Source organism: Aplidium turbinatum, chromosome 8 (assembly GCF_918807975.1).
Source record: "Aplidium turbinatum chromosome 8, kaAplTurb1.1, whole genome shotgun sequence".
NCBI classification, from domain to species: Eukaryota; Metazoa; Chordata; class Ascidiacea; order Aplousobranchia; family Polyclinidae; genus Aplidium; species Aplidium turbinatum.
Window position 1 is genome coordinate 22,849,656 of NC_137479.1, and position 124,456 is coordinate 22,974,111.

The 124,456-nt window shown below is 38.3% G+C and overlaps 4 protein-coding genes across 4 annotated transcripts; 2 read left to right on the forward strand and 2 right to left on the reverse strand.

Annotated features, from left to right (window-relative positions):
- Positions 1–19,358: 19,358 nt before the first annotated feature.
- LOC145775811 (uncharacterized) lies at positions 19,359–23,124 on the reverse strand. The gene is made up of 3 exons (XM_082587183.1): positions 22,851–23,124; positions 22,339–22,505; positions 19,359–21,299 (listed from the first exon to the last, which is right to left on the reverse strand). Exons 1-3 carry the CDS (start codon positions 23,116–23,118, stop codon positions 21,144–21,146), a joined length of 591 nt encoding a protein of 196 aa, XP_082443309.1. The 5' UTR covers positions 23,119–23,124; the 3' UTR covers positions 19,359–21,143.
- Positions 23,125–40,615: 17,491 nt separating this feature from the next.
- On the forward strand, positions 40,616–80,065 carry LOC145775317 (unconventional myosin-X-like). The gene is made up of 48 exons (XM_082586590.1): positions 40,616–40,652; positions 44,094–44,198; positions 46,944–47,102; positions 47,850–48,037; positions 52,508–52,594; positions 53,677–53,852; positions 54,343–54,356; positions 55,031–55,115; positions 55,571–55,674; positions 56,524–56,653; positions 57,365–57,397; positions 59,739–59,857; positions 60,422–60,568; positions 61,055–61,155; positions 61,582–61,741; positions 62,317–62,385; positions 62,857–62,939; positions 63,145–63,247; positions 63,758–63,838; positions 64,588–64,712; positions 65,286–65,394; positions 65,906–66,067; positions 66,501–66,698; positions 66,830–66,907; positions 67,134–67,226; positions 67,385–67,510; positions 67,976–68,188; positions 68,492–68,608; positions 68,944–69,030; positions 69,573–69,651; positions 69,858–69,991; positions 70,288–70,457; positions 70,667–70,870; positions 71,223–71,356; positions 71,684–71,814; positions 71,997–72,197; positions 72,471–72,638; positions 72,863–72,970; positions 73,539–73,658; positions 74,888–75,114; positions 75,611–75,824; positions 76,094–76,230; positions 76,695–76,833; positions 77,353–77,465; positions 77,630–77,774; positions 77,929–78,099; positions 78,346–78,521; positions 78,856–80,065. The coding sequence occupies exons 1-48, from the start codon at positions 40,626–40,628 to the stop codon at positions 79,010–79,012; spliced, it is 6,207 nt and encodes a 2,068-aa protein (XP_082442716.1). The 5' UTR covers positions 40,616–40,625; the 3' UTR covers positions 79,013–80,065.
- A 3,245-nt stretch (positions 80,066–83,310) lies between these two features.
- Positions 83,311–100,686, forward strand: LOC145775512 (uncharacterized). The gene is made up of 16 exons (XM_082586807.1): positions 83,311–83,391; positions 83,719–83,878; positions 86,932–87,092; positions 87,817–87,931; positions 88,267–88,390; positions 88,617–88,782; positions 89,430–89,586; positions 90,210–90,302; positions 90,383–90,573; positions 90,939–91,468; positions 92,439–92,514; positions 93,109–93,219; positions 94,629–94,755; positions 95,474–95,597; positions 99,447–99,491; positions 100,146–100,686. The coding sequence occupies exons 2-16, from the start codon at positions 83,730–83,732 to the stop codon at positions 100,356–100,358; spliced, it is 2,382 nt and encodes a 793-aa protein (XP_082442933.1). The 5' UTR covers positions 83,311–83,391; positions 83,719–83,729; the 3' UTR covers positions 100,359–100,686.
- A 140-nt stretch (positions 100,687–100,826) lies between these two features.
- Positions 100,827–106,461, reverse strand: LOC145775513 (prostaglandin E synthase 3-like). Its single transcript, XM_082586808.1, has 6 exons — positions 106,353–106,461; positions 103,691–103,877; positions 103,177–103,272; positions 102,648–102,749; positions 102,181–102,268; positions 100,827–100,966 (listed from the first exon to the last, which is right to left on the reverse strand). The coding sequence occupies exons 1-6, from the start codon at positions 106,388–106,390 to the stop codon at positions 100,926–100,928; spliced, it is 552 nt and encodes a 183-aa protein (XP_082442934.1). The 5' UTR covers positions 106,391–106,461; the 3' UTR covers positions 100,827–100,925.
- Between the last annotated feature and the right edge of the window lie 17,995 nt (positions 106,462–124,456).

Here is a 124,456-nt window from a genome sequence, read left to right on the forward strand (position 1 = left end):
GAAATAAAAACAATGTTAAAATGTAGATTCTTTTATTTACCGTACTCTTATCTTTTTTATGAAATCAGAAAAATTTATGGTGCTCCAGCGCCATTAAACGAGCCACCACTGTATGCAGTGTATATTAGTGATTGCTTGCTTAATTAAATTTTTTAACTTACTGTAGTCAAGATTAAACTAAAAGTTGATTTGGAAACTCAGAATATTATTGGCAAATTACATTGCGAAAAGTATAGGGGAAGGTCGGGGCCTATGATCCCCCTTTTCGATTTAGCCCCATAACTTTTTTATTTTTTAATATTTTTACCTCATATTTCATGCTAGCATAACTTGTGATATAACCTGATAAATAGTCCAAAGAGAAAATTCGTATCTTGTCAAATTTTTAATGTGGAGCAAAAAATGTAAATTTGTTGAAGTGGCTCATAGGATCCAACGCGTGGGGTCCTATGAGCCAACTGGAGGCCTACGATCAACCAGTACAATCAAAAGAATAAACGTATTTACATGAATATATTCGTACACAAAAACACATTTAAAGATAATGGGACGTGATAAGTTAAAAATGGAGGCTTACGTGATCATGAAACTGGAAGATTTCCACAATTTTTTACTAAAAAGATAATAGGCTATTTACACAAGATCAAAAACAGAAAAGTCAATCGAAAATTTTCTAATTCCCATCACTCTTTTTGTTGACCCAGTAGTGATGGGTGGAGGAAGAACCATGACTACAGCGGAAACTGGAACAGCGTGAATATCTTCCACTGCTGGTTCAATGAACCCATTAGGCACTTTTAAATGCTTCTTGAGAAACGACACTTCCAAGTCGCCCTCTTCATCTTCCTCTTTCACAACCACACCAACGTAGTGCACCTTTTTTTTCCCTTCGTACATTACGAGCACGTAGTCTCCCTCTTTAGGATCATGCGATTCACAGTCACCATCCTCACTTCCTTCCTCACTGATCTCACTTCCACTGGTGATTGGCAACTCGATCTCCGAATCTGATGAACTTTCATCCACAGGCACATCAGTAAGAATGGCAGACTTGACCTTCTTCCGCTTTGATATTTTTTGTCGTGCTGGAGCTTTCGGAAAAGGACTCACTTGTTCAGGAAGTAGGCCTAACCCACTAGGTCCAGCACCATCATTTGTGTATGAAGGTTCACCAACAACCTGTGGTCCTATCTCACTTGCATTGAGCTCTTCCATCACTGGACTTGGACGGTCACTCACCAGACTTGGTAGAAAAGCATCATCTGGGAAAATATGCTCATCGAGTGGAAAAATCCCAGCTTTTTTAAAACCGGACGTTATGTTGGCAGCAGTGAAAGCACGATAAAAAGCTTCGCCACTCAATGCTGCAAGTTCGTATATTGTGAGGTAGGATCCTGGATTTGACAACAGCCACGCATCACATGCAGCATTGTAATAGGTCTTGAACGGTCCATACACACTACAGATACATCTAAAGGCTGCATGCGATGCGAGCAGTGTGGTGGAAAAGTCACAATGTTGACTCCATTGTCTTTTGCTAAGTTTATGACATCCACTGAAAGGTGGCTTTTGTGGTTGTCCATTACCAGAATGGACGGACTGGACGGGGATGCATTCATAAATTTAAAAAAAAAATTAAATGTTTCAATGAACAGCTCCGTGTTCATCCAGCCAGACTGGCAACAAAGTCCCAAACTCCCAGTTGGTGCGCCATTCAGCATGTGTGCCTTGTAGGGCACACGTGGAAAAATGTATGCTGGTGGTATAGCTTGTCCGACTCCATTTACGCAGCAACACATTGTCACTAGCACACCCCATTCTGCGGATGTTACCTGTCCAACTTGTTTCAGCCTCTTTTCAGCTAGGACTCTTCTGGGTTTTTGTACGGTTGTTATACCGGTCTCATCAAGATTCCAAATTCGTTCTGGACTCACACTGAATCGTGTCATCACCTCCTTTAGGTTGAAGAAAAACAGGCCAACATTGTGCCTGTTGAAAGCCATTGAACGAGCAAGGCTAGTGGCCTCCGGCATCCTCATTGCAAGACTGTCTTGACGTTTCATGAACCCGTAAAACCAGTCTTTACCAGCCTGTTTGTTCTTCTCCCAGCTAAGAGGAATGGCTTTTTTATTAGCTTTGGCATATTCATATGCCAATTGTCTGCTGGATTCCCGTGTTAGACCATGAAACATTTTTGAGGACTTGATCGGGTAAGCTGCAAGTGCATCCTCTTCTTCATTTGTAAACACCTGTAAAGATTGTAATTGTTACACATAAAACAAAAATAACCACAAACCTAATCAATCAGTGCAAAAGTTAGGATGATGTGATGCAACTTGGCTGCTTAGTGCTTACCATGTATTTACACTACATTGCAAAGGCTAAGAATCACATCTGAAAGTATTTTTGTGCTGCTCACAAAGCTAGCATCAAACATTCATAGACTATCAATCATAAAATTAAAATACCGGAATTCTAAACATATAATTAAGTCATATATGTTTAATAATTCAAACAAGTAAGCCTACTATATCATACTGACAGAACAAAAGGCCCTTACTTGAGTTGTAGAAAAAGATTTTGAGAAATTAATTTCTTGAGAACTGTTTTTCTTGACTTCCTTCAAGCGTCTTGACAATGTCATCCGATCAACGTTGTTATGAGTTGCTGCAGATCGTATAGATTGTTTCCTCACCATAACATCTTCAACAGCGTTCTTCATATCCACAGGGTTCAATTTACCACGATGAGTTTTTTTAGCAGTTGTTCGAGGCATTTTGGTCAGTTTTATGAACTACTTTTTGAAATGGCTTACGTACAGATATAGACTACAAATATATAACAAAATTGAAAAATACACATAAACAATTTACTATAATCTTAACTAGCTTAAATACAGTATAAAGAAAATAAACAACTTTCTAAGAATAAATTGTGATAACAAATAATTGTGATCTGAATTTCCATCAAGTAGGATCCTATGAGCCGACTTCATAGGATCCGAACACAAGGTGGCTCATAGGTTCCGATTCTCCATATTAACAAGTTCACATGTATTGACTCTAAACTATTAACTTTAATACTGCACTTCTTTCATTATTCCTTTAAAAAGGACACTACTTGTTACCAAATTAAACCATTTGAATATCTGCTCAAAAACTAGGAAGTTATAGTAAAATTTTCGAACCCTTCAAAATTTACTTTTTCAACATAAAAACAAAGAAACTCTCCTTTCGCTTCGAATTCTCACACGAGACTGTCCTGGGAATTGTGGAAATTCATTCAAGCATGAAGAACAAATCTCAACTGAAACAGAGTGTCAAAACTTTTTATTTAAAAAAATAAAAGGGTGGATCACAGGACCCGATATGCTCGTAGGCCCCGACCTTCCCCTACACCTAGGATGAATCATTCAAGCAATTATGTCTTGCGCTGCAATTTTTTTTTTTTACCTGATCATTAGGAGGGGCATCGCCCTTTATTTCCTTCCCTAAATACGTTTCTGCCTGTGCATATAGATTGCTATGGTTCAAACTCTTTTTTACAAAACTACAGCAATTGATAATGATCTAATCACATAGCACAAATCTAATTCACTTTGCCACGAGACAAATGAAGATTGGAGGCACAAATAAATTACTCAATTATCGGGTGCGTATAACCACTGCTGTAAACAATCAAACCTACCTTCAGTAAAGCTTCTTTGGTCTTGGTGGGAAGAAACCACTGCACCGAGAGGCGAGCCACATAAGAATACAGTTAGTGTGCTGTTAGTTTGGTCCATACTGGAAGTCGAATCGACAAATACAACTTCACTCGCTTCAATTTTTTGTCGACACACTTCATGAATGGAGTTACAATCGCACCAACAAACAATGAGTCAAACTTGTAAGATCGTACATCAGCTTCAGCTTCTTCAGCAAATTTTTCAATGGCCCGATATAAATCTACACCAGATGCACCACCAAACTCTTCAGTTCAGTTCAGTTGTTTTTTTATTTCTGACCATCATATCAAAACAATACACGTCAACATAGCAAAGGTCAAGAAAAAGGTAGAAGCGACAAAACGCGAACGTTAAAACGTGCTTGTGATCGAAGTAAGTTATTGAGTTGAAAAAAAATTTGGCACGGTCGCAACACCTTCAGAAAAATTTAAGATATAAAGGGAAAATAAAAAATGTTACAAAACAAATAAACATATATAAGCTATAACTTTATTAGCCTACATAACTTTAGCTGATATATTGAAGATTTGTATGGACAGTTGCTATGAAGATCGGCCATGGTGCGTTATCAAGAGTGCTGATGGTCGTAAGGGGAACACGTCTTGATGCGTTTAGCTCATAGCAAAGAGCAAGGCAGGCAAAGAAAACCCCACAAAGAAATCCTACCACGGGCAAAGCCATTTCAAGCGCAACGCACCAGGCCTTGCACGACTCACAAAATAGATAGGCTTTAACTTGACGACATGAAACAATGACAAAAAACAAATAAATCAAACTAGCAAAAAACAACATCATCATCTTGCGGAATTTCAATTATACCCAGGGAAGTTATGTCTTAAAGATATCAAGCGTGCTTTGATAAAAGTTGCGTTGATAAAGCGATAATTTTAGACCCCTGTCAGCTAAACTCGCCACTTCCACACCGATCCAACGTTGGCTAACGTTGAATTAATGCAAAAATGACAGTCATCGCCAGCTGGGATGTAGTAGTGGTATGTCCCAGTAACATGATAAATTTGGGTTACTGTATGTTTTACACGTTAAACCATATTAAAGTGACAAAAAATATCCAATTTGGCATATTACGTTAAAAAAATAGATAAACAATCAGACAATAGCATGACGATCCAGTCCAAGATATTGAAATAAAACAACTGGTTGGAGCACATGGCCACCGCTTCACCGAAAGATGGAGATTGGTCAAAAAGGATGGAAAAACTTCTGCAGAACTTCTGTGGACAAAAAACACAAGAACCAGAAGGCCAGTAGGAGTACTTACAATCTTACTATTTTGCTAATAAATCTACACACATTGGCTAATCATTGCTGGACAATAAAAAAAAAAAAAAATATTAGTATGTTTGGTGCATGATGTAATACTTAGATGGGATTATTTCAAGGAAGATTTAGCTTGTTTATTTTTGATTTAAAGCCTTTTACAGTTTTACATTCATTTCTTATAGTAGTTGGAAGCTTGTTCCACACTGTTGGCCCCATGTACCGTATTGATTGTTTGCAAGTGTTAATTCTGCAATATATCGGAATATAAGGAGAATTACTTCTTGTTGTTAGGCTACTTGATTGTTTACACATAAGTATATCACTGAATGTTGTGGGAAGCAGCTTTTTTGAATATTTAAACATGAAAGTTGCAATCTCTGTAGTTTTCATGTGGTTAATTGATTTTAAATTATTGAGTTCCATTACACCTTTTATGCTTTCTCTGCGGTCAATGTCAAATACAGTACGAAGAAAGTTATTGCATGTACGTTGTAGCTTTTGCAATGTAGTTTTGTTTTCATGACACCACGTTGAGATACAATATAATATCTGACTCTCAACTAGAGAATGGTAAATGGAGAGAAGTGCTTGTTTGTTTAGGAAAGGCTTAATTTTTTGTCACGCAGAGTGTTGATCTTAGTTTTTGAAGCAAGATTTCCATATGAGATTTCCATGACAAATGCTCGTTTACAATTATTCCCAGAAACTTTATTGAGGCAACTTGTTCTATGTTGCTTTTTCGAATATTCAAGGGTGGGTGGTATGATAGTGTCTTGCTTCCTTGACTTGAAAATAATATATGTTTGGTTTTGGTGACATTTAGAGACAATCAATTTGTTGATAGCCATTGATCTATGCATACAAGCTCTTGATTTGCCGTATCATATACCGTAGAAACGGTTTTATTTTTATATATAATGGTGGTGTCATCTGAAAACATAATTGCAGTTCCGTGTTGAAGGCAGTTAGGAAAGTCATTTACATAAATCAGGAATAGAAGAGGGCCTAAGATAGACCCTTGTGGGACACCCAAAGATATGTTGTTAACATTAGAAGATAGTGTGCCATTGAAAACCACTCTTTGTTTTCTATTACTCAGGTAACTCATGAACCAATTATAGGCCACGCCTCTTATTCCGAAATGATATAATTTAGCTAGCAATATTTTATGGTCAATGGTGTCAAATGCTTTAGATAAATCAAGAAAGATTCCTAATGCAAGGTGGTTGTCATTGAGTATACTAGTGATACTATCTATTAGCATTGAAGCAGCATGGCTTGTGGAATGATTTTTTCTGAAACCAAATTGATTGTTATAGAAAAATTTATGTCTAATTAAAAACGAGTATAATCTGTTGTGTCACATGAGTCTTTCTAATATCTTTGAAAAAACAGGTAGTAGGCTGACTGGTCTGTAGTTGTTTGAATGTTTGCAGCTACCCTTTTTAAAGATAGGTATCACCTTCCCCAACTTAAATGAATTTATGAATTCATCTCTCCTCTTCTTCCATAGAAGAGTTAGCCACAGCCGTTAGCCCTTCAGTGGCCTGTAATTTGCTCTCAAACCCCTTTTCGGCCAAATAAGTTGTGGGGTTTTGTACAAGACCTTCTAGTGCTTGGATGGCCAGGTCTTTATAAGAACTATCCAGAACTCCTATCCAAAATGCAGCGTGATTGAAAAATGCTTGCTGGCAGAAATCGGTTTTGAGAGTATGACCCAAAGGTCCCGGAGGCTCCTGTTCACCGAAGGGGTTCAAAACCCACAGCTTTGTTTTTCATGCTTCTGCCTGATGGCTTGGAAAACAAGATTCAAAACTATCAAGCAGAGTGGGCACATGAGAGCTCGCCACCTTCATGATACACTGCTCCAACTTGTCTTCCTTTTTTTTTTCCCATTTACATGTAGACATGAAGATCTGTAGCGTCTTCAAACTTTTAAGACTGTTACTCCAGATTTCTGCTTTCAAAATTTGAATTATTTGCTTAAATGAAGTGATTTTTGAGGTCGCTTCGAATATATCAATTCCCTTTCCTTGTAGAGTGGCATTGAACTCATTAAGCATACCGAATATGTCAACAAGATAAGCTGGCCTGGCAAGCCAGAATAAGTCTTGAATCAAATGAACTTTATGATCATCTCGCTCTTTAAACCACACAAAGTTGCAAAGTGCAATTTCCAAACCTTATCCATTACTTTTCCGCGAGAGAGCCACCTCACTTCGGGGTGATAAACAAGACGCTCACCATCTCCCATTTCTTTGACAAGTTCATGAAACGCACTATTTGACTTTGAGCTTTTCGGTGTTTCAGTTACAATTTTAATGACGTCACAAAAAACATCAGCCAGTTAGCAGTTGATTTCTGGCAGTCAATGCTCCGCGGTGCAAAATGCAGTGAATACTTTCAACCTCCGCTGAGGCTTGCTTTATGAGGGCAACAACCCCGTTACGAACTCTAACCATAGCCCTGGCACCGTCAGACTTCGTCGAACAATGCACACTTTAGCACCAGAGTTATCTATAATATTTGTTTCGTCATAACTCATAATTCCAAATATTTTTTAGTCAACCCCATAAATTTCATTGAACAAATTGTCAAAATAAAGATTGACAATTTGTTCGAGAGATTGATTTGATTTCATCATACGATATTTCAGCTCTTGATGGTTTTATTGGAAATTCTTCCTGTCAAGTTGTGACGTGTTTGAAACAGTTTCATCCAATCAGGACCTGGCAGATTATTCACAAAGCTTGCTTTCTTGCCTTTTCCGTTGAGATAGCTATGTAATATCAAACTATATCTACAGTAGACTGCACAAAGGAAATTTCCAGTCTGTTAAGTGGTTAATCACTTCAAGAATGACATTTTCTTACTCTGCTAACAAGGCAGTTCGCTTCTCTATTTTTTTTTTTCGTGAACCTAACTTGGTCTTGATTTTTGTGCAATGTTCCATATGGGATTTTGAATTGTAAAGTGGCCTGTGAGATTGTATTTTTACCACTTTAAATATTTCGAACAGCCTCCTTTAATGTAACGCAAACATAGTATTGCTTATAAATTATCAGTAACACTTCTTTTCAGTTTAGAAAAATGCAAAAAATAACTTACCACACTTATTCAGTTTCACTGCAGAAGTGAAAGCAGACAGCTCGGAAATTTGGCTTCAAAATTCTAACCTTCTTCTGGTGGAATTATTCAGCAGCAGATATCGCAAAGACAAAATTAATAGCTAGAAACACTCAATACTGTAAAAATCAGAAACAAAAAGTTATAATTGTCTAACTAAGTTGCAAAAAAAATCAGATGTGGCCCAAAGATCCCCAGAAGGCCGAAGTCACCCCATATGCTAGTTTTGTAGTTGCCCAAACATGGTCTAACTCTAAATGCATTGCAAATACATACATTTTTGTGTAAATTGGTGACTTTGTTAATGACATTGAAACGGTAGCAACTGCTTCCTCTGCATCGTACGTCTACAATTTATTATGCACAAAGCTAGATTGGATTGGGCAGTGACACTAGTCTTCAAACAGTTCCGGTCTTAGGGTATTTTGGGCCCTGTGCAGAACATGCTTTGCAGGCCCTCATGACAATGATCCAATTTGTTTTACGAAAATTGGTTTACTTGTACTTAATTGCATAAATATGCATAGAAACTAGAAAGCATGAATGAAAATACATTAAAAACACAATGCTCAACTTTCATGAAATGTGTACATATTGTTTTACGGGAATATTTAAGCATGAAATAGAACAAAGCAAAAGAAACAAACTCAGCAAAATGAACTTGTGCAGCAAGGACTTCTAATGTGTGAAAATAAATTTGCTGAAATGTTCTCAAAGTCAAGTTGCGTTCTGCTAAATACTGAACAATTGAAACAAGCCCGTACAAAGTAGAGCTCCAATATCGCCCTTCAGACTGAAGTGTGTTTTGCTGCAATTTGTCGATTCCTGTGATAGTAACAAGAATCCTTATAGTTTCAAGCCACGTGTGTATACAAAGCATGCGATCAGCTGAGCTCTCATGCGGGTTTAGATGTTCTCCAAGATGCACCCAATCCTTAAAACCTGCTGTCAACAAGTTGCCTGCTGTTGCTCCAAATATCTTGCAGCAGAAGCAAAACACTGCAGTACACTAGGCATTGCTTAATTCTTTCCCCATTTGCTAAAATTTTATACAAATGTACAAGTGTGAATCGTCTCCCGTTAGTTCTTGGGTAATTTTTGTTGTCCTTGTTGCTTCTTTTAATGGACCAGCTGATATTATTTGATCCATGCCTTGTTCAGTATTTTTGGCCATGTTTTTTGGATCAAACTACAAAATACCTGGGTGTTTGTTACTTGTTTTTTCTTGTGTCTCCACGTCACATTGATTAGTTTCTGTTGTACCTGATACATTTGGATCTTGATGCACTACATCAGGTTCATCAATAGTTGAAATAATTTCATCTGCAATCTTCTACCTCCATATTATGCTGACTCGTTTCTGGAGGTGCTGCATCTTGATTTTGCTGTGTTGATTCAGAAATGGTACTAACAGTTCCTAATGGTGCATCAGAAACCTTTTTTGATTCAAATCTTTCTAATTGCAACGTTCTTCTTCTTGCTTATGAGGCAGCAATTCAGGCAACATCTCCCTATTGTTGCAACCAGAGTAATGTCTTTATATCAGGGTCTATGAGATCCACATGTTCTGCCGGTCGAAACACTGGACAGTGATTAATGATGTGCTGTGCTGTTTGACAGTCAAAACAAACACAGGCTGGTGAGTCACACAATTCCCAGGTAAACATATTGTGCTTGATGCAACGTTTTGTTTCTTTACTGCAGCATTTCTTGTCTTCTTTTCTTTTCGCTTTGCTGCTCCAGACATGTAATTGTATGGCTTTCTGGTAGACATTTTCTTAGCTTACTATTTTCAAACTCTTTGCCAATATACGGTATCCAAAGTAATCTCTACACAAATTCGTTAGACATCAACTTACTCGACAGACTGCATCTGCAATAACAAACTTAAGCTATGTTGTAAAACAATTTTGAAGTTATGGTACATAGCCCACGCTAAGCATACCAGGTAGTTCATTAGGGCTATGTAGGGTGGGCCGTCAATGCACTTTTTTTGTCAAATCACTTAGCAACTCGGCTCAGATAGGAGGCTTAGGTCACAAACAATTAATCTAAAAATTTTTTTTAGATCGGGCGGCGGGAAGACGCCGCACAAAAAATCAATATCACCTAAATACAATAAAAAACGTTTTTTTTTCCAAAAAAAAATAAAAAGTGCGGTAATTAAAAAAGTAAAAAATACACAAAACGACGTAAACACAGTCAAAAACAATCACAGAACGTAATCTTTCTTTGACTCAAAACGTGAACGCTGTGAGCGAGCAGCAGTTCGCGTCAGAATGAGTTCATGTCTGCGGTCATGGCTGATGACTTCATCGCTCACTTCGGTGACGAGTTTGATTGCGCGCTCAACTGCTTGTGTGCAGCACGGAAAACTGTCAATCGATGTAGGAAAATCGGTCTCGACGAAAAGCTCTGTGAGCTGTTGGATGCTGAAATCACGTAAAATTGGTGGCTCAGTGAGCTTCTGCTCGCTCCACCGGAGCAACGAGTTTGTTGTCAAGTCTGTGTACTCAAAGTTTATTTTGGGAATTTCGAAACGACGTATCCCACCCGTGTAATCGTCCCTTGCTTTCTGGATCCGATGAACTGCGAGCTTACGCATTGGCTTAGACTCGTCATGCAGAAGAGCCAACACTACATTCTCCGGATGCGCAGCGAAGGCGTTTGTCTGTAGGCAACTGTCGACGACTTTTTTTAATTGGCCTGTCAGATAGCGAGTCAGCTTAACCAACCGAAGGAAAGACCGAGCAGCGAAGTGAATCTTATTGTTTCGCTTGATAGTAAACCACATGGGAGCGTAAACTTTAACGATGTACTTCGTCATTTCTATCAGCGCCTCTGTTGGTTCTGGCTCCGAGATATAAAGTCGGCATATCCTTGAAGCGAGAGTAAGCCATCGTGCATGACCCTGTTTTCCTGGATCACGGAATCGAATGCTTTCTGGAGGCAGACTTCCCTCGATGACCAACACGATATCGAGCAGATACTTTTGATCGCCGCTAATATCCATCACCTCATCGACTTCTGTCAGGTTGGATTTTATCTTCTCGAACTCGACGACTGCAAATTCTCCCATTTTGTACTTATCATTAGCGACGACACGGCCGATAAATCCTTTGAAGGTTTGCGGTCCTGATGATTTCCCGTCCAACTCGCCGAAGAGATGCCGAAGCGGGAGTTCGTTGAGGTGAAACTGGCAAATCGACCATTGTACCGCACTCCCGATATGTTGCTCAATGCTGGTGATGGCTCCTGTGTGCTTACCTGTATTGACGGCAGTTCCGTCGCAGCCAACGACCTGAATGCCTTTCACGTCAATTCCCTTGACTTCAAGAGCAGCCAACATCGTTTTGGCAATGTTGTTTCCAGTTGAACGCCCTTGAATGGAAACGTGGTCGATATATTCACCTCCTGGGTATTTCAGCATCACGTAGTGGTCTTCGATTGATTTTTGACGATTAGCCAGTTATGCCATTCAATGTAAGGGCTTTATCCTTTCTGCCGTCAAAGTAAAGGCCTTCAACTATTGTGCCGAGCGAAATTGAAGCAAAGTGGTTCATCTCTAAACGAAGCCGTTTTCGTGCACGAACGAGCTTGTTTTTATCCACTACCATCATCCGATTGAAATCATCTTTTGTGTCCAGTAATGTTGCGGTGGCGAGGGCAGCTGCTGCTCTACTCGAAATTCCATACCTTTCCGCCTCACGCGCAACTGTACGAAGATCGAAAGTACATCGCTCCTGCTCTTCTTCGATTTCTTCTCTGCCGATCGAGCACTCTGAAGGGAAGCGCCTTCTAGGAGTTTCTTCTGTATTGTCGTCATCCGAGTCTTGAGTACATTCTTCGCGTTCTTCCCGCTCTTTTTCTCGCTTCTCTCTCAAAAGCAATTGCTCCTTCCGCTCGTCCCTCTTCTTCTCAGATTTTTCCGCCTTCCAATCGACGTTTCCAATGAAACCAATGCGTGCTCCGCGTTGGTCTTTAACAAAATCAACCTCGCGTGAATGCAGCGATTTGTCGTCAACGACGTCGAAAAGAGTGTCGAGGCAAAGACTGGCCTTCATTGAAGCTTTCCATTCAGCCGTCTTTCTCGCCGTGGGGATTTTATTCTTCATCTTAACCATGGCCCATTGCTTCAGAATCTTCTTGATCACTCCCTCACGCGTAATGATCGCCACTGTGGCGAAATTGTAGATGCTTGTTATCTTAGTCGCCACTGCTTCCGCCATTTCGCGCAGCCCCATTTCCTTCTTGCAATCTCCGGTGTCCTTCTTCTTCATGATTTTGTATTGTTCTTTCACTTGGGCGCAATATCGGAGAACGTCACCACTGGTGGGAAGAACCAGTTCATTCATTTCTTTGGCAAAGCCGAACACCGGATCAGCAGATCGAGTATATGCGGCCATGTTATAACTATTGCAGACCAATTAACTGCAATTAATTGGTAAACTGCCACCGGTAGCCTACTGATTACTTGTATTCAATCAATCAATGTAAAATTCGACGTAGGCTACCGCCACCACTACGAATTACTGTACTGAATACCTGTAATAAATTGCGAATTTTGTTTTAAATTTTCCTCCACTATTGTGAATAAACTTTTCACTGAAACAGAACCCAATTATACTTGCTTCAGTCAGTAGGCCAATACCCTACCTGTTTGCCTTCTCTGAGCACTAATATATACCTGATACCTGAGTACTGTGAGTAGTCCATATTACCTTGCCTTCACTTTTATATCTACCTTACCTGCAATGCTCATACCATGCCTTCACCTTTTATATAGGCTACCAAGTAGCCTACTTACTTGCATACCCTGCCATCACCTTTTATGTAGGCTACCAAGTACTTAGGCTACCGTACTTGTATACGCCTTCATCATCTTAGGCTATCGTACTTGTATACGCCTTCATCATCACCAAGTAGCCTACTTACTTGCATACCAAACCTTCACCTTTTATATAGGCTACCAAGAAGCCTACTTACTTGTATACCCTGCCATCACCTTTTATATAGGCTACCAAGTACTTAGGCTACTTGTATACCCTGCCTTCACCATTTATATAGGCTACCAAGTAGCCTACTTGCATGTTTAACTGTATGATGATTGATGAATCAACCATGTTTGATGGGTGTGCGGCACACAAACTCTGAATATACGCCACTGCAATATCTAGGGTTGCCATCGACATGAACCCCAAAATAAGGACAACAGAAAAATTAAATTTTCATACAAAGTAAAACAAACGTTTTTGAACAAACCTCAGCATTTATACGAGCCATTATATATCACATGCCATATTGTTTGCCAGAAACAATGTGTTCCAGCAACTCATTGTTCGTAAAAAAATACTTTGTGCATCTCAAGACAACTCAGGTCTAGGTTTACTTTTACTGTAGTAGGGATTTGGCTGTCATTCCACTAAGTTTATTCACTAATTGTTGAAAATAAGACAAAATAAGGACTCAAGTCAAAAAGAAGGACATTTCCTAGCAATAAGGACAGTAATATTTTCTAAGATAGAGTTCTTCAAAATAAGGACAAATCTTAGAAATAAGGACGTTATGGCAACCCTGTCAATATCCCTGGAATGGGGTGATTTACCGATTAGGTCCCAGTTGTGCGCCGTCTTCCTGGCGTTCAATTAAAAAATGGTTTTCGATTTCGCCATTTACTCGACAAACCTCCTAAGAAACTCGAGTTGCTAAGCGATCTGTTTCCGACGGCCCACCCTACAGTGAATGATGTAAAATGCTTGCAAAGATGCTATGATATTTTTGTTGCAAACTTGCAGTAACAATGCACAAATACGTCATTGATCAACTACAATACTGTACCACTACCAGTTGCTGCAGCATCTGAGCATGATCAACATGGTAAATATACAGATAGCCTACAGAGGCACTAAACGTCATTCAGGCCTTCAAACAAGATATACGTAATACACCTAGAAATACTTAATGCTACAAAATGCATATGCAATGTCGTGCGTGGCCTAAAAGCACGTAAACTTCTAAAGGGGGCCAGAGGCAACAACCTCAGAACTTGCCTCAGATACCGGTATTTGCTTGCGAATTGAATAAAACTTGTTCCATTGGAAACGACAAAAATTAATGTATTTTCTGAGTAAATTGCGGGCCGTGTTGGATCGCACGGTTTGCACACCCCAAAGACCGGCACTGCTTCAAGTCAGTGTAATAATGGTGTGATGTTTTAAAATTACCCCACTCTCTGATAGGTCTGGCTCTGAGAAATGAACTCATGCTCTTACTGCAATGACAAGGCTACATATCCAATGTAGGCCTACAAACTAATTACTTTATATAAAAAAATTACCCTCAGACGCAGTTAATGTTTTCACTACAAAAAAGGATTCTTAGGCCTAATAATCAAGCAACTGCCTGTTTCATTTTTTATATTCCAAACAACACTAATTACACAAATTTGCTTCAATAGATAAGACAAAACAACGTTTTCTAAACCTAGTCTAAATCCACTTTTGAAATATTCGTAAGAATATTTGCATATAAGCTGCAGAAAACAAGCATGCAAAAGACGTTCATTAACATTTTTGACCCTTTTACACAACCGAAGTTTATCACAAACTATTCTTCCACCTACTGTCAACTCACCAACAGCCCTGTTTAAAATTTGAATACTTGCCAAACAGCAACACTACTCTGCGCAAGAGATTCTTTGCGAGGTCACGTGCCTTCATATCGCGTAGTCACTATACCCCCTCTAGAAAATGTGTAGGAAACAATGGAGAATTAACACAATCTTTACACTTTGCCGTACTACACTAAAATTGCCGTAGTCCAGTCCAATGTATTGGCTTCCTAAAGTAAACAGTTATTTGTCTTTGTGGTCTTCTTCTATCGACCACAGACATATACTGTACAACCAAGCAACCACACGGCATTTAACATAATCCATTAAAGTTGAACATAAACTATAAGCTACAAGCGTTTTCGGCCATACACACGTTAGCCCTTATCAAGTAACAAAAAAATAACTGCTTGTCATATCTACAATGAAAATGAATAACTGTTCAGTGTTCAGTTCAATTCAGTGTTTAGATCAGTTATTCATTTTCATTGTAGATATGACAAGCAGTTATTTTTTTGTTACTTGATAAGGGCTAACGTGTGTATGGCCGAAAACGTTTGTACCTTATAGTTTATGTTCAATTTTAATGGATTATGTTAAATGCCGTGTGGTTGCTTGGTTGTATATGTTTGTGGTTGAAGAAAGTGACCTCTTTACCAAAATTGTATTCTTCAATCGAGTCTTCTAAAGTTCGTTGATACACCACAGATTGACACATTCTTCCGCAACGGAGTTATACACTGACAGGTCCCACCTACTGCACCGGGTGGTAAGCCGAGGGCAAACAAGAAGGTGGTCCGCTGTTTGGGGCTCGGTGCCACAGATACATGCAACTGGGCCCGTGTTGTAGCCCCACTCCATCATTGCATTCTGCTCCATCTTTGTGGTAAAGCAGTACTTTTGAGACTGACTGCCGAGGAAGTCACTGTTTAAATGGGTTAAAAGCAGTTAGGCCTACTGTATATGTGTCGGCTTTGTTTTTTCATGTTGCCGTACGTAATAATTATTTCATACCAGCATACATACTGTAGTCTGATTTTATGCCAATGAAATGCCATTTGCTTATTGCAGTAGTTTTTTTAACTAATATTGCATTGTCTTTACCAGATTCGCCATTGATTTTCTCGGTCTTGTGTTTTTCCAAGCAACTGTTGAATTTTTATGTTTCTCATTATATATTTTTATTGCATTAAATTGTTCAGTTACATTAAATTGTTCACATTGTATTTTTACCGAGTACGGTAGCCTATATTTTGGTTCACAATTCATGCTTTCGTTTATTTTGTTTGAAAAATATACACAAACTTGTTGAGGTGTATTCATTTGAAACTAAGTCTTAGTTTACTCTATGCTAAGTGGTTACCCTGTCAAAGGTTTTGTTTATTTCGGGTCTTAACTTGGCTCTACCGATTCTCACACAGTATATTTTCCCTTGCAACCACATCGACCGACGAGGCAATTTGAGTGTTGCAGATGTGGAGTGGTCGATTATGTCTGTTGGAGAAGTCTTTTGGAGAAGCCTGACACGACACACCACGTAAGGGTTCCAGTTGTCTGCGTCGTCACAGGTCGAACCTTATAGACGGCTGCATTGCCGGTTTTGTAGTCAGACGTAGGCTAATGATGAAGTAATCCACGAGTGGCACGTCTCAACGAGCATTCGCAGCTGCTTTCATTCTGAGAAAATTGCACTCTGGTGAATATTATGGAGAAAAGTTAACTTGTGTTGCCATCTTGTGGTCAGTGCACGCCTTGTCAATGGAGCCGGAGATGCTTGGTCTTTGCAATTTTTAGGTTTTTAAAGTTTACACTGGATATAATAAAGCCATTGGGGCAGTGCCGGATTAACCAAGTGCGGGGCCTGTAGCAGATTAAGTTGATGTACAGATAATGACTGGAAAGTAATTGAATATTTTATAGATTTGATATTTTTTGATTATTAGTGTAGCCGCTCTTGCCCCACCGTGTTTCACAGTTAGGTTAGTTTTTAATCAACTTCAATTTTGAAAATGATCTCTCTCCAGTAGCCTACAATCAGTTACCATCATAGAGATAAATGCGTAACAAATTGTCAATGTTAGGAAACGTGGTGTCAATATTGTTTTCTTTAATCAAAGTAAAATAGTTGAGTTCTGGAGAAGAGCAATCAATAGCAATGTGCTTTACGAATTGGTGTATGCCTTGCGACATTGCTCCAGCGCAGATTGTAGGCTGTCTAATACTGCAAGGAAAACTTCCACCGGGAATCTGTCTTTAGTTGATATTCATTGCATCTCAAACTGAACGGCTGCTGCCTACATCTTATCGTGCGTTCGATTTTGGACAATTCTTCTTGTGCTTGTTGGTCGGTAATCCGACACTTGATTCAGTTTCTGCGCCTCTGACTCAAACTTAGCGAATTGTTCTCTGAAAGTCTGTGGGGATCTTGCCAAAGAGGCACACAACGCTGAAGCAATGTTGAAATTTTGCCGCTTTGTTTGAAGAGAGGCTTGACTTGCCTGGAAGCGATCGAGTAAGCTATATCAAAAAACCACTAAGATTCCAATTTCGAGCAACTCCATTTTCTCGAGGAGTCTATTTACCTGCTGTCGGCATTCTGTCTTTTGCACTTGGTCATTTGCGAGTTTCTCTAGTACCTCCTTTTTGAAAAGAAAACGTTCTTTAATTGCCTTAATGGCATCAGCTCTTGCAGACCATGGTGTTGCAGAGACCCTCTTTAGCACTTCACCACCTGAACACTCCAGAACGGACCACCGGTGTGTTGAAGCAGCAAAGAATTCAAATATTTTCAACGAAGTCAAAAGACTGAACTGTTTCTGGACACGATTGTGCAGCGCATACACCAACTAAATTCAACGAATGAGCATAGCATGGAACATATTCTGCAACAGCACCATTTTTTTTACTAGTGCCTGTAGGCCTACTCCGTTGTATTTCCCGCTCATGTTGGACGCGTTGTAATAACTCTGTCCAACTCCAAGGCAATCGGCAAGATTGATACTCTTCTCACTGGTGTAGGCTACTTTTCTCACAGTCGAATAATCTTTCAAACAACTAGATCGTGGGCTCGTGGCACTCGATCAGGCAGTTAGCCTACCTCCAGCGGAAATTACCGGTTTTTAAAGTTTACAATAATTAGGAAGGGATAAGACGTTGAAACTAAGTAATTTCATCCTACAACTAGAATATTCTCCCATGCCATACCAGTTTGCAAGCCAAAAATTACTTACCACCTATGTTCGACAGTTTTTTTGCAAAAAAATGTTTTGCTCACCAAGCGCGGGGCCCGTAGCAGCTGCTACTATACAGTAGAACTCGGTTAATCCGGATCTTCGCCTAATCCGGATGAAACTGGAAGTACAAATGAGTCAGGTTTGATAGAACCGTCATCGGTTAATCCGGATCTTCGCCTAATCCGGATGGAATCGCTGGTCAAATCGAATCCGGATTAACCGAGTTCTACTGTAGTTAATCCGGCGCTGCATAGGGGGAAACAGCAGTGCCTATCAAGGAAACAAACACTACTTTGTGCGACTGTTGATAACACTGGGCTGCACTGGTATGGTAACCTAGTTATTTTTGTGGGTAAAGCATTGGGACCAACGTAGGCTTTAAACTGAATGCTGCAGGCTTTTTGCTTATGAGGCAGCAATTCAGGCAACATCTCCCAATTGCTGCAATCAAAAATAATTAACTCATTTTTGGAGATTTTTTGTGGAAACAATGCGTGAAAAAAATCAAAACAGAAATCATTCGATTATTGCAGGAAGACCATTCAATAGTGGAGGCCTTTTTTCGGATAGAAGCAAGACCTTGAGCTATCGTAGTGCCGATTAATGACGTCACTTTATTTTTGTTTGTCGTATCCAGGCTTACACCCGGTGGTTGAAGATTTAGATTAAGTGGACAGGAAGGCAATGAAGCCAATTTTCGTGTCCACCTTCAGGCAAGCCTTTAAGTGTCCTGCCAAACACAGCCGCATGCTCTTGAGCAGAGTCGAACCGGCGCCCTCCCAGGGCTCTCACCACTCGGCTAAGCAGCCGACTTCGCTTTATTAAATAGGGGAGATGCAGGACCTGACTTATTATACAGCGCTGTACTTTCTTTACTTCAAAATATATATTTTCGGTTTTGGATCAAGATTTTAGTCCAACTGAATCTTTAGGCCTATGCTCGTACTGGGAAAGCTTCTTGCAGAGCTTAATCCTGGCAGTTCGCAGAGGCTTTGAATCACTGACGCAGGCCCGGTCACCGAGATTGACATAGTGAAGTTTCCGATCGCTGAAGTCTTGTTGCCAGGGAATTATTCCATCCATTAGATGTTGCTGAATGGAGATCAGTGATCAGTCCTTAACGTGCGTTGCTCAAGCGCAGGCTACACCCCGAGAGTCGAACCAGCGCCGCTTGATCTTGAAGCTTCTTCGTTCCAGAAATCACGCTGACTGCGCGGATGCGATCAAATACAAGCCGACCTGGCCTATTATTTTAAGTTTGTTCGAGAAGAAAAGTTCGTTCATTGCAAATTCGAAACGAATTGCCAATTGTTTTTAAACGAATGAGCATTTAGATTTTCTTTGTTGACTAGAGTATTTAATAAAACTAAAAAACATTTTGAATAGCCTAGTCCTAATTAGCTTAGCCTACCACATTAGCATGCGGTAAACCAACAAACAACAAAACCATACTTTTTAAAATGAAAGTCGGCCGCACACCATTGTTAGTGAAATAAAAAGGATTTATGCCACAAAAAGAGTGTTCCATGAATGAAATTACATTGCAAATTCCGTTGCACTTAAACAGAGTCTTTGAAAGGGGTTTAATGCAACAAAACGCCATTTGAACAACTTTTTCAATATTCCGAATCAAGAATCAAAATTTATTTGGACGATTGTGAACTCATTCACATCATTGTATTTAAAAAGATAAAATATGAACGCATTGGTCGAAAAACGTAAAATGTATGACATAAAAAACAAAGCCCAAAGAAAAAGAAATATTTGAAAACAATTTTTATGTTATGAGCAAGAAAAATATTTTTCTTTATTAATACCCTATAGGGATAGGCTATGCATAGGCCTCAGTGACGTTCGGTGGCTTAAACCATTGGGAAAGCAACTTGGAAATATGTTGCAGCAAGGTAGTAGGCACGAGGGGCGTAACCGTCGGGCGAAGCCCGAAGGCGTGTTGCCGAAGGCAACACTTCCAGCGGGGGGTCTGGGGGGCCTCCCCCAGAAAATTTTGAAAAACACTTCCAATTTGGTGCGCTCTGAGAGCATTTCCAAAACAAAATCTTCGGACTTTCCCAGCCCGAGGATAAAGATTCAATCAATCAATCAAACTGGGACTAGTCTAGAATGTTGGCTGCTTTTTTAGACTGAGCACAAAAACTTATTGTCAATGTCATCTGTAAGCATTTACAACATGCATTGGACTGGTGCACTAGTAAAGAGCAAATAATTAGCCTATAAATTAAGCTAGTCCATTCTTGAAGAACACAAGTATGTTTGCTCTGAACTTGTGATGTCAGTCTATTGACCCAAAGAATTTAAAAAACACTTGTGCTGTTTCAGTACTGGTTGGTTAATGTACCCTTTGGAATTGCATGTCTTATTGTAGAATCTATGTTTTTTTTGGTAAGAGAACCAGCTTTATTTTCAGCGTACTCAGTAGCCTATAGTTACAAGCCCGAAAATCACTCATGCGTAGAGGCTGTATTCCTTTCGCCTGAAACCAAAAACAGCCGCTATGAGATACGCATTGACGTCACTGGGAAAGCAAGTTTAACCATAACACCAGATAACACATCTGATTGGCTAAGCAGCTGGTGTCGTTTTGCAAAACGATTGAGGATTGGATAAAACGAAGGCGTTTTTCAATGTAAGGTAAGCACTTTTGAAAGTTGATTTCCCTGGAGCTTCAGTGATGGTTTCTGACAAAAGCGTTTGCGTTAATTGGCATTTATAGGCAGGAAATGCGGTTTGGTGAGGACTTAGATACTCACAAGAGTTACGAGTAATTCTAGTCACGAACACAGTAATTTTCAAGTTAAAATAGACTTGATAAAAATAATAAGAAGTTAAACCTAGAATTCAGTCATTATATTTTGCATAGTTTTCGCTCAGGTAAGCACTGCTTTCCTTGCTTTCCCTCACCGATCGTCACTGATAGGCCTACGTAAAACCAAAACATAAATTATACGCGAGAGGTACGCTACTTTGACTTCAAAGTTTTGACAATTATCGTCAATTTACGGTCGCCTTTCTTTGCATTGGTCAAACTGAAAAAACAACAACACAGCATACGGTGAGTGCTGTCATGGCCAGTTCAACACCACAGTTTGCCAAATAAATAACAGTATAAATATATATAAAAACTTAAAGGTTTTCAAGCTGTGAAACCTCATCTAGGTTTAAAAGATATTAAAGCTTCATTCATTTCTTTGCCAATTTTGGTGTGAATTTTAACGCGTTCTTGTACGACTATCGATTCTTTCTGCAGTTCTTCAATTTGTCTTTTGATAACCTTTTCTTCATTCACATCTTCTTCGCGAGGTGACTAAATGGGAAGAAGTACATTAGTTTGTATAGTTTACCAATAGCGATCAAGAGTCATATCGTAGCACAAACCCAAATTATGAAGTGGTGGAATTGGGCCGGAATGCACAAACCTGTTATTGCAATTTTAATGACTTCAACGAACAGGTTGTTAACATAGGACCATTGCGTCACTATATCTAGCTATACCAGATCAATATGATATGCAACTAATGAGACAACCTGTTGTCGAAGTAATTGAATCTCATCCCTGCAGTTAGGTATCTTTAGAATGCTACAAGTAATTACTTTGACAAAACACTTGCCCTCTAGAATGATAAACAAAAGAAATCCTAAAAATATCGTTTGGGAGAAAATCATCATAGGTTCAAGTATTTGTCACTTAAAGTAGAAAGGCAAAGTTAACCATGAGCTTACACCTATGCCATACATCACAGCATGCACAAGAAGAGCACATCAAATTTTCCTAGCTAGTACACTGATAATTTGACATTCAGTTAACGTCTGAAAATGTAAAAAATGATTTATTTGCTGTTTGAGCTTTTATTTTATTGCGAAGGCCATCATCCTCAAGACGAAGGATAACCATTATTCATCTCAGACGGCAGAATCCGTCATTTTTACATTGATTCAATGCCAGCAAACGTTGAATCAATGTAAAAATAACGGATTTTGCTGTGAGTATATTCTAGTCGATAATTTGACCAATTGAAAGACTCATAATAGCACCAATAACGTATGATAGGTTGAATTCTTAACTCAGGGTTCACAAACCCCAGGGGGTCCAACGAAAGTTTTAATAGGGTCTGTAAATATATGATTACTGATTAGTTTTTAAAAATGTAAAAAAAAAACAGTGAAATTTTTCATTTAGGGTTACTGTTGCAAGTTTAGTTTTAGTACGTTGTATAAAAAAACGCTTTATTTTTATGATTGCTACAGTTTCACCTTTATCAATGTTGTTGAACAACAAAGCTTTAATTGCATGTGACAGTGACACTGTGCTCCACATTGTTCACGTCTTTAATATAAAGACTCACCAAATACATTGCATTGTGAGATTTCAAAACAGCTAGGAATAACATGATTGTGACACATAACCAGAGAGATTTATAATAGGGATGGTCTAGCATAGTAGGAACAGGATGTGTTTCCACGGCGAGAGGTGAGATGGTAAGTGAGTATGGCATTTCATTTCCTTTTTCATCTGAAAAAAGAATATATACTGGTTATACACAGGGTTGTTTTAGCTAACTTCTACCAAAAAATGCTTGTGGGTAAAATCTACAAAATCAAATATTGTTAAGTCTATTGGACCAATATTATACAAGAAATGGCATATTGAACTTTTCACCTTCTTGCACAATCATTGAATTTTACCGTACAGTTATTTCAGTAACAGCTAGATCAATGTTACCACATGGGTTATCATTGCAAGTATAACTGGTGATACACAAATGTAGGCTACATTGTTAAATGCATGCAATCCTTCTTTTAGTAAGGTAAAAAATTATACAAAACTAAGAAAGACTGTATGAAAATATCAAACAACCGGTATTGCTCTGGGCAATTTTCTCCATCAAAAGTCGATAGGCATTTTGAATATTTTCAAATTTTTCTTTGGCATCGTTATCACTTGGGTTTCTATCTGGGTGGTATTCCATCGCAAGACGATAATAAGCATTCTTTATTGTTGTTTCCGTTGCATCAAACGGAATATCCAAGATTTTATACGCATCAAATGAAGAACTCACATAAGACCGAACAATAAACATATTTCTAAAGTTTACTAACTTACAACATTGCTTTAACCACAACATTTTCCTCACTTTATCTAAAATGAATAGTATAACCATAAACCAGTCTTAGTAAAGTATGTAGTAATACAAGGTGTGCATTAGGGACAGAAGTAATATTCTTGCAATTGAGATATCATGACAAGAATGAGAACCTACAAATACAATAATAAACAAGTTTTAGCAAAACACTGTGAACACATATGGTATGAATGGAAAAACATTTGATAATGCTAAGGAATAATTTCTGGAGCTCGTCTTTTAGGTGCAGACAGCTAGGTGCCTGCTAAATAGGTGCGCACATTGTAGCGTCAAGATATTTAGGTGCTATTCCCAGTAAAGTCTATTTCATTAGGTGCTTGATGGAAATACTTCAAACAGTGGCATATGCAGGATTTTCTCAAAAGGGGGGGGGGGGGGGGCATATGAAATGCTTTTCGAATCAAAATGAAAACAAATTAAAAAAAACGCCCATTTGCTGATTATAACCAGCAAGTTATATTGTATAAGATTAGCTTTTGTATGTTTACTGTGTTTTTCACATATTTTTTTTATTTGCAGTGCTTAATTGCGCATTTTCTGTATTTTGTTTATTGCTTATAAAAATATTCATTCTTACACCTCCTGCACCTTTTCAAATAAAAGAGCTTGCTGAAGGAGTTCTTGGTTGTACTTGCATAGTCAGGCACTGCATAATCAAGAATTTTTGATAAATGATTATAAGTGTAATTTGACACATCGAATAGCACCTAAATGATCCGGCGACCACAATGTGCTGCACCTAAATATCCTGATGCCATAATGTGTGCACCTAACTGTCTGCACATAAAATACATGGACCCATAACTCCACCTCATGTTTAAGTCGCTGGCCAAAAGGTCTATCATTGTACCATTCCCGGATCAAGATGTTTGCCTGAACTTATCACACCAGTCAATTCCTGTTTCTAAACCAATGGTACTTATTTTGTTACACAGTTAAGCTATGCTGCAAGTTACAGTTTGCGGAGCAGGTATACAAGTTCCCCCCCCCCCCCCTGGTAACTTATGACAAAGACAGGACTCGACCAAACATATAGGGTGAAACTACTTTACCTTTGCTTTACTGTTCACACACTTCAATCCTCATGTTTTGGACAATTCCTCTTTGTCATGAGTTACCAAGGGGGGGGGGACTTGTATACCAGCTCCCAGTTTACAATACAGCTAGAGCAATAAGGTTGTTTAAAAAGTTAAAACAAAGCGGGAAAATTCACGAACTTATTCTTAAGGTCACATGTCCCACTTCCATAACCTATGCACTTATTGGTTGGTTTCCTCCGAGTTTTACAATGGCCTCAATTATTTGTAAACTATTCTGTTCCTCTGTGCAAATGATATAATAGTCAACAGACTCAAACTTCATTCAGCCAATGACACCAGTCAAAACACGTTCAATTTTAGGAAAGTTATAGTTTGGCAAAAGCACAGCTTGATCATCATCATACGTATTGTTGTTTACAATTTAATACGCCAAAATCTATTGTGTCACACCATGTCAGCTCATTGCAATATAGATTGCAGCATTGAAAACAATTTGAGATGATCTTAAAGGCAGTTTATCATCAACTAAAAATAACACAGCCTTTACAATTCATACAGTAGCATGTCTTTATGTTTTCAATCATGCATTGATCTATATTGCAGAATATACCACATTTTGCGAAACTGAAGACTTGTTCTTGTCAGTGCCATCTATCATCTTAGAACAAGTACAATCAAACACATTGCCATAATAGAATTTTTTAATGGTAATAATTAGTGTGACTAATTAGTCATTATATCCTACATGCAATTGGTGGTGTAGGCTAAATGTTTCCCTATAATCCTTGTATTCATTGTTCTCCACTAGTCCAGAGTTTACACCAAAACAGTCCCTATTTTAGGGTAAAAATCAATGTGGGAGGTTGAGGTGGATGGATCAGTTCAAAAAGATTTACAAAATAGAGTGCATTTTAGCATATTTCAGCATAAACTACTCTATATAATATTCAATCAGCGCAGCAAGAGAACCAAAGTAAAAAAATTCCTTAACTTTATCTCTAAGTAGGCATGAAATTCCTATTTTAGAGACAAATTTCCTGAAAATGAGAATACCAGTGCTCTCACAAATGCAAAATTTCCAAAATCGATCTTCAAAATTCCCTAAATTGTATCAGAATTCCCTAAATTTGCAAAAACAAAAAAAAATAGATGTGGTGTTGCAGGAACAACATTTGAAAGGACATGACATTGAAAATTAGAATGTTTCTGAAATTCGGACTTGAGACAAGCAACATCTTTGTTCCATACAGAACACATTGATTCTTTATGATTTTTTATTCGTCTCACCACCGACTACTCTTGAATTTCTGTTTTTTTGGAATCCATTCGGAGCAAAATATTGGCTCCTCTAGTTTTAATTATTAGCTACTCCACTATAGTCCAGTGTTCACTGCATAGCAGTAGCCTACCCATTGTTGGATGAAAATTTATGTGGGAGGTTAAGATGGATGGATCAGTTTACAAAATTAAGTGCATTTTGAAAGATTTCAACACAAACTACACTACATCCAATCAGTGCAATAAGTGAGTTTACCAAAGCATGAAAATTCATCATTTCCCTAAACTTGTTCTAAAGTAGGCACCCCAATCTCTGGTCTGGACAAATTTCCTAGAAATGAGAACACTGGATTTCGGAAACTGGAGAACACCCAGGCAAACACTGCCTCCAGGGGACCGAGGCTATGCTGGCGATGCCAATGCCATTCCAATTCCATTTCCATAGCCGCTGTGGTCACAGAGGCTCTGGTCACCGGGCGTCACTCGGGCATGACTTCACGTAGTCAAGCGTATCTTTTTGCGAAACCCAAGGTCGCGCTTACACCAAGTAGTCTACTCATAAATTCAACACAAATAAATAATGTGAAAACTAAAACGCTAAAAATACTAATGAATGAAGCTATTTTTAGACATCAGTATCTTATTTATTTAATTTGACAAAATTTAATTGAGTAAACCGAAGCAAACACTTGAAAGGTAGGCAATTTGTAGGGTGGCAATTGACTAGTAGACCGTATGGTCGTCTCGTTGTCTCCCTGTCGGTATGGGAACTTGTGTAACTTTTGTACTGTGTATATTGCATATTTCAAACATGTACCTATGTTCCTGTTACTGACAAATAAAACATTGATTGATTGATTGAAAGGCAAAGATCGCATTCATGTGCGTTCGAAAAGACATGGCCACATCCCTCTTTTATAATACATAATTTTACCTTTGAAAATGTCCCAACACAATGGAAACAATGAAAATAAAAAATTCAGAAACTTCTCAAATATCCGATATACTTTTATGAATATTGAAAGGTTTAGGTGTTAATCAAGAGCATTATCGTTTTTAGCAGTGGTTGCAACGTTTGTTTAATAAATGCGAAAGTAAAAGCAGAAAAACGAAGTTGTTTTATTGCGTCATTGACGTTTTGTACACCATGACAAATGTGTCTGCTGCCTACGCTAGGCTACATCACTCAAAAGGATGTGCGATGTTTTCTTCCAATTTCGTGGCATTTTTAAAGAATCTCGACACTTTGCAGTCACCCGGGTAGAAACGTAAGCCTACATCCCGGGCCCTTCTATTCGTCACTGTCTCTTAGTCTGAAAATTTAACTTCTCAAAGCGTTGGTTTGGTCTGTTACCAACGTAAGTAGGCATATTCTAGGCTTAGGGGTGTAACTAAAGTGAGCCTCATGCTTGTATCCAAACATCAGAGGATGAAAAGATAAGTTCTCATTATGCTTTGTTTTTGGTACTATAACGACAATAGGGTGGCCAGTTCCTGCTCTCAGCCTCCTTTCCTTCAATAACTACGCCTACTCAATGTTTTAGGCTACACCCTGGGTAGAGATAAGCGTTTTTTTTGACTAGTTAACTAAGTCGGGAGTTGAACTAGAATTGAATGATTGGTAAGAGAGCGCCTTACCCACTGCACCATCTCACCTGTTGCGCTCAGGGGCGTAGACAATACAAATTTCGGACAGTGGCAAACAAGTATTGTTAAACATATTAGTGAGCCTAGCGGCTTGCTCCCCCAGAAAAACTTCAAAAACTGTTTTGCTTTTTAATTTTGTTGAATCAGTTCATAGATTAGGTGACGTAATTCTTCCATTTCGGCACAGTTGTTGAACTTTGGATTTTGTCTACTTATGAAAATGGCCTCTTTGAAGGGTAATTGTACCGCGTGGTTTTCTCTGGCAATGATTGCAAACTCAAAGTCGACGAGACACTGTTGTTTTAATAGCTATGGTTATTTTACGTGTAAGAATGGTTTTATTGAGATTTTAAATGTTAATTGGCTGTCTAATGAAATTCATCTGGCTAAACGGTCCAAAATTACTCTCTGGACCGCCCTGATACACTTTGTACTGCCAAGTGTACCACTTCTTGCAGAACAACTAATTTCATCGAAACATATTTTATTCAGAAGAATAATATTGGCCCACTAAAATAACACTAAAGCACCACAATAAAATTTAATGAGATTTTTGTTTATTGTACACCAATTGGTCGATGCGCGGTGTAAATTCGCCAACAGCGCATCGAAAGTCATTTCCGGGCGCACCTAGTCGGTTTCGATTTTTTGACTTGATATTCATCATGACTGAAAATCCCTGCTCGCATTCCCACGAGGAAAGGAAAATCAGTAGCTGTGGAACAGCATGGGAAGCTAGCGTTGAATATGAAGAGGTCATGCTGAGCTACAAGTTTATTGGAGAACATTCCTTGTAACTGTTATTGAACATTTTATTCCGATCTATTTTTAGCTTACAACTAGCATTATTCAACGCTATTTGTAGCTTAAGCTATAACACAGTAGATGATATCTATCAAGAGCAATCATTTGACATAACGCCCACTGTCCCGCAGCGTTGTAGGGGAAGGTCGGGACCCATGATCATGGTGGGAGCAATAATCCACCCCCGTTGTTTTTAATATAAAGTACTCTTTTTGCATTTTTTGACGTCATTATATTTTTTATGCTTAGATAACTTTCCCACAATCCTTTGGTCAAAATTGTACTAAAAATGAAGGTGCAAAGAGGATTTATAGATTTTGGGTTAAAAAAGTAAATTTTTTTGGCTGAATGTGTTTTAAAATAACTCATTTGTTATGCAAGAAAAGTTCATGAACTTTTTTGTAGTGGTAGGTGATGTATTTATGATGAGATTTTGCTGAAAGTTTTTTAGATAGCAATGTAAGTTTTTTTTCAGCTGTTGTTTCATTTCGGAACGATCAGGTAGGGAGCCTTGAGTCACCTTGTGTTGGGACCTTCAAGCCATGACAAGTGCCTGTGGTAGTAAATGTTAAAGGGTCATATGACATCATTTTTTTGTTTTCACACCTTTCCATTAGGATATATCACAATTCTGACTTTTGTTTCGTTTGCAACTATTAATTATGCTATTTCACATGAAAATTCTGACAACTCATCCCAAGGAATCATCTGAAAATTCTCCATCGCTTATTTCAAAATTTAAAGCTTGGAAGCTGGCTTGAAGATTGATTTCACACATAAATAATACAACTATGTTGTAGAATTGTATTTTTGATATGGCGAAGTGATTTCTTTGCTAAAATACTACATTTTTTGGCTTATCGCAATTGTGGCTTATCGCTCCCCACATGTGGGGTGCGATAAGCCGCTTGGCGCGTGTTTATGTTTTAGAGCGTAAATTAAACATTCGTTGAAATAATAACTTGTGCTTTTGCTGTAGAGTAGGTAGCACTACAAGGCATTGCAAAGCCAATTTTTAGAGAAAAATATTGAGAAACGTAGAAGATATGCATCTAAAAGAAAAAAGTGGCTCGCAGGTTCCGACCTTCCCCTACGGCTTTTCAAAGCAACTGTGCTCCTTGTTGACAATTAACATGACCTGTATTTTGAAGATAGATCGTAATGATACGAAACAACAGGAATAGCTACGTAACAATACGAATAGGATTCGGATATTTTTTTATTGTAAACAAAACCAGATAAACTAAATATAAAGTTGTGAAAAAAAAGGAAGCTACCCGCGTACCACCTGAAAGACCTTCGCGTACCGTACCACTAGTGGTACGCGTAGGCTACCACAGGTTGAGAACCCCTGGCTTAGGAGGTTAATCCAAAAATAATCCAAAAATCTGTCAAAATTGCCAGTGGCAAATAACAAAAAACATTTTATGTCAGTCTGAAGGTAAATCAATTAGGTTGCTAAAAACACTTCGGGACAGGGTGAGCACGACATCCAAAAATCTGGCAAAATTTTAAAGCTCAGTATTTAGTTCAGCGGTTCTAAATCACGGTTCCACAGACCCCGAGCCAAGGGGTCCGCGAAGCGTTATTAGGGGGGAAATTTTCAAATTTTCAGCATGATTTATAAATTGCGACATTTAAAAAATGGTTGTGCTTTATTCGTGCATTACAAATAAACAATGATTTTCAACTGTAGGCTATGTCGTTTGAAATTTCAAAAGGTGTCGTACAAAGGTTCGGTTTCTTAACCGAAAAAATGTCATATAGGCTAAGAGAGTTAATTCTTTTTATAAGGTTATGTATGTTCAACTTCATTCTTTGAGGTAGCAGATTCTTTATCAATGCTTAATTTAGAATTCCAAACATTAGTCAGCAGCCTATTAGCACTCACAGTTTCAACATGAATGTGATTACAACCAGAGATGGGCAAGATCACCAGTATTGGTGATCTTGAAGATCAAGATCACCAAGTATAGGTGATCTTGAAGATCAAGATCAAGATCACCAAACTAAGTGATCTTGAAGATCAAGATCAAGATCGTGATCTTGAAGATCAAGATCACTTTCAAGATCACTTTTTGTGTACTTGAAAAAAAATGAAGTTTTTGGTCAATGATGTTGCAAAAAATAGTTACTAGCCTATACTGTACATAAGCAACCCGGGTAAAGGTATATAGTTGGTATTGCTAACTTTTACTTTTAACTACTCGATCGCTGGCCTAAGAATTGTAATGAGTTAGTGACTGTTGCTATTAGGCCTATCAATTGTTGACGTAGTTTGCGTAGAATCGCAACGTCACCCCAAGGCCGAGGTTAATTACAATAGTAGCCTACTGAAAAAGCAATTAGTTTTATGCTTTTTATTTATAATAAATAAATAATAATAAAGTTTAACTGCATCATTTTTTACCAAATTTTTGTCTGGTTTATGTTGGAGTTTTTATTCGTGTTACTAAGTTGTTTTAACTTTCACTGTGTTATGTCAATGTTTATTGCACCATTTACCCATCTGGCAACCTTGATACTGTTGTCTGCTATCAAAAAAGTTCCAGAGGTTTGCGGTCAAACAAACCGCTCCATACTCAGACCCTAAACAAGTCTTGGTCTGGTTGATTTGCAGCAATAAACCACTTTACATGACCAAAGTCGGCTAGAGTCCAGATTTTTTAACACCGCCATTCTACACTTTTGAAACATCTAAAATTGGGTCAAAGAAAGCAAACATTTCTTTAAAATTCACACATGGAAATTGTGAACAAAGTTAAATCATTTTTTATTATACGTCAACATAAAGTACACGGAAGTTGACTTATTTATTATGACCAACACCGAAAACTTTTTCAATTTTGAAATGGCAACACTGACCAGATTAGATGGAGGTTTTAAATCGTCTTTTGTTCGACACATACCAGATTAGCAGTGGCTTAATGTTAGTAGTCGCCACTAACTACTTTGTACAGTACAAGTTTTAAAAAAATGCCTCTATCTAGGAAGTAAACTTTAATTTTAAAGTGATCTTGATCTTATTGTTCTTCAAGATCAAGATCACACCAAAAAAGTGATCTTAGATCAAGATCACCAAAAAAAAAGTGATCTTGAAGATCAAGATCAAGATCACGATCTTGATCTTCAAGATCACTTGTGATCTTCAAGATCAAGATCACCCCCCTCTCTGATTACAACGAAACATTGATTGCAAATGACAAAGGAAGAACTTTTTGTAAACTTGGCAAAATTGTATTAAATTGGGATAAAATTTATAGAAAACATTAAATTAGCATAGGCAATAGATTAGTGTACTGATTTTTGATCCCGTGTGTCAATATATAGCTCATGAAATAACTTTGTCAATGTCATCAATCGTCTTATTTGAAACTTATGGAATGTTTGCTTCCGTTGGGAGATGCAATATAAATTTCAAATTAAAAATGTTAAGGGTCCGCCACCGCTTCGAGAGCAGCAAAAGAGATCCGCCAAGACAAAAAGATTGAGAACCACTGATCTAGTGCTACCTCAAAGATCTAGCCTACGTCAAAGATCGCACCGACTTGACTATAATAATAGTCTATAGTAGCCTACGACAACGGATCGTTCACATCCTTTTAAAATGCAAGTGAGGCTAATGGCATCCGATCAGTTTATGGGAACAGGTTGTTTTAGAATTATTAATAGCTTACTACAAAAACAAATCCGATGCAGCTATACAGACAATAAACAGAATAGGCTTAAAATTTACGAAAATTTTTCCAACGAAAGCAGGGGTGGATCCAGCGAGTAGTCTCAGAATGGCGACTTTAACAACACAATGCTGTGTAGGTCTATCTTAATCTGACCTTGCAAATACACTGTAGATGAAGTTACTTTTCTATATTTTAGAGAGGAGGGTAATCGCCGGAAGGATCTTCCACTGAACGAGATTGAACCCATTTGCGCATTTGGGACATCATCATTATAGCGTATGTACAAACTACAAAGCAATAGCTGATCTAGTGCCCCTCCCTTTGGGTTAGTTACTGTCTGTGGACTGGCTCTTGTGGTTATGTCAGCTTCAAAAACATTGTGTTTAGTGGCAGTAATCAAGTAGGCGTACATTATTTCATCATAGTCGTGTCGTAGCCTAAACGAAATAAATTTTAGGACCAAAATTTGCACCATGACTTACATGATATAAACCAAATTGACTGAGGCTTTGCAATTACAGCAAGTTGTAGAAACCGGTAGCTCAAAATTATTACTTTCTTTAACGAATGTCGATGACGTAATAGCGGAAACGCGTCAGCATGCCATCATGTCACGGTGCGACTAAGAAATGAGAGCAAAAGACTCGTTTGAGCATGTAAGTGCGAATGCAGAAAATAAAATAATTTTCGCCGTAATAAATGAATCAATCCCATCATCTTAAAGATGACGTACTTTCAACGATTCGAAATGATAGTGAGCGATTTCTGAATTGAACTAGCTACAAGTTTTTCTTACATTTAGCTGCAAGTTAACAAATCTACGGTTAGTGTCGGTTATTTGCTAAATGTTAAAAATGTGTCAGTAATGGTTTTAGTAGCTGCAGCATAAATGTATCAGCATCATCATTCTCAGTTTGTAGTAGCCCAATGCAAAGCGAAGGCCTTCCCTTTTTGTTACCAATCCAGTCGATCTTGTGTTTTGGTATACCACGTGGTTGTTGCACATTCTTTGTCAATTTAATGTATATGTATAGCATAGTGCAGCATAAATGTAGCCTATAGCGGAAAAAAATATCTTGAAGCAAGTAAGCAAACGTCAGGTGGAATAGAAAGACTTATAGGCTACGTTCACAGGAGGAGAAATGTTTTGTTTTCACAGGTGATTCTTATGAAACATCTTAACCTTTAAAACAGTAGTCTCCAACTTAACATCTACGGGTCCTTTGAGGCTCTTGTAAACGCTTTAAAGAGATCCGTCGGGTGCACTGCACTCCCGTGTGTAAACCAACCTGATATCATTGACTCTCTTGGCAATTGGCAACAGGTTGTTTTTACAAGTGAAAATAGAGGCAATTTAACATGAGCTCTATCCAAAGGAGGGGGGTAATCACTTCCCCCCCCCACTCATTGAAGTCGTTGGAATGACTAAGACGAGTTGAACGTTTTTGTTGAAATGACTATGACGATTTTAGCCCACTGTCCAAAAATCACCCCCCTCCCGAATTCTAAAAGTGGATAGAGTTCCTGCAATTTAACATATCTCAGATCTCCAGCGACCGAACAGGCGGGTAAATCACTAAGCTCAAGACAGTGAGGGTAGATGCAGTGGCGGATCTAGATGGAGATTGAGACGATCATTCCCTCCAACCCTTAAACACACAAAAGTAACTGTATTTACGGTATCGGATTAATGTAGACCTACACATCATTTTGTTTTGTTTAAAATTCCCCCTCTAAAGCTACTTGTTGGATCTGTCCATGGGCGAATAAAAGTTGCAACATGTCCCCAGCTTCAAACATCTTTGACTTTGGCAAGTTTACTTGTGCTATTGAGATTACGTCAATACGTGTGCTTTCATTAAGTTGACGCACAGAAGTCTTCGGCCTTCGGAAGACGCTTCAATGGAAAAGACTAGGCAATTATCTTCAAACACGAGAGATAGTCAAAATGATAAGTTAAGTGTACACATGTAAATGAAATACGTTCTTTATATTAAAATTCGTTATCATATTCTTGTCGAGCAATGGTAAATCACTGTAAAGGTTTCCAATCTACTACAAAATAGGTTCGCCCCGATCGCTCAGTTCGCCCGATAGCTCAGTTCACTCCGATAGCTCAGTTTGTCAGTGCGTGGTTTCCTGAACAAAGAAGCTCAAGTGGCGCTGGTTCGACTCTTGGGGTATGCGCATGAGCAACGTATTCTAAGGACTGCTCTCCATTCAGCGGCACCTAATAGATGGAATAATTCCTTGGCAACAACACTTCAATACAATCGGAAATTTCACTCTGTCAATCGCGGTAACCGGACCTGCGTCAAAAGCCTCTGCAAGTATGCGAAACTACCAGGAAGAACCTATCAAGGATTTGTCAGATCGAGGATAAAGATTCAAAACCAAACCAACCTACTTTAATATTGAATTGGAGTTTCATAAGTCAAATGTACGAGATTAACAAAGTTTGTAATGCTGTGTTGCACGTCAGTGCGAATAACCCTATAGTTTCTGATATTCTCACGTTTCGTGTAAACATGACATCACATTAGACGGTTTGGTTACATGGGGCGTCTAGGCTACTGTCGATAAATATGTACAATTTTTTGCTATTATTTTATACCTAATTGCTGCAATCACGTCTGTCTATGGGGTGACCTCAATGTGATTAAGTTTGTTTCATGAATTGATCAAGTTATTTAACGTCATCAAACAATTCCATAAACAAAACTTTCTGTTTACCATGTGTATTGTGTATACTTACAAATTAAATCATTTTTTCCTTTATTTCCTCTTATTCCAGTTGTTAACTATATTTTTTAGAGTGTATTTTGATTGGTCAGATATATTTTTTACTTGTGAGAAGAAATGTTAAATACCTCATCGATTGCATATTTGGCAAGTGAATAAAATGTATTACAACGAAATCTTAGATTTTAATAAACAGTAGCTAGCGTTTAGCCTACCGATAATGGCAGTTTCTTTTTGGGCTACTCACATTTTGTTGGGGAGAAACAGCTTATGCGGCAATATCTTAGTTCCTGATTCATTATTTACAATAAAAATGTTGCGTTTGCAAATTGTCACAAATCCATCATATATTTTGAGTTGGTAAGCCAGGCAGCAAATCGTCTACTTCAAATTTAATTGATTCAACGTCTGCAACCGTTAAATCAATGTAAAAAAACACTGATTTGCTTTCTGAGGAGCAGTATTCACGCACTTGCGTGCAAGCAGTTATATATTTAGCATGCAACCAATGTTTTTTACAGTGCAGCTTATGATTTTATGCAGAAGTGAGACAAGTAATGAATTGTGATCATGGCTCCACAAATGCATTGGCCTGTGGTGATTAATGTTGGTAGTCTGCATTGATTTGCAATAAATAGAATGTTTGCCTAACAGACCTATACAAGTCATACTTCTTACATATTGCTATATTTTAAGAGTCTAATTGGTGTACAAGGCGATAAAGACAGACTTGCCCTTAGCTGTTATGAGCACAGCCTATTATGTGACCTATAGCATGGTATGTGGATTTGCATACAAAGCTGGGTACTGAAATCCATATGCTAAACTTGGTGTATAAATAGAACTTGGTGCACCGAGAGAGGAGGCTAAAAACAACATAGCCTACTGCCCTACTGGCAGGGTAGGCCGGTTAGGGTTTTGACTTGGTAATATTCTAAAGCACGCATACCGACATGAAAATGCAAAACCAACCAGAGGAGTTTTATATTTCAAACATTCATTGCAATTGCATTCGTGTCAGTTTCGTGAAATGTGAGTGTTGTCGTCTGTCGATGACAAAAGCACAAGTTGTGGACAAGCCTACTTCAAATACCTTCATTTAGTTCATTAGTTATGGTTTGGGAGATTAGACGCATCTACGTTAAGTTGTGATCGTCAGGAGCTAAGACAGGATGGCTAATACAATAGGCTACTTTTGGACCCGGGTTCGATATGATTTTAGGGGCTCGAAATCTTTTTATGGGGCCCGGTAACTTAAATAAATACTACCTGTTCGTTTGCTATGGCGCGATTGCATACAAACTATATATTTTAAAGACAACACCTGCTTTGTGGGGAAATCTACATTTTTCTCTGATTGCTTTACCTGTATTTCCTTTCTTTTGAGACACTTTTTTTCATATTTAAGAATTTTCTTTTTTTAGAAGTTTCTTGTTTTGGAGGCCCGTAAATCTTTTTGGTACCGAACACAAAGTATCCTCTCGATGGCTCCAGTAGTTTTTCAATGTGATTTTGATGAAGAGTAGCATGTGTTAACCGCATTGAGGGCACAGCACTTCCGCAGGCTCTGACGCTAATATCAATTTAATGCATTACAAAAATAGAAGTCACGCGGTTTCTGTCATAAAAGTCAAAAAGTCGTTATCTCAATTAAAAAAGTAGATTCTTTTCAGATGGATTCAATGTCTACAGACGTTAAATCCATGTAAAAAGACTACACCAATTTTGTCAGCGAGATTGATAGTGCACTTTTGGTTTCACGTTTGCATTGCAATCAATGAAAAACTAATTAATAATTTATGTGAATTTCAAAGCTTTTATCCTACTCTGCCTGAAAAAGAACAATGTTTCAAAAAGCTCTTTAACAGAAACAATAATTCATTCCTTGACAGAATTTTAGTTAGCCAGTAATTACGTCTAAAAATTATTTGAATGACGTGTGTGTGATATTCTACAAGAACAGCCCACAGTTCTATTTACGCTACATCTTTTGGCGACCTGGTGTACATATTCGCATTGTCGTTTGCGATAACTACGGCAAACTCAATGAGCGTTGTTCACTGTTATAGTGTACTGTATTTGAGTATTTCCCTAGTGGCCTATAGATAAAACAAAACAGCTAAGTTTCTGTTACTTCAAACATTGAACTCTAAGCGGTCTACGACAGCAAACGCGAGCGGAAAAGAGTTTGGTGAAAATATCAAAGAAAGAGAGTAAAAACGCATTTCATTGTACACGTAACATTAGCAAAGCGGTAAACCAGTGGTTCTCAACGGGGGCGGTATCGCCCTCCGGGGGCATTTTGATTTTTCAGGGGGGCGGTATGATTACCTCGGCTTAAGGGGGGCGTTTTGATTATTAAGGGGCATTCTGGTTTAACCCATCTACCGCCCAGCGTAACGATTTCGTCACATCATTTTCTAGATAATCTACTCTACATGCTCGCACGATAGCCAAACAATTTCTCTTACACCATCGTCGTATTTGATTGACCAACCGTTTTGTTTACAAACGCTATCTATTTAAAATTTAAATTCAGTAATTTTTCAGTATATCACAAAATCTGGTGAGTTCCATTATGACGTAATCACTACTGCCAGTGTACTGTTTTCATGCTCGCAAATATATATTTGCTTTTCGTAATCAATCGTTTTTGTTGGGGGGCGGTAAAATTTCGCCAGTTCATAAAGGGGGCGTTGGGTCAAAAAAGGTTGAGAAACACTGCCTTAAACGTTCCATGTTACTATTGACCATTGCAGTGCTTCTGCACTCTAGAGTGATCGTGTATGATTTATTAACTTACAATACATCATTGGTCAACTGATGTCATCTCGTTTATATATTTTAACATGAGAGACTGATTTATTTGCTCCAGTAGCTGGGTAGACAGTGATAAAAATAACTGCGTTTAGGTTTATTTCGTATCGAGAAAGTAGCAATTTGAAGTTGGACTAAGAGATATTTGGCAAGTGTTCTGTCTGTTCAAAGATTTTCTATTTATAAAACAATTTCAATACGAAAGTTATGTGAGTGAATTTTTATAAACTCAAAACTGCATAGGCTACTGTGCAAGGATTTTTTTACAGTAGATTATTAGTATCTACAGTATTTTCACGTTCAGTATAAAAAGTACATTTGATTGTAGTTTGTGACTCTCAACATGCAAACTCATCAATCCATTGTATTGATTAGGCAATCATGTTTTTTAACACTGACTATTCAATGCAATAAGTCAGATGTTTTACTGCTTTCATTCTTCTAAATTTTATCAAAGGAAGACCAAAAAACTCACTGGTGCTAATCACACGTAAACCTATAAATACCATTGTAGCTGATGATGCTTATAGTATCAACTATTTATGTTTAATTTCATTTATACAATAATCTATTCAAACCTTTCTTGGTACTGAATGCTTAAATTAGAAATTTCTACGAGTTGCAATGGGATCGACATTTGGCGTAAACTCCCTTTAGTACGTTATTATGGGCAACCACAATATTGATATTGCATGACTTGTTATGTGTTGAATTGTCAAATGTCAAGCTAACATTTTTTTGTCATCTTCTGTTGTTTATGCTGAACTTTGGATTGGCTAAATATCTACCAGGTGACACACAAGGGTTACAATAACTTGAAACACCATTCTTTCGTTTGATGAATGCGCTACCACGTGCAAAAGTTGCTGTATAAGCAGAGAGTTTCTATTTTCTTCTGCACCTCTCACTCTCAGTAACCAATTGATTGTTATAGCTTTGGTAGAGAGGTACTTTTTAAAAACCATAGACAGACAATCGATAACAACTTAATAACATTGAATTGCATTGTTAGTCGACCATTGAATTGATTGTTAGTCGACCAAGCATTATGAAATGAATCGCTGCAAAGCTGCAACAAGTCACTTGTGTTACGAGACAATCTATCCTTCAAATCACCAAATAACATCAATTGAACGTTGTCATGGGCAGACTTGATATAACTGGAAAATACTACTTGCGCATTTTTTCTGTATGTGGTGCTTTTTTCGCTATTTTTTAGCTGCACCGGCTGTTCGCAAGACTCAAGAGACGTTTTGCTTCACTCGTTAGTTGTCTTGGTTGTTTTTCTGCAGGCAAGTGGTTGGTTATGTCAGTTGCGAGTTTATTTGCGTCATTTTTGTTGCAAAATGATGAGGTTTTGGAAAGCACAGCATAAGATTTTTAATTCGTGTGATGCTATGAATGAACGGATGCTTTTACAACGACATTGGAGTTGTTTTCTCTTTGCTGACTCATCAGTTATCATATTTGTTGCTGAAGGTGACGTAATCCGAAGCGTAGTCGTCTATCGAGCTAATTTGTCGCTGGTTTACGGTTTCCTTGAGTGATTTCGGAAGGTAATGCTATATCCGATTATCCAGTCAGTTGTGTTAGAAACATTTTGAGCTAGAAGTTGAAGTTACACTTTACAAGCTGTGCGCCTATATTTTCTGTCAAATGAACATTTAAAGGGTAGCAAAGGCTATGTGGTTACTGACAAATGACAAAGCAAATAGTAAAAACCATTGTCTGATATTTGAGTTTCAGCAGGATTTCTGATTTAGCCTATTGTATGGTAGGTATTGCATTTATTTAATGCATGTTTTGGATAGGCCTACGTGATTGCTGACTGGTATGCTGTAGTTTAAATGCAGGAGTTGATGTAAGAGCATTGCTGCGAGACCTTTTGTGGTATTTTTTGGTTCATCTGCAACCAAGTTTGTAAGGGGCTAATTGGGGCCCAGTGTCAATGAATGATTTCTCGGGCAACCGAAACAAGACACCGTCAAAAAAGCCAGATACTTCTTATTAAGAATGACCTAAAAAGGGGAAATGCTAATGAAATCATTAGGAAAAAGGTAGTTTTCTAAAAAAAAAATAGGAGTTGTTTCCAAACCGAGATGGACTTAATACGCATGCACCATGCCAAAAACAATGCGGCGTTTTGAAGTACCTGTGCCCCATGGAAAAGATTTCGGACTCTTGAAATCATCTCGGGTCTAAAAGTACTTCCAGACCCCCTGTCAACATAACTATGTTCAGTACGTAGGCTGTATGCTTTGTAATTTATTTGAGTGAAATCAAGTCAATGCATGGATGTCTTGCTGTCTACAATTTCAAGCATTGAATTGAATTGCATTACGTTAATGTGAAAATCATTGCTTGCTACGTAAGATTTCTTATTACGCTTATTTTTAGTTTGTTGTCTAACTGTTATTCAGCTCGCAGTGTTCAATTTGCAAAAAGTGCGCAGGCATAGTTTCACCTCAAGAAGCGACATATTCGCTTTTTCATAGTTCTTTCGGTCGCTTACTGCTTTGTGGCAGACTTTGGTAGACTTTGTTGCTTTGTGGCAGTGTACACTGTACACTGTACAGCACTTTGCTGTCATGATTCATGGTGTCATACATTCTTGAATCAGCGACGACCTGTTGGTAGCAACTAGAAACTATGATTTCTACTTTTACTTTCTATAAAACTCTGACAAACGTTGGCATATTACTTAAAATAATGAAACCAGTGTGATATAATTCCATGTGAAAACGAGTGAATTAGACAAGTGTGGGCGACCTCACAAAGTGAAATATTGGATTGATGTTGCCGCAAAGCGCTTTTCGCTTTGATTCATTGTGTTTCGCGATTGATTCAAAAGCTATGAATTGGCAGTCAATACCACAGCATAAGAATGAATCAAAGTTGACAAAAGGAAAAGCTAAACAGGTTTGAAACCTTTTTTAGGACTAGTTGTTTTGCTTGTCAGGTTTAGAAAGTATTGCACTCGTTTGAGCTTGGGTTGAAATCAAAACACACAAATGTTTTGTGTTTTATAGAAAATGTGAAGTTACTTTCTTGTTTGTTTTTTTCTGAAATGTTCAACATGTCAGGACAAAAGGCAACAAGAGTGTTCTTCGAGACTAATTGTCTAGTTTTCAAACTTCTGTGATTAAGTGTGAGTGGCTATGCCGTGCGTAGCGTATCTTACAGCACCCATTGTACTGTATGAAGCTAGAAAAGTAAATAATCGTGACTGAACAAACTTATTAGTCTTGCCATTTGTTTGTTACAGCAGACACTTCAAAGATTGTTTTAAGTTACGATTTTAAGAGGTTACCTGTTGCCAGAGGAAATGGATTGATAAGACACAAGTTTCACTGAAAGGACGTTGTCGCATTTTGGATTATCGCTATTTGAAGCCTTGGATTTATTAGCCCGACTAGAGACTCATTAGTACGTCACTAAAAGCCACAGAAGTGCACTTTGGGTTGGGAGAAACAGGTCAAAGATGGCTGAATCAGAAGTTACGGCTGAGGTAAGTTGAAAGAGTTTTTATTGATTTAACGTTTAGCATCATCGTTCCAACGACCAGACACTACAGTACTTCTTTCGTTTCATTTACACCTTAGGCTTGTGCGGAAGCTGTCGCCAGAATGTAAAACTAGAAAGTTGTATAGAAAAGATCATGCACTTTTCAAACCGCACTGAATCGACGTCTGAACAATAGGCCAAGGGAACATATCAACGTAAACATTCCATAAATGACTTACAGACAGCGAATGGGACACATAATTTAAAGAAAGGCACCGTAACAGTAGTGTATTTTTCTGCTTGAATAGAATTTGTTTATGTTTGATTGTGGTGTATTTACTGACCTGGGTTTTCACAAGTACAAAAATGAAAGTGTGTTGTAAGAAACAATAAAGGTAATGGTAAATCAAAATCGTAACTAAATTAGGCATTTCACCAGGTATATCTAATTTAACACATAAGAGCGTACGGTTCATTCTTCTTCACGTACGTACAGTTCGTACTGACAGCACGTTGAATTGCACAAAAGTTGAGAACAATGCACCATGGTTCAAATATCTCAATATCTCCATCGATTCTAGTACTATATCATATGAACATTCCAATTAGGATTAGGTCATTATAAAGTACTTTCTTATGCTCTATAACAGGGGTTCTTAACCGGGGGTAAATTTACCCCCTGGGGGTAAATTTCACCTACCGAGGGGGTAAATTTATTGAATCATAAATTAAAGCAATCTTCATTTTTTCAGTTACTGTATTAAAAAACTGGTAGTGTTGCACTCAAAAGTTTAGAGACGAGACCAAAGCGGTTAATGTTCTGGAAAAAATGGATAATTTCTTTCAACAAAACAAGATATATATCCTGGAATCATGTGGGTTCACTTTGCACAGACGGTGTCCCTTCTATGCTCGGTGCTAAGTCTGGCTTTACAACTCTGGTGAGAAAACGCACCGACCATCATTTCTACTGCAGATGGGATCAGAACACTCTGTTCTCCTTTATCACACCGAAGTTCGGTGGCCTTCTATTGGTCTTGTTTTGTCTCGAGTTTTTGAACTACATGGTGAAATCGAGCTTTTCTTCGAGAACGCAAATCTCCGTTGAGTAGAAGAGTTCAAAAAGGAATTTATGCAAATTTTCTAACATTTGATGATTGGAAAGTCAGTAGAAGTCGCAACGACATTTCTGACCTCGAAATATGCCAGCACCTTGCCGCCTTAAAAAAGAACTTTGACGATTACTTCGAAGGTGAAAGTTTTAACTGAAGGATACCGTGTTTGAAGTTATACCTTTTCCAACTACGGCACTTATCTGTGTGAAACATGGTTGACGGGACACGATGACATCACAAGGGGCCACCAAAACGGTGGGGGTAAATTTTACTTTTTTCATTCGGCAAGGGGTAAACGAGACAAAAAAGGTTAAGAACCCCTGCTCTATAACAACTGAGATTTTTTAATGGTTTTCGTTTAGACTTCACAACTTTGTTTGTTGTGAGTTGTGACCCTACTACCCAAAATTTTCACTTATGATCGCTAGTTCAAACTTATCTAAGTGCGCTGGAAAAACCTTGTAACTAAAATTTTGGAAAAATCTAACGTTATTAAAATAGATGTGTGGAACCTTTGGCGAGGTCTTTTTGGCAACACAGCAGGCTGACTGTGGTGTGGACTTAGGTAATTCGGTCGATTGCGACAGATCATCAACTAACATAGCACTTTTTCATCGATTTTGCCTTTAACTATGTTATCTCAGAAACACATTGTTGGTTTGAAATTTGCTTTAAGAGTTTGTTTTAAAATCTTCATCAGTTGTTTATCTTTGCGCATCCTCCGCACATCAAATCATGCTTGACTAGTTCAGGGAAATCCCCGGTTGCCGCTTGTTTGTTCTGCTTGAGATAAACTTCATGTTCGGCAAGGAATTTGTTGCAGAGGCTACCCGCTTGCGTACCCCGACGAGATAAGTTTAGAGAATGTCATTCTTCCACTCTCCAAGCAACCCAATATCATGGCATCGCTACCTCTTTTAATTTACCGAACACCATGATGAGTTTGTGCTTCATGAATCAATTTGTGGTGATAAGGCAGTATGGGCTTTTCACCATGCCACAAAACCGTTGTGACTGTGAGCATGCTCTTAAGACAGCAATGACGTGTCAGTGACAATCAGCAATGATGTAGTCATCTGACTACTTTAAAGAACATGGCACAAGTGTAAAACCAAATCACTAAATCCTTTTAAGAAATTTATAGCCAGATACGGTACAATACAACACTAGCCTATACATTACAACCAACATGAGACAGTAAGGCGACAAGATATTTAATAACGGTACACAACAAAGAAAGCGAATTTCAAAAGTAACAAAATTTCCGAACTTTAAAATGTTGACGGCCAAAGGCACATTTACTAAAAAATTGTGATATTTTACAACAGAACTAGCTTGCTGACGAACTGCGTATGGTTTAGTTTCGCAGGCGATGCAAATCTAGAAACTGCTCCAGTTAAATAGCCACTTAATTTTTTTTTATTGTTGCATGCTTAATGCTTATGTGCAGTTGCTTATCACATCTTAGTTTTAAGTTACACTTGCAAATTGCAATGCCTTACTATTTATCAACTGCAGCAGTGTTTGTGCAAGCTGTTGCTAAGTGTGCTAATAAGCGTTGCTTATTAAGTTCTCCTGTGATAATTGCCACCACCCACATGTTGCTTTCTTGCTAATTTGACAAAGCGTTGCGTGAACTGAGTACAATTGCGTAAATGGAGTCAAACCAACAATCACAATGAATCTTTTCATTTTCATGCATATTTTTAGGACAATTCATTCACTTGTTCGATGCAAATCTGTTTAGGATTTACAGGGCTTTGATTTGCAATTCAGTGTTTAACATCTGCCGCGTTTCAGCGGTTTCAAGCTGGTCTTTTCTGCTCGCAGAAGTGATTTATGTTTAAATGATGTACAGTTGATGTAAATGATTTACAGTTTCTTGAATGGTTCTGAAAGTCATGTAGATAGCCCATGTGCAGTTATCGATTGCCTTCTGCATATTCTATTATATAACACTTTTAAGATCTACTGTACTATTTGGTAAGCACCCATTTTCTTTCCAAACATATCCTGACTGCAATCCAACCAATTATATTTTAGCTCAATCAAATTCGTTTTATAACGTCCATTCTCGCAGCCCACTCTTTTCAAACAGCCCACTGTACACGTTGATACAAAACTTCCATTTATTTCATAAGTCTTTCTTCTTCACTCTTAAAATCGTTAGTGCAATCTGTTCACATAGACATTTAACTTCTTTCCCCAAAATGTGTCTTTTAAAATGTGGTCAAAAATCACTCCGTAGAGTTAACAAACACACAGTTAGTAGCAAAACAACCACTTAAGACGTAAAACTATTTTCTTTGTAATACAAATTTTTGTTTCAGGGTGCGCGTGTTTGGCTAACCGGTGGAATGCCCGATGATTGGCTGCCGGCTATCGTGAAACAATGCGATGGTGTAGAAGTTGTATTTCAGACTGATTATGGAGAGGTAAGGATACACAATCCTACGGGTCAGCAAAAACTGCCATTTTTTTTTATAAAATTGGTACGGTAACTTTTGCTGCTTGCGTGTGGCTGCTGGTGTAGCTAGGGACGGTACATTATGATCTACAATCCCTATGGTGTAACATTCCAAAAGTTTCCGTATCTCAATAGCCACCGTGGTTGCCAAACATTTCATTTATTAAATTACCGGTACGTAAAAACTCTACAATCTACATGTTTAAGTAATCAAAAACATGTGATTGACCGTTATAGAATCCATCAGCAGTTGATATAGAACTGGATAAATTATACACAGCGAACTCGCAGCATCAGGCTAAAGGTCGTTAACATCTGCATTGTGAAGTAAGCAACGATCATGCTGCTAAAAGCGAAACTCAATCCATTGGATAAATTATGTTGAGAATGAACAATTATTGTACAGCTTGTAAGATTTCTCTTCACTTTTTAGGTTTAGCCATGGCAGTACAGGTGGGGTTAGGTTGTTTTACCAGGCATTTCAATAAACATTGTAGCCTAAGTCGTGCTACTGGCTAATGCCAACTAGACCTGTAATGAATTAAACTAAAAATTGACTAACAATGGGGATTGGTGAATCATTCATTATCAAACTTTTTTAAAGCTTTCCATGACCACTGACTACTCAGTAAATAGACAAGGATTCTATGTTCCAAGAAAATCACCTTTTTACCAAATTGTATTAATGTATTACTCAGTAAATGTGATTTAGCGCTAGTTGCACTTCTATCAACAAGCTTGTGCCCAGTAAATTGTACTGCAACAGAGATATCTAGACTTTTCGATGTTATGCTTCGTTTGGTTTTGTGGTGTTATTGGCTCATTTCAGGTACTGGAACTGCTAAGAGCAGGGTTGTTAAAAAAACTGGCTTTTACTAACACCCAGACTGCCAAGGTTTTTACGAACAAAACCAGTTTTGGTATCGACCCCAGAATTTAATCAAAGAATAAACAGCCTAAAATGTAGATACTAAGCTCATGTTCAGCATCATTGTTCATATGTTCATACATGGTTCATAATCAATATAAGTAAATTAAATCACTATTATCAAAGTAACATTTACAGCCTGTTTCATCATTTGCGGGATTGTCATAACTGCAGACAGTGGCACATCGTTTCGGCCTTTATTCCACCTCAATGCAGTAGGTACACTGGGTATGGCCACGAAGGTATATACCCCGTGCGGCAATTTCAGCATGTTTATGTTCATAGCTGAACATTAGTTTAGTATCTTCAGTAGAACTCGGTTAATCCGGATTTGGTTAATCCGGATCTTCGCCTAATCCGGATAAAACTGGAAGTACAAATGAACAAGTCTTGATAGAACCGTTATCGGTTAATCCGGATCTTCGCCTAATCCGGATGGAATCGCCGGTCAAATCGAATCCGGATTAACCGAGTTCTACTGTTATATTTTTTGAGCTCTTAAGGTTTTGATAAGACTGACTACTGACTAGTAGGCGTTCCAACCATTTTGCTCCTAAGCTCAGACATTATTACTAAAAATAGGTTTTAACACGTAAAGTTGGCTAAATAAAGAATTTTTGTGGATATTGGACCGAAAGCATCCCTAAGCGTAGGACCTACTGTTAATGCTACGATTGCGTAATGCGGATGGACTGTGATTGCATTTTGATCACATTCAGCGAAGTATTCACAAGACATCCGCTGCACGTGAAGTTTATCACCGTGCGCCAACGTAACCAAGACAGGAAAATCCGTCATTTTTACATTGATCTGCAGACGTTGAATCAATGTAAAAATGACGGATTTTGCTGTCTGGAAATATTTCACATCCTGCCTTTGAAAAGTCTTCTGTAGGTTGCCTTTTCAATTCATTGTTAGAACCATGAACACGGGAAGTTTCGTAGATTTGCATTCATGGAGATGATGTCATTGGACCACGAGTAAAACATAAACAAAACAATGAACAGGTTTTCAGCTAACTTCCGTTGTGACTTCTCTTTTCGCAGCTTTCGGTTTTGTTTTACGTTTATCCGTCGTAGTCATGTTTTTGCAGCTGGTGCACTTAACCGGGCACTCTTCTAAAATGATAGCAAGCAACACATGTTGGAAAAAAAAGTCAAAACAAATCAATTTTTTGTAGGTAATTATTTTATGTAGGCTATTACGAATTTCAGAAAGTTTCCACCATCTCTTTCTAATTGCAACTCTGAATGCAAAGTAGCAACGCCTTACACTATACTTTTCTGATGGTATTACAAACAGAAAACTGACAACGGAGAAACACGCAGGCCATCGGACGAATTATACTTAATCCTATGTATTCCCTCGGTAGACTGAATGTACATGTCCAATATACCCGTAACATGTCTATTGTCTATCTTATGACAACTACCAATGACAACAACATCCGCTAAACTCCTAACACACGCTGTACTTTACATGTGATGTGGATTCGAATTGTTCAAACTTTTTATCTGTTCCTGCGTATTGATCCATGATTTGTCGGTTAGGAACGATTTGTTATGCTTACATGTTGCATCTAGGCCACGATACCAGAATGCAGCTTATTGTCTGGAATAGGCTATTGTATTTATAAAGTTCGTATGGTGTATGCAGTCTTGCAACTTGCTAATGTCAAATTATAAATCAAATCTTGCCTCGTGAGTGTTTAAGTCACAAGCAAAAAAACTCATCAAGTCGTTTGTACACATTAAATCTTCTACTGAGTTTTGTACACTTTTTCAGGAACAAAGAATGTGGGTCTCGGATGTGAACGGGAACAAGGTGAAGTTGATGAACGAATCGCTCCTGCAAGGAATGGCTGACATGGCCAAAATGTCCGAGCTTAATCAGGCATCTATCTTATGCAATCTTAACACGAGATACCAAAAGAACGAAATATACGTAAGAAAAACAATTTTTACGTAGCTGTTTCCTTACTTGATTGACGATTGTATCTTGCAACCAATTTAGTGACATGTACGCATATAGTTTTTATACTTAATCAAAATTAAGAATAAAATGTTGGGGTTGCATTTAAGGTTGATGGGTATTGGGTAATGGTTAGTCCTATAAGGAGTTTTTCAGAGCAACCCGTAAAAAGATAAATAAAATTGTTATCGGCAGAAGCAAATGAAACAATTTGTTGAGCTTGAAGCGAGCTCTGACTGACTAAGTGATGAATCTGGTAATTTATCATCAATTTGAATTGTATTGAAATGTAAAAGATTAACCTCCATTCTTTCTAAAAACTCCGTTTTTGTGAACTGCGGATCCTGCGTATTTGTGGACGATACGTAATAACTTTTACAGGTGTTGTTTTGTAGCAATTACCTGTCAGCTTTTTGTTGCATCAGCACCAATTACTTCCTTTGGTGCGGTTTGCTATTTTAATAAAAACGAAATTTATGACCAGTACTTAATTTTTCAATCCAAAATTTTCCAAAGCGCTTGTCAGTTACCGGTTTAAAAGTCCCGAATCATCTTACAGTTAAAAGCTACTGGATCTAAACTAAACCAAAAGTTCCATTCACAAAATCAAGTTCAGTTTTGAGCTCAGTTTTGCTCTAGCTGAAATTAAGCCCTGACCTGGGGAATGGGGATACAAATGCGTTATGATTTGATGTATCACCGGCCTTTGCTTGTTGACAGACGTACATTGGGTCCATCCTTATATCAGTCAATCCTTACAAAATGATTTATGATTTGTACTCGGAAGAAACGCTACGGAGTTACGCTAACAAAGATCTCGGTGAAAATTCTCCACATGTCTTTGCTATAGCGAATGAATGTTACTCGTGCATGTGGAAACGAGAAGAAAATCAGTGTGTTCTTATAAGGTGAGTAACGTAGATGAAAAAATACACGTTACTTGATAAATTATTTGCTTAGTTAAAATGATGGTTGATTTCTTTCTGCACCATCATTTCTTTGTTTTTCCCTTGATGACACGTCGGCTTTAGTGGAGTTGGAAGCTGGACCTGGATTTTCGTTCTGGTTTCAGAAAAAAAAAAGGTTTACATTCCCAAGATAAGATTTTTTAATTTATGTGCAAGTTAGCAGGTCTTTGCCAATTTGATTCATTTAGAAAAGTTAAGTATCTGGCCCACTCTAGCTTCAAATACTGTACATTTTTGGCGTCGGGCCTAAATCTTAGAGCTTCGCTTACAACTGTACTGTAAGCAAAGCATAGATTCTCAGCCCAAAACCTCATAAGACAACAAGGAGACGTTGAACTGTGATTGTGCATTATGTCAGGTGCTGTGTAATAGTTTTGGCTACACAGCGGACACCCAATTCTAGTTGCTTTGATTTAGTTTGTCAATATATTGCAAAGTGACAATGAAAAGACCATGAAGAGACGCACTCGGCTAACTCGTGTAAGCCTCCATACTCATATGTCACTGACCTTCTGTTCTATGTTGCTAAAACGTGATATTGTATGTGTTGTTACTTTCGAGTTCACCCCAAGTCATAGCGAACAACGTTTTTTCGAGATTGATTCTTTAGCCGCCTAAGCCATAAAGTCTTAGAAGTCGAATTACTAAACTGAGACTTTGTTGTTTTTGCGGCATCGTTTGATAAAAGGAATTATAAGATGGTTAAGGCATGATTGATTTCCAAATCAAGTTTTGTTGATAAGCTCAGTGGCTGAGTGGTTATCGCCTTTGCCTCTGGTGCTGGTAGATCTGAGATCGATTCCAGGTCAGGTCAAAACGAAGACATTAAAAACGTACCGACTGTGCTTCTTCTGGCAAAATGCAATGAGGATAAATCCGGTAATAATGTGATGATATCGTAAATCTGATATAAAATTAAAAAGAGCCTTGTCGCTAAAAGACCTTAGCTGTTGTAGAGCGACAATAAATAAAACCATCACATTATTATTGTCAAGTTTTGTTGTTTCTTGTTAACCTATTTTGGCAAAAAATCGCAATAAAATAGAAAAAGGTGTAGCCTTGCTGGAAAAAAAATTTCGAACTTGATAAAATTGATATGGGGTTACGACAGAATAAGCTCTCCCTAAATTATTCAAAAACTACCTACGTAGTAATAAATAGATTCCCTAATCGCACAGCAGAAACAAAAGTTAATTTACTGATAAACCAAACTCTCATAAGATCGAAAGTAGTTAAATACCTAGGAATAATTAATTGCAGATGACCAACTGACCTGGTCGGATAACCTAAAACATGTATCGCACTAGTTGGCAAGATATGTACGAAAACAAGAAATTCTAAATTTTGCCGTTTCAGTGATCTACACAAGTCATTACAATTCTTAAAACGAGAAGATACCTACAAACAGGAACTTGCCAAATTCGTGCATCAACTCATCAACAACAATCTTCCAAGCGTTTTTCAAGAATACTTTATCAAAATTCAGAATTTACACACTTACAACACCAGGCAGTTGGATAAAGCTGTGTTTTGTCTTTCACAAGTAAACAAAGCATTTTCACAAAACTTGCTGTCTTGTCGAGGGACCAAAATTTGGACTGAAATTAACCAAACAATAAAGAGCTAAGAACTTGCATTTATGAACTCTTTTAAACAACACTACAAAAACTTTTAACTTGACTCTTATGAATAGCCCTCTCGTTTCTAAACAGAAAAAAATGAGTATGTAACATTTGTTTGATGGTTAATATGTGTATAACATTTGTTTCGCCTCTAAATTCTAAAAAGGACTAGGCTGTGTACAACCATGACAATTCAATATGCTGTTTACTCTAAACCACATAATGTTGCTAATTGTTGAATTTCCTAAGATAGAAGTAGCTTCAGATTAAAGTTACCGTATCAATTACTTTAATGATGTTACTCGATTGCACTTGAAACGGTCGTCTGTTAGTGGTTGACAGGTAGCACCTAAACTAGGAAACCGCAAGGTTATTTGGTGCTGCCAGTCCTTTCTGCACTGCATCATACAGTATATGTGTTGTATTTGTGTGATTAGGCAATTTGTTTTCGTGCTGGAAAGACAAATAAAAAAACATCTCTTTCTCTCTTTGCTGATGGTCAAATGTGGACTTTTGTAGAATTTCTGAACAGGCCTACAACGTGCAATACGTTGTAGTTTTCAAATGCTATGACCCCCGCTTGACTTGGTGTGCTGTATCACGATTTCATTCAGAGAATGATGCATTTGTGACTTTCATATTTAGTGCATCGTTGTACCGATATTGAATAAGACCTGAAAGAGACGAAAAATGATTTATATGACGTCTCAAATAGAGGTAGAAGATATGACATCTGTTATACTTTCGTCCAAAATTACGCCAGAAAATGTCGTCGACATGACACAATAAGTTACCCATCCGGTTCCCTACCTTTCTGTACAAGTGAAATGGAGTGATATTGTGTCAATGTGTGGCTTATGATTGATGCACGATTGCAACCGTTGTGTGTGTAGTGAAATGCTGTTTGACTGAGAGATCACGCTTTGGATGTCTTATAACGAGTCATTTCAGCTATCCACATCATGTTTTAGGTGCGAAAACTCATTGAAGTGTTATTGTGTTGGACAATTCAGGTTCTGTTTGCTAAACATTTAGAGACCCTTTGCAAAAGCACAAGCTGTCGAAAATCTCATTAAGCTTTTAATAAAGTATAACAAGCCTCTGTGCCGGTCATCATACCTATTGAAAAGTTCTTGCAGACATGACTAAGATCACACTGTCTCATGTTATTTCATGAGGTGCTTGTTTAATGTTTATAGACGACAAAAGTTGTCGTCAAGTGTTGTTGAAACGATATGCAAATAGCAACAATTCCCAGCTTGGTTCCGAAATGTTTAAAAAGAGCCCTGTGTTTGTTTCTTGCCTCACAACGTTAAAATAACGTAATCATATTTTAGTGAATTTTATTTGCACGGGGCAACAATTATGCATGCACTACTAGTGCATATAATTATCCTATAACCAACGTGATTTTGTTCGTCAAAAGTTAAAACGATATCCAAAAGGCTTACATTGAGAAGAAATGCAATTCTGACGAAAGTGCTGCATTGGAATGGTAATCTCTTCATGAACGTGAAAAAATGTTGGGCCTTGGCCACTCATCATTAACTTATGAGTTGAAACCATCATTTTTTCGTTTATTTTATAATAATGGGTTATTTTTCCTTGCTGTGTCATCATGGCAAGTAGTGATGCTTTGAAAGTTCATATGCAGCACCGCTTATTGCATTTGCAAGAGTGTTGCTAGCCATTAGCAAAATCCATCTTTTTAAACACCTGTAGACGTTGAATCAGTGAAAAAGAAACAGGCTTCGCTAGCTAACCAGCTGTGACAGGAGTGCGAAGAGGAGTAGCTCCCGGTGTTGTTACAACTGTAAAAGCCTTGTTTGAATTGATTGACATTTCCCCTTTACAAAATATAGTAGACCACTTATGTCCGTAAAAAAGTGTTAGTCATTAAATCAATCGGATGTTGTTTGTTGTTTTACAAAACGTTTAGCAATGTCCTTCCATTTGTTTCTAACTTAGTTTAAAAGTTTGATCAAATACATCGGGATTTTACAATACATCATAACATCATACCAACATTAGGAAACCGGATATTACTCTTTATCCCAGCTTGTAAAATCCGTTAAAATTGATGTAACGTCTGCAGACGTTGAACTAATGCAAAAAGGACGAATTTTGCCTGCCAGATTGGTATCAATCAGAAATGGTGTACCAGAAACTAACAGATATTTCTGTTCTCCCAACTGGTTGGTGTTTGATGTTGGTTTTTACGACAAGTTTTTCGCACGGTCGCTGGTTGTGAAAACAAAATTGATGTATTAATTACGTCTCGCCAATAAATATGTTGCTCGCAAAATTTTCTTGTCATGACCCAGACAGCAAAACTCGTCATTTTCACGTTGACTTAACGTCTGCATTGTGGAAATGGCGGATTTTGCTGTCTGAGAACAGTACGCACGAAGTTTGCATTTGCCAAGTTAGCCTCACCCACAACTATGTTGGCATTGGTGAAATCGCAGTGAGTGTGAAATTCATTGGAAGCTATTCAAATTCTAGGGATAGCACACCTTGCGCATTAGTTTCTCCGCTTTTGTGTTGTTGTTGCTGCATACAGTGGTATTAGCCTAAATGCTTTGCATACAACGAGACACAATATACAGCCTTTACAATTGGAAAAATATATAGCCTGATTGTCTTGAACGCTCAAGCAGACAATGTCTTCACACTCGACTGCATTGAATGAACGATGTATTTCATTTTCTTTGTATTCAAATTTATGGCTAACAGAGCTCTTGCAGTGGGTATGATTTACCTTTGCTTGAATTATTATCCATTTCAGTGGTGAAAGCGGTGCTGGAAAAACTGAAGCGACGAAGTTTATGTTGACGTTCTTATCAAAAGCAAGCCAAGAATCCGGCGGCGGAGAGTGAGTTGATGGATGACGATGAACAAATATCCACTTATCTATTTTTGGTTGCGTAAAATATCTTAGTACAGATTTTATTGCTTGGTGTTATTTAAACATGTATATTATGTGCAGGTTTTGCATTGTGGCCACATCGAATCTCACTGCTAATAAAACGACACTTACTGAATGCATGACCAAGTGTACTTCGCACAATTTTTAGCTTTTCTTGCATACCAACTGATTTCCAATGCGTATCAATTAATTACAACCTGTGGCGGACGGTGACCATTTTTTAGGTGTTTGCTTTTTTTAGAAAGTTTTAAACAGCACATGCCTGATTTGTACAGTGACTTTTTATGTCACGACACCTCAGTTCATTTTGATATCAATATTTTGATATATTTTTACAGTGATGTACGCGCATACAAAAAATATTGACGCCGTCAGCGTAAACGCAAACGTTCGAAAAATCATACGCCGTATGCGTCAACGTAACTTGTAAAAAAGGTTGGCGGCGTCAGCGTCAGCGCTAGCGTAAACTCATTGTGTTTGCTAGGTGCCAAACATTCACACGGTATAAACCACTCGAAACAAACAAATTTTATTTTGAATTTCCACGAAGAAACACAAGCATCTGAAAGTGTTCACCTGACATTTTGCTGTGTTTTGGTTCCAATATGTCTTTGCCCATTGAAAACATTCTTTCAAGTGCAGCGCTGGAAGGTATTGGCGTGTTGTAGCGAAAAAAATACATTAAAAAGTATGCGTTGACGCTATGCGCTAAAAAACCGCGAAAACTTTACGGTGTAGCCTCAAGCGCAAATTATCCAAAAAAATGTGGCCGTAAGCGTTAGCGTAAACAAAAAGTCTACGCCGCAAGTCTGCGGCGTAGAATTTGCGGCGTATACGTAGCCTACATCTCTGTATTTTTATATATAGAGTTCAAAGCACACAACATTGCCGCGCAAATTAATTGACAACGTAGATGATACAGTAGATAGAAAACAGTAGTCACCAGAAGAACGCAAGAAAATTAAAATAGTCTTATTCCGTATTTAGTGCCATGTCTTGTTTGAAACCGCAATTTCTCCACGATTCAGATCTGTTCAAGTGAACGGGCGATCTATAGATCAGTCAATTCTGGAAAGTGGGCCACTGCTGGAAGCACTGGGAAATGCGAAGACTGTGTACAACAACAACTCGAGCCGATTCGGAAAGTTTATTCAACTTCTATTCAGCCAAACTGGCCAAATTAAAGGCGGAAGGATCACTGACTGTATCCTTTTTGATTTTTTATCATCCATTTTTGAAAATTGAATTAGCAACTGATTGCTTGATTGATTGTGAGAATCTTTATCGTCGGACTGAGAAGCCCTCATTTGAAGCTTAATATTAGTAGTTTTGCATGCAGCTTGTACAAGCTTTGAACCACTGACACATGCTGAAATATCCGAATTCAAGTCACCTTAGTTGTACGGCGAGATGTAATACGCTTTTCACTTGTAAGATTTCCAAACAACGAAAAATCTTCTGTTTGGTATTTCATGAATTTTGTGCAATGCATTTATACAATTTAACTTTCCATAAAGATACGGAATTTCTATTGGCGCTTCTGAATGAAGATTCTTTATCTTTTAAATTTTCGTGACCTAAACTTGTGATTGAAACGAGAGAAAAGTAATGGAATTGTCTTTGCTCAAACCAAATCATTGTAAAATGGTCTATGCATCCTTATCTGGAAATTCTATCCACTTGTTGACAACCAGACTTACTGGAAAAAGTAAGTTCTAGTGGACGTGAAGATAATCCTCCATGAGATTTTATTTCATATGTTCAAATCTGCAATATTTTTTGTTGTTGAATTTCTCAGTATACGATATTTCTGCTTAATGCAGTTGCAGCATTGGTAAAACGATTTGTACCTCACAGTTAAATGCTTGCTTTTATAAATCTTTGTGTGGTAGCTGGTAGACTGTGCTTTTTCACTTTTGATTCCTACCTCAAAGTTTCACTGCAGTGGCGTTGTGGCTTGATTTCATCGTCAGTACTTAAACTGATTATTTATTTGCAGTAAATTGCAGTGGTATTCATACTTTGTATTGGAATGTTTGTAGGTTTTTTGTTTTAGATTTTTTATGGTTCGCTTTTTCTTTTATTAAGTTATTCAAATTTGTGAGAGTCTTTTATTGGGTTTTTACCGTAGATTATTTTCCTAACACCTATTTTTGAAAAGAATTTTCTTAGCCCCAATAGATCCATTATTATCTAACCTTGTGTAGTCAAGATGAGGGTAATTGTTAACTTTGTTGATGAAACAAACGCTGCATTATCATGATTATTCGATTTTTTTGCATTGTAAGGTTTTGCAATGGAACTCATCACATTCATATCTTATAACTTTTGCTGCAAGATGTACATACAACATCCTTCTTAACTTTTCTTGTGCATTTTCAGCATCGTGTTGTGAGACAGAACCCTGGCGAACGAAATTATCACATCTTCTACCAACTCTTGGAAGGATTGACTGCAGACGAAAAAGGTTTGACGCACTCGAGATATTGATTAGTTTGGCAATTACCGTGCTTAAAGTTTTGGATGGAGAGAAAATTGGTTTCGCCGAATGATTTCTAATTTTCTGATAAAACCTCTCTAGTTTCAAGAATTCCATTCATTATCAGGCTCCAGTTTCAAATAAGGGTCTCAATGTTAAGTTACACCAACGTGTTTAAACACCTCCTCACTTTGGTGTTTGGCCACGTAAAAAAAATACAAAAGTTGGCACGCGAGTTGGTCGGCTTAAAATAAGAAATGTGTTTTCATAAAATTGGATCTTTGATAAGTTTTATAGCAAACTGAAGCCAAGTAAAAGATATACCAGCCAGATAACGTCATCATTTGCATTGATGCAACGTGTGTGGATGTTGAATCAATGTGATAAATGACTGATATTGCTGGCTAAGCAAGGATGACGTTCATCAAACATACTTTCAACAGAGGAACTTTTTCTCACTGAAGCAAACGACTTTCACTACCTGAACCAGTCCGGATGCACGACCGATCCGACACTGAATGACGCAGGAGACTGGGAAGCGTTAGAGGTGCACGTTGCGTTTCATCTACGTTTGGTTTGTTTTGAACGGTTTAATAAATTCACAAGACAGTTTTTACGCAAAACTAGAAGTAACTAGAACTAGAAAATTGTGAAGATTATATGACACAAGCGATAAGCGGCCACTTCAGGCAGAATGAACGTAATCTTGACTTTTCCCAGCGCAAGTAGGCCTACTGTAATTTATGCTATTTCAAGCGACTGTAAAAACTGTAAGCAACACAACAAATTTTTCAAAAATAGCCCTACAAACACACATCAATTTAAATTGTGAATTGAAATTGTAAAGCTCTAAGTATAGTCTATAGATTAAAGTCTAATTTACTTGAAGCAGCAAAGTATGACACGTATAGGCTATTGCTTTTTTAATTTCATGTTTTTACATTTACGTCTCAGTCTAGCTGCTCATCACTATTTTGTCACGTTGTCTGGTTTCTATTTTTCTTCTTGTTTCAGTGGTAATTTTCGGCTCGGGGCTGTCTTCACCTGTTAAGATTTTTTGTTTTGGCAGGTGCCCATGGCCTATAGCCCACGCCTCACAGCCATGGAATAGCCCATTGCACATACCCGTGTTCTTTGTTCGGTTAATTCTACTCCGATAATCCCGTTTATAAACACCTGACTTTGCAAACGAAGTAGTACACTACCAATAGGCTATCAACCGACGACGGTATAACTGGTGGTGTATGCGGAGAGGTATAGTTGAGGGCAGGGGCAACAGCATTTCGAAGTCTTTTGCTTCGATTCCCACTAATAGGAGCATACAGTAGTTACTGAAATTGTTCCATTTGCGTTGTGTGTTTAGACCAGAGTATTCACAATAAACGTTTGTTTCCAGAAAGCTTTGGTGGTCATCGGTTTCAAGGATGGTCAACGCGCGGACATGCGCAGTGTGCTGGCAGGAATACTTCAGTTAGGAAATGTTGCCTTTGTCAACGCTGGAGGTGCTCAAGTCGTAGATACAGAGAGTAAGTTTGCAGTTCCAAATTTTGTGGAATTTTGTCTTTTATTTATTTTTGGTTGACCCAAGAACATATATGTTAATGAATTCGTAGTTACAAGCGCGCTGAAGCAAAGTAGGCTGCTGAAACTAGTAATAGCTTGGCTAGCTTTTTAAGTCAAACACATCACTTCTGGTAATATAGTAAAACTGTGGAAAGCATTGTTTAACAGGAAATTGAAGTTGTTTGTTTTCCTACTTGTTAAATTGGATTCTTTCACTCCTAACTAGTATCCACCTAAAATCTTAACCGTCTATACTCTATATCAACTTTGCATGCAGATATGGTTAAATAAAAACTTTTAACGTTTCTGCAATGTGCAAATTTAAAATTTATCATTGCTTGATGGGCTTTCTAAGTAAAGTTTGCTTTTTTAGTTTTAGAAACGTACTTTGTTATTGATAAGTTATTTTACATAAAGTTTTGTTTGTGTCAAAGCCTCTCGTTTCAGTTAGAAAAACAGCACTGTCGCTGAAAAGCTGTCAAATATGATTTGATTTGTTTATGGTTTTGTTTGCTTTTTTCATTTTCTTGAAAATAATCTGCAGCACTGAGGCCGTACGGAGATTATTTGTTCTTTGTCGATTTCTTTAAAAAATTGATGAAAAATAAAATAATTTCTTACTGGAAAAGATTTATTTTATCACATTAATTTTGCTTCATTTTCACGAATGTTAGACAAAGCCCTTCTACCCCCGCTTAGCATTTCAGGTTTGTGTTTGCATTTGTTGCACTCAATGCTTTTTATTGAAGCAGTTTGTTGTCTTCAAAAAAAGCACACCACGTGCTTTTGCATTAACAAGATTGGAAAGTTGTGTGATCATTACGTTTGTTACGTTGGTTAAGGTCAAAGGTCATAAGAACGTAGACTACGCAGCTTTCCAATGTAGTGTCAATCTAGTCCCCGTATGTCAACTGCCAGCAGCAAATTAGCTTTTCATCTCACATCAAGAGACATTGCATGATGTCATTAAGTTTTAGCACATTAATATCACGACTAACAATAATTGTTGTGACAATAATTCATGCATGAGATGAAGGATTAACACGGAATTTCATTGCAATGCTTCTTTGAAAGGTTTTATGTGTTCATTCATATTGCATGATCCGATAATATCAGTTTGACTTGGTCCCCTCCAAACACTCCCAGCAATATTTCACAGATATTTCACAGTACGCATAAACGCGAATGAAATGAAAACAACTCTTTTGATGCAATTATTGTGATTAAAACGTCGGATTCTTGCGCCTAGTATCAAGCAGTGAGGTACTGATAGCAAACCATCTTTAACTTTTATATCAGCCAGCATAGGGACTGAGTTGATGATGTCACTACTAGTACCGGCTTTGTTTCGTGTGTTTGAGCTACACAGAGACATATCGTGCTAAGGTCGTCGGACCCATAGCCGTACGAGCCAGGGGGGTAGGGGGGCAGCCGCCCCCTCTGTTGTTTCAAAACGTCGCAAATTCGGGCAAAATCTTGCAATTATTAGGGCAAAAATTGCTATATGAAAAGCGACAAAATTGCATGAATTAAGAAAAACTATAAATTAATATCTTTTACCTATCAAACTAAGTACAGCCTCTTATTTGCACAAGAAATGTGCCGCAAAATTTTCATTTGGCACACCCGTATTGATGTATTGTATTGCATGGTGATAAAATACTCTCAGAATGCACCAAATTCAAAGTAAGTTTTCAAAATTTTCTGGGGAGGCCCCCCTGACCCCCCGCCGCTGGGTGTCGCCATAAGCGTCAAAAAACTCTCCCCCATTTCAAAATTCCTGGCTACGCCACTGCTGGGGATCTTGTTATGTTAGTTTTTTACTGTTATCATGCACCGCATACATTACATTTGGGCAATTTCTATAAAAGCGTGCAGATTTGGGCAAATTTACGTTTTGCCCTCCCCAAAATGGTTTGGTCTCGTACGGCTATGGTCGGACCACTCGGCATGCGACAACTCTTTAAGTGCTTCAACTCAGCAAGTACATTGTAGCTACTGCCAAGTCAGCAAATGAGATTTACTTGCCCGTCGGACTTGCTAGAATGCTATTGCTAGGTCATCGCTTGTCAAACTCATTTTGCTGACTTGTGACATTCCAAGTTATGGCTTGCTCAGTTGTTACTTGGTTAGTTTCATTATTTACCAACTTCAGCCACTTGCTCAAATGTTGCTAGTTCGGTTGTCAGTTGCTAAGTTCAAAACTGCTGACTTGTAGGAGACTCATCGTGCTAATAGCAAGAGAGATAATGCGAATACATGTACACATTTTCCGGCATTAAAATGACGTGTAGTAATTTCATAATTTGATGAAGAAAAAATTAAGCAATAGGTGTTTAGCGTGCACGCAAATGCATGTGATGCCTTTCTGTCTGTTTTGTGGCACGTGGTGACTTTCTTCTTGCTGTTAGCCTGTTGAAACCCTGAACTGATATTCACATTATTATATACTGTAGTGTTCTAAACGTTATATCTCATGAATTGTGTTGTCCCAACTGTATGTTAATCTTTTTACTGTAAATCTGAGCTTTGCAAGTTTTTTCCCCCAGCACGACGCATGGTAATGTAACATGTCTTTAAATTTTTAGTTTTATTTGCACTTGTAATGCAATACGTCTACAGTATCTATATATCATTGATGTCAGCATCTGCGTTCAAATAATATCGCTTGAGGGTGATTTTGTCCTTTTCTTCTTAACTGATATACAGATTTATTGTGATGGTGCAACTTGTGATTAATTCTTGGAAAAACTTGGAGAAAGCGCTCATGACATATCTGTTTACAAAAGTTTAGCGAACAGATATAATTTTTTAGAATTAGTTTCACATGATGAAAGCGTTTACAACAAATACTGGAGTTCGATGTTATGTCAGATCTACACTAGCTAAAGCTTCAACAAAACACGTAACTATCATTCTTTAAAACAACATTGTGTGGACTAAAACTTTTCTTGCAAGGACCTACTATGCGTACCGTATATTTTTTTCAAGCAACTTTGCGAGCTTCCAACTTATTTTGTTAATTTAATGTTAATTTGTTTCAATCAGTTATAGATCGTACATCGCATCTTCTCGGCCTGGACTCCGAGAGATTGGAGGCAGTGATGAAAGAAAGAACGATGAAGTTAAGAGGGGAATATATCACCTCTCCTCAAAGCATTGATCAGGTAATAAAGTAGGAAGGATGTTGGTATCAGTTTTGGGAGTTACTTTTTGGTTTTCGGCAGATTTTCCTCCACAACACATGCAGTCGATGACAATGTCCTTTTTTGCCTGTACCACTCTATGTCTTGATCATTAAAACCGAATTTTCTGAAAAGTTCTTGATCATTAAAACCATTTTTTCTGAAAAAGGCAATTAAAGTAGTTGGATTATGTACAACACAAAAAAACAAGTAGCCTATTGATTCAATAGTATGCGTGAGTCTGTTTTTTTCGCTATCGTGATTTCCATGTTCTCATTGGAGCAGTGAAGAAAACCATCGTATACCTGTCAAAGGAGGGTAATTGTATTATTTTTGTGATTTTAATCAAGTACAGATTAAGATGGAAAGTTTAATCTATGTATCGATTTGATATCAAGTTAGAAAGAATTTGTTCAGGTACTTGAGCTTTTGTCTTTTAAAATCTAATCAAGACCGAAAGTGGCCAGGAAAAATTTGTTTTACACAAGCTGATGTCAATATTATTGTATTCAATATAACCTGTATTCACACTCCATTCCACCGCAGGCTTGTGGCTCCAGAGATTCCCTATCCATGGCCTTGTACTCGCAGTTATTCCGTTGGATAATCTCCAAAATAAACCATAGGATCAAGGGCCCAGATGACTTCCACTTCATTGGGATCCTCGACATCTTCGGTTTTGAAAATTTTCAGGTATCATGAAATGCAAGACCGGCTTTGTAAGTTTCACGTTGTCTGCATAACACTGGCACACAAAGTAATTCGTAGATTTTTTACCTATGTTTGCAATAATCTCTTAGTTTAACAAAAACAAATTTATCTTCACGCGAGTCTGATCAATTTTAAATAACTAAAAATCCATTTTGATATGACGTAGATCATCTTTAGTTAAGCTTATTCAAATAGAATTATTGTTTATTCATGAAAAAAATCACATTTTGTTGTGAATCAGGCAATTGTTCCGGTGAACAACGGTTTGAGTTCCACTTGAGATTGTTGCAGTTGTTAAAAAGTAATTTTGTTTGTCATATGCTGTTATGGGTACAGTTAGAGTTAGACTATACGTGATAAATATTCACTTTGGTGCAGCACTGCCACCTTTCATTGCGCATGTGAGTTTGTATAGGAAGACTTTCTTAAAGTTTTCTAAAGTTTATCTACAGTACAATTGACTTGCAGATGAACAGATTCGAGCAATTTTGCATTAATTTCGCCAACGAAAAGCTACAAGAATTTTTCAATCGCCACATTTTCAGTTTAGAACAAATCGAATACGACAGGTGAGGTCCATTCTCTTGTGTTTATAACCTTATGATGTGACCTGGACCGAGCAGACTAGTCATGTGACATAAAAGCAGCAAACCTTGCGTGACCTTTGGAAAGATGAGTGTATACAAACAGCTCACCACTAAAGTTCTATCCCAGACAGCAAAATCTGTCATTTTTACATTGATTCAACGTCTGTAGACCTTAAATCAATGTAAAAATGACGGATTTGCTGTATTAGATCAGTATGAGATATAACTGACAAAACTTGACATTTTTGCATTACTACGTCGCTGAAACGATGTAAACTGACTACGTCGTTTAAACGTTGAAACGATGTAAACTGCATCTGACTACAAGATAAACGAGGAAATAGATTTTTTTCAGTTTGTTGTTACCATTGTCATTTTCCTTGCACAAACTTTGCTTAATCCTTACAGGGAAGGCATCGACTGGTGTGAGGTGGAATGGGCAGACAACAGCGAATGTTTGGACTTGGTTGAGAAAAACATGGGCCTCATATCACTAGTTAATGAAGAAAGCAGATTCCCCAAAGGAACTGACAATTCGTTGTTGCAAAAGTTACACAACCAGCATGCGGTAAGCCTTGCTTTCAATGTGCAGGACATCATATTATGCTTTCCAAAGTTAGCTTCAATTCAATTTATTTTTTTACTTACACGTAGGAGCTCACACCACGAGTCAGTTTGCACTTACACATAACCAGAAGTGTTTGTTTTACGTTTTATGAATAAAGTGGCTTACCTCGAATGGTAAATACAGCCTAATCTACCCTTTTGTATACGTAATTCGTCTTAGAAAGCAGTATCTTCTGAAAACTTAACACGCATCAGCTAAAAAGCAAAGCAGTGTGTGAAATACAAAGTGTTTAAGAATATCGTTGAATGTTATTGCTCAGTTGTTTAAAAAATGTGTTTTAAAGCCATGTAATTTTTACTTTGTGTGGAGCTGTATGTACTTCTGATGTTGCAGATTTCTTTGCTTTCCCAGTGTGTAAAAGCTTGTGAAAATCATAAATTAGTATTTGATTAACATTCTGAAGCTACTTTAGTATTGAAAATATCTCAGTATCCAGTTATTTGTCTATGAAAAATTGCTCTGCTTGCCTGCATCATGACAAGGTCATTTTTTTTAAAAGTTTGTTGTCGTTTTAGAAAAATCCGTTCTACGTTAAACCTAGAGTTACGGGTTCAGAATTCGGTGTCAAGCACTATGCGGGAGAGGTTAGTTTACGTTTCTATTTGTTATGACTGAATACCGTGTAGTTCAGGCCACGTTTCAAAAGTTCTTCGATTGTTTGTCAATAGAAATTGTCCATCAAATTAGCCATGTGTCAAAAGTCAACGAACCATTGCTGTTCAAAAATGTGTTCCTCATGGTTTCAATTTTTTCTGGTTTATTGTGCGGTAGCAATATGCATTGCATTATTCATGAAATTCCAACATGGCAGATATCTAGTTCTCTTTTTTGACGTCAGTGAGTGATGACGTAAATCCAGCCCTGCAGACTTAGAACCATTTTGGCGTGACTGTAATTAACCATTGAAAAACTGTCGATTTGATGCCCGTCCGTTTTGCCGAGGGCACAGCCCTGACTGAGACTAGAACGTAGTTGTGTTATCTGCTGCTTTTATACCCGTGGAATTTAAATCCATGCAAACAATGCAATATGTTTCTATTTATGAAATTTTCTAGGTGTTTTACAACATCAATGGTTTCTTAGAAAAGAATAGAGACACGTTCAGAGATGATCTGCTTGGCTTATTGAAAGACTCAAGGTAAGCTAGCCACTGACGAACAACGATAGCGAATATCCCAACTGATCAATATTAATAAATGCTTTGCATCGAACAAGTAACTGTATTTATATTTTAAAATTAATCCCATTGAATTTTTTCAGTAAATGAATTTAAATTTCATGCGACATACTGTAAAAAATAACTTCATGGGATATTAAAATTTGAACTGTGTTTCTGACAACAGTTGTGACCTCATATACGACATGTTCGAAAAAGTTCGGGGAAATTCGGAAACATCCGGAAAAGGCCGAAGCAAGCAAGCTCCCACAGCCAGTGGCCAGTTCAAGGTGTTGTTTTGTTTTCATGACCAGTTGACTGATTTATTTCCGATGGTTGCATGGATACCTGCGCGCACTTACATTTTGTTTTCTTCAGAGCCATATTTTAACATTCTTTTGATACTACGTTGATGTTTTCAAGTTGCTGTATTGATGGCTTATATAAATGGAAAACATAATTCCAACGTGCTTTTCAAAGTAGCTCATGTGTAGGGCACTTGTATTTTCTCTCTCTGGAGTCACTTTGGAGTAGAGTTACTTTTTATGGAATCTAGATTAAAAGTTTTCAAACTCTTAATCTGGCCGACATCAAATGGTAACTTTAATCCATCAGGTATTTTCCGGTCAAAATTGGTACATTGATTATATCGTTTCTCTCGAAGGGTGTAAATGTTTCTCCTGTTGAGAATCCCTGTTTTAGCGGAAGATCAGTGCGTAAGATGAACTGTTGTGTGCTGGGACTATTTGAACATGAAAGAGCGTGCAAACAATTATCCTGCTAATTTTTTTATATTACAGAAATCTCTGCACGCTTTAATGGAAAGATTATCTTCTGCGAATCCCTTTTTCGTTCGATGCATCAAACCCAATGTCAAAAAAGTACGTACTTTTTACACAACTTGGACATTACCACTCCTGATTGTGCCTAACGATAATACTAGCTAGAATTAAACTAAAATTCTAATAGCGTTTATTTATCTTCACATAGTTATATTTGACAGTTACTTTGTGTTTAAAGCATAACGATCTATCTACACAGGGCTTGACAACGTGCGAACTCAAGGCTGATGTAATTTTGATTTTGAACTCTGAGCTAAATTTACTTTATATTTCTTTGAAATGATAGTTTTTAAAATCAAAATTACCAAAGTGTGATTACTGAATCTCAAATCACTGCAAAATTCTTAATTTTACGTTAAAAAAGGACAAATCTTTCCCAATTACCAGTGTTGGCCGATGCTTTTTGGATTTCTAGCACAAGTGTCAAAATCTAGTCCTTTAATTGTGGTAACAATAGAACAAAAGTAATTTAAAGTCACACAAAATATAACGAAAGACTATATTTATTACCTACTACTCAAACTTTTAACTTATGTTAGCGATTTAGGCCGTTAACAGATCGCCCTCCAGTAAAATTTAAGGCTGCACGTTAACATGGCCTGCGTATTAAGGTCGCCATGGTTTAAAATAAGGTCATGGTAGCGTTGTTGTAAATGCATTGCAATTTATTGAAAGTCGTATCAAGATGGCTTTGATCTGTTACTGATAGAGTTTCTTTAGTCAATGGCTGTTGCCCATCTTGGTAGTTCAGTAACTTGTCATTACTTATCGAAATGTGATCTATTTAGATTCCGGATGATTTCAGCGCCAACATAGTTCTCAACCAGCTCCGCTACTCAGGCATGTTGGAGACTGTGCGAGTGAGGAAAGCTGGCTTTCCTGTTCGGAGAACCTATTCTGATTTTGTTGGCAGGTGGACTGAAATTTTCCAGAAATCTAGAGCCTTCTTTACTTTCGTTCGATGATTTTCTAAGCAGGCTATCGTTTGATGAATATTTCCTCAATCAATCAAGACAAACGGAACTGAAAATATAAACTTTCATGTTGATTAATGTTTTAAATTGCCAGTTAAGAAGTTCTTGGATCTTTTCCAAAGCTTTCTTGTAAAGATATTTATTACTCGCTCAACGCCGCTCCAAGCTCTTATACCCAGAAAGCAAATCAGTCGTTGTTTACATTCAGACATTTTACATGTAGCCTACAAATTGTACATACGTCTGCACAAGTTGAAACAATGTAAAATACAATTGGTTTGCTGCCTGGGTAGCGCACAACAATAAATAATTGTTTTTCTTTTTGATCAAGTGTCACCTTTGCTTACAAGGCAAACAAACTCGTGCTAATCCATGTGGGGGTTTGGCTAAAACTAAGTAACTGGCTAATAGAACTTGTCCTTGTGGGTCGGACACGTCAAATAGAAATAAATATGAGTTTATAAACGCTGTTTCACTGATGCGCTAACACGCGCGTTTTATGTTTGTTTCAGGTACCAAATGATCACTGACTCAACCGCACAGGAGCCTTGTGTGATGGCGCGAGACATATTATCCTTAGTGGACGCTGACGGCATCTTGTGGCGTTTGGGGAAAACAAAGGTAGGTGAAGCAGCAAGCCAAAGGTGGTGATAATTAAATTTGCCTGTGAATGGGCGATTTGCTTTCAATTGATTACAACGTTGAAACGATGCAGAACAGTCGCGTGGACTAAAATTGTTGACGTAAGATTTTTACCTAAGCAACAGCTACTGACAGAAATAGTGATGCAATAGATTGAGTTTCACTTTTAGCAGCATGATCGTTTTTTACTTCACAATGTAGACGTTAACGACCTGTTTTGGCCTGATGCTGCGAGTTCGTTGTGGTAATAGCGAATTGTATTTGTGTTTGTGAATTGCGTTCGCAGCATCAGGCTGAAACAGGTCGTTAATATCAACATTGTGAAGTAAGAAATAGTGATGTTTTCAACATGTCTACAATTCTACAACCCTTTGGATTTAAGGCAATGAACTTATTGCCAATATGCGGTCAGGTTCAAATTGTAAACAATACAAACGAAGCATTTTTTACACAGTTTTTAAGCTATGACATGATTAACATGTTTTCTCAGGCCTTTCTCAAGGAGATTCTGGAACACAAACTCGAGAAAATTCGAATGGAAAAAGTTACCGCTGCTGCCATCCTGGTCCAGTCTGTTATAAAGGCCTGCTTGAAGAGAAAATATTTTCTTAATCTCAAGTCAAGTTCACTTATCGCCCAACGTTTGATTCGGGTACGCATACAACAGCAGGGCGTTCTTGCTTCAGTGTTACTCGGCATACGCTGTTGGTATCCTTGATGTTAATGCGTTTTATTTCATTAGTTTAATTGAGATTCTGTAAGGTATGCGAGAAAAAAGTCATTTTACTTCCACACTAACTGAGCATTTGAGCACGTTCAGATTATTTTATTCAGAACGTGTACTATTGCATAGCATTAATGTTAGCTTCGTGTTTTACTACAGTACGTTGTGCTTTACGCTAAATTATTTTTCTAACAATCGATACTTATTTAAATACAAAAATTGTCGACTTGACAAAGTTCGACATTTTTAAAAGCCCTAAACGAGTTGCATAAGTTTTTTTTTTATTTTGTTCATCAAATTTATTCAATTCATGAAGCCGAAAATTTAGATCTCGGATCTGAAAATGAATATATTTTGCTAGGGTTTTATCGCTAGGAGGCGGTACAGACGAACACGCAGCGCCACCATAGTCATCCAACGCTATGAGCGCGGAAGAAGGGCAAGACTTGTTTTCAAAGTCCTCTTGGAAGCAAAGAAAGAAGAAGAAAGACGACGCTTGGAAGCCACCATCGTGATTCAGAAGTACACCAGAGGTTTCTCCGCTAGACTCATGTTCAAGGTAATTTCTATTTCTTCTTTTTTCGTTTATTTTGTGATTGTTTTGTAAATTGCAAAAATACAAACAGCAAGTTTGTTATTGAAAAAATTAGTATGAACTTGGTTTATGATACTTTGAAAAATCTTTTTCAGGCTTTACTTGAAAAACACAGACAACTAAAAGCTCTCAAAGAACAAATGGAAAGAGAGAGGAAACAGAAAGAAGAACAGGTGAGAAAATATAAAAATGTTGTTTGTGAAGTGGAAAGCATTTGATGCGGTGCATGAAACGTAAGTAGAGCAGTAAAATTTGACAATTCTTAATGTAAATTTTCAACTGATCAAGTTGAGAATTACGAAAAATATTGTGACGTTTACTACGTTAGTTAATAATGCAATATCAGTTACTATGGTCTATCAGTCTTTATGTAATTTGATGCGCCGCGTTTGGTTACAGGCTCGATTGGAGAGAGAGCGAATTGCTCGGGAGAAAGAAGAGGAAGCTGAGAGGCAGCGACAAGAAGAGCTGGAGAGACAAGAGAATGAGAAAGTAAGGTTTTAGTTTTTTCCAAATGCTCTTACCACCACCTACAATTGTCTACATCCAACTAAATGTAACGAAATGATGGGATAACATTATAAAAAAAAAGTATTTTGAAAAAGTGCGTTTGGTTCAAACAACAAGATTTGCAGTTGATTATTTTTCAGTTGGCGCAAGAGAAAGCTGAAGCAGAGAAAGATCTTCCTCCACCACCACCTCCTCCTCCATCGGATGCTTTAAAGACGACACCAGAGGAAGTTCCAACATCAACAACTTCTTCTGTGGACTCCCACGTAAGCTTTATGGGGAGTTAAACAAAGCAGTTGCCCAATTCCGACTTAAAGCGAACTTTAAAGCTCCTTTAAGTGGTAAAGGAAAGAGTCTTCTACCAAGATGCTGTTCAGTTCCTTCGCTACCAAATGATGCTTGAAATGTGAAGATAATTTCATTTACAGTTGAGAATTTTGAAATTGGAGTGCAAGGATTTAAACTTAAAGTTTGTTTAAAGTCTGATGTAAAGATCAACAAACACCATCCAGCAAGTTCACTTTGTCTTGATCGTCTTAGTAAGCTGCTGCATTTGCATCAGACCAATAGGTTCATACTTACACGCAACAGGCAAAACAAAACAGAACGTTTGAAAGTGCATTACAGCCTCTAAGTGCAAAAATGCTCTTGTGGGTCATCGTCAAAGTACCTTTAAAATAACCCAGTATCAGATTACAGAGTGAATTGATGAAGCATTTATGATTGTCCAGATATCAGCCCTCGCGCATCTAGACGCTGCGATTGATCAGGCTGACAACGACAGCGCCTACTCCACTGTGAACCGAACAACATGCTCACAAACTGAAGAGGAAGAGTTGGATGAGCAGGAGCAGGAAGAAATGGAGCGGATATTGCAGCTGGAGTATGAAATCGCTCAAATGCACAGGAGGAGTGAAACTCTTGCCAGCATTGCCTCGGAAAAGGTGAGTTTCGATACAAATGGAGAAATTTGAGCGGAGGTGTATTGAAAATAGGCTGCAATCCTATATCACAGCCTTCTCATTTCTACTACTCGTTTTCGGAAGCCAACGAAACTAATTGTAGTCAAAGTTAAACAGAAGTCTATGACGTTCCATAACGCAACCTCATGGCTTGCCTTCCCACTTACGTAGATCCAAAAATGTAATGAATTTTTATGCGCCATGGTAAAGCTTTCCACCACCCCCTGGCTATTATTCTTATCTTTTATTGACTTTAGTTGACTTGTAAACATTTTCCTTACACAGAGGATGAGCCGATTCATGGATGATGTTGTTATCCAACATGAGGATGTTGTGTTCGAAGAAGTAGAGGAAGAAGAAGAGGAAAAAGTTGACCAAAACAAAGGAATGGACATCCTGCAGGTGCGATTATCTTGAAGTTCATCAAACATTTAGTTGTAAAATAATTTCTTGCATTGAAATTAAAACCCAAAAAATTATTTTATAACTACTGTAAATGCCTGGTGAACAGTCTTATTCTGTGTTTAAAACATTTACTTAGTTTTTATGCCAAGTAACAACAGTTTGTCAATTTATCCAAAAGCAAGCCAAAAGAATGGACACGCTACTTTCGTGCTTGCAGATGGGTGCTGTCAGGACGCGTATCCTTTTTTTGCGACTGTGTGCCAATAGAACGTGCTTTGGTACGTAGCTTGCGTATGAACACTACAAACTATTAATGAACATGCTGCATTCAGGACCTTGGTTTTGAGGACTTCGAAAATCAGCTGGACACAATGACAGAAGGAACATTCAAAAAGTCACCTTCACGGAGCATATTAGAAGTAAGGAACTATGTTGTTCAAGTCATAAGATGAAGCGTTGTTCTATTGAAGTGGTTTCTAAGTTAAAATTAAATGGAAGAATATATTCTACTGAATTGTATACAACATCACGAAAAGTCTAATTATTAAAAGGGTATTTTGAAGAAGGGAGCGTTCTTTCTGGTTGTCAGCACAAGGCTGAGTACGCACCGACACAGCCGTGTCTATCGTTGTCAATTCTTGCTACAATCGGCTGCCGAGAAATACAGTATATCTTAGAAGTGTAGTTACTTTTTTGGAACTGAAATTTTGAATATTAAATTCGTGTTGCTGCTTACTTTGCTCATTGTTGGCTTGCATATCTAAATGGTTATGTGTAAACTTTTTCTTGTCGTCGTCGTATGAACATCTTGGGCCGAATATCTATCCTTTTACCACCCCAGATTCAGTACTAATTTTGAATTTTTAGTTATTTTGCTCAATTAAACTTTAACTTATTTTTAAACTTTAGTTGCTAGTTAACTTAACAGAAACCAACTTTCTCTATTGTCATGTTTTCTTAGAATCGGGAAGAATCGAACAAGGATACCTTGGGAGTCCCGGAGGCATACACCGCTCCCTCGGTGTCGGATCTAGACGATGGTGAGACTGCAATTCTATTACTTTTGCTTTCATGTATTTTCAAATAATATTGCTTGTTCTTATTTTCATGGGTTTCAAGCATCTTTAGTTTATCCTACATTCTTAAAGTTTCGTTACTGACTTTGCGGAAAAACTTTAACAGTGGCTTTCTTTTTGATTATATTCTCCTGTTCAAAAATCAATATCTTTTTTCCTCCGTTTAACAGAGTCTTATTACACTGATTCCTCATTTGATGATGACGATGATATGAGTGAAGTTGAGTCCGTCACCATGGGAGGTGGAGGAGAAAGTGAAAAGTGGAATCCAGATGTTTACTTTCACTCATACTTAGACATGAAGGTCAGATCAACTTTGATATTGTTTTCAGCAACAATAAATTCTTTCACGAAACTTCAAATAAATGTATTTCAGTCTTTTGGTGTAATTATTTCAATGCTATCTGGCAGTATTTCGATAGGTTGGTGACGTAAAGGTTTCCTTTTGTCAAAAGTATGATGTTCATTTAAGGACTATTTTGGAATTCCTACCCACAAAGCATTGTATTGTGGCTTTTACTGGATGCTGCAAAGATTTAAGAAATTAAAAATAAGTTGTGCTTTAATTATTATAACAACGTTTGAACATTGTCTCCACAGAGCGGGTTGATGCATCAATGGAAGAGGAGGTGGTGTGTGCTCAGCAACACCACATTTATGTTCTTCCGTGGGAAACAAGACTCCTTGAAAAGCGGATGGCTCTTCCGAAAGATGGAGGGAGGCAAGGGAACTTTGCGAGGAACCATTGGCAGGAAGATATGGCCAAAGAAGTCAGTTGATTTTTGACAAAATAAAACCAAAGTGTTGTCTTCATTTTATATTTCTATATTAAATTAAAATAATGTGTATTTTTGTGATTGCAGTTAGTTTAAATCAATCGTGGTAAGCAGCCTATACTTTGCGTGGTGCCTATACTCTGGCCACTGGTGGCGGATAATTATTTTTGAATTACATTACACAAATGGCCTTTTACGTTCAGGTGGTTTTGCCTTCGAAGCAAAGACTTAAAGTATTACGAAAGCGATGACGAAAACGCGAAGCACAAAGGAACTATCGAGCTGAAAAACATCAGTGACGTCACTGACGTCACCGAGAAAGAGAATGGCATTGACATCATCATGACGTCAACGAAAGTGCATCACTTGGCCGCCGAAACAACCGAGGAAGCGAATGAGTGGTACAGGTGATTGCAACATGTTTCAATGGTATTTCATTGTTTCTTTGTGTTCTAAGTCAAAGACCAAATATAGAAATACGTCCGCTTCCGTGTACATGAAAAATATGCAGTTACAACATTTAATATGGGATTTATATCAACGGTAACACAAATTTGATTGTATAGCATTCTAGTAAGTTGTAAGTATACTGCGTTTTAAAAAATATACACGAATCGTTGTAAAAAGCGGTACTGTGTTACATTTTACTGTTTGTAGGCGTAATGTTGCATCACTCTTGTTAGTTGTACTACGTGTAGCAACTGCTTTGGTCGATACATTGCTCATGACATGATGTTAAATGTCCACGTCTCTTTCCAGCATCTTGATGAAGATGTTGTCAAGCAGTGAGAAGGAAAGAGAAAACATGGAAAGCGAATACGCGAATCCCAACAACGCGATCGGAACCATTGACGGACAGTCTATCATAGAAGTTAACGCCACTGCCTTGTCTGGTAGGTGCACATTTATGTTAGAGCTGTTCTGTTTCTTACACATAGGTAAAGATGGTCCCATACTCAGTTATTTAACTTCGAGGAACGAGAGGATAAAGTTCTCATCATGCTCTCATCACTTATACATATATGTTTTATATTATTTATTTTGTGAAAGTTTGATCTTAAAAAGGCCGTTTTGTTGAAACTCCAAAGATGCTTTGTGTTGCAATGTAATTTATTGGAATGATTTATTTAACTTTAACTTTGGAAATATTTTATTGTAACTACAGTAAATCTAATAAAATAAATCTGTAGTGCGGCCTCTCACGCTTGTGTGTTGTATAGGACGTACCAATACTTTCTCAATATCCACATCTCAAAGAGTGTACTCCATGGCAAGCGACTCTCCTGACGAAATGCAGCGCTGGATCACTCTTCTCAAAGAAAGTCAAGACACCGCAAACTCCTATGACTCTGCAAGTTCCATTTTGATCTTTACTTTTTGTTTATTCTGCCTGTATTTTGTACTCGACATGCCGTTTCAAGCCGTTTTTTCATTGATGTAAATTGTGCGTCCGCGAATGATCAATGGGACTCTCACTCTGTCACTTACATTGTAACAGCCTGCCCGTTTAACTGTTTTGCTGTTTCACAACAGGGGCATGCGTCAGCCATCCAACAAGGATGGATGCTCAAAACAACATACGAGAGACAGAGAGTCAACCATCAGCGGCGCTGGTGCGTGCTAAAGCCGAACGTCATCGAATATTACAAAAGCAGTGAGCGCACCGCACAACGACTTGGCTCTTTGGTGCTCAATAGCTTGTGCCTTGTTACGTCACCAGACGAAGCAATTTACGTGAGTTGAAGCTTTTTTGTGATATTATGTAGGCAAAAAACAGGTTGTCTTTTTTACATCATTTCAACATTGCTAGATGCTGTTTGATAAACAAAAAGGCAGCTTTAACTTGCTGTGATGTGTTAGTTATGTAAAAAGTTGTTGACTTTTGAAAATCATTATGTTTTCAGTAAAATTCGGGTTAGAATTTTTCTTGTTTTCCCTTAAAACGTATGTTCATTATCAGTATTGACAAAAAGTTCTCGAGAGTGCTCAAGATTATCTTTTTTTCAGAGGCAAACCGGCTTATGGCAGATAATAGTTTTCGGAAGGAAGCACACTTTGATATTGAGCACTGAAATTGAAGAAGACGCAAACATATGGAGCAGTGAGATCCAAGCAGCCATCGATGCCCAGCAGTTGATCAAGACCAAAACAAACATCCTTCTTGAAAAACTCAAGGTATTTTTATTTGAGTTTATTTGAAGCAAAGTAACCATTCCAAGCAAGCTAGAATATTTTTAAATTCAAAACCAGCACTGACCTTAGTCTTCTCATTTGAAAACAAAACTTATTATTATATGTGATGCTTTAATTAGTATCGGTGTCTTTAACAGATGTAGTTTTAGTTCATATACATTTTTCTTCTTTTTTATGGACAAAAATTTAAAAATCCGATTTCGCAGAATGTTGAGCATGAAAAAGAAGTTGATTTGATTTACAAAAGGAATCCCATTCTCCGGCAAGCCAGCGAGCCACTGAGATCACCACTGCTTCCTTTGCCCTACGAACAAGTGAGTCATAAATAACAACTACAGTACAGTTGGCACTTTTTGAACATCTCTATGCCTTGATTTGGCATTTACCTTCTTTTCCCAGATAATCTCCCAAGGAGGTAGTCTACCCAGTAGCTGTCTCTTGGAAAAAATGGATTTCTGTGAATGTTAGAGATTGTGTCGAAACGACTTCATTAACCGAAAACTAGTTCACGTTGCTGCTTACCAAGCAAAATAAGACAAAAAAGCAAGACTCCGTCCGAACAATATTATTGCTTTTAACTTGTCTCACATTCCTTGCAGCTAAAGTAGATTTTCTTTACATGCTTTAATTGCTTTATCTGGATCTTTTGTTGCTTCAAAACTATTTCTCCAACATCGTGATCGTTCCGATTTTTTAAATAAATTTGTTTGACAAATGGGATTTGTAAGTTGTTAGGATATTAGTTAATATCATTGTTCGAACTTTTCACTGTGGATAGCATGAATCAAGGTCGCACACTTGTAGTTTTTGTTCATATGTGCGTGTAGTTTGCTCCTTTTCAGAATTTAAAACTCATTTTTTCTTCTTTACTCTCTTGATTAGGTATCATCCAGTGAAGGAAGAATGACTCTCAGAGATGAAGCTGTCAGAATATTCAAAATGCTTCTATCCATCGAAAACGAAACATTTGAATCCATAGAAGCTGAAGCGAAAATCCTTCAGGTAATTTGTCAATGGTCAAACCCGCGGAACAAGTGTAGCCTATTCCAAACCAGACCTGTTTGGATTCATCCAGAGTGGGTTCCGTAGAATTCTAAATTTTCATGTCAAACGTGATGTATGGTTCGATGGTTCTAACTATGGTTCCAACGATGGTTCTAACGATGGTTCAAACTATGGTTCCATTTTTCATGTCAAACGTGATGTATGGTTCGATGGTTCTAACTATGGTTCCAACGATGGTTCTAACGATGGTTCAAACTATGGTTCCATGTGTTAAAGCTGCGTGAAAATCCATCTTGTTTTCAGCAATTACAACTTCATATATTCAGATGTTCCCTTCTTTTTTCTGGAACCTGGTATCTTTTTGCAAAAATTACTCAAATTTGTGGGAGTCTATTCAGCAATATATTTTTCTTATCCTTTAACTAACACGCTTTTTTGGTGCGTTTTTCAGAATTTAGCTTCAGCAAGGCTTTAATTTTGAACTGCTGTACAGTATTTTGAGAACAAATAACTACCGAAAAAACAAAACAAGACATGAAAGTTGTTGCATTTTTAAGTATTTTGAAATATGTTGACAAATTTTGTGTTTTTTTTTTTTATTTCCGTTGGAACAGTTGAAAAAAAAATCTTCAAACTGCGGTGAACTTCACCGCTAGATGTCGGGAAAGTTTCAGGCTTTTCACGCAAACTTTGCCACAGTGATGTTTATGTGTCATGGGAAGAAAGAATCGAATATACTTCACATCGCAAAAAAATTTAAATTTTTCTGTAAATGATTGTAAATTGCAAGAAAACATTAAAATATAAACCTTGTAACTTGTTCAACTTTTAAAAAATACAAGTCTTCCTCTTTCTAAAAAAGTAAGACCCATGCAGTTTGGCAAACAAAGACCAGAGTTGTGGTGATTGCAAACAGTTTGTATTTTTTTGGGCTTGGGCTTTTTACAGAGCCTATGGCAGTTAAAGGGTTTTAATGCTGAGACTGACGTACGTGTTTTTAAAAAAAAAATTTCGATGGTTTTTTATTATTGCACTCAACTCATTTTACTCTGAATGTAAACCTGAAAAATAGCAGTTTAAAAAACAAAAATAAGCGATTGGGTTTTTTATGTTTTCTTGACAATTATGACATATACTGGTTGCATGACGTAGACTTTGTGGCATAAAATTTCCTTGATCATGCATAAAATAGGTAAACACTGCGTCACTCTGTTCTGCTTTCACAGGAAGTCTTGAGAGCTTGCCACGGATCGAAGCTCTTCCAGGACGAAGTTTATCTTCAACTGATCAAGCAGACTGCGGTTTACTCCATCCAACTGACCACGGAGAAGCAGATGTGCGAGCAACAACACGTCACTTCTTGTCCTCACTACTGGCACTTGATAGCATGCATGTGCTGCGCCTACCACCCTTCCAGACCAGTCCTCACATACTTGAAAACGCATCTGAAGAGGTAAGGGTGAAAGCAAAGGTGGACTTTGTCTCATACAATGAATAATAATTAATGGTAACTCACTAAATGTTTGCTTTTTGTTTCATTGGCTCGAGCTTTTTACAATTTTATACCTTTCGCAACGTTACTACTTTATTTGTTTTTGTTGATTAAACGTTGTGAAACGCAGCAGACATAAAGACTGCCTTCCTTCCCTCCCACAACCTTTTGTCTAAAATCTAAATCTTTCATGACAGAGCATAAACATTGAACGGCAAAGCATAAAAACGTTGTGTAAGTTACCAAATCTTCTCGAAAGTGAAAAAGACTTTATCCCTCTTCGTGTTACTGTAATTTTGGCAGATTACCTGTAGCCTTGGTTTTACGTCATTTTATCTGCAGACTTTAGCTTTGAATAAACTGATAATTTTGACCCGACAGGGCCGACATAAGGCTTTTGATTTTTCACTGCGTTTAATTCCGATTCGCACTGCTAACCACCAAATAATTCTCGTAGAGTGCAAGAGAAGTATCCATCGACTTTTGGTGCAGCCTACGCACAATTTGCCGAGTCAGCATTACGTCAGCAAACGTCAAGACGGAGAGAGATGGTTCCTTCGATCGCTGAGATATGCTCAGTCTTGGAGATGCGGGACTTGGTCACAACCGTTTATTGCTACGGCGACGCTACTTGTGATATTTACATCAATTCATCAACAACTACTGGCAAGGTACTGTTCAAAAGTTGATTTTGTTTTGTGAAGCCCTGCATAGAATTCGTGAAAAATTTTTCTCTGCTTTTTGCCGCCTCAGCAAGTCAATGTTACTAGGAATTTTACTTTATAGCTTCATATGCCATTTTTCTGCTGACCCTTTTCACTTAAAATGAACTGTTTTCCGATTTTCTTGCTGTTTTGATGACATTGAATTCTCTTTGAAATTCAAACGCACTTGCTCTAGTCCGATTATTGTTTGGCGAAACACATCAATGTTTCATCAGGTTGTGCAAAAGCTACGTCGAGGAATGCAGCTGGAGGGGAACAGGAACACATTCGCTTTGTTTGAACACAAAGGGGAGACGATGAGATCTTTGGACCCCAACACTTACATTGCCGACGCCATTTCAAAGTTTGAGATGTAAGTTCTCACAGAGCACTGGTTTATTAACCTTTGTTTTCTAACTTAAGGATATTAGCATACTATTTGTAAACTACAAGTAATGAAGCCCTGGTGTGGTTTTATTTGCTTGTTGAAGAGCTCCTTTGTATCAAAGCTTTTTGAAAAGCTTTCTTGACAAGAAGTAGGAAATGGTTCGATGCACAAATGACGTCCTGTTTCAATTTCGATGTGTTCGGCAAAAAAAAGCAATTAATTTTAGTGCTTTTGCTTTAGCAGTGCAAAAAATGAATCAAAGGATATGAATGCGTTTAATTTTGAGAATGTTTCTATGCACAATATCAACGCTACACCGGAAAGTGTCAATAGTAATCGATCTTTGGCAGCAGCAAGCGCAGTGGGGCCGCATGGACGATTGCGTGTGGTGAAGTCAGCTCACTCATTGTTTTCTTTTTATTTCCATTGCTAAACAGGTTGCATTGCAGATTAAACGAAGAACTACGATTGAGCCCTGATTATGGCGGCCCTGAAACAGAGTGGGGCTTGTATTTTAAACTCTACTGTGTTTTCGACCCTCTTACTGTGCCGGAAGACTCAATAGAATATCATTTTGTATTTGAAGATGTAAGTTTAAATTTATGCTTGTGGTATAAGGTATTTTGATTACGAATAATGACTAAAGTAGTGAGATGCAACCTACTCACACTGTGACGCATCATAATGTTTTCACAGCACAGTTGCAGTAAAAATAAGGAAAAATTGTTGTCTTTTCAAACCAGCTTTAACATCTGTAATTCTTTCTGTAAAAAGTTAATATGTTCTACAAAGATATTGCAATGTGTAAATGAAGAACTTGTAACTTCGTTGTGATCTTCAGCCTCAAAGGTTGAAATGCACTAGAATGAAGGATTTGCTTTTGGTTTTGTTAAAGCAATTTGTTTTGTTACAATTTTATGTTGCAATGTAATTTAGTCTTAATCATAATTTTCTCAAACCACTGGCAGCAACTTGCTTCTGGTTCTAACATCGACATTCGACACACTGAGTCATCGTTTATCTAAATTTCGGGATCAAACAGATGTAATTGAAATAGTTTGCATTTCAGCATTGTCATGGTGAATATTTTTGTACTTTTTGTTTTAGGTCCATGAACAAGTGATTCAAGGGATCTATCCTGCGTCGGAGGATCTTCTCCGTCAACTCTCAGCGCTTCGTCTTCAATTTGTTCAAGGAAACTATACTGGACAGTCTTGGGAGTAAGCAAATCCGCAACTGCAAAACTGTTGTGTTTGATTTGACTATAAAAGCCGATTTACTCCAAAGGTTAAAATAACTAACCATAATGACAGAAGATAAAGTGTGAAGTAGGATTTATAAGTAAAGAACTGTTGTTATAATCATTTATAAAAATAATTTTTAGGGCTGAAATCGAAAAGTTTTACCCAGTCAACAAGGTAAAGAGTGCGTACGAGCTCACTAATGGTCCGGAAGAAGGCAAAGACAAGAGATCCGCATCATTTTCCCTGGCTCCTCCTGATACCAATACAACTCCCAAGAAGAGATCGGTATGAATGATGTTGTGCTCCGCAATGGTGTTTCTTGGTTAAAATATTTTTGTAGCCTTAGCTTGTCACCGCTTAGCACTTACTTTGCATTTACGCCCATTTTTTTTTAAGGTAAAGTGGTTTACACAAAATGTTTCTTTTTTTCATCTTTTAGGGATCCAGTTTATTTAATACCTTCCGAAAAAGAGGAATGAAAAAACTAAAGGAAGATGACGAAAAAGAAGACATGAAGCGAACTCTATATATCCAAGAACTTCAAGATGTCATCTCAAATGTCACGGATCGATGGAGGAGACTGAAGGGAATGTATGAGGAGGAAGCTGTGGTGAGAATCATTTTTCATTGATCTTTGAAATTTTTCTATTTTAGTTTTTTCACCATTTAACTTTCTTTCTTAGTTACAAACTTCTTGTTTTGCAATAAACTTGTGATTGAATGAAGAAGCGAGCGAGCGAGATGACTAATCGCTTCGCTAATTGGCAGTTTATAACACTTGTCGGAATGTTATTTTATGCTAAGCGTGTTTTAATCCCCAAGCAATAATTTTTAAACTAGTTTTACAAAAACGCAGCTTGAGTACGTCCGACTGGCGAGGACATGGCCCGGGTACGGTTCGTATTTATTCAAAGTTGAAAATCACGAAGCGCAATTCGGAGAACCCCTTCTTACCCTTGCTGTGTCGGCTGAGGGGGCAAATGTTTATAAGAGGGGTCACGTTACTGCACTGGAACACTTCTCTTTCCAAAAGTAAGACTCAATTCTTTGTATCCCTGTATGCTAACAACAACTTTATCTTGACTAAAGTTATCGTCCAAAGATGGTTCAAGGATCAAAGTTTAGCTTTTAAGTTTGGACACAACGGGAGTAATCTCCATTCTCCATACTAAATAGAAGTAGAAAAATTTAACATTTATTTCTCAAGTTGGAATTATTTCGACTTTATTCGACTCAAGCAATGGATCCAAAGATCGTCATTGTTTTGTAATATATCTCATAGACATAGCGTTTCCATCGATTGCCAAGGATGGTATCGACGTGGTGCTATTTTCATCAAAACAATTCCCTTTTCTTTTGTCCACAGCATCCTTTCGTTCGGAGCGTCATCTGCGACCGTCTTTCGGCTTCAGACCGACTCGCGTGGAGACATATCGTTCGTGTCGGAGCAAGTCAACGAAATAGTTAAACTGATGCGTGCCTACGTTCAGTCCCTTTATAAGCGGCAGCAGTCAACGCGGTGACGTAACCGAGGCTAGGAACTGCTGCTGGCAACCAACGTATTGGCTGATTCCAAAGTGCAATTACTCAGCTGCTCAGTTATCGTACCAATGTCATTCTGGCGCCTTTTGTGAAACAGTCTTCCTTGCAGCGTCATTATACGTCATGCGTGTCTCGTCATTCTCGTGTCCCGACGTCTTGTGGTTAGGTTTCATCCCAGCCATCCAACCAGTCCTTTTTCTACATTGATTCAACGTCTGCAGAAACGTGAAAAAGAACTGATTCGCTGACTGGGATGCATATTCCAGTGCAATCATCTTGTTGCACGACAGTCTTCGTTTTCCCAGTGGTATATTGTAAACATGCATGTTACTTTGAGATTACACCAGTTTTTGACATTTGTAGCGTAAAGTTGTTGCCAAAACATATTTGTATATCGACTATATGACGACTCCTGAAGCTGTACATTAGTACATTCTATCCCCATTCCCCATATTCTTCAATATTTCATTAGTAGGCTATATGATACTTCAGTAGTATTAGCTTGTACCATGTCTTTCAATCATATTTTTATTTTCTTTATTTCCAACACCAATATTGATAATCGAACACGAGGTTGCAAACAGGAAAGGGGAGGGGCATTATTTTATCCAACAGTCTAAAAAGTGAAACGATTAAAGTAAACAAGTCCGAATGTCTTGCAGAGCTTTTACAATGTTTGGAACTATTTTTTGTTTTTCCGAAAAAGTTTGGAAAGATATGGTTCTGATATAACATGTCGCAAATGTTTTCGAAGTATCCAGCAGCCTACTCTGCTAAAAACAGCCCAGATTTTATCTCGTTGACTCCAAGTTTCAAACTGTCCGAAAACTCAAAACTTCCAAACTGGTAAAGTATCATTGTGAGTCGCGATTTCTGTGACAAATGAAATTTTTGCCAACCGAAGTAGTTGAATACACCCGTCCGTGTTTGTGTGAATTCAATGACTTACTTATTTACGTTCTGCAGGGCTTGTTCAGCATATTTGATACGAAGATATGTTACTTAGAATCGTTTGATGTATGTCCCGAATTATGTCAAATAAACATTGAAGAAATATCCGATGGCTTCTTTCGCGCGGTGATTTTCATTCCAACTTCCCCCTGCAATCTTCCTCGCAAGTTATATAGTATTAGCCATACGCCAGTTTTAAAGTTCAAGCATTCTTTTCTGTTAAAAGTCTGGTGAGACACAGATTTGCAGCTTAATCAAAACCAGTTTACGTTCAGCCCTGATCTGCGACGAAGAGCGGTAAGCGGACTTATATTTTAACCCGAAAATGTTGACTCGAAACTTTTTAAAGTTAATTTTTCTGAATGAATCAAGTTGACACAGGAAAGCTGACCTGTTTGTAATCTAAAAAAATTAAACTCAAGTTATTTCAAAGTAAACTTCAAACTTGACCCAAAAACTTCGGCTCAAACTTGATGCGGAAAGCCTGACGCTTAGCCTACTTGAAACTCTGATTGCGGTAGATAGATTATGTAATGTTCAACGCCGTGTATGAACAAACAAGCCTTAGGCAATGACTTGAGCTCAGACTCGCAGTACAGGTTTTATGGCAACTTCATTTACTGTAGTTTTATTTCGAATACTGAAATGCAACACGATAGCCTGCAGCTATTACCTGTACAGCAACTGGGCTACGATGTTGCGACGTGATAAATTAGCTGCTGAGGGCCGGATAGGTTCAAAAAAATATAGCCTACTGCAGACCTAGGCTATACCCTCCGGTATATTAATGTGAAAAATCTATTGCATGGAGCTAGGGCAGGGTTACTCAACTAACGTTAACAAAGGTACGGTTTGACAAGTTGAATGTTTTTAGCGGTCCAGATTATTTCATACTCAACCACGAAAGTTAAACTATCAGTACAGAAACATTTTTTTAGGTAAATGTGTCTCGACTTGAATTTGTGACAAAGTGTTCAGGGGTCTTGATGGCTTAGCTACATAATCACAGAAAATTTTGCTTCCTCCCAGTAGAAATATGTTTAAAAAGGCCCTGAAGCGTGGCAATGAGGTTATTCTTCCAGAAGCCCGAGGTCCACCATCAATACCCAGAAGGTCCGGATTCGGACCGCGGTCTGATAGTTGAGTAGCCCTGGGCTAGGCTATGATTTAGTGAACACCAAAGGTAAAATATAGAACCTTGACTAAGCCTTCTTGAAACGTTGCCTAACACGAAAAATACGCTAAATCAACCTTAAATGGAAAGAGACGGTTGCAAGTTTTCGTTTATGCTAGAGATGTATTTGCCAACAATTGCTGCATTTACTATGTTCTATTGATTTATTTGTTGTTGATTGTTTTGTGAAATCCCACGCACTTAAACTTGTAGGCCTATTAGGCTTAAAGATGTTGTGAGCTTGTCTTGTAAATATACAGTATTTGTCTGCAAGGTTAAATTAGACGTCGTTTTGTGGTGAATACCTTTCGTTCAAGATATTGTTTTGTAAAATTCAAATTAAAAAATATCTATTCTTGTCGCTCTACAACAGCTGAAGTGTCTCGGCAACTACCGCTTTGAATACAGTTGTCGTAAGAATGCACACATCCACGATGTTCGCTCTGTGTTAAATTTATCACCCCAATAAAACAACCTTCGAGCAACAAAAATGCACAAACGGATTCACTTTTTATTTTTAAGAATACATGTGCAGGCCTGGAGTTAACCAAGTTCTATCAGAAGCACATAGCCTACTTGTGGATTAAGCAATTATTAAGCTTAAATATAGCATATATCATATAGCAAGATATCAGGACAATAGATGGACTAAAAAATTAACAACATGGACACCACGAGAAACCAAAAGAAAGAAAGGAAAACCAAAAGTAAGATGGAGAGACGACATTGACAAACAATGCAATACAACCAATTGGTAGCCTACCAACTAGCACATAATCATGTAAATTGGCATGAAAAGGGGAAGGCTTACGCTCTGCAGTGGGCTCTCACAGGCTGAAAATGATGATGAAGCTTAAAACAAATCAATAAAAGGGTCTATTATATGTATTATCCTTATGTTGTGGTAATTTTTTTAAAGACAATATAGTTTTACCATTTTTGCAATGCTAACGTAATAATAATAATAATGTTATGGTTTTATTTGTAGTCGCTCTATAACAGCTAAGGTCTTTTAGCGACAGAGCTCATTTTTAATTTTATATCAAGTTTACGACGTCATCACATTATTACCCGACTTGTTCTCACTGCGTTATGCAAGAAAGAACACATTCGGATTCGGTACCGTTTTTAAAGTCTTCGGTTTGACCCAATTAGAATCGATCTTAGATCCATCAGCACCAGAACCGAAGGCGAAACCACTCGACCACTGAGCTGATGCAATGTTAACGTAATAGCACCCCAAGTATTCATCATTGCTTAACACGAGCAAGAAGAGTGGAAGACTGTATTTATAAAGAATGATCTACATTGATTTAACGCCTAAAAACATTGTCATTTTGACAAAATTGACCAATTTATTTTGCTTCTTGAAAAAAATGCAAACGTTTTTAAATGATTGCAGCAAGAATTGCAAGTAGGCTACTTCTCAAGAGTTTTGTTGAGCTTCAAAAGCGTGGAACTGACTTACGTTAATTGGAAAAGCCAAACCCCTTGTAGGCCCCATTGCTTGGTAGGATGAAGATCACTTTACATACCATTCTTTCATATGCTAAAAGATAAAAACGAAAAGGTTTTTGTGAATTAGTATTGTTATCTTAAGCAATAAAGGTTAGAAAGATTGCATGTAGCTGCAGTAGCTGCAGTAGCATGTAGCTGCATGTTGCAAGTCGAGAACTGCTTCGTGTCTTGCATTTTGTTCTCGTAGGTTTTGGTTATCCAGGTAGACTCGTGCTAAAGACTAACCAGCACAGATTCTGGTCTTTCTGAGGATAAATCAGTCATTAATGCATTCACAACGTAGGAATGATACAAGTAGGAAAAACGTACAGTCAATAAAAAACCATATCAGTTGTAGAGCTACAGCAAATGAACAATAGGCTATCATTAATAATATTAATATTTTTGTAGCTTACTGGAAAACTACTCTTTGCTCAGTTCACGTTGAGAAATGAAAATCTATGATGAACTATAAAAGAAAGAAAAATATCGTAATATAAACAGTAGTCTCATGTTTTTGATACTTTATCAATGTGTTTTTAATTTGTGTTTTCGTCAGTTTGACAGTACATTTGGATTAAAATGTTTTCGAAAAGTTTTAAGCATCTTTTTATGTTATTCTCACAAATGTTTTGAGACAGCGAACAGTGCACTAAGTTGTGATGCATTGCACTGCCTACAGATTATCTAACATGCTGAGAAACAACTGAAACTTAATTCTTTTGGCCTTTAGTGAGGGTAAGTGAACGTTCTTTTCATCTATTGTGATGTTGTATGACAGTTTTTGCTGATCAAGTTCACTCTATATACAGTACTGGTCAATTGTAAAGTAAAGTTAATTATAGCCTATATTGTGAAACAAACGGCTACATTGCTACACAGCAATGACTGCATTTTTCGTACATATTTTCTGCAATATCTGTTTTCAATGGATAGGCTACTACACGCAACTGAAGAGGTGTAGCTATTTTAATTAAAGTGACGTTTAGAGACATCAGATATAGACTATAACTACAAAATAATGTAACCACCTACTGTACTTCTAACATAATTTTTTAATTGCAGAAAAATCCAACATGTCGGCTATTCTGCTAATACGAAGGCAATCTTTGAAAGGGATAATGCTACTTCCGAGGTTATTACGTGGACTTATTAAAAAAGGAAAAACTAAAACAGGAATCGTAGCGTTTTTAGTTTTGCTCACTTTGATGGCTTCATTCAACAGGTAAAAGTGTTGGTTAGTTTCATCGCTTTTTATTAAAAAGAGGCTTAAATGCTTTTAAAATCAAAATTATTAAAATTAAATGCTCTTGAAATATTTCAATAATTTTTGCCTCAAGTTTCAGCATATTCTGAATAAAATTAAGCTCTAGTACTACGGTCTCCAACTCAAATTGCTCTGAGGGCCAAATGAACACTTGTAAATTAACCCAAAGTCGCAATACACAAAATACAGCTACCGCAAAATGACTTGAGACCTACCTTATTTTTCAAGAAAAACACAGGTTTATTTGTTATAAACGCTTTTATTAAAAATAGTCACTTTTGTTAATATTTTGTCATATTGCCCTTGTTTTTGATAACCATTTGCAAGCGTTTGGGCATAGAGTCGCTTAAATTTCTAAAATAATCCGGTGTCAATTCCAGGCACCACACTTTTTTCAGCTCTTCTTTAAGAGTATCCAGGTTAGGAGTTTTTTTTCGGCCATTGTTCTCTTCATTTTGTGCCAGCAATTTTCGATGGGATTTAAATCCGGGCTGTTGCCAGGCCATTCAAGAACATTTATCTGTCGCTGTTCAAGGAATCTTGTTACTTTTTTGGCTTTGTGGCAGAGTGCACTATCATGCATGAACACCTCGGAGCCATGAATGTGGAAGAAATTGAGCATATGCTCCTCCAAAACTTGCATATAGAGATCAGCGTTCATTTTTTTATTTTTTGGAAGAAAGTACATGCCTCCCCTTCCCTTCTCTCCACAAAAACTTCCCCACAGCATGACTGACTGTGGGTGTTTAACAGTCGGAACTGTATATCGAGGATCAAAACGATCAGATGACCTTGGACGCCGCACCGTAGTAGACCCCATCTTGAAGACCTGGAAGTTGCTCTCATCAGAGAACATTACTTTTCTCCATTGTTCAGTGGTCCAATGGGCATATTTCTTGGCAAATGCTAGCCGTTGTTTTTTCATCCGCTCAGTGATAAGAGGCTTTTTGGCAGCTTTACGGCTTGGAAGATCCAAGTCCTTTTGGAGGCGGTGCTGAACTGTCCGGATTTTTACATGCTGCAGCAGATCTGAATAAAGATCTTGCAGGCCTAATGCTGTTAAACGAGGGTTCTTTTGTAGTTCTCGTTTCATGATGGTGTCAGTTTGTTTAGATGTTTTTTTTCTTCTTCCTCCACCAAACTTATGCTTGGAAACTGTTCTGCATGAAAGATTTTTGGCTGCAGCCAAGAGCCTCATAATGGTTGCTTTTCCTCTTCCACTTCGCTTGCATATGACTTTTATTGGCACGTTTTCCTGCCTCCATGCAAGAATACGAGCCTTCTCTTCATTACTAGTGTACTTTCCAGGCATGACAAGTTTACTACAAAAATACTTACTCACCTCTGAAAACTTTTACTTTGGATTCTCTTATGCTTTCAAATTAACTATGATTCTCCCAGAACTTCCTCTGATTTCTCTTCACTATTTTACTCTAATAAAATGCCCAAAGCAATTCTACAGTAACATTTTCTTGCTAATAGCCCATTGTGTACGTATTATACATCATAATCATAATTGTTTTGAGTGAAACAATTGCCTTTTATGCAATACACAATGGTTTAATACTTATTGCAATTAAAAACGTGTGAAAATGATCGAGGTCTCAAGTCATTTTGCGGTAGCTGTAAGTCATTAAACAAAACAACACAGTTAAACGCAATAAAAAAAGTTGTAAGAACACACTAAGAAAGTTAGATCGCAAGAAAAAGTAGGAGACAAAAAGAACAAAGAGATGGAAAAACACTGAACCAAGGCAAAAAACGCAAACGAAACGACTGACCTGCAGAACAAAAATCTTGCAATCAACTTTCAAAAGCGCGAAAAAATTAAACTATTGAAGAACTGACTTGAGCAAATATCAAGGTTACTATTGCGATAACGACATAATAAGGGAATAGGCGGCGTAATTGCGATGCAGCAATACAAGTTTCTGCAAGCAATGAAATGGCGCGACAGTAGTGCTGAACAGTCGTGTGAATTTTGATGGGCATTTCAGATTTTTTAGCAACTTTAAAGTGCATTTCTTCTTTTTAAATGTATAGAAAAGATATGTAGGCCTTCTGTAATTGTTGATTATTTCAAAGTTTAAAAATGCATCTCGGGCGCACCAAAAGTCTTCGCGGGCCGCGTGTTTGAGACGCTTGCTCTAGTACAGGGGTGTCCAAAGTCCGGCCCTCGAGACGTTTTTGTATGGCTCGCGCCTGTCGTTGCACAATAGTTTTGGACCGCAGATACACTGAAATCATACAAATTCAACTTGCATTTTATAAAACATACATTAATAAAGACCGTATTTCTCACAAACAAAAGCGTGGCGAGAGAGCTTAATATCATTGTTGCGTCATAATTGTGAAATCAAGTATTATTGCCTGAGAGAATCGTAATGAGCGACACAGTCGAGGATGCATTCGTTTCATGCTGACGTCGACAACAACAACTTCCTTTCGTACCTTTTTTACCAGCAGCTGGATAAAACTAAATCTCCAGAAATGCGAAAGTTTGCAAAGAAAATATTGAGTTTGTGCGGTTCAAAATTTTATGTGAATAGACGTTCTTGGTTGTGAATTTGAAGAAGTCCTTGAGATCAAAGCTGAGCGACTCCCTCCCACCTATGTGATATTTTACACTTGTTTATTGCTAATTTCGAACAAGACTTCACATGGGTACAGAAACGGAAGACGTCAGTTTCATCCTTCACATTAACATAGCTGTGTTTTACAAAGTTTCTGGTTGTATTAATTTCTGATAGAAAAGCAGATAACTTGTGGGGTAGTCTACAACCTAACATCATATCCAAACTAATAGGAGATAGGCTACAACCTCACAAGATTGGCAGAAGCTGGCCCGTGGACACTTTCGAGTTATCAAATCTGGCCCACCTGGGAAAACGTTTGGACATCCCTGCTCTAGTACAAGATGTCTTGGTTTTAAAGATGTTTCTTTCGTGAGGTTTTTGTCGTAGGCTATAGAGCGTTTCTAGAGTGTTGTGATGTCGCCCCTGTTTTGCTAGGAATACAATCAAAATTGGGTTGATGGAAGATTCCATCGAGAATTCAGAAAAAGTCCTTTTACCAGTGAGAAACATCCAAGAATATATTGTGCCCCATGAGGCGAAAAAACAAGCTGTTGTGGATAATTTACCGCCATGCAAAAGATTGCCTTTGCAATTAGGTAAGCATTCAACTAAGTCTTCTGATTTGTTAAAAAGTTAAATTAAAGCATATAGACCTAAGTCAATTTTTTTGTCTTGGCCGAGTAGTTTAAACGTGTTATCGACACTCTATATTAAAGGTTATTGGTTCAAAATTCAGCAGTGGCCAAGTGGTTAGCGCGTTGGGCTCGCAGTCGAGAGCCTGCATGTTCGACTCCAACTACCCGCACTTGCTGTTGTTTCTCTGGGCAAGAAACTTTACGATAATTGCCTCTACCCAGTGATCGATTTCGAGTAATGGGTAGTACCAAGTTTAAGTCATAAGTAGAGTAGACAACAGGAAACAGACATTGCAGTCGACTGCAGCGTGGGTCAGGTGTACGTCGGAAGGCGTACACCGATGCATAGCGCTCAAGTCCGCTTTCCCGCAATGCAGGATAAAGATATGAAAAACAAACAAACAAATAGCAACCGATTGTGTTTTCGAAAGACATTTTTTATCTGCTCAAACACAAAATCTGGCTGCGTTGTCTTTCCGTCTGTTTTATCCAAATCTTAAAATACTGTACAATTAATTTTCTGAGTTTAAGTTTCACGAAAGTACCTAGACCTAGACAAACACTTTACCGAGTATGAGTCTTACCAGATCTGTACCCGCTTTGATGAAGATATAGCCTAGGCCTAGGTACCAGAAAAAGTGGTTGTCTGGGTGAAGTTTAATCTCAACTCTTGCTTTATTTCAAGTTGGAAATATATCTGTCAACCAGAATATTACTCCAAGTTTTGAAGAAGTTGAACATGTATCAAGTCCACATCTATTGAATGGAGGTTGTTTCACTCCGGTCACTTGTGGACCAAGGTAGGTTGCATTGATGCTTTTCGGAGCGTTGCCACAGGTTTCAACAAAAAGCAAAAAAAGTATCATTTGGCCAATATTAAATCATTCTTTATGTAGTGTAACCTTTTTACCTATTCTAGAGTAGGCTACTGTAATCTATCTCGGCATTGTTAACGCAGACATTAAATTTTCTCTTTAATTTAAAAAGAATCCTACTTTGAAAATAAGTATAGGACTTCAAAGTTTTGCTTGCATTGACACTTTACGAAGAATAAGTTTTACTCGTTAGCTCATTTTTGTTATTTCTTTATCAATTGCCTCGTTTGATTACTAATGGCTTGAATAATCTCATCCAGGCAAAAGGTGGCGGTAATCATTCCATTCAAGGATAGAGAGGCTCACCTTAAAACACTGCTGTTCTATCTTCATCCTATGCTTGCAAAACAACAGCTTCAATATTGTATTTATGTTGCTGAACAGGTGAAACTGAAATTTTCGAAGTTTTTTCACCATCTGGGAGTTATCTTCTGTAAATGTTACCACCGGTAGCTTTAAAACGTCAGTTCATTTTATGGAAGCGTTGCTTATGCCGCTTGCGGCCTAATCTACTTCTATGACGTCATAAGCAGAGGCCTCTGGTAGTTCACGCTGTAAGATTTCAGTAAATTACACGAAAACAATGAATAACATTACACAAATTTTCTAGTTTGACAATGGAACTTTTAACAAAGCTATGGTCATGAATTCAGCTTTTGAAGAAGTTGTGAAGCTTGACAATTATGATTGCATAGTATTTCATGACGTGGATATGATACCAGAAAATGACCATAACTTGTATTCTTGCGCCAAGCATCCAAGACACTTATCCCCAGGTTAGTAGCCTACGTGGATTGATTGCAGAAATGCAGCAGTTCTGCTCACCTGAGTTAAGCTGCCTGAATAATTCTGACGCTTACTCATAGACTATTAAAGGTTTTGAACTTTTGAACCACAGACAACACTAAGGTTGACTTAGTAAAAATTCGTTTTGAAATTCAAGTTTTATTGCCAGTGAAATATTTCAACTAATAGAAGTATGAATGCGTTTAATGCAAAATTAGTTAATGCTAAACCTTATAAAGACTTCCTGTTGCTTTGTTTCAAAAAGAGTAGCTTAACTTACTGCAAATGAAAAGTATCAGCATGCATGTGCATTGTGCAGTCGTCGGAAAAGGAATGTTGAAGAATAAAATACTTGAGTGGTCTACCTAGGAATAGGTTAGGAGTGCATCAAATCTTAATCTCGCTCTGAGCCGTCCGTATAAAAAACCGTGCATTACGATTTCCTAATTTAAACAAATTAAATCATTGATTAATCATGGATATGTAAAATATCTTGAGGTATATTCCTCGCAATTTCTCACAAACTACTGGCCGAGAGTAAGAACGATTGTGATGGAGATGTCCAATTTGTTCTGACTTCGTAACTGTGCTTTGCATGCTACAACTTCAAATATGCGCAGTTCTTTTATTTTTGTAGCAATTGACAAATTCAAGTATAAACCACATTACGGAACCGATTTTGGTGGAGTGACTGCTATTACACCTCAACAGTATCGCAAAGCCAACGGACATTCTAATCAGTTTTGGGGTTGGGGTGGAGAAGACAATGACATGGAATTTAGAATACGTCATAAGTAGGCGATGTCAGAATTTTTTTGTTTTTTAACTTATACTTTTTCAGATCACTATTTTAGTCTTCATGCGATTTAGTTTTTTATGTTTTGTAAGGCATATTATTTTTTCTTGAACTTATGCTGTCGCCTCTTCTCTATGAACCACATGCGGACTTGAACGTTTATACCTCGGCTTTTGCAAAACCGATTTATGTTCGCTGCTGACTTACACCGGTGATAATAATCAAAAACAAGAAGTGTCTTATTCAAAACCACGAAGAGCTTAATCATGCTGCAGGCCTACTAAAATGAAACCTATTATTTCTACCACTGATCCTACACTCGCTGTCAACTTGAGCCTTGAAGAAATGAATTTTTTGTAATTTTTCTCTGCTGATAACTTACGATCTCTCTTGTATTTAAGTTTTAAGTAGAAAAATGTGAAACCAGCTAGATTGCATAATTATTAGTTGCTGCTGTAATCAGACTGCCCTTGCACAAAGTAGCCTACTATGTAGGTTTAGATTTGTAGGCCAATTGTAATCCTACATTAAATTATAGAATGATAGTAAATCATGTTGAGCAGATCCACTTTTTCAAAACGGTAAAGGTCTGTAATGACATGCGTCTTTTTGTTAATACAGCAAAATGAAAATTTTAGCTGCCTCCATGGAACACGGAAGGTATAAAATGATTTTCCACAAGCATCCCTGGAAGTTTATGAGCAGTGATGCAAGGTATGAATTTAAAATCTTTGAAATTTGATTAGTTCCATTAGTTTTATCAACAAAAGTAACCGCTACCTTTTTGACTGAAGATTCAACTTGAACAAAACAAGGGTAGAGCGAGCCAATACGGATGGATTGTCTGATCTAGCTTACCGCATGGTGAAGATAGAGCACTTGTCAACGTACACCAAGCTTATGATTGATATAAGGAAAATTGATGTCAAAGCTATTAGCTTATTTATCGATGGAAAGCCAGCCATGTCAATCGACGTAGAACCAGGTATCTACAGTAGTTCATTTCATTTTTTAAACTTTAGTCTTCACGTAAGGCTACGTAGCTCATAGCATCATTTTTAGCCGATACCGTTCCACTTCTGGCAGCCCAGAATATTAGTCAAGTTATGTAGTTTTTTTTTATCAGTAGTAATTAAGCAATGTTTGTTACGTTAGCATACTGTATTACTGCTTAACCCTGGGGGGATTTGTCGTTCAATCCTTTTTAAAGTTTGTTTATATTTTTTTCTATTGTGTTTGTTTATCCACACAGATGGAGGCCTAAAGACGATTAGTGGACAAACGTTTAAGTTATGAACTTTAGAATAAAAAAATGACTTTATTGGTTTGACAGTTTGTTTCTTACTTTAGGAGAGTGTCGGTGGCAAGAATATTCTGGAAAGTATTTAGACTTCAATATAGAGCTCTCGGAGTATCCTGAAGCAGCTCATTTAAAAGCATTACGCTTGAATAAACAGATGGCAGCTAAAAATGTTCCCAACGTACCAGATCATGTAAAAGAGCATCTTGCTGCAATTCCAGACCAGCCAATCCGTTTCTCATTGGTTGACAACAAAGCAGAGGCAATGGAGCTTTGCGATAAGCTTGCGCCGGTATGTCGTGGAGTCCAACGCGAGAGCAGCGACCACCGGTATTCGCTAAGACGCACCAACACGCCGCGCAACATTGTCATTACTGGTCCTGCTGAGCCTCAGATAAAACGGAAGTCAGGCGAACCTGTTAAGAAGAAATACTACTTTCCCGACAAAACTGTTTTTCTCAAATACTGTCCAGGTAGTGCGGGTGGCTTTGTACAAGGCTACATGAACCCTCTGGATCTCAATCTAAACACCAACCAAAGCGAAGTTCAACACACGTACAGTTTTGAAGTCTATTTTTCTGTAAGTAACCTACAATCAAATGCTTTCATTTAAACATAGGTTATTAACAAACATTTATGTTTTAAAAGTGTTTCTCAATCAGATGAATTAAATTGACTTAGTTCTGTTAGGTTGAGCAATGAGCATCCTAACATTGCCAATGTCCTAGTGGTAGAAAGTGGAATCTCTGAAAGAGGTTGATGCGTTGATGTTAGTTGCGGATCCACGAGAGAAGCTTGGTCACGTTCCCAGAAATACAAGTGTCCCTAAAAAACCGATAGATTTCCTGAGGTTTTGCAAATTTTCTTGGTTGTTTTGTTTGCTTAATCCCATTGTATGAAGTTATTAACCAACCGACAGTATGGGGCACTCCACACGCTTGTTTGCGATCAGAAACGCTTTGGAAGGGGTAGAAATTGTGCCTATCATGTCTGAAAACGAATGCAGTGTTTCGAAGTAAAAACATTGCTCATTCAATTACGTTAATAGTGAAATTGACCTAGCCTATTCCAATAGCTACTAAGTACTAAGTAGGCTACTAAGTAGGCCTAAAAGGCTATCCAAAAGTTTTTCAAAAAAACAGATTTTTGTAATTCTTATGTCATCTTAAAAATATGGTCGTTATTAAAATAAGGTTTAAACTTTGTTGAATGAAAACTTTTACAGAAATTTAGCTTGTGATTATGAAAGAAGTTATTGGGCTACAAAAGATGCAAAAAGAGACCAAATATCGACGAAAAATTTGTTAATTTTTTGGGGGCAATTTCCCAGACCCAAACTTTTTCAGCTTTATCTTTTGCATTGTTCTGTCTCTCTTGGAATTTTTGTTTTGTAGGAATTTTGACGCCTTCCCATTTTTTTTTGTAGATCCGCTTTTGTAGTCTATAGTTTAACAAATAAAATATAGCTTATTGTCTATTTCTAAGACCATGGTCGGCTAATAGAGACTATAAAGAGTTGAGCTTTTGCGTAACAACTTCTCTTTTTTCAGGTTCTTTTGCAACCAACAAAGAACTTATTTTATTCGGACACAAAACAATTCGAATCTCAAATAAGCAAAGTGGAAAGTAAGAAAACATCTTATACATGCTGGCCCAAATTAGTAGCCTTAACAACTAGACTGCTTTCAATTTATTGACAAGCCTTTAAAGATGATGAGTGTGCTGCCCAGTGTGGGCCATTGAGGCAGGCGCGGATTTATGGGGGGGGCCCAGGGGGCCCGGGCCCCCCCCGAAATTTTGTGAAAAATTGTATGTTTCCGCATCAAATGGTTTGATATGCTTCTAAACAGCTGATATTAGTCCCTCGGCATCACAATTGATGAAAATGGTTGTTTTAATGTCTATTTTCTAGCATATTGTATATGTCGTAGTATCATTGTTCATATCTGTTTAGCTTTTTCTTTCTTTTTAATTGATTTTCAAATTTTCTGGCCCCCCCCGAAAAAAACTCTTAGATTCGCGCCTGCATTGAGGGAACTGGTATCTCGCTCATTCAGCTGTTTTTGATAACAGCACTGTTTTGCACTCCCAGGCTTTCTATGATGGTCTTGTTTGGTCTAACTCTAGGCTACTTATGATTCTAATAAGTTTTAACACCAAGAAAGAAAAACGTTACAAATTATCTCTAACCAACTTTCTATCGAAACTTTACATTTTTAGAATTTTATCCGTTTTTGTGGCCAAATCTGACAACTCCCAATTTTAACCTTGCTGATACGCCACGACACTTCAAATTCAAAACTGAAAAAATTGTTATTCCAAACACTCCTGGTAAGTGATTGAATCAAACACATTCTTCTTAGTTTACAGTTTGAAATGCAAGGTGTAGTGAAAAAAGCATCCCCTTGTCGTGTAGATGCAGTTGCGGTGCTTCCCTCACCATTGATCACGCTATAGACTCACTTTTTTCACCTGATACCCTTATGGCAATATGATGTTGATGTTACACCACCGCAGTTCCATTGACCACACTAGCCAATAATATCGGAAGCGGCTTCTTAAATGCTAGTGAGTGACCTTTCTAAATGCACCATCTTCGCATAAATGCAAATTGTCAAAATCAAAAATAGTTATTTATTTGAAAAATTGAAAAGATGCGGAGTTTATTGAATGCAATGCCATGGACCATGGTGGTGGTGGTATCTCTATTACGCAGTGACGCACCGTGTTAGCAAGTGAACCAAAATAATGAAAGTCCCACGAGGAAGAAGGGTAAAATTGGTGCAAAGAGAAAGAAACATAGCCTACATTTATCCAACTTATTTACATTACAAAATCAAAAATTGTAATCTAATGCCAAAAAATTTACGAACGTGACGTTGCTACAATAATTCATAGGTTCCATAAAATTTTGTCGTTCTATTCAAAAACGTGAGCTACACTATATTGCTGTTAGTTGGTTTTGAATCTTTATACTCGGACTGACAAAGTCGTGATAGGTCATTCCTGGTAGTTTCGCATACTTGTAGAGGCTTTTGGCGCAGGGCCGGTTACCGAGATAGGCAGAGTGAATTTTTTCCGATATTTGAAGTCTTGTTGCCGGGAAAGTATTCCATTCACTAGGTGCCGCTAATGGAGAGCAGTCCTGAAATGCGTTGCTCAAGCGCACACCTCGAAAGTCGAACCAGCGCTGCGTGATCTTGAGCCGGGCGCGTAGGCCTAACCACTGAGCTAACTGCTGTATGGACAACTACTGCACTTTTCCCTTTTTCATTTACGTACCATAACTAAGAGTTTCTTCAGCTCTTCACTACAACTCAAAACCAAACAACGATCTCCAATGAAGTGATATTTGCAAGCCAACATGTTACCTAAACCAGTCCAATGCTTATAACTGATTTAGAAAATAATTTTTTCAATTTCGTGAAAGCTATAACACAAAGATTTAGTCTAGCTCTGATTTTATGCTAATAATTATGCAAAAACGACCTCTGTCTCTTTCATAAAAGTTGGCCGAATATTTAGCTAAGCGGCAAGCTTTAGGGAAATATCTCCTAGTAAAAATTTTGAAAAGTAATTTGTGAAATAGGTAAACAACGATCAAGCTGCTAAAAGCCAAACTCAATCTATTGGCTTTGAAAAGGTATTTTTAAAAGACGGAATTACAAACTACAATCTCTTTCAAAACTTTGCTTGCGCTACTGTTCTAATACGTCCATTAATACAACACTTTTGCTTAGGATGCTACACCATCCGTAGCAAAATTCTCGATCAACATCAACATCCTTATTACATGTGGAATTGGTGGATGGAAGTCAAATCAGATGACAGAGAGCAAGATGCCACATTAAGAGAGGCTTTCTGGAAGTAAGTAGATGCGTTATATAGGCTATTCCATAATTAGGCTACGGCTACGCACATTGTGAAATTTTATCCCAAGAGTCTGTAACTTTTAACATTAAAAAAGCTAGATGCGATCAAGAGCAAAAAAGCAAGTATATAAGGCGTTTATAACCTATCCCAGCAGCGGTAGCTTATAAGATAGAATGAAAGATAGTTTCTCACCCATTTCATCCACTTAATGGAGAGCAGTCCTTGAAATGCATTGCCCAAGCGCACACAACAAGAATCGAATCAGCGCTGCTTGATCTTGTGGTTCGACTCTCGGGGTGTGCGCTTGAGCGACGCATTTCAGGACTGCTCTCCATTCAGCGACACCTAGTGAATGGAACAATTTGGCAACAACACTTCAACAATCGGAAAACTTCACTCTGCCAGCCTCGGTAACCGGCCCTGCATCAAGAGCCTCTACAAGTATGCGAAACTACCAGGAGTAACCTATCAAGGCTTTGTCAGCCCGAGGATAAAGATTCAAAGACAAACCTTCTTCGTTTGTAAAGTTAGGCGCTTATCCAACTGAGCTATCGGGGCAGTGAAACTCAATACCAAACTTTTTGTGTTACTTTCTCATAAGCTACATAGGCTAGTAGTAGGCTACAAAACACATAGTCCTACAAAAATTTATTTCGCTATGTTACAAATGAGACTGAATGATTTTATCTCAACATGAATAACGTTGGTACAGAAAACAGCTGCAATCAAATGTAGTAACTTCGCATGCTTCCGCCGACCACAATGAACTCGAAGAGAGAAGAAAAAGACAAGAAAAAAGAGAATATCAGTTCAGGAAGGAGATGGCACAACTTCGAGTAAGAGGAATTTGAAATAATGTATTGAGTGTAGTTTAATCAAAAATCTTTTTTAAAAAACAAATCCAGTTCTCCAGCGAAAAAAGCTTATCAGTAGCACGTTATTAAACTGACTTTCACTTCTAACATGAAGATTTTGGTTATTTAAATGGATTAGCCTACTAATAGGCTGCTACATCGGTCAAGTGTGCTTAGACAATGTAATGTTTGCTGACGATATTGTTGTTTTGCCCCAAGTTTGAAAGGTCTCAAAGTCATTCTGTCAGTTTGCTCTGAATATGCCAACTTTCACGACATAGGATTACTCAACTAATCTTTAACAAAGGTCCAGCTTGGCAAGTCGAATATTTTTAGCGGTCCGGTGAATAAGTTATTTCACACGCAACCACGAAAGTTAAACTATCTGTACCAAACCACTTTTGTAAAATGTTACTCGAATTGGATTTCCGAGAAAGTGTTGGGGAGTCTGGGAGTCGAAGCCCCCAAGGAATTAGGATAATCACAAAAAAATTGCTTCCACCCAATAGAAATCTGTTCATAGAAGCCTTGAAACGTGGCAATGAGCTTATTCTCCTAAAAGCTTAAGGTCCACCATCAACACCCAGAAGGTCCGGATTCGGACCGCGGTCCGCCAGTTGAGTAGCCCTGGCCTAGGCTAATGTTTAATGCATCAAAGATGTATACAGTATACACTGCATTTGCTTTAGCAACAAACCCATGAACTTGCAGTATGATTCTGTAGTGACCCTTCAAGGTAAACACGTTTAGTTTGTGCAGTCAACTAAATATCTTGGTGTGCTTATTGATAACAAGTTGTGTGACGAATGACGATAGTGATGTAAAAAAGACAAATCAGAGCTTTGTATTGTGGCGATAATAATGTGCCTTGGTTTGTCAAATATTGTAGTGTGGATGTAAAACGAGCTGTGTTTCCAGCTTATTGTAGGCTATGCCTTTTTGTAATTCACATACAGGGCCGTTGACAGGATTTCTCGGGCCCGGTACTAATTTATTTTTGGGCCCCCTTCATCGGCAATGTTATGAATATAAAGGTTGTGTACAAACTTATATTGGTGTCGTTTAAGCATTGTCATTTAACAAATCTTGCGCAATCTTACAATTTCTTGAACCACCAAACTTACTATCTCTATCTAGCGGTTGCATTTTTGAACTTTTATTTGTCACATGGCGCTAGAGTATTACTTCCCGATTCCATTGATGTTTCACTGGTCATTCTAGGCTCACCAGAAGAGAATTTATAGCAAAGTTAGTGCAGACAGTCAGAAAGTTTTCAATTTGATTTGAGAAAGGTGTTTTGGCCAAGGTCAAACATTTGCTGATTGCTGCAATCTGAAAAGCGGTTTGGTTTAATTTTTAGTGCAGAAATAGTGATAGCAATCTTCTTATTTGTGCCATTTCAGTTTTTGAGTTTGAACAAATATTAGCCTGTTTATTTTGAAATTCGTCTTTCGGGTAATATTCGTGGTTAGGGAAATCACTATAGCCTACTAGACTAAATTCTTATTTTACTGTTTGCTGGCTGAAGTGACTATTTTAGTATTTTACCACCAGAAAATTGAAGTGGGTTCGGTACCCAGAAGGGGGCCGTGTAGCCTACTTTACCATCTGACTGCTGAAATGGCTGTTTTAACCTCTGATGGCAATTCCTTTAGATCTGATTATACTAAGATCTTGATAATGTTTGAAGTCGCGGAGAATTTTTTAAATCCGGGCCCCTTAAATATTTCGGGCCGGGGCCCGGGTCCAAAAGTACCACCTAGACCTCCCTGTTCACATATGTGGACCAATGTCTCTGCTAAATAAAAAATGGAGTTCAAAGTTGGCTACAATAAGGCATAGGTAGCCTACATATGATTTACTTTACATACATATGAAAGTGTGAGCACTCACCAAGTTCGTTATCATGTAATAACTATCGATGCTCTAATGAGAAAACGTGTGTATAATTTTCTGTTACGCTGCTCAGACTCCGAAAATAACTTAATTTGAACCCTGATGTCTATCTAAGATCAAAATTTATGATGCTGCTCGTAAATTGTTGTACAAGGAAGATTGAGATGCAATAGATTGAGTTTCGCTTTTACCAGCATGATCGTTGCTAACGTCAAAATGTAGATTAGCGAACTGTTTTAGCTTGATGCTGCGAGTTTGTTGTGGTAGGCTAGTAGCAAAAACATTCAATAACAAAAAAACAATTCCCTAGTCATGTGCTATGACGAAGCTTCGATGACTAGAGTAGGCTAGAGTGTTCCGAAAGCTATAGGCTACTGCAGTAGAACTCGGTTAATCCGGATTCGATTTGACCGGCGATTCCATCCGGATTAGGCGAAGATCCGGATTAACCGATGACGGTTCTATCAAGCCTGACGTTACCTAGATAGAAGGGTATCGGTAAAAATCACCGAAATTAAACGCATTAGTGTGGTCATCTGTCAATTCCGAGACGCGCGATCACCATATTAGCGATAGAATTCTTTTGAAATGCAGTATGCATGTAAAACGAATGTATTTGTAGACTCTGCGTCTAACGCAAGAACACACTGGCAAAAGTTATATCTTCAAACATGCATGTCGGAATAATCTGTAGTCACTCAAAACTTTTGAAAACGGTTACGGAAGACGAGTTTCTTTGGAAAACTTACAAAAAATCAAACAAAGTCTTCTATTGGAAAAACATCACCGACATACCGCCGAAAATTCCACCGACATCTTTTCAAGTTACAGTACGAGTTTGAGCATTTGCGCACGAATTTTGCGTTAGGAGGGATTACTGTTCATGAAAAGAAGAAATCCGTAATAATTTATTGCGTCACATTAACGGAACAATAGATAAGAAATTTCTCGCAATAAGCCACGTTACGTTTTAGCATAAAATGGCAAAACTGTCGGGAAAATCCGGATAAAGCGATAGAGAAAGCGCAACTTTTGTCCGGAATAGGCTAAGATCCGGATTAAATAATCCGGATAATCCGAAGCCGTTTCTCAAGAAAAATATTACAAATCATCTGTAGGCTACTCCCAGTTTCATCCGGATTAGGCGAAGATCCGGATTAACCGAGTTCTACTGTAGTTAACTGCAATTCCCGATTACCACTAAAACAGGTCGTTAATATCTGCATTGTGAAGGAATATTGATGTTTGCAGTCTCTCCTATGTAGGCTACGTGTAGTTTTTGTCTTTTCTGATAAAACTCCATATGGTATGGATATGCAGCATGTGTGCATATCTGAAGCAAATAAATAAATAAAAATAAGACAGTAGGATAGCTTGCACAATTTTCATGGCATTTATTAGATTTAATTTAATAAATTCGTACTGCCTATGTTATTGCATGCAGGCTACTGTTTTTGCTTTCATGGTTGGAGATAAAAATAAATCGATTTGTCAAAAAAGTTTATTCAACAATCACCCAATTTAAAAGTAGCTCTTTGGCGCCCAAAACGGGAGATTATATTTGTGAAGAAAGGGGCGTTCTTTCCAGCTATCAGCACAAGGCTGAGCACTCACTAGTACAGCGAGCAGTTGCGATTCGCTAACCATAACGGTGTAGCTTCCACGCTAGCCATTCAGACCATCCAATCAACGATATGTTTCTTGGCAGCCGATTTGTAGCAAGAATTGACAGCAATAGACACGTGTTTCGCCCATGAGGCTGGGCTCATCAGTATCGCACCGTATTCTTGCCACAAACGTATACGACCGCCGCTTTACCAGTGGCGGTCGATAGCCCAGCCTCATGGGCGAAACACGTGTCTATCGCTGTCAATTCTTGCTACAAATCGGTAGATTATATTGTTACAATTCGAGTTAATTGAATCATGTTTTAAGGGAGAAAAGTTCAAAGGAGACAAAGCGTTAGATGAAAATTTGAAGGTGAGTAAATCCATTACTAAACGTACATTCACATCATTTGTATGACAATTGTAGCAGGCTGCAGCCATGGAAGAAAATTGAGTTTATTTCGTCAAATTAGAAAACCTGGATTACCCTGCACTTCAATCGTTGTACCGCGACAAATATGGTCATCAGACCACTCGGCATGTGACAACCCAGCAAGTACATTTCAGCTACTGTCCAAGTTAGCAAATAAAATTTTCACCTATAGCATCGAAATTGCTGAACTGAGTTTGCCGACTTGCGACATGCCTAGTTTCGACGTGCTCAGTTTTACCATTTTGCCCACTTCAGTCACTTGCTGAAATGTTGCTAGCTCAGTTGTCACTTGCTCAACTGCCATTTGCTCAGTTCACAACTGCTAACTCGTAGTAAAACTCAACAAATGCACCACTTTTGATTTCACACAAAACAAAGCTCAAAATAATTTCATGGATGTTTTTGACGTTATCCAACAGTTCATTCAAAACGATTTTTCTTCAAAAACTCTGCGGCAGCCAAAAGTATTCCAGTGATTTTTTTGTTATGTTGTGATATAAATGCTTCCACCTACTGTGCAAACCGTTAGCGCAATACTTTCATTGATTTAAAGCAGGGAAGCATTGCCAACGCGTTAACTGTTGTTCTTGACAGGATGATTTGAAGAAGTCCGTGGAGAACACGTTGAAATCCCACACCAGAAATATAGAGGTGTTTGACCCAGCGAAAGGATATCCGAAAATCGAATTCGTTCAGCTTCCAGCGAAAACTCCATCAACAGCAAACCAGAAGGAAGTCCGCCATAAAGCTTTCCACGCTGGCCTTCCCGAGCGTTTACAAAATCAAGAAAATGGAGCCGCTCGATGAGATGAAAGCGATTCGAATTTTCATGGATTATCGGGTCAAAATGGTAGATCCCGGGGCTATTGCACTGTGATGTGAGAACCAAAGATGTAACATCAAAATAACTCAACGAACGTAGACGTGCTGAAACGGTATCAATTGCTTCACTACATGACAAACTATCTGATAAATTTTGTTTCGAAATAATGGAAAGTTTTTGTTTTAAACGATGACGCAGAAAAGCAACCAATGCAAGAAAATAATTTTATATTCATAGCCAAAAAGACGTCTGAACGTGATAATTTTCATAGAGTTTGCATTAATATTGAATTGCATCAGTGTGCATTTCAATGAAGTCAACTGCGGAAAACGAGATTCGCTGAATAACCACATCTTGTCGATTATGACTGGTTTTTTATTGCTTCACGTACAACATCCACACAAACAAACGCACGTCGAACGAATTTTGAAACATAGTCTGGAACATCTATGCAGCTGACAGGAAGCGGGATGGCTGTCCATTGTCCAACCAAACTTGAAAGCTTGCCCGTAAAACATTGGAAGCACAGTTGCTTAACGACGCGTTCATTGTCACGCTTTGGCGTCGTCGTTAGTTTCCAACTCTGGTAATTCTGAAACAAAAAAGTCATGTTGTTCACAGTTGTAAATGTTCGACTGATACCGCAAAGCCGAAACAGAGATTTATCTTTTTCACCACTCCAAGGGTCGAGGGGCTCTGTCTTATCACCCTTGAGCAGTGGTTAGCTTTTAGTCATCCAAGCCGGATGAACCATTGGGACAAATAACGCATAACGCATACACTAGGACAGGGGTTCTTAAAATTTTTGGGCTGCGCCCCTCTTGAGGTCGCTTGTAAAACTTTATTCCCCCCTTTTCCAGTTTAACTCATCAATCGAAGTCAAACTACAGAAGTTTTACACGTTTTAGATTTTTAAAGCAAAGTTTATTTTCTATTTTCCATCATACATCAATCAAAAGATTAAGAATGAATCACAATATACTTTTCTTCGCATTAATGAGAAGAATGTAGCTGCTTTTTTGAAGCCAGCAGTTTAATTTGTGACATAGTTGAAAACAGTGTGCATCGCGTGTCCAGTTTGTTTCGAGCTTGTATCTTCACACTTTGCAAAAACCACTTTTACACAAAATAATGTAAAAAACATCTATTGTTACCAAATCATGGACTAAACAAAAGCGCAAGAATACGCCCTGAAAACTAAAGTAAAAACCAGGTCACACTACCCCTTACCTGTCAGTAATCGGTGTTAGGCCTACTAACATTTCTGTTAAACGATTTGTACTAGTATGCTACTTTATTGTACAACAGCCTACCACTTTCGCGCCCCCCTTGGAAAATCGTCACGCCTTCCAAAGGGGGGAAGGCGTGAAAGTGTTTTTGAGCAAACCTCAGTTTAAGAACCACTGTGCTAGGATCAACGAAAGAAATATTTACTAGGACAAGCGTTGAATTGACGTCGACAGGTGGCATTTGCTTCGAGTGGCGCAGGCATTACAGTATGTTCAAGGCAGCTGCATTTGAATCAAGTACCGCAATTTTAGATCCAGCTATGAAAAGCTGCTTTTTCACACTCTTTACGTCGCCAACGAAAGCAAAAGTTTTCACTGTACGTGCGACGACAAACTTTCTTCATTATGTTTAAAAACAAAATTCTTACCTTCATTTTTTCTAGAAACGAAAAAATGACAAACGCTTGGTCGATTTCAAGCAAAAAGCATTTCGTTTCAAATTAATTTCCATCAAGAACAAAAAAATGTTCCTAACAGTTGTAGTCGAAGTTCACTTATCAGGCAAACATCAACCCACCTTCATCGTCGCTATCATGCTCTTCCTCTTCTCCTAAACCACTCATATCCGGCATCCCTCCTGGCATTCCTCCCATCTGAGCCATCATCTGAAATGCGATCACATATTGATTATTGAGGGACGCACGCACCAACAGAAGATCATCCGCTTTTTTGTCGTATCCAGGCTTACACCTAATCCACTGACTAAGCAGATTAATTCGTAAGCTAGCCTATTCCTTGTGCATCAACCGTAATCCGTTGATTAGGATCGCCGAAAAATGACCAACAGATAAATGTCGTACAAATTTAATTAGTATCTAGTAACTTGGGAAGATCGATTTGCGCAACGTTTATCTGTTGGTCATTTACCGGTCGCTTGAATCAATTGCTGTTAGTGCATCCAACCACTCACCACGATCAAACCTCAAGAAATTACCAATAATAAAGTCATGCCACCGTAATTGACATCTGAACTGTTTTTCGCACCTGAGAAAGGTCATAGTCTGATGCAGGGTCTTTTTTCTCATCATCATCGTCTGCGTCATCCTCATCTTGCCATTTGTTGAAGTCGACTTTCAACCAATGAAGCTGAAGAAAAGAAGAATTACTTTTGTAATACTTTTTGAGTTATAGCTTATACAAGAATTTTTCAACGTTACTAACACTATCAACTAAGAAGTTTAGCCAACATTTTTTCTGGACTAAATCATTAACCTTAAATGATATTGTACATTGAGCGTCTGATATAAGAAGTTAAAAAGTTTTTCTGTGTTTAATTGTCTTAAGGGCTGCTCAGGTATCGTCTGACAATACTGTATAGTAAAAATGACGATTTTCGCACATCTATGCAACGCAACAAGAGAGGTGTGGCACCCTTCCCACAACAGCGCATTCACATAGTTCCTAAACATTGAAATGATGAAGAAGGTAGCAGAAGTACAAATGGTGTTTTCTGAGAACACTCTGTTGCAAACAAATAGATAATGATATCTTTAAACTTATTTCATGAACATGCCTTTGTTTTTTCTTTGCACAATCGGGGCCAGAATCCATTTTCTTTCTTTTGCAGGGTACATTCAATGCCGGGTCCCTTCTTTGACCACACACAACCCTGCATAGATATTTGAATAAAATTTTCTCAAAGTATATAGGCAACATAAGTGTTAATATTAGAAGGATTTTTAAATGGTAAACCAGATATTCTCTGGCAGCTGTAAGCATGACACATTGGCACCATCCATTTAATGAATGCAAGTAGTCACTTGTTGCACAACTTAAACAATTCGACATTCAAACCGCTGTGTAATCATAAATCTGCACGTTTCGAACCAAATTCCAATTTCAGCCCTCCAAGACAAAAACAAAGAAATACTGTGTGAAAGCATATAACGCAATTTATGTAAACCATTCATATGTTTTAAAATTCTGTAACTTCTTCTGAAACGTATTACAAAAATTTTGTAAAACAATAGCAGGATACAAATTTGCTGAAGAAACGTATAGAGAGTTTAATTGTTTGACTTTCTTACCTCTGGTTTAATTTCATCAAAAACTTGCAATTGATTACTGAACACATCATCTGTTACACTGTCTTGACCCAAAAAAGTCACTCGGTCGCTTTCAAACGTAACTTGAGGATTATTGCAACTTTCGACTTTGAATGTGAGGAAAACTACCGGATTTCTTTGTGCCCATAACGTAGGGGCAGGCCGCTTGCTGAAAAAATACAGAATTAACATTTGTTCTATCAGTAAACAGTACATATGTTTGTAGTTTATAGTTGGCACGACATTAATGGTGTGTGGTGAATCTCCCAACACTACAAAAGTCCTCTCGGAAAGCTCAGTTGGTAAAGCTTTCGACTTTGTACACAAACAGCAAATTAAAAGGCACTGGTTTGACTCTGGTGTGTGTGCTTGAGCAACACACTCTTTAAAGACAGCTCTCCATTCAGCAGCACCTTGTGGATGGAATAGTTTACCGACAACACTTCAACAACAACAAGCAGAAGCTGCAGTTTGTCAATCACAGCGACCGGGGTTTGCATCAGTGGTTTAAAGCCTCTGAGTATGTGACAGTTGTGACACAGACAAGAATAAGCGTCCAAAACGGCTTTTTCAGTCTGAGAAAAAACATTCCCAAATCAATCACAGTGATCAAGGTACACATTGGTAAACAAGTACTCAATAAAAATAAATAAAAAAAACAAGTGGAGGCAACATTTTGGCCAGAAGTTTTGGCTAGAGAATTGAAACTCCAACTGGAGCTTCCAGCCTTTGGTATAATAATATGCCTATGTAGTATCTACTTCATCAATGTTCCAACCACGCAGTTGTTGGCACACCATTCTCACCAAGCAGCGATGTGGTAATCAAGCACTCTTAAACCATAAACAAGGTGCTTTGTGACAATGGTTAAAGTCATTTAAAACAGTCTCCTGCAAGTCAGCAGTTGTGAACAGAGCAAGCGACAACTAGCAAGTGACAACTGAGCTATAACAACATTTGAGCAAGTGGCAGAAGTTGGTAAATGATGGAAGTGAGTAACAACTCAGCAAGCCATAACTTGCAATAACCTGGCAACTTCCACGAGTCCCACGTCAATCTCATTTGCTGACTTGGCAATAGCTGAAATATAATTTAAGTTATTTTGGCAGCCGATTGTAGCATCGAATAGACAGCGATAGACACGTGTTTGACACGGTGCGATACTGATGAGCCCAGCCTCATGGGCGAAACACGTGTCTATCGCTGTCTATTCGATGCTACAATCGGCTGCCAAAATAACTTAAACGTTTAATTGGAGGTCTCAATGGCTGGCGTGGAAGCTACACCGTTCTGGTTAGCGAAGCGTCACTGCAGCTCGCTGTGCTAGTGAGTAATCAGCCTTGTGCTGATAGCCGGGAAGAACGCCTTTCTTCACATTGAAATATAATTGTTGAGTTGACGCATGCTGAGTGGTCCGACGACCGTTTAAAAGGGTGCACTTTTGGTGAAATTTCAAACTTGGCAATATTTTTTATCCACTCGATTTAATAATGTTTTTGAGATACATTAATAAAGATTTCTGATAGACTTCCTTGATCCAATTTTCAATATTACATATACAATATATTTAGACCAATGTTACACACAACATGTATATTCTTGGTCCTCACATTACTGGTACTATGATACCACAATGATACAACAAATTAGATTTACCGAAGGTCATAAACTTGACTACAGCGTCACACACAGAGCTGGTATGTGCAAGCTCTTGCACATACCAGAGCCAGATGTTGTTTCGTCATTACAAAACATAATGTTTTGTAATGACGGACTTTTTGTAATTTGTAATGACTTTTTTCAAGGAATGTGGAAAGTGGGTACATGCAAGATGTGCTAATGTCAAGAGAGCCGCAACAAGATTGGCGAAGTGTTTTGTTTGTGGGAAATGCAGTGAAGGAAGGAATGAAGTGGAAGGCCATGATGATGAGTTCTGCCATGGCATCGAAACAGTGACAGACTTCTGTTATCTGGGTGATCGGATAAATGGAAGTGGTGGATGTGAAGCAGCGGTGACAACAAGGGCAAGATTGGGCTGGGCAAAGTTCAGGGAATGTGGGGAAATGTTGTATGGCAGAAAATTTTCACTAAGGATGAAAGGAAAAGTATATCGGAGCTGTGTGCGGCCTGCAATGCTATATGGTAGCGAGACATGGGTATTGAGAGAGAGTGAACTGGCAATCCTGAGAAGAACGGAAAGGTCAATGGTGAGAGCAATGTGTGGGGTGAAAACGAGAAGGGAAAAAAGGACTGAAAAATTGTTGGACATGCTAAAGATGAGAGAGACCATAGACCAACTGGCAAGGGCAAATGGAGTAAGATGGTATGGACATGTGATAAGGAGGGAGGAAGGAAGTTTTCTTAGAAAGGCACTAGATCTAAAGGTGGATGGGAAGAGGAAACGCGGTCGTCCAAGAAGAACGTGGAAACAACAAGTGAAAGATGAGTTTAAAAAAGTCGGACTGAAGGAGGAAGATGCAAGGGACAGGGTGAAATGGAGAAAAGAGATTAAGACAATTGCTGCGCGGAAACAACCGGCCACCCCCACTAGTGGGGAACAAACCGACGATGGATTATGATGATGATGAATGTTGATAATATTAAATAGAAAACAAAACTGAAAATAAAGATAGGTTTTACTCACCTTTGTACATCTCCATTGCAGTTAGAATCTTGTGTCATTTTTTAGAAAACAAAGATAAATAGATTTAGGAGACAAAACTGTAAATGGGTTGAATAGTAAAATAAACCTTGCAGCAAAAAAAATAGATAAAAATGGAAAATAGATAAGCGAGTCTGGAAACTAACCATTACAGGCATCCATAAATATCTATTGTCAGTGTTGCCAGATGTTTTTAAAACTGTCAGCCCAATGGAAACGACCGGGGGTGTACAATGACTATTATCTGGGTAATTTCGATTTTTTCAGCAGCCTTTAAGCCAGGGGTCGGCAACCTTTCTTCAGTCGCGGGCCAAAACAAAACTGCGCAGATGTCAACGGGCCGTACAAGTTTTCCATTTGCACTTGCGTTTTCTTTACTTTTCATAATATTGTTAAAATTGGCGTTTTTATCAGAGTATCTCCATATTTAGCTACTATAGGCTTATATAGATTAATATAAAGAAAATTAGTAACAATTGGTAACGAAAAACACCAAGTACTTTATTTATTGACAGCACAACATTAATGTGATATTTAATGTTGTTTCCTGCTAGAAAGTTTCTGAAGGTCAGGTGATAGGTTGGATGAGGCAAGAATCATAACATCTTGCAAGTGGTCATCAGTAAGTTGTGTTCTCAACTTGCCGTTAAATATACGGTTAATTGACTATTACTAACGCAACTCATGTAGCCTGCAACTAGCATGCAGTAAATAGGCTAATATAACCGGACTTCAAGGTGAAACTGCCAAGTACCTTGATGCTACCTTCTGCAAGCTTAAGCTAAATTTTGCCCCAAACCTAGTTTACTATAACAAAGCGACCCGTGATCGATAGGTCGCGGGTACAAAGGCGCTTTGTGATAATTTCCTATGCTTGGTGGATTCTAACAAGCAGCAAATTCTTCAAAGACAAGAATCACTTGTTGAAAAAAACGGAAAAATGGAACTGGGAGTAAATTATAACTCTAAAAAATAAAGTAATTTAAAATTCTGGACCGGCTGTCACTAAAAAGGCCAATTCCTGCTTCCTAAGCTACACATATTTCTAAATTATCAACCTTCAAACAAACTAATTCTTAAAACTTCAAATCTATCAAACTATCTGTCAGGCCTGCAACGTCGCTCTCTCTAAAATGCAGTTCGCAGAGAAAGAATATCAAGGAAATTCAAAATGGCGACAATGCCTTAACTAAGCATTGTTGCGGCATAAGTACACAGGCTACGTGATTACAAGTGAGCGTTATGGATAAATATGGAAAAGTAAAAATTGCGAAAGTTTTACATAACATTTAGTAATCTTAATTCTGTTATGTAAAACCAAATGGCAGCATAAAATAATGGGATGTTCGTTTTGGCCCGCCAACTACAATTTGCAAAAATGCTGCGGGCCGGATAATTTTGCTTGGCGGGCCGGATCCGGCCCGCGGGCCGTAGGTTGCCGACCCCTGCTTTAAGCACACACTAGGTTTGTAGTTTGCTCAATAGCTATTCAGATTATATCAAAATAAACTGATGTGATAGGCTATGAGTACGATATAGTCACTTTGCAAATCAAGCGTGTATTTGAGACTTTCTAACAAGAAAAAAATACAACAGAGCTGAAGTTGCTGATCGGAGTTGCCGCAAATATTTCAAATTTCTCTTTTGAAAAGATCGAGAGAAAAAAATACAAAAGTGCCAAAGTCGCCGATTGGAGTTGCCGAAATAGCTGACCACGCTTTATCTAGAAATAATAGTTGATAAACCGAACCTCACTTTTGGGTTAGGGTTATCGAATTAAAGATTGAGAAAAATACAAAAGCACCGAAGTCACTGATGAGAGTTGCCTAAGTTGCTAAAACAGTATCTTGAATTAATAGTTGATAAACCGAACCTCACTTTTGGGTTAGGGTTATTTTGATAAACTAGGCTACTACGGTACCTGTAATTACGGTAGGTTATCAGGGATGCAACCTAGTCCGTACCCTCAGTTTGTACCCTAAAAAGATCGAGAGAAAAAAATTAAAAAATGCCGAAGTCGCTGATTGCAGTTTTCGCAACCATTTTAAAATTTTCCCTTTGAAAAGATCTAAAGAAAAAATAGCACAAAGCCGAAGTCGCTGATCGCAGTTTCCGCAAACGAACAAAAACTCTCAGGATCATTACCGGAAATTTTAAAATGTTTCTAAATTTTAAACTCTGATCTCAACCCTAATCCTTTTAAAATGTTTGCAGAAACTGCGATCAGCGACTTCGGCAAACTCTTAGGATCATTACTGGAAATTTTAAAATGTTTGCAAAAATTGTGGAAAAACGGGAATTGCAATCAGCGACTTCGGCTTTGTTCTATTTTTTGTCTTGATCTTTTCAGTTTGTTTGTTTGCGGAAACCTTGATCAGCGACTTCAGCTTTTTTTAATTTTTTCTCTCAATCTTTTCCTAACCCTTTTAAAATGTTTGCGGAAACTGCGATCAGCGACTTCGGCAAACTCTTAGGATCATTACCAGAAATTTTAAAATGTTTGTGGAAAAATGGAAACTGCGATCAGCGACTTCAGCTTTGTTCTATGTTTTTCTATCGATCTCTTCAGTTTGTTTGTTTGCGGAAACTCCGAACAGCGACTTTGACCGTTCTGAATTTTTTCTCTCAATCTTTTCAGGGTACGAACTGTTCAGGGTACGAACTACGTTGCACCCGGTTACCGGTAGTTAATTTACGCATGGCAAGAAAGATGAGCAACAAGCATAAGTTGTCTGTTTAACGATGAATTGATACCGGTACATTTTATGTGCAATGTGCATATCCAAGTACAAAACTAATATCTTGAATACCTTCGGTTTCCTATAAAACTGCTAAGGTCATCTAGGTCTAGGATATCAGGCCTTAAAACTCGTGTTTTTTTCCGGCAGCTATCGTGGCCTACCGAGACCTCCTTCTCGGCGGCCAAATCTGCGTGCTTGGAGGCCAAAATACAATAACGATAGCACAAGTAAATAGCATTAACCTTGCAACAATGTTAAAATGATCACTTAGCGTTGTTGAAGTCTGGGCGACGTCCTGCAATAGAATCGTTGTACCACGCATTAAATGCTTTATCGGGATTGTAATCCGGTATTGCGGGACCATCTAACGACCCTAAATTGTTTTAACTGCTTGCAGCTCAGTAAATTGTTTCAACTGCATTAAAACCTGACCATTTATTCCGTTATGATGTCAACATTGAGAGTGTGAAGTCACTAACTAACCCACAGCGTTCTCAACTATGAAGACACGTGTTTTACCCACGGATGTCAACTAACCTAGTTCTCCTTTTTAACAACGATTCACTATCCGACAACCTTGAATCGATATAAAAACGACAATATTGCCAGCCGATGTAAATTAGCACTTCGAATTAACACTTCATTAAAATAAACATCGAGAATTGCAAACAAGACTTACAGCGCTGGTGATCGCATCTGGATATATTCAATACAACAGTAGTGACTATGATGCGCTGACCTAATTCTGCGTCACTCTTTGATACTACATATTTTTGACATTTAATCCACGATCATTCTATTGCAAAATTAAATAATTGGCTAAAAGAAACCGGCGGCCAAACTTGGCCGACGGAGGAGGTAGCACAGGCGGTCATTCAAACACTACGGTACTTAGCGGCCACGGCCGCGATGGCCGCCGGCTGCTTAAAGGCTTGGATATAGTACCGGTAACAATCTAATAAATAAGGCAGTGGCTATTTGACCGGCGCCGGTCTTTGAATCTGAAACACTATTTGACCGGTCATGACGTCACTCTATAGGCACTTCTTTCTTTTTCTCTTTCAAAGCAAAAGACGAGAAGAGTGCGTATATAACTTGTAAATTCGACGATTATCTTCAACTGATTGGATGGCGCGTGGGTTACGTCTCTGGTTGATGTTCCAGAGGGAATGAGTTCGATACTTCGCGGAAGCGTTTTTTTTAAATTTTTAACTAAATTTTGACCCGAAGTGACTCAATCGTTAGGCTGCTGCATTTTGTAGTCAATTTTTATTTTCGGAAGCAAACAGCCCAATTTTTTATGTCTTTTCAACTATAAGTAATAAAGTCAGAGTTTTTTAATTTTCTTGAATTTGAGAATTTCTCTGGATAATTTTCCGTTCGTCATAAGAGGATGTGACCGTGTTTTCCGAACGACGCATTACATTTTTGCGTCGTTCGGCATACACGGTCACATCCTCTTATGACGAACGGAAAATTATCCAGAGAAATTCTCAAATTCAAGAAAATTAAAAAACTCTGACTTTATTACTCATAGTTGAAAAGACATAAAAAATTGGGCTGTTTGCTTCCGAAAATAAAAATTGACTACAAAATGCAGCAGCCTAACGATTGAGTCACTTCGGGTCAAAATTTAGTTAAAAATTAAAAAAAAAACGCTTCCGCGAAGTATCGAACTCATTCCCTCTGGAACATCAACCAGAGACGTAACCCACGCGCCATCCAATCAGTTGAAGATAATCGTCGAATTTACAAGTTATATACGCACTCTTCTCGTCTTTTGCTTTGAAAGAGAAAAAGAAAGAAGTGCCTATGGAGTGACGTCATGACCGGTCAAATAGTGTTTCAGATTCAAAGACCGGCGCCGGTCAAATAGCCACTGCCAATAAATAACAAAGATTATCACACAAAATTGGTAAAAACAATTTTTTGTGAAGCTTTTGCCACACATGACACAAGTATAGTTTCATCAGAATACGCATCATTATTTTTTTTTTATAATGGTAACCTAGGCCTACCGTATATATCTAAATTTCTTTCCAAATTCCTTTTCTAGCATAGATTGCTAAAGCAACTGCTTCTAAATGAAAAAAAATGTCATTTTTCTGACCATACGAATCAAACTATACCACTAAATATAATCAAACTTTCCTTCAAAATGAAAACTTTCCTATTTATTCAAAAATCGGATTTTTTTACCCTGATCTAAACACTTAACACTGTGCGGTGTGCGCGTGTTTCGTCTTACCAAATTGTAATTCACGCCAACTGAAAGTCACAAGTTCAACAGAGTTTCTCAAAATAAAAATAAAAAGTAGAATTTTAATGAGGATTACTAAAATGTTCCTTTGAAAATGCGGTTTTAGATTGTTCAAATATTCAACGTTTGGTTTGGTTTTGAATCTTTATCCTCGGTCTGACAAAGCTTTGATAGGTTATTCCTGGTAGTTTCACATACTTGTACGCAGGGCCGGTTACCGAGACTGACAGAGTGAAATTTCCGATTGTTGCAGTCTTGTTGCCGGAAAATTATTCCATCCATTAGATGCCGCTAAATGGAGAGCAGACTTAACGTGCGTTGCTCAAGCGCACACTCCAAGAGTCGAACCAGCGCCGCTTAATCTTGAAGCTTCTTCGTTCACGAAGTCACTCGCTAACCAACTGAGCTATCTGAGCTAACGTTAGAGTGTGTGATATTAAAAAATCAGCATAATCAGATAGCTTATTAAAAAGTCAACTTGAGCACATGCAAGCAGTGTTGCATATCAAGCGTGGGCTAATTATTTCTCGTTAAATTACCGTAGGCTATTCGTTTGTGACTTTGATTATTATTACTTATTATTTGCATCAGACAAAAGTGTCCATATTCAAATCACACAAAACAAGAAAAATACAAAACTAAAAGGCATAGGCTACAATAGTAGGCCTAAGCCTATCCTACACACAGCTGCGGCGCAAAAGTATTTGAAATGAAATTACGAGCTTATTTTTTATTACCTACTACCGAAGTTTGGAACCGTGAATGGAGAGAAGTTGCCAGACCAACCCAACTCATAGTCCTTCCCAATACCAACACCCACCTGGAGCAGAACTACCCCGGAAGGAATATGTGAAGCTCAATCGCCTGCGGACTGGAGTGGGCCGTTTCAGCAGCAACATGTTCCAGTGGGGTCTTGCCGATTCACCATCTTGTGCGTGTGGCTCATATTTTCAAACTGCACACCACATTATCTATCAATGTCTTGTAGCCTATAGCCTACCGACCACAAGATAAACATGTGGACCTAACTGTTACGGCCAATCTCTGTACAAATCAAACGTCATATAAAACCGTTCAAGTCTACTGAATATTACGTCATGGAAGTTGCTAGAAAATGTGCCAAAATTGCACCATCGTTCATAGACTTGTGTCAAACTTGTTTGGACTTGTTTGGGCCTGTTTAAACAGGAAATATTACATCAGCTTTAAACACCTGTTGGAATGACTTCATAATTGTCTTTCATTTATTGCGTCACAGTTACTTTCTACGTGAATTTGAGATATTGATATCTATTCTGGTCATTCGTAAAATGATTGTTTGAAAGTTGGCCGCACATTTAACTGTTGGCTTAGTGCTTGCTAGCTGGACAAAAGTTCCGTCTTTTATCCAAGTAATCTGTTGTGTAGTGACAGTTTAAGTGGTGTAGGCGTTGCACCCCCTCGTTTTCGATAGCCTCGGGCTAATTTTACAGGAATACACTGTTTGAAAAGAAGTTCAAGTGTGTGTTTCTTCGGTCATTATATACAGACGAACGGATTAGGGAACTTTATGTTAAAATTTTCCCAAGAAGAGATTATGGTTTACCGCTGTGACCATAAAAAATAAAAGACGATTCTCTGTCTAGTGTTTGGCACAGAAGCACTTAGAAGCAAAGAAATAATAAAAGAAGATCTTATTGGTTGGTAGTCTAAAGAAGCAAAGAAAATTAAAGACATTTCTTCTCGGTAGGCAACTGAAGAACTTTAAGCTAAAAAGTAAAGACATTTCTTCTCAGTTTGGTACAGAAGAAAAATAACTTTGACATTTATTGGCAAGAAAGAAGATTAAAGGCAATCCATCTGTGCTTGAAGATTCAAGTGGAAGAATCCAAGCAAGTTTTGTGGACGTTTGGACTTCACATACTCGTACAGCTACGGTATCGTGCATTTAAATTCTTTTTTGTATTTTTACGGTCTTTGCAGTTAAGTTTTTTATAACTACTGTAATTTTGTGTGTTTGTGTAACTTAATTTTTTAATTGTTAAATTTAGCCCTAACATTTAATATGTCTACACTCGGTGGTGACAGGGACTCGACCGCCGTCGACTCGACTGAGTTTAAGCCTGATGATGTTCTTTGCGGTCGGGCAGGCCATTCTGGGGAGGGACCCATTAACGATGAGGCTAAGTCAGTTCGAGAGGCCCGGCATCTTAGACGGGATATTTTGACTCAAATTGGGAAACTTTCTGTGGCCCTAGGTTCTTTGAGTGATAAGCAGGAACTGTTAATTTTTAGATCTAACTTATCTACTTTAGAAGAGGAATTTAGGCATTTCCATGCTCTTTTGAGTAAAATTGTTAACTCTGCAATCTTGGCAGAACTTCGTGATAGGGTAGATCCCGAATTTAACTCGTTAAAAAATAACTTCGAACAAAAAGAAAGTGATTTCTCAGATAGGTTAGATGCTGACATACATCCTGAGGATAGCGCCTCAAATGTAAGCACTAGGATGTCTGAGAGCTCGTCACGGATAGTTGCACAAATTAACCTACAGCTAAGACGAGAGGAGCTCCAGATCCAAGCCGAGGCCGAAGCAAGAGCTGCTGAGGCCATAGCGAGAGCTGAGACCATACGAGTTGAGGCCGAAGCGAGAGCTGCTGAGGCCGCCGCGAGAGCCGAAGCGAGAGCTGCTGAGTTCGCACTCAAAGACGCACAGTTGAGGGCTGAACAACGTAAGGAGGTAGCTTTAGCTGAATATCGTTCTGAGTTGGGCTCCCGGCGTAGCTCTAGGAAGGGCTCTTCTAGGCATTCCAGAAGTGAACATCAATCGCAGTTTAATTTACCTAACCTTTTCCAGACGCCTGTTCAATCTGTAAGTGGACCTGTACAATCCACATGTTTTCCAGCTGTTTTAGAAGGTCTCGGGGCCGCGGCTAAGGGTCTTCCGAAGGCTGTAGAGCCAAGGTCTGCAAATTACAACCGAACTCCTCCCCCAGAGCGTACAGGTCACGGGGCCGCCATTAGCAGTAATGCTTTGCCCCCTTCAAAGTTTTCTGCGCCGCTAGTTGCTGATCGCCCAGCTACACGTAATTTAGGTGGTTGTGAGAGGCGTATCGTGTCTCCTGATTTTAACGTGTTTGAGGATCGTGATCAGGCTGTGCATGTGACTGAGCCCACTCAGCCCCTTAAGGGATATAGCTTGTCTTCTCCCGCTAAATCGAGTTCTCAACAGCAGGATTGCTTTTTTGAATACCAAAATAGTAGGACGTTCTTCGATAAGGCGGCCTTGATTGGTTACGATGGTAATAATATGCCATTTGTCTTCTTTAAAAATCGTGTTATGGCCTTGATGGCAGCTTCGCCCTTTAAGGGAACTCGTTTGACTTTGTTGCAAGCAGCTTGTGTTAGAACAGCTGCACAAACGATTGCTAATTTGGTTTCCGACACTCCTGGCTTGTCAGAGGAAGACAGGATAGAAATGTCGTTATCTCGCTTGTCCCAACGTTTTGGAGTTCGTGGAGGTCTTTTCGCAGAACCAGAAATTAGAAAGTATCGCTATGGTAGCAAATTGACTTCTATCTCTTCCAGTGATTTGAAAGAGTTTAAAGATGAATTGTCGCAGTGTTTGCTTTACGCGAAAGCTTATGGTCAGCGTGATAAATTAGAAGGACGTTTTGTTTTGGATTTGGCTAAACGACTCCCGTTTGACGCTAAGCAGCGTTATCTTGACTTTTTAGGTGATCAGTATGGTAGCACTGAGGAACCTACTTTTCAGAGTTTGTTTGATTTTGTAGTACGGGAGGAAACGCGCAAGTCGACTGATTTTAGCATTATGCTAATGGGCGATTCTGGTGAGTCGCAGCATTTTAAAAAGTTTGGCAAAGGAAAATTGCCTTCATGTCCGGTTAGGCAGACGTCGGTAAAACCCCATGATAATGTGATTTCAGGGAGTTCGCAGTACTCGACTGCTGTTGGCGCACCGCGCGGCGGTGTGGCCAGACATAGTGACATACCGGCGTGTTTTTGTTGTTCGTCACGTGGTCAAGTTGAATATCATTTTTTGTCTAATTGTAAAGAATTTTTGCGCTTGACACCTAAAGATCGGAGAGATGTCATTGTGAAAGCTGGCAAATGCTTGAATTGTTTGCGCCAGCATATGGTTAGAGACTGTAATCATGCAAATAACTGTCGTAAGTGTGGACCTACCAACGATAGGAAACACTATTTTCTTCTGCATGATTTTTATGTGACGTCACGTGATTCTCTGGATTTGGTCGGTAAAGATGAGGCTGGTGCCAGAGTTCCTGTGCGTAATGTTAAGATTGGAAATGTTAAAGCAGCCTTTAACCGCGTTACTGCTGCTCGTGTTTTGAATCCAATGACTGGCAAATCGAAGTTGGTGTATTGTCAGCATGATCCTGGTTCGCAGTTGACCTTTGTTTCGAGTGACTTGGTGTGCGAACTTGGTCTTAAACCGTATGATAAAGCGTCGTTTAAAATGGATACTCTGGCTGGTCAGAAACCTACTTGTGCTGACCTTGTTAAACTCAACATCCAGTCGTTAGAGACTGATGAACTGTTTTGTGATATAACCTCGGTGGTTAACCCAGCTTGGGCTGACGATGTTAAAACTTTACCCCATAAACAAGATTTAAGTGGTTTCCGTCATTTTCATGACGTGAATATGTTTCATTTGAATGATTGTAGTACTGTAGATGTACTGATTGGCAACGACAACGCTTATTTGATGTGTGCAAAAGAAGAGCGTGTTGGTGACAATCGTAGTGAACCGCATGCTTTGCTCACTCCTCTCGGTTGGTTGGCTTGTGGTGGTAAGTCACCCTTAGTTGAAAGCGTTGCTAAAGTGTGCAGAGTGCAGACGTCTTCAGAGTCGGATGTCATCTCTGGCTTTCAGCGTAAAATTGAGTCTCGCGATATGGAAATAGCAGACCTGAATAAAGTCATTCAGGATTTGACTTTGCAAAATGAAACCTGTGAATTGTCTCGCAATGATATTTTGGCTAGAGAACTTGTCGAACCGAATATTGAGTTGAAAGATGGTCGATTTGAGATACCTGTTCCGTTGAAGGAAGATATTGATCTACCTAACAATTTTGTGTTGGCGTCAGATAGAGCTGCTGCTTTAAGAAAGAAAGCTTTAAAACAACCTGAACTTCGTGATTTCCTTACTGACACCATGAAAGATCTTAAATCTAATGGCTATATTGAGCGTGCGGGTGAAGCAGGAAATGTCAAGGGATTTGAATGGTATTTACCATACTTTGTGACGTCACAATTAAAAAAGCGCATTGTTTACGATGGCAAGTCTGAATTTCGAGGAACTTGTGTTAATGATGTAATGTTTTCGGGTCCTGACTTGTTAAACCCTCTGGTAGATGTCTTGGCTAGATTTCGGCTTGGTAGATTTGGTCTCATGGCTGATGTGACTAAATGCTTCTTTCAAATAATGTTACCTGAGTCGCAAAGGGATTTGTTTCGTATATTGTGGTTTGAAGATGATGACCTTGAAAATGGTAGGATGGTACCATTTCGTTTTTGTGTACACCCTTGGGGAATAAAGAGTAGCCCGTATATCGCTTGCTTGGCTATAAAGAAAATGATCGAGCAGAATCCCAGCAGTGCTGGTGAATTGACTCTCTGCAATATTGCAAATAATATGTACATGGATGATTTTATATTTTCGGCTGATAGCTTAGAGGAAGCTCAGCAAATCACTCATGAATCAATTGCTTTGTTTGATAGCCGTGGGTTTAAACTTGTTAAGTGGAGTGCTAACAAGGAGGCTATGATTGTCTTGTCAAATTTGGATAATGAGATGCTTTCACCTTTGATTCGTGACATTGACTTTCAGACTGAAAATATGACTTTGCCATCAGCGAAGACATTGGGTTGTGTGTGGCAAACCGAGTCTGACGAGATGCGTATCGCATGTTCCTTAAAGCCCTTAGCTAAACACACGCGCCGAAGTATGCTCAGTCAGCTTGGACAAAATTTTGATCCGCTAGGCTTTGGAGCGCCATTTTTTCTAAAAGCACGCCTTATACTTCAGCAATTGGCGATAGACAAGTTTGATTGGGACACCGAGGTCCCTGATAGCTTTGTTAAAGAGTGGGAGTCGTGGCTTCGCTCTTTGGACCTGCTTAAAGATTTTTCGTTACCGAGATGGTATTTTGCAAACTCTGGTGTGTGCAGTCCGGATGATATTGTCTCATATCAATTGCATGGGTTTAGTGATGCTTCGAATCAAGCTTTCTCTTCTGTTGTTTACTTACGTAGACTGGTTAACGGAGTTCCGAGTGTGTCTTTCGTTCTGGGTAAATCTACCATTGTTGTAAAAAATCAGTTTTCTTGGCCGATAGCTAGGAAAGAGCTTGTTGCCGCTTTGAATACAGCAAGACTCGTGAAGCAGGCCTACGAGGCATTGAAGATGCCCGACTGCAGTAAGTATTTTTGGTGTGATTCTCGGACTGTGTTGCAGTGGGTTAAGAACCCTGATTTACGTTTGAATAAGTTTATTACGCGTCGAGTTGAGCATATTTTATTGTTGTCTGGAGCCCAGGATTGGCGTTTTTGCCCTACCGATATGAACCCAGCTGATGTTGGCACAAGGCCAAATCTTATTACAAAGAAAGAGTTTCGAGAGTTGTGGTTAAATGGTTCTAGTCTTCTCTATCAGTGTGAAGAAATTCCATCTGTAGAAAACCCCACTCCAGTACCTGTCCATAGCCTATATCTTCGTGACGAAGAGGGGTCGCTTGACGTTGCACAGGGTGGCCTTCACAGATTGATCGAGGCCGCACCTTCTTTGTATGTTATGAAAAAGAGAATTGCTTATTTGGTTGCTTTTGTTGAATTTTTGTGCTGTAAAACGAGAAAGCGTAGCTTTATGAAGCCAAAACTGGACGCCTCTTATCTTAATAGAGCCTTAGACTTAACTGTGAAGTTTGTTCAGAAGAGCGTGTATGGCGATGTGTTACATTTAATGACCAAACGATCGCCGGATGCACTTGAGGAAGTGATAAAGCGGGGTAGTGTTGGCGCTTCGCAACGTGAGAAGGAACGCTTGAAGGAATTGCGTTCACTTAAAAAGTACAGACCTTGTGTAGATGATGCTGGTGTAATCCGCATTGAAGGGCGCTTAAGTAATTCTCCCGAGATTTCTCTAGAAGCAAAGCATCCGATTGTTTTGCCTTCGAAACACCCCTTCACTAGGCTTGTTGTACTGTCGCATCATAATCGAAATGCGCACTGTGGAGTACAGCACACTTTGTTGTCTACGCGACAGAAGTTTTGGATCGCTAATGGTAATGCTTCCGTGAAGAGGTATCTTAATGATTGTGGTGTATGTGCGATTGAGAAAGCTCGGCCTATAAGGCAGCTCATGTCTGATTTACCTTTGTCTCGCACAACTGCCCATAGGAAACCCTTTTTTGATTGCGGCTTAGACTATCTTGGACCATTGACCTTTGTTGAAGGTAGGAGTCACAAAAAAGCTTGGGGACTCTTATTCACATGTATGGCATCTCGCGCTATTCATGTTGAGCTGGTCACGTCATTGTCGCTGAGTGATTTTTTACTTGCCTTTACAAGGTTTACAGATTTACGTGGGCAGGTTAATGCTATCTATTCCGATAATGGAAGTACCTTTCAGGCAGCATCTAAGAAGTTACCCGAGTTGATAGAATCAGCTGAATTTCACAACGCCCTGAGACAGAGAGAGATAAACTGGGAATTTATACCTCCGTATGCTCCGGCGCAAGGTGGCGCCTGGGAGGCAATGGTAAAACAATTTAAAATCGCATTTTTTCACATTTTGGACTCTTCAATTCGTAAGCCCAATTTTATTGAACTGCTTACGTACACAGGCAGTGCCGTTCGGATCGTGAACGAACGCCCTTTGGTACCTTTGAGTGACGACCCTAGGGATTTTACTGTCATCACCCCTGCCTCACTTTTGACCCCATACTTAGACCCATACTGTGCTGTTGGGCAACCACATGATCGTGACCAATTAAGAAGGGATTATCGGTTCAATTTGTCACTTTCTCAGCAGTTTTGGAATAAATGGATCGATTTTTACTTGCCAGGTCTTCAGGGCCGGAAAAAATGGCTAAAAATGGCCGAGAATTTGGAGCCTGGTCAACTTGTAGTGGTAGGTTCTCTCCAAGACATTGGTAAACGTGGGAAGTATCAACTTGGGAGGGTGCATGAGGTAGTTCCACAAATTAGGAAAGGGAAGCCTGTGGTTCGTAGAGCCAAAGTTGCCGTCTGCAACTATGATGAGAGTACGGGGAAAGTGAAAGTAGACTACGTGTTGAGGGATATTTCGTGCCTCGCCCCCGTAAAGAACACCTAAGTGTTAGGGTTTGAGCCTGGTTTTGTCTGCGGTGGCCGATACTTGTCTGAGCCCGGAACAGTCGGTTATTATCGCAACTATTGTATATAGCGTCATTTAGTGTGTACCTATGGTACCAATTTCATGTATCGTCGTGTTTATTCTTATTGCTGTTCATTCTTTGCATGCCCTTTGTATTTGCGTATTAACTTAAACGTGAGTGATTCAAAAAATTTGTGTATCGTGTGTTTTATTCATTGGCTCACGATTGTCCTTCAATTCTTTTTTAGTTATGCCATGTTAGACTGTCATAACTAGGGGCCGCTATGTTACGGCCAATCTCTGTACAAATCAAACGTCATATAAAACCGTTCAAGTCTACTGAATATTACGTCATGGAACTTGCTAGAAAATGTGCCAAAATTGCACCATCGTTCATAGACTTGTGTCAAACTTGTTTGGACTTGTTTGGGCCTGTTTAAACAGGAAATATTACATCAGCTTTAAACACCTGTTGGAATGACTTCATAATTGTCTTTCATTTATTGCGTCACAGTTACTTTCTACGTGAATTTGAGATATTGATATCTATTCTGGTCATTCGTAAAATGATTGTTTGAAAGTTGGCCGCACATTTAACTGTTGGCTTAGTGCTTGCTAGCTGGACAAAAGTTCCGTCTTTTATCCAAGTAATCTGTTGTGTAGTGACAGTTTAAGTGGTGTAGGCGTTGCACCCCCTCGTTTTCGATAGCCTCGGGCTAATTTTACAGGAATACACTGTTTGAAAAGAAGTTCAAGTGTGTGTTTCTTCGGTCATTATATACAGACGAACGGATTAGGGAACTTTATGTTAAAATTTTCCCAAGAAGAGATTATGGTTTACCGCTGTGACCACTAACAACGCTCGATAAATAGGCCTACACAATCCATTGGCTGCTGCGCCTGGATGTAACAACGTGATCTGTGGCGGCCTCAAACGCAAGAAGAAGAAGACCTACTATCAACCAATCAAATTTAACGTTAGCAAACGAAGAGAGAGAGAGAGAAACCTTTTATTTCGTCTGTTGCGAGAATAGTAGCCTAGGCTATATGGTGGGCCTACAGTCTACAGTTATAAACAATGCGAATAAAATAGCACCATAACAATCTAGATTCCACAACAGATAGGAAGCAGCGCGAAAGACTATATGTTAGTCATCGATGGCTGTTGATAGCCTATCTTTGTGGTATGGCAGCCATCAAGGCTAGAAACAGCATGCATATTTTTATTGTAATGAAGACAGTAGCCTAGTTTGATTTACGATAACAGTCAGACCTCATCAGGAGGCAAAAATGGAGTTTGACGATGATTTGGATCTTCCAACAAAAGAAAAAAAACATATTTCCGTACTGATGCATCAAATGTTATAATGTTACACAAGACTTGATGTTCACGGACACTGTAGGCTATTATTTAGCCTCAGAGATGTACGTAGGCTATAGGCTACGCCGCAAATTCTACGCCGTAGACTTGCGGCGTAGACTTTTTGTTTAGCCTACGCTAACGCTTGCGGCCACATTTTTTTGGATAGTTGTCGCTTGAGGCTACACCGTAAAGTTTTCGCGGTTTTTTAGCGCATAGCGTCAACGCATACTTTTTAATGTCTTAGTTGTTGTTTGCATTTTTTTTTATCAAACTTTTCAAACTTTGAATAAGTTGAAAGAATATTTTCAATGGGCAAAGAACATTTTCAGATGCTTGTGTTTCTTCGTGGAAATTCAAAATAAAACTTGTTTGTTTCAAGTGGTTTATACAGTGTGAATGTTTGGCACCTAGCAAACAAAATGAGTTTGCGCTGGTGTATGCGCTGATGCTGACGCCGCCAACTTTTTTACAAGTTACGTTGACGCATACGGCGTATGGTTTTTCGAATGTTTGCGTTTACGCTGACGGCGTCAGTATATTTTGTATGCGCGTACATCACTGTTTAGCCTAATTCTTCTTTTCTTTTTTATTGAACATCAGCTTATCTTGTTTCAATGTAGGCTAATTTGCTGATGCTTGATATTTGTCGCAAAAACAGGGACGCAGCTGACTCGATGACTGATATAGCCTTTCGCTGCTTCCTGTCTGTTGTGGTAGGCTATCTAGATTGCTATGGTGCTTTTTAATTCGTATTGTGTATAATTCTCGCAAACAGACGAAATGAAAGGTTTAATTCTTTTCTCTAAATGCGTTATTGAAGGCAACACGCAAGCGAGTAATGTCACGTTGATGATAATTTTCCCAAAGATGAAATGCATACATTGAGGTACAATATGAACGGAAGAAAACATTTTTAACTTCACTGGAGCACTTGTAAAATTTGGATTTTAATTTGCGCCTATTAAATAACCTACTGTACAAGTGTCGATTAATTTGCCTTTGCTGATCTGTTACAACTCAATCAATCAAGCTTGGCACCGATTGTGTAGTCAACTTTTAATTCATGTACGGTAGCTATAAGATCAATCAATCATTCAATCATTTTATTTTTCGTCATTAACGCGTCAGGGACGAAAAAGATAGCCTACTGACTACAAAAATCAATATAGACCTACCAGCACGTTAATGAACGGGAAAAGGTGGCAAAACCTTGAAAGGTTTAAAACATGCCTGAATAGAAAATCATGTAGCCTAGTAGGCTATAGGCCTATGTCTGTAGTTAGCACGGCCACAAAAACCCAAAAAACAAATAACCAAAAAATAAAACAAAAACAGAGAGAAGCACACATGTAGGCTAGTAACGAATGACAGCTTGAAAAGTGTTGTGGATTGAATTTTCCAGTTCCAATATTGATGTGGATGAGCAGTTATAATAATAATAGGATGGAGAAAGAAAACCGAACATAAAAGAAACCCATCCTCAGGCAAAAGCCCGTTTTGATGTGACCTAGCAGAGCAGGTGTTGAGCTCTTTCTATGGTCAGACTGCACATCACACAGTAGCCTACGACGATTGAGGTTTGAGATCCAGTTTAAGTTATTGTTTCTTGTCCTGGTGCGTGACGGAATGGATGAGCTGGTAGATGATAATGTCCTGATGGTGTGGATGATGCTCTCATCCCCTTTTGCGACGGTTTCGTGTTGGTTATGGAATGTTGCGTTTGCTGTTAATATCTACAAACATAAAAGTAGCCTACAGCACAAACAGTCGACATTATTGTTAGGTAGGCCTAATCTTTTGTAAATTATTTCGGATTTGAACTGAAATCTTCACAAGAATGCAAAACAGCCTTTCTACGTTGCCTTTCTATTGCGTAGCCTATCCGTTTTGCTTAAATGTTGTTTTAGTTTGTGAACAAAAAGTGACTTTGCATCAATCTTTCTAATTGAAGAAGGAAATTCGTTCCATGTGTTTCGCACCTGTGAATTCTATTGAATGCTGAGAAAGCGTTTTTGAGAAGTAGGCTATGGAATGTTTAGAGAATCATTATCATGGTTTGTTGTAGACAGGCTGTAAACCTCTTTGACATATTTAAAAAGGTTGGAGAAGCAATCTGGTAGTAAATTGTTGTGAATTTTAAACACGAAAACACCATCTTCCAGTTTGAACACTTGCTCAATTGATATCGGGATCTTGCTACAACTATGTTGAGGTTTCGCTGTTAAAAATTATTGCTTAGGCCTACAGTGCTGGTCGAGCTTTTATGTACTACTAAGTGCTTTAAGTGAACTCTCCATCATAGCTCTATGTTCAAATACCATCCAACCCCATTTATGGCCACTTACATAGGCTAACTTGTGACGTTTTTGGCCAATACATTAAAACATCATGGTATGTGATCGTCGTTACAACTCTCCTCCAAGGCATTAAGATATATAATATTAGGACAGCATTCGACTTCATTGAAGCGTTCGTTTATCATTCTAGGCTACTTCTGGAAATTTTGTTGACTACGCTGCTTCATATTTCACACATATCACAATGATGGCAGCTACGTCTTTTATTGACGGTCGGCTTGCTATTTTCATTTCCACCTCATCACCAGACTCATTCTCACCGCTCGACACAAACGGTACGGTAGAACTGTTTTCAAAGTCATTGTTATGACGCACCTGGATTCCAACCAAGACCTTCCAAATTCAGAGACGAAGACACCCGCAAATCTCACCAGTGGGTAGGTTAACGATAATGGTATTAATACCACAAAAGAGTGCCCAATGCCAAGCAGAGTTAATTCAAGTAAATTGAATCACTATTATCAAAGTTAGTTAGGTAACCTTTCGGGCCTGTTTCACCCTTTGCGGTATCGTCAGAAGGTGCTTATGTAACAAAGAAAACTTTAGTTACCGGTACCAATTTAAGAGAAAAACTATAACACGTCTTGAAAACTGAGTGGGACATTCTTCAAAAGCAGCGCCCGGAATATCAGAAGGCCAGTAGTATTGACAAGGGGGATGAGAGAGTAGGTTAGCCTACTTTTGGACCAAAATCATTTTATAGGCTTAATAAAATCTTTGCAGGAGACGAGGAAGAAAACACCGCGTATTCTTTGGAGTCTTACTACTTTCGTTAAGGATGTCTTGTATGGGAGCAACAAGCCCAAGTATCTTCCCAAGGGCACTGCATTAGGCTACGTAGCTACCAAACACACACCTGCTTAAAAATTTACACTGAAGTGAAGTAGGATAAAAAATCTTCTTCACCTCTAACTGCAGAGGTTGGTTTTCCGATTGTTGTTAATACGAAAACGACAGGCCAACAGCGTGGACCAGGGCTGTTCGAAAT

Bases quoted from the DNA above. Each gene is read 5' to 3' on its own strand.
- LOC145775317 (XM_082586590.1), top strand. From the start codon at position 40,626: ATGGCTGAATCAGAAGTTACGGCTGAG. The intron at 55,116-55,570 runs GTTTGACGCACT...TACTTTCAACAG, and splicing joins ATTGACTGCAGACGAAAAAG to AGGAACTTTTTCTCACTGAA. The intron at 73,659-74,887 runs GTAATTTGTCAA...CTGCTTTCACAG, and splicing joins CTGAAGCGAAAATCCTTCAG to GAAGTCTTGAGAGCTTGCCA.
- LOC145775512 (XM_082586807.1), top strand. From the start codon at position 83,730: ATGTCGGCTATTCTGCTAATACGAAGGCAATCTTTGAAAGGGATAATG. The intron at 92,515-93,108 runs GTAAGAAAACAT...TTACATTTTTAG, and splicing joins TCAAATAAGCAAAGTGGAAA to AATTTTATCCGTTTTTGTGG. The intron at 93,220-94,628 runs GTAAGTGATTGA...ACTTTTGCTTAG, and splicing joins TGTTATTCCAAACACTCCTG to GATGCTACACCATCCGTAGC.
- LOC145775811 (XM_082587183.1), bottom strand. From the start codon at position 23,118: ATGTTGTGGTTAAAGCAATGTTGTAAGTTAGTAAACTTTAGAAATATG. The intron at 22,506-22,850 runs GTTGTTTGATAT...TTCTTTTTTCAG, and splicing joins AATTGCCCAGAGCAATACCG to ATGAAAAAGGAAATGAAATG. The intron at 21,300-22,338 runs GTGAGTCTTTAT...CTTCCCATTTAG, and splicing joins CTCACAATGCAATGTATTTG to TCACCTCGCGAAGAAGATGT.
- LOC145775513 (XM_082586808.1), bottom strand. From the start codon at position 106,390: ATGACACAAGATTCTAACTGCAATGGAGATGTACAAAG. The intron at 102,269-102,647 runs GTGCGAAAAACA...ATCGCATTTCAG, and splicing joins CAGACTATGACCTTTCTCAG to ATGATGGCTCAGATGGGAGG. The intron at 100,967-102,180 runs GTGGGTTGATGT...TTTTTGTTTCAG, and splicing joins GCATGATAGCGACGATGAAG to AATTACCAGAGTTGGAAACT.